Source organism: Nicotiana tabacum, chromosome 18 (assembly GCF_000715075.1).
Source record: "Nicotiana tabacum cultivar K326 chromosome 18, ASM71507v2, whole genome shotgun sequence".
NCBI classification, from domain to species: domain Eukaryota; kingdom Viridiplantae; phylum Streptophyta; class Magnoliopsida; order Solanales; family Solanaceae; genus Nicotiana; species Nicotiana tabacum.
Genome location: NC_134097.1, coordinates 133,497,307 through 133,619,202, shown reverse-complemented (window position 1 = coordinate 133,619,202; position 121,896 = coordinate 133,497,307). Strand labels below are relative to the sequence as shown.

The 121,896-nt window shown below is 38.3% G+C and overlaps 6 protein-coding genes and 1 non-coding gene across 8 annotated transcripts in view; 1 reads left to right on the top strand and 6 right to left on the bottom strand.

Annotated features, from left to right (window-relative positions):
* Nucleotides 1–3,672: 3,672 nt before the first annotated feature.
* LOC107790868 (ATP synthase subunit d, mitochondrial) lies at nt 3,673–8,701 on the bottom strand. The gene is made up of 5 exons (XM_075237305.1): nt 8,342–8,701; nt 7,224–7,305; nt 4,597–4,661; nt 4,113–4,199; nt 3,673–4,006 (listed from the first exon to the last, which is right to left on the bottom strand). The coding sequence occupies exons 1-5, from the start codon at nt 8,510–8,512 to the stop codon at nt 3,905–3,907; spliced, it is 507 nt and encodes a 168-aa protein (XP_075093406.1). The 5' UTR covers nt 8,513–8,701; the 3' UTR covers nt 3,673–3,904.
* A 5,203-nt stretch (nt 8,702–13,904) lies between these two features.
* Nucleotides 13,905–14,576, bottom strand: LOC142172711 (secreted RxLR effector protein 161-like). Its single transcript, XM_075236385.1, has one exon. The coding sequence runs from the start codon at nt 14,574–14,576 to the stop codon at nt 13,905–13,907; it is 672 nt and encodes a 223-aa protein (XP_075092486.1).
* A 256-nt stretch (nt 14,577–14,832) lies between these two features.
* Nucleotides 14,833–16,873, bottom strand: LOC142172710 (uncharacterized). Its single transcript, XM_075236383.1, has 5 exons — nt 16,727–16,873; nt 16,301–16,486; nt 15,596–16,101; nt 15,225–15,443; nt 14,833–15,031 (listed from the first exon to the last, which is right to left on the bottom strand). Exons 1-5 carry the CDS (start codon nt 16,871–16,873, stop codon nt 14,833–14,835), a joined length of 1,257 nt encoding a protein of 418 aa, XP_075092484.1.
* Nucleotides 16,874–17,552: 679 nt separating this feature from the next.
* Nucleotides 17,553–18,616, bottom strand: LOC142172709 (uncharacterized). The gene is made up of 3 exons (XM_075236382.1): nt 18,493–18,616; nt 18,287–18,402; nt 17,553–18,158 (listed from the first exon to the last, which is right to left on the bottom strand). Exons 1-3 carry the CDS (start codon nt 18,614–18,616, stop codon nt 17,553–17,555), a joined length of 846 nt encoding a protein of 281 aa, XP_075092483.1.
* Nucleotides 18,617–28,599: 9,983 nt separating this feature from the next.
* LOC107784752 (uncharacterized) lies at nt 28,600–39,343 on the top strand. Of its 2 annotated transcripts, none has more exons than XM_016605928.2 (11): nt 28,600–28,994; nt 29,540–29,622; nt 29,747–29,882; nt 30,585–31,069; nt 31,199–31,246; nt 31,456–31,630; nt 32,767–32,879; nt 32,987–33,083; nt 33,243–33,462; nt 33,711–33,864; nt 38,310–39,343. In XM_016605928.2, the coding sequence occupies exons 1-11, from the start codon at nt 28,802–28,804 to the stop codon at nt 38,709–38,711; spliced, it is 2,106 nt and encodes a 701-aa protein (XP_016461414.1). In that variant the 5' UTR covers nt 28,600–28,801; the 3' UTR covers nt 38,712–39,343. The 2 variants fall into 2 exon arrangements, with proteins under 2 accessions (XP_016461414.1, XP_016461415.1); XM_016605929.2 differs by having other exon boundaries at nt 29,734–29,882.
* Nucleotides 39,344–52,700: 13,357 nt separating this feature from the next.
* On the bottom strand, nt 52,701–52,807 carry LOC142173108 (small nucleolar RNA R71). The gene has a single exon (XR_012702538.1). It is a non-coding gene; the product is annotated as a small nucleolar RNA R71 (small nucleolar RNA).
* A 65,279-nt stretch (nt 52,808–118,086) lies between these two features.
* LOC107778247 (E3 ubiquitin-protein ligase RSL1-like) overlaps nt 118,087–121,896 on the bottom strand; it is a 5,633-nt gene continuing 1,823 nt past the window's right edge. The window contains exons 2-3 of the mRNA XM_016598459.2: nt 120,386–121,155; nt 118,087–118,572 (exon numbers count right to left, since the gene is read on the bottom strand). Coding sequence (XP_016453945.1) covers nt 118,383–118,572; nt 120,386–121,155 — 960 coding nt within the window. The 3' untranslated portion in view covers nt 118,087–118,382. The remainder of the gene's footprint in view (nt 118,573–120,385; nt 121,156–121,896) is intronic.

Genomic DNA, 121,896 nt, shown 5'->3' with positions numbered 1-121,896 from the left:
GGGCGGTGTCGGAACGAGCTGCGGACGGGCAAACTGGCGAAGTACCCGCTCGGTGGCATGATGCTCCACAATATCAAGGCAGATCAACGGGATGAAGAGCCCCACATAAGTCGGCTGGCCGAGCAATAACTGGGCAAGCCAACTATAAACACGTCGTTGTATGGCGTCCAGATGAACTATTAAGTAAGAACATAAAACGTGAGTATACGCAACACATGTGAAGCTATGACAAGTAAACTTAGATATACATTTACTTGTGCGCCCTCCAGCAAATACAGGATATCCCTGCATAAGGAGAGATTATGACGAGCCTCGTACTCAAGCGTATGTCCCCGCTGGAGAACCCACCTCCTAGCTAGAGGGAGCAACAGAGGTGGTACATCCGGATCTTATGGTGGTAGAGGTGGCTACAACTGCAGGAACCACTTCCAGGCCCAAACCTAATATAAAAAGTTGACGTAAAATTTAAGATATATTTTTACTAGGTATATTAAAATGAATAGAGTATTCGAATATGTTGTCACCTATAGTAGCGGCAAAAATCCAGCAATGTCATGAGGGGTGACCATGCTCGCTCGACACATCTACCTGTACAAGTAGGTGAGAACAGCACCACCCAGTTGTACTGGGGTAAATCATCTAGCTGCTCAAGATGATGAATAAATCTCAAGCTGACTAGGTTGCCCGAAGTGTTCGAAATAGAGCTGGGCATATATCGGGTAAAACCGATAACCCGAACCGTTAATTATTTATTGAGTTATCGGTATCGGGTTATTGGGTTAACGGTTCGATAATGGTTTAAATTTTTTTCACTATTGGGTTATCAGTTCGGGCCTCGGTTTGCCAATTATATTAACGGATTAACTGATAACCCAATAAGAATTAATAAAATTACAACTTTACCCTTTAGTATATACAAATGCTAGGGCCTCAGTTCATTCTCTCCTATTCTTTCTCAACCGCACTCTTCAGATGCTTCATCGTCATTCTTCATAGACCTTACTAGTTACTCCTAGCGTAAGTCTTTAGTATACTATATGTGAATTCTTCTCTTTTTTGCTTAACTCCAGTAAATTGTCTTCTCTTTTTTACTTAACTCTAGATTGAGTTATCTTATCGAGTAAACCGATAACCGAACCGATAGTGATCGATAACCGATTAACCGATACCCGATAACTGATATCTTATCGGTTCGGTTTATCAAATTTGTAAACCGATAACCGATATGCTAAACCGATAATATTCATAACTGAACCGAACCGATCGATGCCCACCCCTATTTGGGAACAAGACCCCTCCAAACATAAGGAGTAGCAGCAACCTCGTATACCAGTGAACATGATAATCCGGTGTATCGCCATCGATGTCAGGATGCAATTCCTCCAAATATTGTCGAATAGTCGTCAACAGAAAATGACTGGTCCCAGCTAGTACATTCTCATTCTCTGGCCGGAAAGCAGTGAGCCACTGTAGCATGTCCAGGTACTGCACACCTGTCATCTCTCTCATGCCATGTGGCAGAGCAACGGGATGTCCATCAACGGGCAGCCCATATAAAACCTTCATGTCCTACAGTGTGATGGTGGCCTCGCCAATGGGCAGGTAGAATGTGTGCATCTCCGGTCGCCACCACTCTATCAGGGCCGTGTCCAGAGACCAATCGAGCTGCAGCTGCCCGATCACTAAAATCCTATAGAAACCCGTCTCTCGCAGGCGTGTGACTACATAGGGATGGAGAACTCTATCATGCAGAAAGTCCCACATGTCGTCCACTCTCCTAGCGCGGAGAGTCTGGGTCAGTAACTCTCCCTCCCATATGTGAGCGGACCTATGATCGCCCCGTAACGATAGTAGCTCATCGCTGGAAGATCCGGGATGAATAGGCGGCACCTCCATGTCGTATACTGTAAATTAAACAACATTAATTACATGTTAGTTTTATAATTTTATATGTTTGTTTGTAAATTAAATAAATAATTTTTATAATTATACAATCTTTCATTATTATGTATTCATATAAGGGTTCCAGACTCGATATTTGAGGCCTAGTAGCACCAAGATATCCTAAATTCTTCTATGTGTTAGTTTTATTATTTTACATATTAGTTTTATAATTTTATATGTTTGTTTGTAAATTAAATAATTAATTTTTATAATTATACAATATTTAATTATTAAATATTCACATATGGGTTCTAGGCTCGATATTTGCGGGCCAGTAGCACCAATTATATGTTGATTATAATTGGACAAAGTTTATGCTTGATCTATCAGTTATTTTGATGTATTTTTGAGTATAAGAGATACTTACACTACAGGGAAACTACGCTAAAAGGCACTACATTTTACTACGCTAAAAGACACTACATTTTACTACCCTAAAAAGGCACTATATTGCTAGTCTTTAAGCAAATAAATAACATAAATCAGATAAAAAACAACAAATACATTTAATCACAAACATTCACGAAAATACATATACAATAGAAAAAAAAAACTTATTAACATTTTTTTTAATAAATAATAATGATTTCTCAGTTTTTACATATTTTTTTAGCACGCTAGTATCTAAGTCCGGATAAAAATAACATACTAGTTTAATCGCAAAAAAAAAAAACAAACACATGTAAAGCAACTAATATGCATTTTTTATACGAGTTTCGACAAAAATTAAATCGGAATACCTCGATTTATGTTTTTTGGAATGTTGAAGAATTGAAGATTTTAGTCCGAAACGAACAACCACAACGAGAGAAGGCCTTAGCTAGGATGTGGGACTAACACTATTTACTTTTTATGGGACGGGTGAGGTCCACTCGAGTTTTTAATCTCGTTAATTGATTGGGGGAGGGGCGTTGTTAAAATAAAAAATGGGGGCTTCTGGTTTGAACATGGGAGAAGGGAAGGGGACGAGTATATGAAGAGGCAAAACGTGGTTTGTTAAGGCGTTTTATAGTCTTAATAAACCACATTTTATATAAACGTCCAATCATCCCAAACGGACGTTAAGGTAAAAAGCAATTCAAAAGGACGTTTTATATACTTTGGTCACTAAATTTTTTTCCCACCTATTTATGTATTTTATGTCCAAAAGAACCACAACGGGGGTTCTGGAGCTATGCCCACCTCAAAAATGCTAAATAAGGGCATTCATTATCCTGCTCACTCCGTAAAGAAAGAGGACCCCTTGCTTTTATTGACCAACCTGTCGCAATCCTATCAAAGTCTATTTCATTACTGCCAAATTTTCTCAATCAAGAAAACATTCATAGAAAATAACCTGTTGACAAGCAAACCAGAAGTTGGAAAATAGAGATAGCCATCACAATGACTGAAAAATAAAATTTCAGCGAGACAGTTAAGAATGGAAATGCAACTCTTCTTCATATGAGTAATGGTTTAGCCCAAAATAGAAAAATGCATTGAACATGGAACTTCGCCCTGACCGGGTAAACTTTCTTGAACTCATGATATCCTACAATCTAGGATGTGCTTTAATATACTCAGAACTGGACTTATTACATTAAATATTTGAGAATCCATCTCTCTTTAGTCAACAAGCAAGGACATACCCATCATAACATTCAAATTAGCAAAACACCTACTCACATCAGAAAACTGACGAGAAACTCAAATGGACCAGCTAGTATTCCAGTCTCAAAGAATCCAAGATTTGCTTCAGTAATGGAATTATGATATACTTAATCGCTCAAGACATCTTTTGCCTCCAACCAGAGGCTACATTTATCTCGGAGCCAAAGTAAATTGTAGCAGTTCAAATTCTTCAAAATAACCCAGAAAATGTAAAAACAAAACAATTGGTTCTTCCCTTTTATTTCTAAATAACAGATGAACTCAGAGAATCCACGCCACAGGGGATCCAGAAAACCGCTCATGAAGCCACCTAGTAGCCCCAGTAATCGTTTCGAATTTCATCATCAAATTTCTTCTTTAACTCAGGATGCTTCGCAAAGTACTCTTCTGCTGTCATGGTGCTAAGTTTTTTCTGTAAATGAAAACAGAGCCATGTTTGAATACACATATTGAGGAGGAAAGATAAGTTGGTGTATTTATATGGAGATAGAGGAAATTAATGGGCAACTCTACATCACCTTCAACTCTTGGACTTCGGCAACTTCCTTTTCTAGTCTTTCAGACTCCTTTAGAGATATCTGCTCGGCTTCTTTCAGTTCCACCAACTGCAGTTTAGTGCAAATAAATTGATTAAACAATTTCTGAGACATGAAACTTTATTAGCATCAAAACTTTTAAAACATGCAAATAATAACAGTCGGATACAAGAACATAGGTGCCTATTGTAAGTATGCCATCTGACAACACTACCTTCAACCTACCTTGCCTTTTGTTCCATTTGAAGAGGTTGATTCTATAAGTGGCTAGACTGCAGACTACCCATCTTTAAGAATTCAAATTAGCAAATAAGAGTTCAGAGTATTCAGTCAATTGGTAGGACTCTTATCTTACAACTAATTATTCCACTAGTATAACAACATTAATACATATAATTAGGAAAATGAAAAAGAAATTACGAGACCAAACAATCAGGGAAGAGAATAATATCGTGATTTTCCTTACCAAGGCATCAAACTTGGGTTTGTATTGAGGAGTAACTGTGTCCTCAAACTTGGGGATCTCAATGCCTGCAAGACAACATTGTTCAAACCAATAGCTCCAGACAAAAATACCTTAATTTGAAGAAAAATAAACTTTAACATGTATAAGTCAAACCACGATTAACAAACTTCAGATGATTGTCATTCGATTTTCCAATCTATATTTGGCATGAGCTACATAGATCCACTAGTGAAAGACGGAATTGCAGTAGAAAGCAAGGTTGTCTAGAATTCACAATCAAAAATTTCAACTAATTACATCGAAAATTACCAAGAGACAGGTAGGTGCAATTCATATAACTTTATGGACTGCTAAACTTCTATTTGTTAATCACACATAACAGGAAGACAGGAACATTCCAAGAATGACAAGACATGCATCCAAAATGGTTAGTTTATACTCCAAGGAAACTACTAGCAAATTGCATGCAGATATTTAATTTTGAGGCATATTTAAGCAAGATGCGTAAACTGTGAAGAAAGCAATTCAACCTCCATAGCACAGTCAGAGCATACTGGTCATTCCGCATCCATTCAAGCATAAAAAAATGTAAATTATTGTTGGTACAAGATTGCAGGAAAAATATATGTACCCAAACGGTAATATTAAACAAGCCGAGCAGAAATGAATAAGACCTAGAAAGAATTCTGATTACGAGGGGAGAGGAAGAGAAAAAAATTGAAGTTGTTTTCTCCATGCTTCATTCAACTAAGGGAAAATCTAAGGCTCTTATTATGCTGGATATTCCAAACAGGAGCTATGGCATTTCCAGAAAAATTCCCTATGAGATTAGAAAATTGCAGTGTACTGAGTCACTGTTGGCCAAACACGGTGATATTTTGACTTAATGAGGAGGTCAAAGAAGAAAAGAGAAAGAGCTGTTGTCCAGCTGGTCAGTGGTCAGCGAACCAGATATGATGCAAGAATTCTAGAGCTCATAACATTAGCTTTATAGAAAGCTACAGCTCCAAATGGTTATACCGCTGCAGTCTCATGGTTCGTTCACTTTAAAAAATATTAAGACAGTTTTCCAGAGTTAAAAGTTTTTACATGGTATCCTTGCAGTTGAAGTGGGAAGTCTCATTCTCTTTTGAGTCCAACACATATTTGAGAATTTTAAAAAGGAGAACAAGTTCCAAACTAAATAAATCTTTTATCTCATCATAACAGTACACAAGGAGTAGACGATACTTCATGTTTTCAGACCTCTTCATTAACTTCAACTCACCCTGAACTCCCCCCCCCCAAACCCCCCAATTAGCTACTTAAAGCATAGCTTTTCAAATATATTACCCTCGCGCTGACAGCCAAAATCCGGTTTCACTCAGCTGTAACAAAGTATCCAACATCTATGCATCTGGCGGACTAGACAGCTACACAAAGATATTACGTCTTTCACATACTTGAGTCTAAGTAAAACAGAAGATGAAATCTTTCTTAGCCAAACAATAAAAGTAATAAACCTGAAGTCCTTAGGCCAAGTTTGGATGGTGCTGTGACTTAACTATCATGTTATGAGAAATTCTTTTTCCGATAATTTTCTATTGTTTATTATTTACCAGGTAGTTCCCAGGGAATGTTCTATTTTCAGATGATTCATGGCAGAATTCACAGGATCCATCAAGTTCTGGCGCCCCACTTAACGTTTATTGCTCTAAACCTTCACTACCGTGGAAAAGCAAACATTCACTCGTCCTAACTCGCTAATCAGCCACCAGCAAGAATATTTAGCTTTTAATTAAAAAAAGTCAAGAAAGTCCTTTAACTGTGGAACCTCGAGAAAATATACTAAAGTCCCATCTTACATGATACATGACAGGGTCTATACTAGAAGAACAGGAAAGCAGTAAATAATACACATAGAATTTATGAAATAACAGCTCCATCAAACTAGATAGTAAAATACTCCGAGTTATACCACGTCAAACAACAAATATACACAGACCATTTTGAATAATTTTCATTACATCAGGAAAATGGAAAACGATCTCGTCTGAGAAAAGAAAATGCACAAATAGCTCACTCCAGAGCTCTTCATCCTTAGAAATTACTAACGAAGACTACTCACGCATTAATTGCTACACTGAAGTCCAACAGTCTCAAGGTGAGGCATCCTTCAACAAGGATTTTCAGGAAAGACTTCGGAAAAATATGCTAGAATGATTTGACATATCCTTTTACCAGAGATGATCTGAATATTTTCCATACAGACCCAAAGGGAAATTTTTAATGAAAATTGGACAGTATATGCTGCATGTCTAATGCACATTACAGTAGATTCATCAACTAATAAAGTTTTTACTCAGGCATTTGAAATTGAAACAGATGATTATAGCCACTAACAATCATTAATGAAAGCTGTCGACCAATTTCAATTAGAAAGATTTACTTGATGACTGATCTAAACAAAGATTAGAAACAATAATCATGTGTTTGTCTTCACTAGACTGTGCTAAAAAGCATTTTTTGGCCAGCACTTCTAACTAAAACTCTTATAAATGCTGGATGTTATCACCAAAAAGACTACAACAAAAAACACAAAGTAAAGAAAAGATTTAAACAGAAAAAGAAGATGATGCTCCACATACTTTCATAGGCCTCTTTGTACATGTCTACCAAGCGAGAACCAATTCCTTTCCTGTAGTATTCCCAGTTTATGGGCTCAGGCTCCTGCATGATCAAGAAGCGAAGATTCCTTCTGCGTTAGAATCTCCAAATAGATTCAAGTCCCAATTAAAAATATATTACAAAAGACTGATTACTCAAAAATGTAACAAAAACCAGAAATCAATGAGAAAATGTAACAAAAAGACATGATTAATCAGTAAACTTGATTAGGGAATACTGTAGTAGTTAAATCTCGGAGAGTACCACTAGTCAAGTCAAATATAATGAGAAACTTTATATAAGAAGACTAAAAGTCACTTCAAATAGCACATGAAAGAGTTAATTCATGCAGGTTTTTCCATTATGAAAATTCTTATTTGCATCAGCTAATTCAAAACTTTACAGAATGGCGAAGAGAAAAGCTCATTCAGTTTCTTTTTTTTCCTCCTTTACAGTAAGAAAATGGCTGAATTGATAATGAAAGCTGAAAAACACAGAGGTTCTTCCCTATAGAAAAGTTCACCGAGATATGGCAACCAAAGTTACTCGATGCAAAAGAGATAATATCCGAGTTTTCAAGATACAGTCAAATTTTCAACAAACACCAAACTCTATTCATCCAGCCAAGTTTGCAATACCTAAAGACGATAATAGAATTCCAAATGATACTACAATCAATTCAAGCAGTCAAATTTAATCCTACAACCAAAACATTTCTATAGCTCGCATAAGAATATATCAGTAAATCACCATATAAACATTACTCTACACACACACACACACACATAGCTATTGATTCAATCAACTAAACCTCAATCCTCTGTACACATTCCACTCTGTCCCCGCTAATATATATATATATATATATATATATATATATATATATATAAATGCTAACCTACTGTTCTCTGAACCACAAGTCAAAACACAGCTAACAAAATTTAATTACAAAACGATCCGTCCCTTGGAATATTAGATACAATAAATCTTCTTATTTAAAATAAATAAAAGCAAGCTAGGCACAGATCCAACAATGAAACCCTAGATCCACATAGATAAGTATAGATAGACTACACATAGAGGAAAACAGAGAGATGACCTGGCTGAACTTGGTTTGGAGTTGAGAGTTGACATCATCGAAGGCACGGCGGAGGTTAGAGAACTCCTTGCGAGCCTCATCGGTGACCAGAAGCTTCGCCATTCCTTCCCAATCAATAGTCCTGCCGGCCTTGAATGTCACGTCGGCGATCTTCTTCCCCACTCCGCTCATTTTCGATCTCTCTTTTTTTCTCTTCTCTCTTCGGCAGCACAGATGTGAAGCTCGTTTTTTGCTATCGTAATCTTTCGGCTGTTTTTGTTCGATACGCTATACCCCTATTCTCTCTCTCTCTCTCTTTTTCTTTTATTTTACTTTTAAGTTTTCTTTCCCTTTTTAGTAGAGCATGAATATTTACGTACTATTTATTTTTCTTTGTTTCCAATGGCAATATACATTTTGAATTGTGAACAAGGATAACTTACCACGTTCTAAAAATACTAGAAGAATTATATTTCGACCATTCACATAGTTCAGGAGCAAGTTTGACTTTATATGTTATTAAATTTTAAATACATGACGACAAATCATGCTAATTAGTTTTATAACAAATATAATTATGCTAATTAGTTTTAGTCAATAACAACAAATATAGAGCCCGTTTGGATTGACTTAAAAAAGTTGTTTTTCAACAAAAATAATTTTTAAGTCAAAAAATAATAAGTTGGGTTACCCGACTTTTAACTTATTTTAAGCACTTTTTTTACTTTGCCAAACACTAAGAGCATGTTTGGAAAGCGAGAAGGGAATTGGATTGGTGTGTAATTACACAATTTAACATGTTTGTTTGACCAAGTAATTACTTGGTTATTGGAGAATTGGGTGTAATTGAGAGGGAGTAATTACACTCTTCAATTCTCAAGGGGAATAAAGAATTGAGTGTAATGTAATTACAAGGCAATCTTTCAAATTCTTTTTTTCCTTTCAAATATAAATTTTTTCACATGAGGAAACAAATAAGACAGATTTTTTTATCATGTAATCCGACGTTGTCCTGTTGCATGTAATTAGTTTATTGCTAGCTCATTTATTAATTTCATTTGGAATATTAATTCACTAAACCCATATTGTTGTTAGTCAGTTATAAAGAAGTGAGCGTCTTCTAGCTTCTTCCCATTGGTATCTAGTAATCCTTCAATGGACCAGCCATGCTTTATATAGCTTCTCCAAATTTTTGTTCGTTTCATTATAATTGCTACAACCTTCATTAATAAGACCAAATGAGCTTCTTATTGTTGTTCAAATTTGACATACGTTGTTATTATTAAATTATGCCATATTTTCATTGTTCTCTTTCAAATTATAAAATTACTTATATGGAGAACTAATACCAATTATTTTATTATGATATTATTTACTATTTTATAATTAATTAATATATTTTCTTACAAAAAAATATATATAATACATAATAATAAATAATATTTAATATTTCTTATTACATAACTATTTTCACAGTAAAACTTAATTATTGTACATGTTAATCTGAAAAAAGTTATTTAACTACTCTCTCCGGTCTAAAATAAGTAATTTTTTGGCCTTTTTCTTGTGGTCCAAAATAAGTGATATTTTCAAATTTCAAGAATGAATTGATTATTTTTTTTCTACATTGCCCTTGGAGTAATTAATATTGGAGTATGTGTTATGAGTGTGTATATGAAGAGATAATAAAGGTTAATATGGTCAATTTCATTGCTAATTAATGTTAAAAGGTGAATTTCTTAATATGTGTGAAAACAACTAAAAAATTACTTATTTTGGACCAGAGGGAGTATATAATTACACTAGTACAACCAAACATTACATTGGTAATTACACTGTAATTACATCGCGACAAACAAACAAACCATTGTAATTACTATACTGTGTAATTACCAGACTGAATAATTACTACCCTAGTAATTACACAACCAAGTAATTACACATGGCTTTCCAAACAGACTCTAAAAAAAGCTTAACATCTGATTTGAACAACTTAAAAGCCAATCCAAACACCTTCATAACCACTTTTGGTAACAACAAGGTCAAAAATAAAAAATAAAAAATTAATATGACGCGATACCTCTAATCAAGAAGCAATATATTGTCTTTACAAATATAATACGATTATAAAGACACACTACCCAAGCAAATCAATAATTTAATATTTGTACATGTTAATTTAGCCATAAGCACTAAAAATTCGTCATTTGAATTTAAGTGACTTATCGAAATATCTTGTTAGTGGAGTTTAGAACAAGGACAAAAAAATGGTGACGATTATGAAATAAAAGCAATTTAGTAAAACATGAACAAGAAATAAAGACAATTTAGTAAAACATGAACAAGAAATAGAGATAGAGAGAAAGGAAGAGATTTTCTTCTTCAATTGTGTGTATTTTCCTATCTATTACAAGGTCTTTATATAGGCATAAAAAGTAAAGAAAATATGTCATGGAATATACCATTGAACATACAAAATATGTCATTGAATATGTCATTAAGCATTTGAGATGAAAATCATGGAAGAAGAGTAGACATCCACCATAATGTGATATTTATTATAACAGTGACAGAGATTTTAGCTCACGTGAGAATTCCGTTTGTGTTTGTTAAAATTGGTTAACACTGTTTGTTTAGAAGGGAAAAGGACCAGATATACACTTCTACTTTTAAATATTGTTTACAATTAATCTCCGTTATACTTTGGGAGCAAAAATACCCATGCCGTTACAATTCTTCTCAAATATGCCCCTATCTCTAACGAAGATCCACTGTGGCAATGACTCAGCTATTAAAATTTCACGTGGACTAGCATTTAGATGAGGTAGATGCCACGTGGCTTACCACCGCATCACACTAACCTTAATTAATTTACAACTGACATTGAGATCCATCAATTAAAGAATCAACAAAACTAACAAAAACCAATCTAAAAACAATCCGAAAATCCCAAATATCAAGAAATTTCAAGACTGAATCATATGAGTTGATTTCATAAAAGCTAATGAAACAAATTTTAAAAACAAGAGTACCCCGAAAACAGATATATCATGCAAAAATTTGACTGTGTAAAAGAATAAAGTAAACAATGGAAAAACGATGAAATCTCCATAAGTTGGGTAGGATTCATGTTCCCAACTAAGAGAACTCCTCACTTGAAGCACACATATTATCTTAGTTTATCAAAATATTCAATCTTACAAATGTTATCTGTTAGAATTTTAAGTGAAATTGTGTGTTCATATGAATTGAGAAAAGTCCGGTTCTTTAGACCCTTATCATAGTGTGAGTTAGAGCGTGACTTTTGGGAGCTCCATTTAGCTTGGAAAATTGCATCAAGTTAGGGAAGATGGGCCCATGACAAAGACGAATTTAAGCAATCACAGATTCACTACGAACCCATTTGGGTGTTCTTCAAGTTTTTCCAAATAGTCCAATGGTTATTTTAGTTTTCCTTCAACTACGTTTTCCCAAATAGCAAACGATTCTAAAAAAGAAAAAATGGGAAGAACTAGAGAAAGTATTGTCCTACTGGGGAAGGGGATAAAATAAGGTTAGGCTGGTGAGGTGGCATGTCACGTGGCGTCCACCTCACCTAAATGTCAACCCACATGGAATTTTAATCTCTATGTCATTGCCACAGTAGACCTCCGTTAGAGATAGAGGTATATTTTTTATAAGAATTATAACGGTAGAGGTACTTTTGCTCCTAATGTATAACGGAGGACAAATATAAATAATATTTTAAAGTAAAAGGGTATATCTGACCATTTTCCCTGTTTAGAATTTAACGGAGACTAAAAATGATAAGATTAGATAAACTTAAAGGACCAACGTGTTAAAAGTAAATATAAAGGATCGCATTTAAACCTACCCCCAAACATAAAGGACCATCTTTGTAATTTTGTCGTGTGCTTAGAGTTCCCTTTGAGCACCAAACAGTCGTAGACCTGAGGCGCAATAGCGTGGTTAAGGGATTGATATTCTGGAACGAACGAGAAAGAGAACTGAATAACTAATTGGCACTTCAAAAAGGAAATAGGCAATTTTAGTTTTTAATAATCAAAGGATGATTGGCTTCTGAACATAAAAAGTACGCCTTCCAATCTTCTTTAAGAAAATACACAATTTTCTCGGGCTACACCACCAAAAACGAAAGAAAGGAACTCCTAAGAAAATCTGGGTATGGCGTCAATATCTTTGTCTGAAGACTCTTACATCATCTTCGGTTAGAGCGGGGCAGTTGCTGACACTCAATTTTGATCCTTCGTATTAAAATTAACTTCTACATGCTTCCTAGTCTGAATAATTGTAGCTTTTGTATATTATTTGGCTTAATGCAATTTATTGATAATTATTCCTATTTTCACAAGATATAGTAATTTTTATCATTTTATTGCGATTAGTTAAATACTACGAGTTTTGTGCATTTTTCTACAATTCAATATAATTATTGGTAATTGTCCTATTTTTCAAAAACTAAGATTTTCTATCAATTTGCTACCCTTCAAAAATAAATAATAATTACCACAATATTATTGTAATAGTTGGCAATTTTAATAAACATTACATGCCGTATTTTTAAATTAAATAATCATCTTTTAAATCGTAGCACAATCTATTAATTACTTGAAAGTTGATAAAATTTATTTCAAAATACATATCAAATTCATTCAAACTCAACGTCCCGTCAATACCATGATGTGACAAGACATCTTCATGTGACTTGCCACATGAGAAAAATAATATTACAACCATTAGAATGACTCAATAAATCTGACTGTCTGATATTAGCATAGTAAACTTGCACACCTTCATAACCACTTTTTGTAACAACAAGGTCAAAAATAAAAAATAAAAATTAATATGACGCGATACCTCTAATCAAGAAGCAGTATATTGTCTTTACAAATATAATACGATTATAAAGACACACTACCCAAGCAGAAATCAATAATTTAATATTTGTACATGTTAATTTAGCCATAAGCACTAAAATTCGTCATTTGAATTTAAGTGACTTATCGAAATATCTTGTTAGTGGAGTTTAGAACAAGGACAAAAAAATGGTGACGATTATGAAATAAAAGCAATTTAGTAAAACATGAACAAGAAATAAAGATAATTTAGTAAAACATGAACAAGAAATAGAGATAGAGAGAAAGGAAGAGGTTTTCTTCTCCAATTGTGTGTATTTTTCTATCTATTATAAGGCCTTTATATAGGCATAAAAAGTAAAGAAAATATGTCATGGAATATGTCATTGAACATACAAATATGTCATTGAATATGTCATTAAGCATTTGAGATGAAAAATCATGGAAGAAGAGTAGACATCCACCATAATGTGATATTTATTATAACACTCCCCCTTGGATGTCCATAGATAATGTGCCTCGTTAAAACCTTACTAAGAAAAAACCCTGTAGGAAAAAAATCTTAGTGAAGGAAAAAGAGTACACATATCTGTAATACGCTTTATTTGTTGCCTCGTTAAAAACCTTACCAGTAAAACCCAGTGGGACAAAACCTAGGCTAAGGGAAAAAGAGTACAACGCGTATCTTACTCCCCCTGGTAAAAATATCACTTTATTTCCCGAAGACGGCGCATTCCAATCTTCTGTCTGAACTTCTCAAATGTTGAGGTTGGTAATGCCTTAGTAAACAGATCAGCCAAATTTTCACATGAATGAATCTGTTGAACATTAATTTCACCATTTTGTTGAAGATCATGCGTAAAAAAAAACTTTGGTGAAATGTGTTTTGTTCTGTCTCCTTTGATGTATCCTCCTTTCAGTGGAGCAATGCATGCAGCATTGTCTTCATATAGTGTAGTTGGGTTATCTGTTTTCATAAGAAAACCACACATTTCCTGAATATGCCGAGTCATTGATCTCAACCAAACACATTTCCGACTAGCCTCATGAATGACTATTATCTCAGCATGATTTGAAGATGTGGCAACTATTGTTTGTTTCATTGAATGACATGATATAGCAGTACCTCCATATGTAAACAAATAGCCTGTTTGAGAACGGGCTTTATGTGGATCAGACAAATAACCTGCATCGGCATAGCCAATCATTTCTGACTTGAATTCATTAGAATAAAATAATCCCATATCTATGGTTCCCCGAAGATATCTAAATATATACTTAACACCATTCCAATGTCTTCTTGTTGGAGAGGAGCTGAATCTTGCTAATAAGCTCACTGCAAAAGTAATATCTGGTCGAGTATTGTTGGCAAGATACATCAGTGCCCCAATTGCACTAGATATGGAGTTTCATCACCAACGAGCTCTTCATCATTTTCTTAGGCCGAAATGGATCTTTATTTATGTCAAGCAATCTCATAATCATTGCGGTACTCAATGGATGTGCATTATCCATGTAAAATCGCTTTAAAACCTTTTTAGTGTATGTTGATTGATGGACACAAATTCCATTTGGTACATGTTCAATTTGGAGGCCAAGACAAAATTTTGTCTTACCAAGATCTTTCATTTCAAATTATTTCTTCAAACACTCTACAGCCTTTGGAAGCTCTTTCGAAGTGCCAATGATATTCAAGTCATCAACATACACAACTATGATGACAAATTCAGATTCAGACCTCTTAATAAAGACACAAGAGCAAATAGGGTCATTTTTGTACCCTTCATTTAAGCAAATACTCGCTAAGGTGATTGTACCACATCCTCCCTGATTGCTTCAATCCGTATAAGGGTTTCTGAAGCTTTATTGAACAAGTTTCTCTTGAACTTTTATGTGCTTCAGGAACTTTAAATCCTTTAGGGATTTTCATAAAAATTTCATTGTCTAGTGAGCCATATAAGTAGGCTGTGACAACATCCATCAACCGCATATCAAGTTTTTCATGGACTGCCAGATTTATTAGATACCTGAAGGTAATTGCATCTACCACAGGAGAATATGTCTCTATATAATCAAGGTCAGGCCTTTGCGAAAATCCTTGTGCCACAAGTCGTGCTTTATATCTTACAACTTCACCTTTCTCATTTCGTTTTCGCATAAAAACCCATTTGTAACCCACTGGCTTGATACCTTCAGGCGTTCGGACTATTGGTCCGAAAACTTCACGTTTTTCGAGTGAACCAATTCTGTTTGAATTGCGTTTTTCCATTTTGGCCAATCATTTCTCTGTCTACATTCATCGATAGATTTTGGCTCAAGATCCTCATCTTGTTGCATTATTTCAACTGCAACATTATATGCAAAATTGTTTTTAGCAACAACGTTATTTCGGTTCCACCTTTTTCCCGTAGAGACATAGCTTATTGATATCTCTTCATTTTCATCATTTCCAGGTACTAGAACCTCATGTGAGGTCTTATCAATTGCTATGTTATGATCAATTTGATCATTTGCTCCTTTTATTTTTCGGGGATTCTTATCCTTGGAACCAATTGGTCTACCACGTTTAAGGCGTGGCCTAGACTCATTTTCATCATCATACTGTCCAGTTGGGACATCAACTCGAATTGGAGCATTTACAGCTGGAATATGCGATTTAGTAACCCGTGGAAGGTTAGTAAATGCATCTGGCAATTGATTTGCAACGTTTTGCATATAAATGATCTTTTGAACTTCTTGTTCACATTGATTTGTGCGAGGATCTAAATGAGATAGAGATAATACGTTCCAATCTATATCTTTTTCTAGCTGTTTATTTTCTTCCCCTAATGTTGGAAAAACTGATTCATCAAAATGACAATCAACAAATCTGGTTGTAAATAAATCTCCTGACATAGGCTCCAACTATTTAATAATAGAAGGAGATTCATAACCAACATATACTCCCAACCTTCTTTGGGGACCCATCTTTGTGCTTTTTGGTAGAGCAATTGGAACATATACTGCACATCCAAAAATTCTTAGATGGGAAATATCTGGCTCATGACCAAAAGCCAATTGTAATGGGGAAACTTTATGATAACTGGTTGGTCTTTATGCGCACAAGTGCTGCTGCATGCAAAACAGCATGTCCCCATACTGAAAGGGGAAGTTTTGTCCTAATTAGCAATGGTCTAGCTATTAGTTGGAGACGCTTAATCAATGATTCTGCTAGACCATTTTGAGTATGAACATGAGCAACCGAATGCTCAACTTTTATTCCAGTGGCCATACAATAGTCAATAAAGGCCTGAGATGTAAATTCACCAGCATTATCAAGACGAATTGTCTTAATTGCATAATTTGGAAATTGTGCTCTTAACCTTATTATTTGGGTCAATAGTCTCGCAAATGTCGTATTACGAGTTGACAATAAGCACACATGTGACCATCTTGTAGATGCGTCTATCAAGACCATAAAATACTTGAATGGTCCACATGGAGGGTGTATAGGCCCACATATATCACCTTGTATACATTCCAGAAATACAGGAGATTCAATCCCAACTTTAGCTGATGTTGGTTTAATAACCAATTTTCCTTGAGAACAAGCAGCACATGAGAATTCCTTAAATTGAAGAATCTTCTTGTTCTTCAATGTATGCCCATTTGAATTCTCTATTATTCTGCACATCATGTTAGAACCGGGATGACCCAACCGGTCATGCCAAATGAAAAAATCATTAGAAGTAGTAAACCTTTTGTTTACTATGGCATGTGATTCAACCACACCAATGTTTGTGTGGTACAATCCAGAAGAAAATGCGGTCAATTTTTCGTGCATATATCTTTTGTCCGCTTTTATTGTAGTAACATAAAGGTATTCAACCTTTCCTTCGTTTGATGTCTCAACATGGTAGCCATTTTGGCGAATAGCTTTGAAACTTAACAAGTTTCTTTGAGACTTACTACAATACAATGCATTATCAATAGTTAATATCGTTCCTCCGGATAATAATAAGGCCGCTCTTCCAGAGCCCTCAAGCAACTTTGTACTACCGGATATTGTATTAACATATGCCTTTTTCATAACCAAATAAGAAAAAAAAACTTTTCTCTTAATATTGTGTGAGTTGTAGCACTATCCAAAAGACATAAATCTTCATTACTCATCTTGGATCCAATTGAAGACTGAGGAATTTTAATTTCTTCATAAAAAAAATACATCATGAGAAATACGGAAACAACTAACATCACCAACGACAACATAAGACAACTTAAGTACTACTTGAAAATAAAAACAACTTCAGACGAGACAAAAACACCGAAAATAAAAATAACAACATAATTGCATTCCCTAGTAAAATGATCAAACATTAGTTTTGATCTCCAAAGAAGTCTTCAACTTCCAAATGAGTAATATCATCGAGGCCTTGAAAATCATCATCATTCAAAGCAAGATTTGCCTCGGCATTGTCATCATTTTTGTTTGAAGGCCCTGCCTCAAAATCATTTTTAAAGGTCAAATGTGACTCCACTGGAGCATTAACAGAAGATGCTCCAACATTATTTGCCTTTCTTTCAAAGGAGTTTTGATAAAGTTTGACAAAATGCTCAGGTGCACGACATTCAATTTTCCAATGACCTTTCATGCCACAGCGGTGGCAGTTACCGCTTTTGCCTCGTGAAGGATTGTTTTGAGAACTCATATTATTTTCTCGTTTGCCATGACCACCACGATGACGACTATTATATCGTCTCTTACCATTGCCATGCCCATGTACATTCATATGGCCATGATTATTATTATGTCTTTTTCCAGACTTATCACGTCTAGTTGTCATATTCGCTTCAGGAAGCGGAGCTGACCTTGTGGGACGGGCTTCGTGATTTTTCAGCAAAAGGGTATTATGTTGCTCAGCCACCAGAAGGCATGAGATCAATTCAGAATACTTTTTAAAACCTCTTTCACGGTATTGCTGCTGTAATACCATATTTGAGGCATGCAAAGTCGTAAGAGTCTTTTAAGTAAATCCTCATCATTCATAACTTCCCCACATAATTTCAATTGGTAAGTTATTCGAAATACAACAGAGTTATACTCACTTACGGTCTTAAAATGCAACTGTAAGTGTATCCACTTATATCGAGCCCTTGGCAATACCGTAACCTTAAGGTGATCATACCTTTCCTTCAGGCCAGTCCATAATTCAAGTGGATCTTTCACTATTAAATATTCAACCTTCAAACCTTCATCCAAATGATGACGAAGGAAAATCATGGCCTTCGCTTTGTCCTGGCTTGATGCCTCATTACCATGAGTAATGGTATTACCAAGACCTTTAGCAGCTAAGTGAATCTCAGCATCGAGAACCCATGATAGATAGTTCTTTCCAGAAATATCAAGTGCCACAAACTCAAGCTTTGACAAGTTCGACATAGTGAAGACTATCAAAGAAGATAAATAATTAGAAATTATTAGGATAATAGCGTAAAAAAACGATTACACTAAACTCTTCTGATTCTGTATGATATTTAGGTGAAAAATACCAATCCAAAAATGAATGATAATGGTATATTCGTCTATACGTCTATTGTTCCCAATGTACTGGATAATGAAATTTTATTAGCTCCTCTTAGCTATGAGATTATTACTAGGAATATTTACTATAACGTCATGAGATTCATGATTATTTCTGTTTTCCATTGTGTTAGAAGGATTATTTCTATTTTTCAAAAGATTTACACATTTGTTCATCGATCTTTGTCAGTACTATATTCATGAATAAAAAAATGATGTTCAAGTTTATATTATGATGAAACATCACAAGAAAAAATAAATAAATAAAGGAACCAGTATTCATTTGGCGGAATATACTCATATGTATATCTTGAGGTTAGAGACTTCGTGCTGATAACGTGTTATGAAACAAAAGCAATTTAGTAAAACATGAACAAGAAATAAAGACAATTTAGTAAAACATGAACAAGAAATAGAGATAGAGAGAAAGGAAGAGATTTTCTTCTTCAATTGTGTGTATATTTTCCTATCTATTACAAGGCCTTTATATAGGCATAAAAAGTAAAGAAAATATGTCAAGGAATATGCCATTGAACATACAAAATATGTCATTGAATATGTCATTAAGCATTTGAGATGAAAATCATGGAAGGAGAGTAGACATCCACCATAATGTGATATTTATCATAACAGTGACAAAGATTTTAGCTCACGTGAGAATTCCGTTTGTGTTTGTTAAAATTGGTTAACACTGTTTGTTTAGAAGGGAAAAGGACCAGATATACACTTCTACTTTTAAATATTGTTTACAATTAATCTCCGTTATACTTTGGGAGCAAAAATACCCATGCCGTTACAATTCTTCTCAAATATGCCCCTATCTCTAACGAAGATCCACTGTGGCAATGACTCAGTTATTAAAATTTCACGTGGACTAGCATTTAGATGAGGTAGATGCCACGTGGCTTGCCACCGCATCACACTAACCTTAATTAATTTACAACTGATATTGAGATCCATCAATTAAAGAATCAGCAAAACTAACAAAAACCAATCTAAAAACAATCCGAAAATCCCAAATATCAAGAAATTTCAAGACTGAATCATATGAGCTGATTTCATAAAAGCTAATGAAACAAATTTTAAAAACAAGAGTACCCCGAAAACAGATATATCATGCAAAAATTTGACTGTGTAAAAGAATAAAGTAAACAATGGAAGAACGATGAAATCTCCATAAGTTGGGTAGGATTCATGTTCCCAACTAAGAGAACTCCTCACTTGAAGCACACATATAATCTTAGTTTATCAAAATATTCAATCTTACAAATGTTATATGTTAGAATTTTAAGTGAAATTGTGTGTTCATATGAATTGAGAAAAGTCTGGTTCTTTAGACCCTTATCATAGTGTGAGTTAGAGCGTGAATTTTGGGAGCTCCATTTAGCTTGGAAAATTGCATCAAGTTAGGGAAGATGGGCTCATGACAAAGACGAATTTAAGCAATCACAGATTCACTACGAACCCATTTGGGTGTTCTTCAAGTTTTTCCAAATAGTCCAATGGTTATTTTAGTTTTCCTTCAACTACGTTTTCCCAAATAGCAAACGATTCTAAAAAAGAAAAAATGGGAAGAACTAGAGAAAGTATTGTCCTACTGGGGAAGGGGATAAAATAAGGTTAGGCTGGTGAGGTGGCATGTCACGTGGCGTCCAACTCATCTAAATGTCAACCCACATGGAATTTTAATCTCTATGGAAGAACTAGAGAAAGTATTGTCCTACTGGGGAAGGGGATAAAATAAGGTTAGGCTGGTGAGGTGGCATGTCACGTGGCGTCCAACTCATCTAAATGTCAACCCACATGGAATTTTAATCTCTATTCAACTACGTTTTCCCAAATAGCAAACGATTCTAAAAAAGAAAAAATGGGAAGAACTAGAGAAAGTATTGTCCTACTGGGGAAGGGGATAAAATAAGGTTAGGCTGGTGAGGTGGCATGTCACGTGGCGTCCAACTCATCTAAATGTCAACCCACATGGAATTTTAATCTCTATGTCATTGCCACAGTGGACCTCCGTTAGAGATAGGGGTATATTTTTGATAAGAATTATAACGGTAGAGATTTTTTTGCTCCTAATGTATAACGGAGGACAAATATAAATAATATTTTAAAGTAAAAGGGTATATCTAACCATTTTCCCTGTTTAGAATTTAACAGAGACTAAAAATGATAAGATTAGATAAGCTTAAAGGACCAACGAGTTAAAAGTAAATATAAAGGATCGCCTTTAAACCTACCCCCAAACATAAAGGACCATCTTTGTAAATTTGTCGTGTATTTAGAGTTCCCTTTGAGCACCAAACAGCCGTAGACCTGAGGCGCAATAGCGTGGTTAAGGGATTGATATTCTGGAGCGAACGAGAAAGAGAACTGAATAAGTAATTGGCACTTCAAAAAGGAAATAGGCAATTTTAGTTTTTAATAATCAAAGGATGATTGGCTTCTGAACATAAAAAGTACGCCTTCCAATCTTTCTTAAGAAAATACACAATTTTCTCAGGCTACACCACCAAAAACGAAAGAAAGGAACTCCAAAGAAAATTTGGGTATGGCGTCAATATCTTTGTCTGAAGACTCTTACATCATCTTCGGTTAGAGCGGGGCAGTTGCTGACACTCAATTTTGATCCTTCGTATTAAAATTAACTTCTACATGCTTCCTAGTCTGAATAATTGTAGTTTTTGTATATTATTTGGCTTAATGCAATTTATTGATAATTATTCCTATTTTCACAAGATATAGTAATTTTTATTATTTTATTGCGATTAGTTAAATACTACGAGTTTTGTGCATTTTTCTACAATTCAATATAATTATTGATAATTGTCCTATTTTTCAAAAACTAAGATTTTCTATCAATTTGCTACCCTTCAAAAATAAATAATAATTACCACAATATTATTGTAATAGTTGGCAATTTTAATAAACATTACATGTCGTATTTTTAAATTAAATAATCATCTTTTAAATCGTTGCACAGTCTATTAATTACATGAAAGTCGGTAAAATTTATTTCAAAATACAGATCAAATCCAATCAAACTCAACGTCCCGTCAATACCATGATGTGACAAGACATCTTGATGTGGCTTGCCACATGAGAAAAATAATATTACAACCATTAGAATGACTCAATAAATCTGACTGTCTAATATTAGCATAGTAAACTTGCACACCAATTAACAATGGAAAAGGGTTATATGGCCCATGTACTATTAAAAGCTAGTTATATTTATCCTCCTTTAATGTATGTGATGTTAAATATCCTCGTTGTTATCATTTTGAACGTAATTACCCCTCTCACTAACAGGCCAATGGACATACCTTCTACATTGCCACGCGGAGGCCATCTCTTCGCTTCTCGTTTACTAGTCAATCCATTTCAAAATTGGGATCTTTCTTCGCCAAAAAAGAAATAGAATTATGTGCATTTTCATCATCTCATCCCCTCCCTTCTTCCCCACCCCAACCAAAATCCCAAAATGTCATCAAGATACTCGTTGACGCTATACCAATTTCATCCAAAAATCTATAATAATTTTCATTCCAAATCCGTAGTATCTTCTTAACACAAATCTATGCCAGTTCCATTCACCATCAAGATCCAAATCCAAATAGTGAACTATAAATTAATTTTCCTTCTGAAATGCATAGTTCGAGCTCTTGTTCTTTCTCTTTTCTTTGTTTTCTACTCTTATTCGGCTTCACAATCCTTGTGATTCTCCATTTCCTTGTCACTCTCACTGGCTTTCACCGCTTTTGAAATATGTGGTTAAACTGTATAAATTTCAATAAAAAAAAACTCAGAACGGGAAAACCCAACAAAAGTTCCTAAATCGATCAAAAATGAAATTGAGCAAAACTCTTATTCTTCCATGAATCTTATTTATGCAATTGAAAGCAAAAAAGTAGATTTCTACTCCTAAGCAACTTATGTAATTGTCACTACTCAAACCCCACCATAGGAGTTATGATGACACCTAGTTTCTAAATTAGGTAAGCCGATCACTTACAACAGTTAAATCAATAAAAATATGATATAATAAAGCAGAATAGAATATGAATGCAAAAATAAAGGTAATACAAGCCCAACGATAATAATAAAAAAATATAACCAGGAAGTAAAAAGTTACGAGCTCTAACAAAATACATAAGAATATCTCAAAGTACAATTCAGTTCGGATACTAAAATGACAACATTAATGTAAAGATAGTACTCCAAGGGACTGTGGTGGTCAATGCAGCTCTACCTTGAATCCTGGCGGTCGATGAAGCTCTCACTGCCTAGATCTACTACCTCCAACATCTGAATTTATAAAAAAAAAATATGCAAAAGTATATTATAAGTACACTACAGCCGGTACTCAGTAAGTATCAAGACTATCTTCGGTGAAGTAGTGACGAGATTCAAGTCATATGATACTCACTAATTAAAATAACTTGTGCAATAAATCAAAGACTGACAACAAAAATATAACACAAAACAATAGCAGTAACCTCATCAAATTTATGTGATAACAATTCAATGCAAGTAAAGGCTCAGTTTCAACAAATAATTCATCATAATGAAACACACACAAATAGCACCCCGTGCCCATTTTTTATCATAACAATAGCCACATGTATCACTTCGTCCTAACAAAATCATAATAGCTACCCGTGTCGTTCCGCCCTGACAATATCACAATAATCACTCGTATCGCTCTGCCCTAACAATATCACAATAGCCAATTGTATCGTTCTGCCGAACATGCCACATATGCCACAAAAATCACAAAACAATAATACTCAAGGTTTCATCACGGATATGAATTTATAATTTAACAACAAGGTGCACAAGGACATGAAAATGGCAGAATACGGATGTGTATTTAACAAATAAAGTACTATCACGATTAAAACAAATGTAATGATCATGTTCACATAGCCACAAAGTGGTGGAGCATATTTCATATACAATACATCCCCAAATTAAGATATATTAATAGCCTACGTCTAATCCGGTCATAATTCACAAATAGCACCCGTGTACAAGCTCGTCATCCTCGTGTGCACGTCGCTTTTCATATAACCAAATAAGCAATTTAGGGCCAAATCCGAAGGGGTATTCCTCACACAAGGTTAGGCAAACTACTTACCCAAAACAAGACAAATCAATACCTTAGAAAGTCCTTATCTCTCGAATCGTCCTCCAAACGGGTCAAATCTAGCAATAAACAACTCAATAATATCAAACACAACTATGGAAGTCGGTTCGAATTAATAAAGCTCCGATCTCTATAAAAAATTAAAAAGTCAACCAAAGAGTCAACCCGAGTTTGCCTCCAGGAACCCGATAAAAGTCATAAATTTTGAACACCCTATGAGTCCAACCATACAAGTTTCATCCAAATCCGACTTCGAATCAGGGGTCAAATCCCCATTTTTTTTAAAAAAAAGTTCTGCAAAATCCCTAATTTCTTCATTTAGATTCATCATTCAAATGCTAAAATTCAAGTCAGAATCATGAATAATAACCAAATTCAAGTCAAAACCACTTACCCCAATCCAAATCGTGAAATTCTCTAAAAAGAATCGCCCAAATCCGAGCTCCCAATCTCAAAATATAATAACATAACTCAAACCCTTGAAATAGAGTACTTAAGTATCTGCCCAGTTATACTCTTCGCGATCGCGGGACCTACTTTGCGATCGCGAAGGCCAAGCTCTTACCAACCGCGAATACAGTGCCTTCCTTTGCTAAGCCCACGCAAACGCGGTCCCTGATATGCGAAGGGTAAAAGCCCGACGAACACATCCGGCCTTCCCTTCTACGCGAACATGACGTCCAAGACGCAAATGTGAAGGCCACTGCTCCCATGCTCTGCGAACGCGACACATCCATCGCGAACGCGAAGAGTAAATATCACCAGCTGCCAAGACACTCTCCAATTGCGATGAACACCAGAATCCTAGAAGACAGCTGATCCAAAACAAGGGGAAATGGTGTGAAACCTACCCGAAACACACTCAAGGCCCCCGGGACGCCGTCCAATCATACCAAGTAATACCAAAATATATACGGACCTACTCGAGGCCTCAAGTCACACAAAATAACATCAAAATCACGAATCACACACCAATTAAAGCTTAGTGGACTAATCCAAATTTTCGAATTACAAACTTATGCCCAACACGCCTAAACAACTCGGAATGACCTCAAATTTTATACACAAGTCATAAATCACCATATGAACCTGATCCAAGGCTTAGAATCCAAAACGAACATCGAGAACTACAAAGTCAACTATAGGTCAAATCTATGAACTTCTAAACCTTCAAACTTCCAACTTCGCCAATTAGAGCCAAATTCGAACATACGTCTAAGTCCAAAATCACCATTCGGACCCAACGGAACTACCAAAACTTCGATCTGAGGTCAAATACATAAAAGTCAAACTTGGTCAACACTTCCAACTTAAGCTTCCAAACTAAAACTAAGTGTTCTAATTCAATCCCAAACCTCCCCGAAATCAAACCAACCATCCTCGCAAGTTACATAACCATAAATAAGTACACGAAAAGCATCAAATAGGGTACGGAGATCAAATACACAAAACGATTGGCCGGGTCATTACAGTAATTGAATATCAACCAATCATTAAAGCTTGTAACTACCTGTTAATCTTTGAGTTTTGCCTGCGATCATGGAATTTTATCATCATTTTTGGGTGATGCAATATAGAGAGAATATAAACTGTAAAGTCAGATACAAAAGAGAGAAAATGTCAGAGATGGTGAACGGAAAAGTTGACCCTTTTGTAAAAATCGGAAAGGATAGGTCTAGGAAAGTGGGTATGGTTGGATAATAACCAGGTATTGAACAGATTGCCTCCACGTGGCAATGTAGAATGTGGGTCCGTTGGTCCGTTACTGAGAGGGGTAATTATATTCAAAATGGTAACGGCAAGAGTATTTAACATCTAATACGTTAATAGAGGATAAATATAATTAATTTTAATAGTACAGTAGGCAAATATCACTCTTTTCCGTTGTTAATAATTGTGCAAGTTCGCTATGCTAATATCAGACGTGGCTAGGTTTATCGATTACTTGTTTGACTAAGCTTCTCTAAGCTGAAAAGCACCTTTTTTTTTTTAAAAAAAAATGCTTTTTCTAAGGGAGAATGTCCGGATTTATCCTTTTACTGGTGTATATTGTTTATATTTGACCTCAGTTATACTTTTCATCCATTCTAGCCCCTACCGTTAACAAACTTTTCAGATTTGCCCCTAACCCTAACGACCCTCCAATGTGGCAGGCAATCCTTCGAATTTTTGTCCATGTCAGATGCCAAGACAGATAGTCCCACCAAATTAAAATACCTAAACCCATAAACTTGACCAAAAAAGTAGGTTTTTAAGGGCCACAAATACATACATTACACCCGTTCACTTATCAAGCCCAACCCATACCATAACCCATTACCCTTCATCCTTCCAACCTCCCCCTCTAATAAATATCATCAATAAAAATAGTGAACACCAAATAGAGAACCACCGATGAGTCACTAACCAACCCGAAAATATTCTCTTTTCTTATAGTTCTATCTTCCTTGTTTCTGCTATAACCAAACATCTCTCTAAAGAATCAAGAATCATCAGCGGAGATGTTTAAGAATGGTTTAATAATTGAAGAATTCCAAACGTTGTTCTAAAAATAAATATTTGTGTCAAAAATCTTGTTCTCTGCTCAAGTTTCAAGTTACCAAGACCTTTGTCTATTCAAAAATTCCAAACATTGTTCTAATTTAATTTTTGCCAAAATTCAGATTAAGAAAAAAAAAAAAACAGATTTAGTTTGGGAAACTTAAGACTTTTCTCTATTTTATGTTTGAGCTATATGACGTTAAGCTGTTTGGAGTATACAAACCTTTGAATGATGGTTCTCATAAGTCTCGCTTTCACTTGATTTTGGATTTTTTTTATGGGAGATTAGCAAAACGAAGTTATGTCTAAAATTCATGTTTCAAATGTCAATCCCTGTATTTGGCTAATACCAAAAAATACAAGATGAAACAAAGAAGAAGTAAATCATGAATTACTTAATTCTTACCCAGAAATATACCTTGGATTCACACGAACAACTTGAAAAAATAGAGTTATAAGTGAGGAAAATGTGTAACTAAAAATATATGAAACTGGACATTTTGGAGTAAAGGAACTGGAAAAATATTTAAGAGAGCAAGAAGTTTTATTATAAGGGCATCAAAGAATTTCTGACTACATATAAATTTCACAAAGAAACTGAGAAAGAGGGAAAATTTTATTTTGTGTCTCATACACCTTACACTAGTTGTATGAGGCATCTTTTTTGTCTTACAGTTTTGTGGACCCAATTTTTTGTGGACCCAGAATTGTAAGATTGTGGTCCACAAATTTATGACACAAAAAGGAGCCTCGCACAACTAACATAAGTTGTGTGAGGCACACCATAAAACTTTTCGAGAAGAGAAAGAGAAAGAGATAGGGGGAGGGTCAGCAAGAACATCTTTTGGGTCAAATTTATGGGTTTAGATATTTTAATTTGGTGGGACCATCTGACTTGGCAGCTGACATGGACAAAAATTCGAGGGTTTGCCTGCCACATTAGAGCGGCGTTAGGGTTAGGGGCAAATCTAAAAAGTTTATTAACGGTAGGGGTTGTAATGGACGAAAAGCATAATGGAGGTCAAATGTAAATAATATACAATAGTAGAGGGATAAATTCGGACCTTCTCCCTTTCTTTAAAATTGAAGTATTTGGCCAAGCTTTTAGAAGAAAAAAAGTACTCTTGTGTAGAAGCAGAAACATTTTTGGAAAAGCGGAAAAAAATAGCTTCTTCCAAGAAGCACTTTTAAGAAAAATACACTTAGAAACACTTTTTAAAAGCTTGCCCAAACACAAATTGATGCTTAGAAGCGCTTTTCAAATTAATTAGCCAAACACAAATTACTTTTCGCCAAAAGTACTTTTGAAAAAAATACTTTTTAAAAAAATATTTTTCAAAATAAGCTAATTTTTCCAACTTAATCAAATAGGTTATGAGTCATTATAATGGTTGTAATATTAATTTTCTCATGTGCAAGCTATTATGAAATTTGTCCCTATGATGTTGTTGCTATTGGAAACAAAGATTACATGTGATTATTTAACTCATTGCTTGTGCTACTGTCAGATGGATAGTCTGTTTGGCCAAGCTTCTTCAAACCTAGAAGTATTTTTTTTCCTAAAAAAGTATTTTTTCCTTCAAAGTTGAAGTGTTTGATAAGGTTTTTGGAAGAAAAAAAATATTTTTTGAGGAGAAACAAAAACAATTTTGGAGAAACAGAAAAAAATAGTTTCTTCCCAAAAGCACTTTTTTGAAAAAACACTTTTGAGAAAAATACACTTTTTACAACCTCAACCAAACACTAATTGCTGTTTGGAAGTGATTTTTAAATTAATTAGCCAAACACATTGTCTGTTTGGCCAAGCTGCAAAAATCAGCTTATTTTGATCGTACTTTTCTGCTTTTCTCAAAAGTGCTTTTTGTGAGAAATAATTTGTGTTTGGCTAATTAATTTGAAAAATAATTCTGAGCGGCAATTAGTGTTTGACCAAGCTTTTAAAAACTACTTCCAAGTATATTTTTCTCAAAAGTGCTTTAAAAAAGTAGTACTTTTAAAAAGAATCTATTTTTTTCTGTTTCTCCAAAAATACTGCTTCTGTATATCCTCAAAATCATTTTTTTCTTCCAAAAATTCGCCAAACGCTTCAACTTTTTAAAAAATAAATTAAAAAAATACTATTTAATAAAATCACTTTGAGAAAAAACACTTCAAGCTAATTTTTAAAGCTTGGCGAAGGAGGCTACACGTGCTTGAACAGGTTATCTCAAATGGCGAACGCGAGTACTGGTGATGCTACATAGGTGTACAGAAGCAGGAGGAAATACGAGTTTGTGGGAAAATTCTTCTTTTTGCCCCCCTAAACATCAGAAATAAAGTTCTGAGTTAATTAGAGTTGGGCTCCAGGAAAGGGAATGGGAATTTGGGGGATTAGTGCAAGAAGGAGTTGCATTGGTCTCTGCAACATCAGAGTGAGTGGGCAGTCATTTAGAGGAAGAGCATTTTCAGACTCCAAATCTGTTACAAGTGACGATTCTGTCTTGCCGGTGTTGATCATCGGCGCTGGTCCAGTTGGTCTTGTCCTCTCCATACTTCTTACAAAACTTGGTAATTTCTTGTTACCCTTTTCCCCTATTGCCCTATTTAGATATTTTCAAATGCCATAGGCAGAGGCGGAGCTCGGACTTAAAGTTTATGGGTTCGAGAATCTAATCTGTTTGAAATTACTGTGTTCTAAATTAATAAATTATATATATTGGATGAATTTATAAAGACAAATATGTGGTACGGACAAAAGCTACTGGGTTCGGCCGAACCCATAGGTCGTATTCTAGCTCCGCCCCTGATAGGTGCTTGGTATGGAGGATACCTTTTTTACATGTAAAATACTATTGTGGAAAATTGTTTCACTTATCTTAAATCAGTTTCTGGACATTTTCGAGTGGTTGGTTGAATATAAAATCCGGTTGTACAATTAAGATGAATTACGAAATAGTTATGATCATTCACACAATGACTGAAATAAGTGAGATGGACCAAGAGTTGAGACGCTGTGAAGGAAAATGAGTTTAGGTCATAACTGAGGGGTGAAAATTATTTTCTGGGGTTCTGTTTTGATATTTGGACTATAATTTCTGTTTTGTATTCGTTAGGTGTAAAATGTGCGATCTTAGAGAGGAGCAAGGTCTTTTCCAAACACCCTCAAGCACACTTCATCAACAACCGGTCTATGGAGGTTGGTTTTGTCATGTGGAAGCATTTTTTTTTGTTTGCCTTTTGTTGTGTTGCCTAGAGAGTAGCTGAGATTTGAGAGTATTTTGATTGAAAGACGTTTGTTTTGATGTAGCTATTGTTTCTAGATATTTCGCAAATTGGATGGTCTTGGAGACGAGATTCTAAGATCTCAACCGCCAGTAGAGTTTTGGAGAAAGTTTATATATTGTACATCACTGACAGGACCTATTTTAGGTGCTGTTGATCATATGCAGCCTCAAGGTAGGATTTGTATATGTGGTTTGTAAATTGTTATGCTTTAAGTCATTAATTTATTCATATTGTTATTGCAAAGTAAATACTCTCCCTGTCAAGTTTTATGTTAAATGGTCTAAACTAATGCAAAATTAAGAAGTGAATATGACCAAGTTTTTAAGCGATTTGTCTTAGCTCTTCTACTCCTTAAAATGGATGCTGCAATGTTGTTTTCTCTTTCTTAATATATTGGTGAATACAAAATGTTACATGAGACGTTTTGCACTTTATGACTTTCTTAATGTATTGCTGAATACAAAATGTTACATGGGACATTTTGCACTTTATGGTTTCTTAAGTCATCAAATTACATTTTGTTCACCTCAGATCCTCTCAACATATGAAATGGAATTAAATTGTGCCCGTTCACAATCAGTGAAGATATAATTGAGTCAATTGCAATTTTAGATTGAAATTCAAGTGATCTCGAATCCATGAATTATTGGCAGGTTTATAACTACTATTATTTCAATAACGTGTCAGACATTTCTACATTCCAATGGAAAATATGTTTCGTTAAATGAGCTGGGGAGAGTAGTATGGTATCCATCTTATTAGATACACCTATTGCATCACAAATTTGTTGAGTTTGCTTCGTGGAAGATATGTCTTATATGCATATTGGTGATTCTTTTGTTTTCTGCAAACATTTTCCATTTTGTTTGTCAGATTTTGATCGGATTGTGAGTCCTGTCTCTGTTGCACACTTCTCCCAGTACAAGCTCTCCAGGTTACTGCTGAAGCACCTTGAGAAACTCGATTTCTGTATGATAAACTCTGAAAAGCGTGAGCATGGCTCTATTGGCGAGAGGAAGATCTTTATGGGGCATGAGTGCATAGCAATCAATGATGCTGATCATGGAGTCAGTGTAACGGCATCTTTCCTTACTGAAGGGAAGTATATAAAGAGAGATATTCAGTGTCGTTTCCTTGTTGGTACAGATGGTGCAGGAAGTACCGTCAGAAAGTCCTTAGGAATTAACATGAGAGGTGAAAAGGACTTACAAAATCTTGTTAGTGTCCACTTCCAAAGCCAAGAGTTAGGGAAGTATCTCATCAAAGAAAGACCTGGCATGCTGTTTTTCATCTTTAATAAAGATGCTATTGGTGTTCTTGTTGCGCATGATCTCAAGCAAGGGGAATTTGTCCTGCAGGTAAACCAGTTCTTTAATTATGTGAGAATTTGGCTCAGTGCTATAGTATCCACTTGCTTGCATTTATAAATCTGAATCTGTTGTTATTGGTTAACGGCATTATTGATAGCTTTGGTCAAAATTTTGTAGGTACCATTTTATCCACCTCAACAAAAGCTTGAGGACTTTAGTTGCGAGGTGTTTTTCTACTCTTTTGTTGAATCTTTTGCTTACTCTATCAGTTCTTAAAATTTTCCATTAGTGGAAGAGAATGAATCAATGGGTTTTTGTTCCTCCGGATTTGTTTGGATCTACTACAATATGGGGGCTATGGCTGCAATGCTTGACAGTTGAACTAATATGGTTTATTTACCATGTTGTTCTTTGTACTTTACAATTGGTTGTAGATGTGTAAGAGATTGATTTTCAAATTGATCGGCCAAGAGCTTGCAGACGTCAATGTGATGGATATTAAGCCTTGGGTGATGCATGCTGAAGTAGCTGAGAAGTTTCTGTCTCGTAACAACAGGATAATCCTTGCTGGTGATGCTGCTCATCGATTTCCTCCTGCCGGTGGTTTTGGTATGCAATCTATTTGTGCATTGATTAAGTTTTTGTTTTGTAGAGCTATTATCTTGTCAAGTCTTAGATATTTTAAGGATAACTTTATTGCAATTCCTTTGCTGCTGAGAGAGTTGGGGGAGGGGAGGGGGAGAGAAAATAAATTAATGCATAGTCGTATAATGTATTATTGTCATTGAGACGAACGAGGCTGCTTCCTGAGATGCTGATGTAAAGGTAAAAATCACAAAGTTATTTCTGAGGGAGGCAGGTAAAAGATTTCAGCGTAAGCATAAAATTTCAAAGCTATAATTAGCTTAAATTAAGCCCAAGATAGCTTTAGCAGGTTGGAGGAGATCTGAACTGCAATCAGTAACCACATTTTTATGTTAGCTACTATGCATTGCACTGGTAATTTAACACAATTGATATTGTATCTGACTATAGACCTAGAACTTGATTGTTATATGGTAATTTTAAGAACAAAATCAAGTAAATAATTAAGTTTATAATAGTGTTCCCTCTCGAGCATTTAAAGCTTTTGAATGAGATGGTTCAGTATGCAATCAAAGCTGTCCTTGTCCCTATCAACAAAATATGACATGCTTGGCATGAATCCATGGTCAACTCTTAAAGAGTAGTTTTTAAAGGCATAATTAGGGCACCAAGGGTGTGACCTAGCAGTCGATGAAGTGGGTGAAAATCTTTGAGACCTAGCATCTGTCTAAGCCTGGGCGGGCAAAGTTAATCCGATACTTGTGCTGGCGAAGGTAGCAGGTATCCAGTGGAATAGTCGAGAGTGCGCGTAAGCTGGACCCCACCATTATTAAAAAAATACATTAGGTAAATAATAGTGTCATTTCCCCTTGATAACTTATTAAACGTTTAGATGAGATTGTTCGAATATGAGAAAGATATCTCAAAGAGAAGGGGAAAAATTAAAAGAACCTGTAGGAATGTTTTCTATTCCGCAGGGATAAAATAACTGCATCTTGATAACTTTTAAGTTAGGTGGTGTGAAGATCTAAGGTGTCATGCAAGATGCACCCTACTCCACTTCATGGAATATATCTGCAGCTGTTGTTGTTGTTTATTTGAGGATTTAATAGTTCAGACTGGGGGAAGGAAATATGCTCAAGATGTCTTCTTTTATTCAGGGATGAATACTGGTATTCAAGATGCTCATAATCTTGCGTGGAAATTAGCTTCTGTAATCAAGGGTATCTCACCAATATCAATTCTTACCTCGTATGAACTAGAACGTAGTCAGGTATTCATTTCCTCAATTCTTGGTTTGATAATGCATATTAATATACAATATTACCGATTTTCTGATTTTCTTCCTCTGAGCTTCACACACTCCTTAAAATGTTTCAGATAGCCCAATTTAATACAGCACTTAGCGTCCAAAACTTTAAGGCGGCAATGAGAGTTCCTGCTGCACTTGGTCTTGATCCAACAATAGCAAATGCAGGTAAAGTGCAAACTTAATCTTTATTACATCAGGGCAATGATAGTTCCTGCTGCACTTGGTCTTGATCCAACAATAGCAAATGCAGGTAAAGTGCAAACTTAGACTTAATCTGTATTACATTAATATCTGATTAAAGACATTATGTGTTTTTGCCTGCAGTACATCGAGCTCTTAATAACACGGTTGGTTCTGTTCTGCCATCTGGACTTCAAAGGACAATATTAGATGGAATATTCAGCATTGGTCGTGCACAACTCTCAGATTTTGTATTGAATGAAAATAATCCACTTGGATCTGCAAGGCTAGCAAAAGTAAGACAGATATTTGAAGGAGGACAGAGCCTTCAGCTCCAGTTCCCTGCTGAGGATCTTGGTTTCAGGTTGCGTATCTACTTTTATGTTATCTATTTAATGCAAATTGCTCAAGCTGATTTTGTCATTAAAGTTGTCTAGTTCATGGGCTCCTATAAATGCTGGATACTGACTCAACTCTGAATAGACTCAACTCTGAATAGAACTCCAAAAAAAGACATCTCAGGTGTACGCCAGATGATTGTTTATATCTTAAATAATCCTTTTGGCAATACTTGTTTGCATCAGTACTCTAATTTCAATGTGTTTACATTAGGTACCGAAAAGGAGCATTCGTGTTTGATGATTTTAGTGGGTTGAATGCGCATGAAGCACCTTCAGGACGAAGGAGGGATTATATTCCTTGCTCGGAACCTGGATCAAGGCTCCCTCATATGAATGTTAAACTGCTTTCTAACCCGTCAAGTAAGGTATGGACTCTTTCAAGCGGACATTGCCTTTGTAGGAGCTGGACCTTGTTAGATCATGGTCTTTTCATATCGTTCATCTCTTGGCACATGTTTGGAGATGTTAGTTTGATAGTTAAATAGTAGTAAATAACCCTAATCCCATATGTATTAGGAGTAAGACATGTATTATATATAAATAGGGCTCATTGTATCATTGTCATAATTAATCAATAATATTTTCTCCCGTGCATTCTCACATGGTATCAGAGCTTCAGTGAGAAAATTATCGCTGTGCATCATTCCAGCGGCCTCCGGGAAGAAAAACCTCGTTGCCGTGCAATTTTTCCGGCGACTTAAGAGGCCGTCCGTAACAAAAAGCCACTTTTCGTCAGTGTTGTGCAAAAACCAATACCACCACGAAGTAGATCGGCCTCCGGCGACCAACCCATAAAAAATTCTCCGTCAGAAGACCCCCCACGTGCCGCCACGCGCCGCCGGAAGAAATTTTCCGGCGAAGCTCCGATGCCCACGCGCCGGCGCGTGACAGTGTTTCCGGCCATTTTTTCGCGAAATTCCTTCAGGACAGCTTGCTCTCCTCACAATTCCGAGCCTACCCATCTAGTTCAAATCAAATTCCGACCACTTTGAGTTTTTTCCGGCGAGCTACAGTGATTTTTCTGGCGTGAACAGTGGTCCCCAAAAAATTTCTGCTTTTTCCGGCACGATATTATAATGGCATTCGTATCCTAAGCCTTTAACTCACAATCCGTTGGATCCAATGCATTGAATCCCATCCAGATGGTTTCTTTACTGGATTATATTGAGTTCCTTCAGTACAAAACACGTAAACAGACATCTTCAGGATTAGCCTCCGTTGTTCCAACAAATAGTAGCATGACTTGTGTCTCCCAATCTCCACCTTCTGAGTCTTGGGTCATTGATTTAGGTGCATCTGATCATATTTCTGGTAACAAATTTCTTTTCACTAGTATTTCATATTCTCAATCTCTTCCAACAGTCACAATGACCAATGAGTCTCAAGCCATGGCAACTGCAATAGGTCAAGCAAGTCCACTTCCTTCCTTACCTTTAGACTCCGTTCTTTATGTTCCTAGTAGTCCTTTTAATCTCATAGCCGTTAGTCGCTTAGCCAAATCCCTTAAATCTCCTGTTTTATTTCTTGATGACCTTGTTTTTATACAGGAACGCAGTACAGGGCGGATCATTGGTACCGGACGTGAATCAGATGGACTTTATTACCTTATCCTTGCAAAATCACATGGACTCGTATCTTGTCTTCCTCCAATAACTTGTCCCGTTACTGATTCACCAGATTTGTTACATAAACGGTTAGGACATCACAGTTTGTCAAAACTTCGGAAAATGGTACCTGGCTTATCTCACTTGTCCACTCTAGAGTGTGAGTCATGTCAGCTCGGTAAGTATACCCGCTCCCATTTCCCGCGGCGTCTTGATAATCGAGCAGAGTCACCTTTTACTTTAGTCCATTCAGATGTTTGGGGTCCTAGTCGGGTCAGTTCTACCTTGGGATTCCGCTACTTTGTCAGTTTCATTGATGATTATTCCAGGTGCACTTGGATATTTTTGATGAAAAATCGATCCGAGTTGTTTTCCATTTTTCAGACCTTCAACGCTGAAATTCAAAATCAATTTGGGGTTTCTATTCGCACATTTCGTAGTGATAATGCCCTAGAGTATTTGTCTTTCCCATTTCAGCAGTTTGTGAACTCTCATGGGATTATTCATCAAACATCTTGTCCGTACACATCCCAACAAAATGGGGTAGCTGAAAGAAAGAATAGACATCTTATTGAAACTGCTCGTACTTTACTCATACAATCTCATGTTCCGCTGCATTTTTGGGGAGATGCAGTTCTTACATCTTGTTATCTTATTAATCGTCTGCCATGTTCAGCTATCCAAAATCAAGTTCCATTCCCTTTCCTGTTTCCCCACTTACCTTTGTTCTCTTCCACCCTGTGTCTTTGGGAGTACGTGCTTTGTTCACGACCTTACTCCAAGAAAAGATAAGTTAGCCCCTCGTGCTCTTAAATGCATATTTCTGGGTTACTCGAGAACGCAAAAGGGATATCGATGTTATTCTCCTGACCTTCAACGATTTCTTATGTCTGCTGATGTTACCTTCTTTGAAACCCAATCATATTTCACAGGTCCAGTTAATCACTTAGATATTTCTGAGGTGCTACCGGTTCATTCTTTTGGAGATTCAGTCCCTATCTCCCATTCATCTTCCTCCATAGCTCCACTGCCTACAGTTCCAGTTGCAGCTCCACCACCTATAGCTCCAGTGCCACCACCGAGTCCAGTGCTACCACCTAGTCCAGTTCCACCAACTATAGCTCTAGTGCCACCACCTAGTCCAATTCAACCTTATACAGCTCCACCACTCCTGACTTATCATCGTCGTCCGCACCCAGCATCAGGCCCAGCTGATTCACGTCCTGCACCTGACCCTGCTAATACTGCGGACTTGTCTCCTCTTAATCAACCGATTGCACTACGAAAAGGTATATGGTTTACACTTAATCCTAATCCTCATTATGTCGGTTTAAGTTACCATCGTCTCTCACCATCCCATTGTGCATTTGTGTCATCTTTGTCCTCTGTTTCCATCCCTAAGTCTACAGGTGAAGCACTGTCTCATCCCGGATGGCGACATGCTATGATTGTCGAGATGTCTACTTTACATACGAGTGGTACTTGGGAGCTTGTTCCTCTTCCATCGGGTAAATCGACTGTTGGTTGTCGTTGGGTGTATGCAGTCAAAGTTGGTCCAGATGGCCAGGTTGATCGACTTAAGACTCGTCTTGTTGCCAAAGGATATACTCAGATATTTGGACTCGATTACAGTGATACTTTCTCTCCCGTGGCTACAATTGCATCAGTCCGCCTTTTTCTATCCATGGCTGCTGTTCGCCATTGGCCTCTCTATCAGTTGGACATTAAGAATGCTTTTCTTCACGGTGACCTTGAGGATGAGGTTTATATGGAGCAACCACCTGGTTTTGTTGCTCAGGAGGAGTCTAGTGGCCTTGTATGTTGGTTGCACCGGTCCCTCTATGGTCTAAAGCAGTCTCCTCGAGCCTGGTTTGGTAAGTTCAGCACAGTTATTCAGGAGTTTGGCATGACTCGTAGTGAAACTGATCACTCTGTATTTTATCGACATTCTGGTTCAAATCTCTGTATTTATCTGGTCGTTTATGTTGACGATATTGTTATTGCTGGCAATGATCAGGATGGTATTAGTAAGTTGAAGCAACATCTTTTTCAGCACTTTCAGACTAAGGATCTGGGCAGATTAAAGTATTTTCTGGGTATTGAGGTCGCTCAGGTATTGTGATCTCACAACGGAAGTATGCCTTAGATATTCTTGAGGAGACAAGAATGACAGGTTGTAGACCTGTTGATACTCCGATGGATCCGAATTCTAAACTTCTGCCAGGATAGGGGGAGCCTCTTAGCGATCCCGCAAGATATAGGCGGTTGGTTGGTAAATTAAATTACCTCACATTGACTAGATTTGACATTTCCTTTCCTGTGAGTGTTGTGAGTCAGTTTATGGATTCTCCCTGTGATAGTCATTGGGATGCAGTTGTTCGCATTCTTCGGTATATAAAATCAGCTCCAGGCAAAGGCTTATTATTTGAGGATCGAGGTCATGAGCAGATCGTTGGATACTCTGATGCTGATTGGGCAGGATCACCTTCTGATAGACGTTCTACGTCTGGATATTGTGTCTTAGTAGGAGGAAATTTGGTGTCTTGGAAGAGCAAGAAACAGAATGTGGTTGCTCGGTCTAGTGCAGAAGCAGAATATCGAGCAATGGCTATGGCGACATGTGAGCTAATTTGGATCAAACAATTGCTCAAGGAGTTGAAATTTGGTGAGATTAGTCAGATGAGACTTGTGTGTGATAATCAAGCTGCTCTTCATATTGCGTCAAATCCAGTGTTCAACGAGAGAACTAAACACATCGAGATTGACTGTCACTTTGTTAGAGAAAAGATACTCTCAGAAGATATTGCTACAAAGTTTGTGAAGTCGAATGATCAGCTTGCTGATAATTTCACCAAGTCCCTCACTGGTCCTCGTATTAGTTATATATGTAACAAGCTCGGTACATATGATTTATATGCACCAACTTGAGAGGGAGTGTTAGTTTGATAGTTAAATAGTAGTAAATAACCCTAATCCTATATGTATTAGGAGTAGGACATGTATTATATATAAATAAGGCTCATTGTATCATTGTCATAATTAATCAATAATATTTTCTCCCGTACATTCTCACAGGAGAAGCCAAATAATTGAATCAAATGGGGATTTTTAATTTATCTCGATCTTTGCAATAGATTACAATATTCAACCTGCAGTCATCCTGTTTCAGGTTTCATTATTTTTTTCTAACAGTAGATCTTATTCAGGAAATATTCTCTACTCTAGACCTTGTATCTGGAGATAAGGTTGAGTTTGTCCTTATAATAGCACCACTGGAGGAGTCCTACTATCTAGCTCGAGCTGCTATAGAGGTGGCGAACAATTTTAAAGTGCCTTTAAAGGTTTGTGTAATATGGCCAAACGGAAGTATTAATGAAACCGGAAGAAGTGAGGCTGCATCGACTCCCTGGAAATTTTTTGAAGTCGTGGAAGTGAAGAGCTCATCAGATTTTCCATCCTGGTGGGAAATGTGTCAGATGACAGACAGAGGAGCCATTTTAGTGAGACCTGATGAGCATATTGCTTGGCGTACAAAATCCAGAATTGCAGATCCCATCGCGGAGATGAAAAAAGTTTTCCACATTGTTACAGGAGTTGATTGCATCTGATTGCACCTTTCGTGAAATTTTTACCCCGTAAATCATGGTAGGCCTGGCGTTAGTACTTTGCTTTTTGGATAAACAGTTACCTCGTACCTATGCTGGTGAGAGGCATTAAATACGGAAATGGTTTTCGGAGTTTAGTTGTAGGAGGCGTGTAGTGGAAATGACACCAGCTAGCCACTTTTAAGCATGTTGTTTAAAATATATTCACAGTTTACAATGTGTTTAAGATTAGCTAATTTCACTCAAACTTCAAGACACAACGTCCTAGATTTAAACCTCAAAATTCAAACTTCAGGACATCATGTCCTAAAGTTCGAAGATTGTATCCTGAAGTTCGAATTTTATGTCTTGAATTTTAAATTAGTAGTATTTGAAACTAGCAGCTCAAAAAGTATCCTGAATTTTCAAATTCAGGATATTAGTCCTGAAGTTTAGGTGAATTGGTTAATCTTTAAATACATTGTAAATTATGGATATATTTTAAATATCGGATTTAAAAGTGGTTATTGCTACCCTTCGCTCGGGCCTGTACAACTCAAAATTGTATTGTTATTTATTAAACTTGCTTTCTATTTCTTTTTTCTCTTTTGTATGTTTCTACACAAAAAATTAATGTTAAACTTTGATGAATTTTCCTTACTTTTCTCCTAAGACGGAACGCAAAAGAACAAACATAGGTAACAACAATCTTTTTTTGCAGTTTTGTCAATTCAGCATTGCTATTAAAGGTAGATTAAAGATCCCAATCCCAAATTGATGATAAAATGAACTACTCAACATACACACATTTATTTGGTCGAGCATTTCTTGTGCTTCAGTTATCTTAATCTTTTGTTGATGTTAATGTCCTTTTTTCAAATGCTTTTTAATGCCTTCCTTAAGAATTTTAAGGCTTCTTCACCACCGGTTTTTAAAAGCTATTTTGGAATACTTTCATCAAGCTGAGGGTCTATCGGAAACATCCTGTCATGAGCCAAAATTTCTGTTTGTTCCGGTTCCGGATATGAGAATAAGAAGAACGAAAGTACAAGAGGACAAGAAGGAGAAGAGGCCGGGTAGTTGTTCTAGTTCTGGACATGAAAGTAAAGTGTGGGTTTAAGGCTTTTGAATTTAAAATGGACTTGCAATCGGGGGAGAACAGAACTCTGGGTCCCGAATTCCCTCGCCGACTGAGAGATTCGATTTCCAAATCCAAGCTGTCTCCAAGTCGTGACAGCACCTAACCCTACCCGCTAGGCAAGCCAAATAACAAATGACATAACTCGAACGAAGATCATCAATAATCAACACATAAACTGGCTGGACTCCATACAATATCACAAGGACTGGTTGTTGACGATCAATTCTGGCCCTCCCCTTTTTAATTAATTTGCGACGCTTCTCGATTAATAATAACTGAATAAAATATATTTATAAATTATCTTTAGAAGAATTATTTAAATTACTAGCTTTTTACACATTTTGCCAAAATATATATAATAATAATAATTATAGTTTTTAACATTAATTAGAAGTCTATAATAGGCAACTAATCTTAAATATTATGATTATATCACATTTAGTTTCAAATAAATTAATCAATCGGCAATTTGCGTAAGTTATATATATATTTGCGCGCCGCGCGCAATTATATACCAATACACCATCCAAATCATCTCTACAGGCCCAATAAATGGCCCAATACACCTTTGACCCATCCAGACTCAAAACTAAACCAACACCCCTGCCTATAATCATATCTTCTTTTAATGGAAAATATGATTATAGTATTTAATGCTGTTTGGATTTGTTAAAATTGGTTAACACTCTTTGTTTAGAATTTAGTGGAGACTAAAAGTGATAAGCTTACGTAAACTTAAAGGACCAAACATGTTAAATGCAAATATAAAGAATCGCCTTTAAACCTACTCCCAAACATAAAGGATCATTTTGTCATTTTCTCTGTGTGTTTGGAGATGCTTGGATAATGGTCAACGACCCCTCTTGAGCAGTGCTAAGTATACCAACAGCCAGAGACCTGAGGCGCAAGAGCATCATTTGCCAATAAAATTTTGTTAATGGATTGCAATTTTTGGGAAATGAACGAGAAAGAGAATTGAATAAGTAATTGATACTCCCTCCATTGACTTTTACTTGTAAAGTATTCTAAAAATATATATTCACTTTTACTTGTCACTTTTAACATATCAAGAGAAAATAATTTTTTTTCCTGTTTTACCCTTAATTCATTTATCAAGACTTCTTGAAAAACTAATGGTCAATTTTGGCTAACCAATACTTAATATTGGGATTGACATAAACCTCTTCGTTAACCCTCTTTATCCTTTTAAAAGTCATGGTATCAGTAATGCAACTTTTATTTTTTATCTTTTTATTGGTTCTCTTCAAGTTTATATGAGATTTTGTTATATTTTAAGTAGGTAAAAGGTCAAAAATACCCTTCTACTATGCGAAAAGGATAATTTATATACTCCGTTATACTTTTGGTCTACCCCTACCCTGACGTCACAAAAGTAGTGCAAAAATACCCCTCCTCCGTTAGGGCCTTCCACCATGGCCACTAGTGTCCAACATGGACTCGCATTTAGTTGAGATGGACGCCGCATGGCATGCCACTTCACCGTCCAAACCCCATTTTACCTCTCTCTCCACATTCTCTTCTTCCACCATTATTTCCCCATTCACCCAACCATTACCCAAAAATAAATCTTTAAACGAAAAATAAGATCTGTTGATTGCTAATTTCTGCTGATATTTAGAGGCATTTAATTTTTCATGCCCAATTTTACTAATTTGTGTCAGAAATTCTTTTTATTTTCTATGGCGAATTTAACTTTCCATTATGCTTGTGATTCTTAGTTTTTCATTGCATACTATGGCGAAAAATGGACATACTGAAAAAATAAGAATCACATGCATAATGAAAAGTTAAATTCCCCATCAAAAACAAGAAAAATTTCTGACACAAACTAGTAAAATTGGGCATGAAAAATTAAGTGCCTCTAAATATCAGCAGAAATTAGTAATCAACAGATCTTACTTTTCATTTAAACATTTATTTTGGATGATGGTTGGATGAATGAGGAGATAATGGTCGAAGGAGAGAACGTGGAGAGAGGTAAAATGGGGTTGGAACAGTAAAATGGCATGCCATACGGCGTCCACCTTAGCTAAATGTCAGTTCACGTGGGATGCTGGTGGCCATAGTGGAGGGCCCTAACGGAAGAGGGGTATTTTTGCTTCACTGTTGTAACGTCGCAGGTAAGGATGAACCAATAGTATAACGGAGGGTGTCGCGCCCCCTTTTTTCCCTTGACGGGGAAGTCCGGGTTTCAACATTCATGGGGGGAAATAACTCGTTTCCTTTTGGAGTTTGGGTATTTGAAGAGTCCACCTAACGGATTATGGTGCGTTAAGGCACCTTAAACAATTAACTCATGGACTAGTTTGCATTACCAGAGGTTTAGGGTAAGGGTTCGAAATAACCTTGAGGGGAAGGTGTTAGGCACCCCTCACGGTCCATAATGGTGGGTCCCATCCGAATTTAAACCATGTGAATTAGTCATTTTAACAAATAAACAGTTTTAGCACGTACTTGCAAGTAAAGACATGTTTTGACATTCTAAGCACATGTATGATTCAAGTAATGAAACAAGGGAAAAGGCTTGAACAAGTTGCACATATATAAAGAAAAGTAAATTTATTTAAACAACGGGAGTTGGGAAAGAGAGGTCCTAGGTTGGTTAGCCTACATGATCATACCCATACAATGCCCGGTAATTACTCCTCAATCATATCCTTACTACCCAATTCCCTCCCCTTGGTCATAGCCTAAAGCGTTTTAGCAACCTTGAGAGATATCCTATACGTGCACTACCCGTCCCTTCCTTGTGGCTCTGGAGGTATTTAGGACCTCTAATTTAGGTAGTTCTAGACCATCCTAAGGTATTTAAAGGAGAAAAGTCTAAGCGTCAATCGAAACAATTAGGACTGCATTTAAAGAGGGAACAATTAAAAGCTCATATTGTTACCTCCGCAAATAGAACAACTAAGTGCACATCTCAAACAACAGTTTCAGGGATTTAAGAGAAAAACCTTAGAATATGATATTTAGGTGAGCAGAGAGTATACAGTATTGAATTACGACCAAAGTATCAAACAACTGAATCCTACTTGCCTACTGATTCATTTAAACTTGTTGAATGTAAGCAGTCTCAAATAACAAGACGTAGTTTTATAGTTTACATGGTTTTATTCGCCCTACAGGCTTGCCTAGACGCGTAATAGTGATATCCTAGGAGCATGATATCTATTATTGATTAAGAATGCAACGAAACAACAAACAACATTTTTTTGATGGCAGTTTAGATCCTATAGGCATGTTCTCTAGTAATATTAATTAAGGCTACGTTGAAAATTTATTAAAGGAGTGGACAAATTAATTAACTAAACCGATTCAGAATAAACATGAATTAAATTAATTTTCTAACCAAACTGGTTTTAAGTCCTATAGGCATGATTTCTAATCAAACATAATGTGAAGCAAGCAGAATTCATTTGACCAAAGTGAAACCCCTATAGGCATGATTTCTATTAAAGTTGATTTTAACTTCTATAGGCATGGTACGTAATTATTAAAAGCTGATTTATATCCTATAGGCATGTCTTCTAATTGTGTGGAAGTAAAGCAAACAGAGCTTATTTAAACCAAAGCAGATCCTATAGGCATGTTATCTAACAAACACATTTAAATCAACATGGACCCTATAGGCATGATATCTACCCAACTTTACCCACAGTATATAACTACCCTCCCTTTTTACTAGTCACCCCACTATTTGTTTACAATAATTATTACAAATCAATGAATTGAATAAAAATACATAATAGAACAAAAATTAATCTATAGGGAGCCTGAGGTAGGCTCAAATGATTTCCAAGCCTCCAGTAGTCTCAAATGCCAAAGTTCCATAGCCAATTTCATGTCTAAGTGTGTCAGAGTTCCCTAAGGACCTCAAGGATCCCGGGCAGTGCTCACACCTAGACTTTTCTCAAATAACAATTGATTATTGTGCAGTGTGAAAGTGCCAGCCCTGATATGCAGAGTTCAAAGAGATCTCAAGGGTCTCTAAACAGTACACATACTGGAGGGGCATGACCTAGTATTCTAGGAGCAAGTGAAAGTGCATAATGGATTGAAAGAGTTTAAAAGAAAGGTCTTAGGACTGAAAAGAACTTCTGAAAACCATTAGTGATAAATTAGTTTGTGGAAAGTGTAAAGAAACAATTTTGCAATCAGAACACAAGTCATAAAACAAATAGTTTTAAGGAGTACTTTGGCAAGCAACCTTCACACAAGGGAAGAGGGATTGAGAACATAGAGAGTACACCTTAATGGAGCACACAAACAATAGGATACATAGAGTTTTGAGGGGGTTCTATAGAACTAGTAGGTAGAATGCAGGTCATGTAGCAAAGATCACAGCAAAAACATGTTGAAACCATTCTAGGGAGAGTAATTAGCTTAGTAGGAGTGAGGCAGAACATGCAAAGACTTAGATGGGCATGCTAGGCAAGTATCAACAAGTGAAGTCATGCTAATTACACAAAGGCAGAGTCCAAGCAAGCTAGATAAACAGTAGTCAGTCATACATGATTATTTTCATATGTAGACATGTTAAATAAGATAGCAAATAAGCAAGTAAAGTGAAAACATGCTAATTACAAATTTGAATAGGCAATATTAGGCATGCTGGGTAAGAAGTAAACAGGGGCAAGAATGGACTCAGGCCATATGGACTAAAGCAGTAAGTAAACACATAGGTTTTGATTCTTAAAATTAATCAGTGTCGGGCCCCCTTTTTCCCCCGCGGGATCGGGTTTATGACATTTTGGTTGGGACAACTCTTTCCTTTTGGGAAAGGGGGTTTGCAGTTTGAAGAGTCGCTACCTAACAATTTAAGGTGCGTTAGGGCACCTATAAGGTTCATTTATAACTACGTTTGGTAACCAGAGATAGGGTAAAGACTTGAAATTATCCTAAGAGGAAGGTGTTAGGCACCCCTCAGGATCCACTAGTGTGGTTCCCGGCCAAACAGTTTTTGTGAAATTATACAAGTAGTAAACAAACAAGTATGGCTCAAATAGTAGGGGATTTAAGTTTAGACACACGAGTGTTTGAAAAAAGACAAATGAAAGGCAAGATTTTGAAAAGAATTGCAATTTAAACATACTTGGGAATGTAAAGGGGGGTGTCATAGGTTTGCTTATAATATGGATCACATCAATGCAATACCCGGTATGACACTCCTCAAAGAAGGGCTATACGTGGTATTAACACACCGGCCATCATATCCATATCTATCCTTTCCTGCCCCGTGAAGGTAATTAAACTGAAGGTTGGTCTTGACCCCTATTGCATGCTGTTACCCGTCCCTTCTTATCAGTCACGGAGGAATTTATAATTCCTATCCTATAAGATGGAGGTTCTAGGCAGACCCTCAAGTTTGAAGGCAAAATACTATGGCGACAAATAAGAACACATAAGACTGCATTTAGGGGGAAAACACAGAAACAGATAGAAGGCTCAGATACACCTCCATAAGTAATGCACACAGACAACACGACTCATACACAGGTAAGGTCCGTATTTGAACTTAGAATTCTAAAGCATGGTATCTAAATGATAACATCAGAACCAAATCTATTACATGACTCAGAAAAGAAGTCCGAATTGGGCTTGCTTACTGACTTTAACAGGTTGACAGTTAGACACTAATCACAGAGACGGTTCTGGTTTTATTTAAATTTATTACCTAAGGCTTGCCTAGGCGTAAAGTAATATGCAGCAGTTATTCAGAGTTATTAAAACATTGTGGAGATTGTTTTCTCCTAAAACATGATGTTATAATATTGCAAAGACATGCAGGGATTATTACCAGTTTGTTTAAAGCAAGATGAAACTGTTGATACTCCTTTTTCATACATCAGTAGTTAGCTAAGCGTAACTGAATGAGGATGAACGAGAACCTAATCATGGTATCTAATGATTTATATGCTGGATTCCTAAAGCAGAATTTCTAAATGCACAACATGATTGCAAAATTTCCTAAGAGCAGGATTTCTAGATGCACAACATAATTGCAGAATTTTCTAAGAGCAGGATTTCTAAATGAAATTTTAGAACATGTTTATGTGGGTAGTATCACATAATAATAACTAATTTTATTGTTATTATCTACCCTATAGACAAGATTTCTAAGTGTGGATGAGATGCTGAAAACAATACATATAAATCCTAAATAGCATGATATCTAATGCATGGCATGCTTGGCATGTTGTACCTAAACATGGCTGCTATTGCGCATAGAGAAAAGTAAACATAGGAACATGATTTCTACCCTGGATTATGCTACAACATGCATATTACCCACCCCTTTTCACTATCCAACCCCAATACTTGTTTACAACAAGTTATTACAGACCAATCATTGAAATGAATTACATAAGAAAAGTTACACTATAGAGAGCCTGAAAATAGGCCCAAACTTTCAGCACCTGATTAGGACTTCCTCCCTGAGTTATGTAATAAATCACTTCAAGTGCCAAGATTTTCCATAGTATTTGTCATATCTGGCTGTGTCAGAGTTCCCTAAGGACCCCAAGGAATCCAGTGCAGTGCTCACACCGAGACTGCATAAACAAGACAGAAAGTGCTGTATGGAAAAGCCAGCTTTTATGTGTCCAAGTTCAGAGGGAGCTCCAGGGTCCCAAGGCAAGGCTCACATAAAAGGGGGCAGAACCTAGTGGTCTAATAGTATATGTGAGAGTGCTTGATATAGATTTAAAAGAGTTGAGTTGGAAACAGTTTTGAAACAACATGTTTGAAATAAGTTTTGGAAAAAGCAATAGAAGAGTTTGACTTAGGGAAAATAGTTTTGAAAGGATAAGGGAACAAGAGCAACAACAATTTGGAACAAGCCAACACACACAACATCAGTTCAGCACTCACAAGGAGGGAAGTAAGGGGTTGGGGACATATAGAGTCCAAATCAGAAACATGTAAACATGGATGAGAAGAGAAGCAAATAGACCAGCAAGTACAAAGAACTAGTAGAAATGGATTGGCCTCCAGAATACCAAGACTACTACTTCAAAGTGTTAACAAGAGAGTCATGCTTGAAATTGGAATAGTAATAAGACATAGTAGTCATGTTGCGGATATGGGCCTACATAATTAGTCATGCCACTTAGTAACCAAGCACTAACATGGCATACTAGTTGAGGGGAATAAACAAGAGCTCAAATAAACATGCTAGTTACACTTGAACAAGAGAGGGCAAAACTTAAGCATGCTGAATAAAGCAGTAAACAAGAAGGGCAATTAAACACACGAGCCATTAAGTCAATGCAGAAAAAGACATGGGTTAACAACCATAGAGCATATAGAGTTGAGTTTCAGAATTGAATTAAGAACATACCAGTTAAGGAAGTAGAGTGCAGAAAAATAAAGCAAGTGGAGTTCCACAGTCAAGCCTTGGCTTTCAGCCGGCTAGCCAAGCAGTCAGCACAAATAACAGAGAAAGAAGAGAGAGTTTGAGTGTGTGTGTGTGTACTCTAAACTATTGTTCGTGTGTTAAGACTGTAGAAGAGAGTCATTTATATAGTAGTTTGAAAACTGGTTAAAAATAAAGCAAGAATTAATTCTTCAGTAATTATAGAACTCAATATCAATTAAGAACGAAAATTAGCCAAGTATCCCTTAATTAAGAGAGTAATTTTCCAACGGTAGAAAGCATGTAACAAATAAGGAAAGAATCTAAGTAACATAGGTACAAAATATGTAAATTAAGGCTAGATACATAAGGGTCTAATTAAGAAAATAATAGTAGAAATCAATTAAAAATATAGTCAATCACACAACAAGGTAAGAAATAATTTTAAGGGATAGGAAAAATATCCGGAAATCTGTATAAGAGAATCAACATTGTAAATCAAGGATTTCAAGAATCGAAAAAATAGTACTAATATTAAGGAAAATAGTATAGACTTCGATGAATAAACCAATAAATGGAGTACAAACATGAAGAACCAAATCGGAACCCTTAATAAGACTTTACTAGGATGAAAGTCATAGAAATACTCTAATTGATCACAGCATATCCATGAGAATCGCACATATAGACAAATCAACTGAACGAATAGTAAAGACGAACTCAGAATCACAAACTAGAGCCAAACAAATTAGGGTTTTCAACGTAATGAGTCAGATAAAGGAAAAACTTAAATAAACCATTTAACCGTAGTAAAAATCATATGATAATACTGAAAGTCAGAGGAGAAGTCGTTTAAAAAAAGGTTAAGAAACCCTAGTCTTGAAGACGAAGTGTTACTTTAGAAAAAATCGGAAAAAACCTTCGAGGGAAACAACAAAAGCTAATAATATACACAGATCTAAGATAGATCTAAAAGAAATCAGAGGATCTCAAGAGTTAGGGTTTTAGAGAACCCAGAGAAGATGAGAAAACCTTAGAACGTTACGGGTTTTAGCCGGAAAAGTCATAGATCTTACTCGATCAGCCATGAATGGCCGAAAAATGGCATGAAAGACCATGAATAGGAGTTGAACTGCTCCAGGTTCACCTGAGGACCTCAGGGTAGTGTCAAACCGGTGTGGGATGAAGCAAGGGCTAGGAAATGATGAGAGGCCATGGTTCCGGCGAGAGAGGTGGCTGGAGAAGGTGGACAAGGCCCATCGGAGAGGATGGGAGAAGAGAAGGTTCTAGAGAGAACCAGAGATAGAGAGAGGGAGATGATTGTCGGTTGAGTGAATGAGAGAATGAGGGTTTGAGGGAGGGAAGTCTTAGGTTAATTGTGGTAAGAGTGAATCCGGGCCGTTGATCAAAATTGATCAATGACCAGGATTAACTCAGGTCTGGGTCGGGTATGGTTTGGGTTTGGGCTTGGGTCTGGTGATTTTTTAATTGGGTTGGGGGTCCATTGGATTTAGGCTAGAATTGAAATCCAATTTGGCTATAAGTTAAATAGCTAGTTTTTTCCCTATTTAATTTATAAAAAATAGTAGATAATTTCGAAAAAATAATTTAAAAATTCTAAAATGATTTATAATACATAATTAAAAATTTAAAAATATAGGATCCAATTTTATGCATATAAAACATAATTAAATCTTAAAAGGGCTAATATTGCAATTATGTGCAATTTAGCTTTTAAAAATGCTAAATATAACTATAAAAATAGATAAAAATTACCTTAGCCATATTTTGGCATAAATATAGAAATTCAATAGATGAATTATCAAAACAACAATTTTAGAAATAATTAGTGGGGATTTTATGGATAAAAGGGGAGAAAATAAATCAATTTAAAACCTTAAATTATGGAAAAAATAATAAAAACTTTGGATATTCTTATATATGCATATATATGCAATTTTAAAGGTATTTTGCATATTGAAAAATATATAGGGAAAAATTGGGTATCAACAACTGTCCCTCTTTACCTGGGAAGGATGAAAGAGTTTTCGGGTAAAGATATGATGGCCAATTTTGACCGAGCGAAATGGTTCGAAGAGGTTTAGGTCTCACACTTGTTTCTGAGGTTCCTACATGTCCCTGGTTTTCCAAGAATCAGGCCGTATGTAGTTCAGGATCCAACGGGGGAGTATACCGATGAAGCGATTTCGAGAACGGACACAACATCTAGGGCTGGGTGAGTGGGAAGTTTACGGGAATGGTTAGGTTTGATATGGCTGAGGGAACTGGAGTGGGATCGCTCCTGTTGGGATAGCCGTTGCTCGCCGGCTTACCTGCAAATAGAAGGAATACAAGCGTATACTATGCATAAGTTTAAACATGATGCAAATTCCCGTTGGACCATGAATGTTGTCTTCGGACGATGAGGATGACGTCCTTGGACCATGATGTCCTGGGCCATGAAGCGTATGATGAAGGATTCACAGGCCATGAAATGATGTTCTCGGGCTATAAGGATGGTGCCTCTGAACCATGACGCCTTTGAATAATGATATGCAAGAGATCAAAAGAGATCCTCAGGCCATGACATGGTGTTATCGGGCTATGAAGATGGTGCCTCCGAACGATGACGCCTTTGGATGAGTTGGCGATATTTCAGCCCATGAAGGATGCAGTAGTATGATGCAGGCAAGACAGAGCTTAGTCTTGCGAATTAAAGGCAGAGCTTAGCCCGTAAGAGAAATGAGATAAATAGTGTTTGGGATAGCGCTTAGTTTCGAAGAAAATTGGAGGCAGATCTTAGCCTCGAAAGGCAGAATGGTAGCCTTATGCAATGCAGATGCAGATGGAGGTAGAGCTTAACCTCGGAAGGCATAATGGTAGCCTTATGCAATGCAGATGCAGATGGAGACAACGTTTAGTCTCGGAAGGTAGAATGGTAGCCTTATGCAATACATATGCAAATGGAGACAGCGTTTAGTCTCGGAAGGCAGAATGGTATCCTTATGCAAGAATGCAGATGTAGACAGCGTTTAGTCTCGAAAGGAAGAATGGTAGCCTTATCAATAAAGATGCAGATAGAGGTAGAGCTTAACCTCGGAAGGTAGAATGGTAGCCTTATGCAATAATGTAGATGCAGACAACGTTTGGTCTCGGAAGACAGAATGGTAGCCTTATGCAAGAATGCAGATGGAGACAACGTTTGGTCTCGAAAGGTAGAATGGTAGCCTTATGCAAGAATGAAGATAGAGACATCGTTTAGTCTCGGAAGGCAGAATGGTGGCCTTATGCAAGAATGCAGATGGAGACATCATTTAGTCTCGGAAGGTAGAATGGTAGCCTTATGCAATAAAGATGCAGATGGAGGTAGAGCTTAACCTCGGAAGGCAGAATGGTAGCCTTATGCAAAGACGCGAATGCAGATGGAGGTAGAGTGATAAGTATAATTATTCATGTATTTTTATATGTAAATAAATAATATTTTTGTATAAAAATATAAAAAAGCATGAATAATTTATATTTACTCTCCTATAAGTACTAACAAATCTTGCAGGGAAGGATTATTTAAAAGGAAAAAAGAAGAAGAAGAAAAAAGAAAAAAAGAAGAAAAAAGAACGCATCAAGAAATGAAAGGAAGAGTCATGCCATTATTGATCCAACACCTGCTTTTCTTGTCGCGACAATGAAGAAGAAAAGATATATCAATTAGCGTCGCGACGATGACATTTATTGTTGCAGCACAATGAGAAGAAAAGATAAAGTAATTAGCGTCGCGACGACAACTTTTACTGTCGCAACAGAGGATTAGTTTGCCTGAAATTTTCTCCTATAAATAGGGCCTATCTATGTAAGGCAAGGTATGCCAGAATAGTAGAAAAGAGTCGATCTCTTAATTGGATTCCCTAGCTTAGATTTTGGCAGTTAATATTTCTTTCTCTTTTAGGAAGTATTCTGTTCCTTTATCATCTTAGTAGTACTCTTATCTGCTCCATAATGAAGTAAACTACTCCAGTTGGGATACTTGAAAAAGCTTGCTCAGTTACTATAATATATATTCAGTTCTATATGCTCTTGTCCGAGAAGCTGCCCAAATCTCCATTTTTTTTGTACCAAAGTAATAAGGTGTTGATTATTTAATATGGCCAAATCTAACTATTCTATTTTATAACTACCGTTGTGCTAATTTTTGTATTCGGAAGAAGCAAAATAAGTTGCAGCGAATAGTTATAAATAAAATAGTCATTGGGCAAATTAATAAAATCGCAGCTACTTACAAGTGTCTTTAGTCTTACTTATTTCAATCTTTATCCGGAAAAGAAAGATTTGATTAAGTCTACTGATCTAACGAGAACTAATCGAAAGAGGTTTTTGTTATTATTGGTACAATTCAGGCAAGAAAATATTTCTGTTCTTATCATCACTAATTGTAAATTATTTAATTACACTAATCGGAAGAGGTGTTTTAGATAGTTACTTTAAAGTGAAGAAAATATAATTGTATTAGAAATAAGCAATTATACTTTCGAGAAATAAGTATTAGAGTTTGAATCTTATTATATTAATCTTATCAAGCGGCTTCAAGGATTCCCAACACTTTCTTATTATTTCTACTCAATTAGTTCTTTGCCTTTAAAAATCCTAGAACTTTCGCTCACTCATAAATTCAATTCTCCTAAATAGTGATGAAGATAATATAAATCCGTAGCATAGATGTTTCAATCTCTGTGGGACGATATCTTAAACTGTATTATAATTTGACAAAGCACGAGCAAGAATTCCTATGCACATTGGCCTCGTCAAATTTTTAGCGCCGTTGCCGGGGATTGGCAATTATCTACTTCAGATTAATTATCTTCTCACTAATTTGGGAAACTATTTTTTTTCTAATGCTTATTTTATTTTCTTTCTTATTCTCAGGAATTTCAGCTAGTTTATGACCCGCTCTTCTTCTACAGAGTTGTTTAAATACGATCCTGAAATTGAAAGATCTTTACGATTGCGCAGGAAATGACAAACTTCAACTTTTCATAGCACAACTAGAAAAGACATGGAACAAGATGAAGTACTTCTCAATGATCCACCCCAAATTCCAGAAGACCAATTTGATGAAGTAGCACCACGTCCAGCTAATATGATTCTGAGGGATTATGCTAGACCTGATCAATTTGATTGTGAATCAAGTGTTAGAAGACCTCCTGTGGCAGCTAACAATTTTGAAATCAGGACTGGTTTGATCCAAAGAATTCAACAATCTTGTCAGTTCATTGGAGATCCCAGTGAAGACCCACATAGTCATTTGATTGATTTTCTTGAGCTTGTTGAAACAACTAAGTATGACGGGGTATCACCGGATGCAATTAGGCTAAGGCTTTTTCCTTTTTCTCTGAAAGGAGAAGCTAAAGCTTGGTTACGTAGCTTGCCTAGAGGATCCATCACAACATGGGATCAGATGACTCAGAAATTTCTAAATAAATATTTTTCTCCTGCTAAAACAACAAAAATGAGACAAGATATTAATAATTTTTTGCAAATTGACACCGAGTCAGTTTATTAGGCTTGGGAAAGATTAAAAGGTTTATTGAGAAAATGTCCTCATCATGGAGTTCCCGATCACATGCTTCTATACATTTTTTATCACTGTTTAAAACCCTCATCAAGAAATGTTATAGATGCAGCTGCCGGAGGTTCCATAATGGGAAAAACTACTGATGAAGCCTTACAATTGTTAAATGAAATTTCTGAAAATGCAGTGCAGTGGCCATCTGACCGTGTTACTATAAAAAAGGCAGTGACTGTGAACCAGGTAGATGCTCTGAACACCTTTGTCACACCTCCTTTTTACGCACCCGCGAGGGTGCAAGGGAGTTTTTCCAATTAAAGGACAATCGAGGCGGGATTGGTTTAATTATTTCAGAGTCGCCACTTGGGAGATTTAGGGTGTCCCAAGTCACCAATTTTAATCCCGAATCTAGGAAAATAATGACTCTATATTACAGTCTGCGTACCAGAAATCCGGATAAGGAATTCTGTTAACCCGGGAGAAGGTGTTAGGCATTCCCGAGTTCCGTGGTTCTAGCACGGTCGCTTAACTGTTATATTCGGCTTATTTATCTGATTTTAAATACAATTATGAACCATGTGCAAATTTTATCTTTTAACCGCTTTTGTCATTATTATTATTTTTACGAGAATTGCAACGTCGTGAAAATATATCTCGAACCACGTTACATCAATGTACCCATGGTTATCGATATATCTCGACTCGGTTGAGATTTGGATTTGGGTCACATGAATGTGCACCCGAATTAAGGAAAATAAATTGTTAAAGGCGCGCCTAAAGCAACTAGCGTCTTGTTATTTTGGGGAAAGTCGTAAAAATTCGTTAAACGGCACATCCCAAATTCTAAATACTTTAATATATACATGCATCTAGAGGGCCCCGCAGCTTTGTACATTTTGTTTGTCGAGGCTCGTCTCGTTCTATTTTTAAAAGGAATTTGCGACGTCATGGACATGCATCTCGAACCACGTCACAATCAATGTACCCATGATTAGAAACACATTTCGAATCCGTCGAGATTTGGATTTGGGTCACATAAATGCACACCCGAATTTAAGAAGGTAAAATTATTAAATACGCGCTTAAAGAGGCTATCGCATTATTATTCCGGGAGGGTCCTGAGATTTGCTAAACGACCCACCTTAGGGACTGAATGCTTCAACATATATATATTTAACAAAGGCCCCGCAATTTGTGCGTTTTTCTTTATTTTTTGTCGAGGCTCATCTCGTCCTTATTTTAAAAGGATATCCTATAGCAACTACGTTTCTTGTTGCGTTTGTCTCTACTAATTGAAAACAGTAGATAGCCCTAGTTAATTACATGCTTGCAAGTTATCTATACAGAATTCCGAGTACTTGCACAAAATCAGAAGCACGGCCACGTACACAGTCGGCCGAGCAAAAATTAAGGGCCCAAATCCAGCCCATGCGTGATGGACCAGACCTGGGCCGTTGTTTGTTCGATGCAGGCCTGCTTGGTCTGTTTCGACCTGGGCTCGACCTTCGTGAGGTTGAGATTGCAGTCTTTGTGTTCTTTGTCTTAAAACATGGTTTACCAGTTATATGAAGCAGTTTGTCAGAAAGGAAAGAACTTAACTAATAGAGTACGATTTTCGTGCTTGGCCTACATTAAAGGACATACTACAAAGTAAAACTAAGTCCAAGATACAACCTATTTCATTGGGAATATTTTCACCTATCAGCATACATATATAAACTATCATTCAGCTAATCTATATTGATATACACTGGGCATACATGCTACTTCTATTGTCAACACAGGAATGAAAATTATTATACAGTACATGATATCTAATGTAACAATCTATGTATGAAAGTCAACTTCAGGTCTTTTCTTTTTGTATTCATGCTCAATTTTCCAATTACATTTGACAGTGTATTGGTTGTGTACCTGGTATAGAGGACAAAAGAAGAAAGGAATGATCAGCTGGGCAGTATGCAATAAACACAGCAACAACAGATACACAGCAACAACACAGCAACAAACCAACAACCACAAGTGTTTTCCACAGTCCACAGACAACCAGCAACAGTTTCCAGAACAAAGAAAACCAACAGATGGTCGAGCACCAAACAAGTAATCCCAGAAAAGAGCAGTGAAACAACAGAAATAACAGAGTATTCGATGCAGCAACACCAGCAGTTCAACAATCACAAGCAGCTCAATCAGGGCAAACAACAGAACTTGGCCAAGACAGCTTGACCAATATGAATTCTTCTGTAGTTTTCAGACAGTGTTTGGTTACAGTGTTTCTGGAAATTTCCTTATATTTTTCAGTTTTCTTCAACTCACAAGACCTCTCTCAAGACTAAAATTTCCAGCCACTTTTAAGTTCTGAAATGGCCTATTTATAAGCCAAACAACCAGTGCAGTCAAGCTGCCTGGATCCTGCCAATTTGCAGACTGCCCATACCTATTAAATCCCACGCCTAAGCATCTTTTTGATGCCAGCCCTTTGTTCCCCACGCTTGGCTTATTCCTTTTGTTCAAGAGTTATGGGTTCATTTAAGTATTCATTTTAAACCCCATACTCTTGTGTCTTGTTCCCCATTGGCATTAGTTTAATCCCAATTTAGTACCCTACTTGTCAGCTCATTTAAACTAAGCTTTTCTGTTCTTTTCAAACCCCAGACTACCCCTGTTAAACCCTGATTATTACTGCCCTAAACCCATTGCAGCATCAGGGCATTTTGAACTTCTGAAAGTTCCAATTCAGAACTGCCCATGGGCTGAATCTTTTCAGTCGTTTTGCAATACAAATAAACCCATTTCAAACAGTGTCGGGCATTCAGTTAGTGACATGGTTCGATCAGTCATGTGACATTATTAGTTCATTTGATCAATTAGTTATAGAAAACTAATCGACGATGTTTATCGAGTCGACTATACTAAATACAACAGGTAATAATCAATCGTTCACATAAACAATACGTACAGGGACCCAAAGGGCATCGGACAACTTTTGTTCAATTACTGGGAACCTATATGAATTATTTATGCGACGACTATCCTAATCGAACATGTATATCACAGAATATATTCAGAACATACACAGAAAACAATCGATCAAATAAAAAGGTCTTTGACAGAGATGGAAGAAATTAAGAAAATTATCAGACAATAACACACAGTCACAACAAAGCATGCTAACAACTCAATCAAAATTAAAACAAAGAGAAGGGAAAACTTACTGAAAAAGTTTAAACCAAACTGACCCAAATCCGACTTAGCTTCGACCATTTGAGGCCGAACAAACTTTAATCAGGGTGTTCTCACACGAGAACACCTTGATTAAGGTCTATTAGACCTCAAACCCCTGTTAAGACCGGCCGGATTCCAAGGCTATTCGTGTTCTAGGTTTTGGGTCTTCAGATCTGGTTTTTTGGGAGTTGTGGGTAGATTCGGACCAAACCAAGCCTGGATTGGTCACGAGGGAGGTTAGGGGAGTGTCTGGTACGAAGATGGTGAGGTTTGGTATAGGTTCGGGTTCGACTCGAATCTTCAAATGAAGATTCGAGATGAAGGAAGGTGATTCGAGGCTAGGGGTAATAGATCCATGTTCAGGAGAGTGAGGGGGTCCTAGGGTGTTCAGGAGGTGGTCATCGGCGTTCATGCCGCCGGGTTCTGGTGAAAGGGAAATCAGGGCGGCTGCTAGGGTTTGGGGGGGGGGTTTCAGTGTTTGGTGAAGACGATGAGATGAGTGGAGGGGGGTTCGGATAGGGGGCGCGGGGTGTTAGGTTAGGTTTATATATGGGGAGGGTGATTCAATCCTGGCCGTTGGATTGATTACAATTGATGGTCAGGATTGGGGAAGCTTAACAATACGGTGCCGTTTGGTTAAGTAGGGGGTCGGTTAAAATGGGAATGGGTCGGGTCACGAGGGCCAATAAGGGCCATCGGATCAATGGAGATGAATGGCTCAGATTAACCGTCCCTAAAACGACGTCGTTTGGGTCCGTACTTGGGCAGGTCGGTCTTGGACTGGACTGGTGTGCCGGTTTTGGGCCTATTTTTGTTACATTTCTTGGGCCCAAACTGATTTTCATTCACTCTTTTCTTTTGTTTTTTTTTTCTAATTTTAAAACCAAAATGAAATAATAAAAACAATGAAATTAAAACAAACAACAATGTAACATTTTAACACAATTATCACAAAAATATTTAAGTAAGTTAAATCACAACCTAGAACGAACGATGCATATATATATATTTTGAATTTTCTTTCAACGACCGAATTACGGTTTGATTACCATGACAGACGTACTTTGTATTTTGATCGATAAGATTAAATGCAAAATGGACCGAACCACAAATGACTAGCAGTACATGTCATGAAAAATTGAAAATTTGCACAGCGAGGTCACTGGTCACTATTTTTGTTTTCTTTTGGAGTGATTGTCCGTGAAGCAAAAATCACGTGCTTACAGCTGCCCCTCTTTGCACGAAGACACGCAGGGTTTTCGCGCAAAGATAAAGCGGGAGATTTTTGCTCGTCCGAGTACTCCGTGTGAAGCATTTTTTGAAAAAGATTTGACCGAACCTTTGCTTCAGAGGTTTCCTAAATATCCTGGGCTAAACAGGAATCAGGTCAATGTAGTTCGGGAAATTTTGGTAGCTGGGACTACCGTGTGACTGTAGTGCTCACTGCTGTTGTGCGCTGTTGCATGCTGCTGTAGGATGCTACCGCTCACTGATCTCCTTGTTACATTGTTCTGAAAGGAAAAACAAGAAGCTAAGCTAGACTATGGATCATGAGATCTCATCTATCCTCGACTTGTTCTTGTTGCCTTGCTTTCTTGTCGGCCAACGCTTTCCTCTGATGCCTTTATTTTGTGGACTTGGGGGATGATACTGGTCCTTCGCCTTTTCTGAATGCCAGTTTTCATCACCGCGCTTGATCTGCTGGGGACATGGCCCCCTTCTTTAAGCCTTTCAATGGTTTCTTCAGTGGTATGGCTTTCTTCATCAAAATTGTTATATTGGGCCTGCTATAATGCTCCCGAACTGCTTCTTTTGAGGCGCGTTCTTTCTTCTTTTTGAGTCGCGCGCTTGCCTTTGCAGCCTTCTGCTTCTTGGTGCTAGGGATTTTTGTTTCCTGCTTGGGGGTCGCTGTTGTAACCTTCCGCCTTCAGGTGGGGTTACTGATTCCAAAATTTAGAGCTGAAATGTATTCCCGCATTATACTGGTGGGCGACCTAGAACTTAAATGTATTCCCGCATTATACTGGTGGGCGACCTAGAACTTAAATGTATTCCCGCATTATACTGGTGGGCGACCTAGAACTTAGAAGTATTCCCGCATTATACTGGTGGGCGACCTAGAACTTAAAAGTATTCCCGCATTTTACTGGTGGGCGACCTAGAACTTAAATGTGTTCCCGCATTTTACTGGTGGGCGACCTAGAACTTAAATGTATTCCCGCATTATACTGGTGGGCGACCTAGAACTTAAATGTATTCCCGCATTATACTGGTGGGCGACCTAGAACTTAAATGTGTTCCCGCATTTTACTGGTGGGCGACCTAGAACTTAAATGTGTTCCCGCATTTTACTGGTGGGCGACCTAGAACTTAAATGTGTTCCCGCATTTTACTGGTGGGCGACCTAGAACTTAAATGTGTTCCCGCATTTTACTGGTGGGCGACCTAGAACTTAAATGTATTCCCGCATTATACTGGTGGGCGACCTAGAACTTAAATGTATTCCCGCATTATACTGGTGGGCGACCTAGAACTCAAATGTATTCCCGCATTATACTGGTGGGCGACCTAGAACTTAAATGTATTCCCGCATTATACTGGTGGGCGACCTAGAACTTAAATGTATTCCCGCATTATACTGGTGGGCGACCTAGGACTTAAATGTATTCCCGCATTATACTGGTGGGCGACCTAGAACTTAAATGTATTCCCGCATTATACTGGTGGGCGACCTAGAACTTAAATGTATTCCCGCATTATACTGGTGGGCGACCTAGAACTTAAATGTATTCCCGCATTATACTGGTGGGCGACCTAGAACTTAAATGTATTCCCGCATTATACTGGTGGGCGACCTAGAACTTAAATGTATTCCCGCATTATACTGGTGGGCGACCTAGAACTTAAATGTATTTGAAATTGTTTCCCCGTTCTTCCGAGAATTTTTTTTTGACAATTGGCGGAAAATTTTCTACCCCGGTTTTTGGTGATTTCCCTGGCGTTGCGTTTTGCTGCCAACATTAATCCTTTGTTTTCATGCAGCAAACAAAAAGGAGTTAGTTAGTTTCAATCATGGTGGGAGGAGGTGTCCTTCCGGCGGATGATTTTTCCTCTCTTCCCCTTTTTCTTGCTCTATGTCCCCATAATTGGTTGGGTGGACAAACTTGCTTGCTGGGGGTTTCTGGCCTGCTGGGGGATGGTTTTCAATTTATCCCCCTTCCTGCTTTCTCTTTAAGTACATGCTGTGGGAGTCTGCTTCTACTCCCGAAACCACTCCCTTTAGGAGCTTACTTCCTCCGAAACTGCAAGGCACGATCATTGCATTGCCTGGGGCCGACCTTTAAGACTGTTTGTGTTATCCTGCATTGGATGAATTCCCCTTCGGTCTCTGGTAGTAAGCTTTGAAAAATCCTTTTCAAGACAAATTTTAGGAAGAGAAATAAAAGATAGAAAAAAGGAGAAAATCTTTCTGAACCAATATTTGGTGGGAGAAGAAACTCAGAAGAACTTATCTGGAGGACATGACTGGTCCCCGTGATCATGACGTGCACCATAGATTCCCGACCCAGTCTAGTTGTATCAATCGATTTGCCCGATGGTCTGAATTGTTGGGGATGATAAATGAGTGTCCATTTCGTTGCGAATGTGGTTGCTTTTTGTTGATCTGTCTTGTCGCCTCATAGTGCCCTTCGAGGGGTTTTCACTAATGAGACTCTCTCTTTTCTCTCATCTCCCGGCGCCTTATGGTGCCTGTGAAGGTTTTCACCGATAAGACTCTCTCATTTTATATCTCTCATCTTGCGTCGCCTTTCGGTGCCTGTGAAGGTTTTCACCGATAAGACTCTCTCATTTTATTTCTTCATTGAGGAATCAGGGTGTTGTCGATACGACCCTCTCTTCTGGAGATTCCTTTGACCACCAATTCATTCCCAGTCTTATGATCTCTTCTTTGCTGGGGATCGGTGTATTATTCTCGGCTTTATTTGCCTGACTTGGCATCTCTTGGATATTGATCGGGAGGTCTTTTGGACGTCGATGTTGGTTTTGGTGTGGGGCTAAAGAAAGGCTATCAAAAATGAAAATAATTTTGATGGGTGATCTGCTACAGCTTTTGGAATCAAACCTTTGTTGGGACTTAAAACATAGCCTCTGCCCCAGTTTTCTTGCTTGGGGGAATTTTATTTTTTATACTTATGTTGAGCTATGTGCGTTACGCACCGTGACTATTATGCACACTATGTACATTATGCATCCTATATACACTATAATGCACACTATGATCGAGCCGTGAGGCGCCTACGTATCCTCTTTGAGGAATCATGTCAAACGTAGTTCCCACAGTTTTGTATTTCTTATGATTTTTATCTTCTTTTCCTTTTCTTTCTCCTTTTTTTTTCATTTTCCTTTTTTTTCTTTTCCATTAGTGATTCCAAAAGAGGGGTATGAAAGAATAACTTAAGGCTCAAAGGGAAAGCAAGGGTTAAAGTGTTTGGATAGAAGAAAGAATTGCCTCCGTCATTTCATTATCCAATAAATACCAGATACAAACAAACGAACCAAAAATTGCCATAATCTAAAGAAATTACGCATAATATCTCTTGACTGCATCAGAATTGATAGCCATGTCGACACATCTTCCCTCGATATCTGTCAAACACAAAGCACCATTGGACAACACTCTGGTCACGATATAAGGCCCTTGCCAATTTGGGGCGAATTTGCCTTTTGCCTCGATCTGATGCGGGAGGATCTTCTTCAATACCTGCTGCCCTACTTCAAACTTTCTAGGGCGCACCTTCTTATTGTATGTTCTTGCCATTCTCTTCTGGTACAGCTGACCATGGCACACTGCCGCCAATCTTTTCTCGTCTATCAAGCTTAACTGTTCCAACCGAGCTTTGACCCATTCATCATCATCAATCTTGGCTTCAGCGACAATCTGGAGGGATGGAATTTCGATTTCTGCTGGTATTATGGCTTCAGTTCCATACACCAACAAATAAGGAGTTGTACCTATGGAAGTCCGAACGGTAGTGCGGTAACCCAACAAAGCAAAGGGTAATCTCTCGTGCCATTGTCTGGATCCTTCCACCATCTTTCGCAGTATCTTCTTGATGTTCTTATTGGCTGCTTCGACCGCTCCATTCGCCTTGGGACGATATGGGGTGGAATTGCGGTGTGTAATCTTGAATTGTTGGCATACCTCTCTCATCAGGCTGCTATTAAAATTCGCACCGTTATCAGTGATGATTACTTTTGGGATCCCAAATCTGCAGATGATATGGGAATGAACAAAGTCCACCACTGCCTTTTTGGTTACCAACTTGAAGGTTTTAGCCTCAACCCATTTGGTGAAGTAATCAATGGTCACTAGAATGAACCTATGACCGTTGGATGCTGCCGGCTCGATGGGCCCAATGACATCCATGCCCCATGCCACAAATGGCCAGGGCGCTGACATCGCATGCAACTCTGTTGGTGGAGAATGAATCAGATCTCCATGTATCTGGCACTGATGGCATTTCCTCACGAAAGTGATACAGTCGTGTTCCATAGTGAGCCAATAACACCCTGTTCGAAGGATTTTCCTTGCCAATACATATCCGCTCATGTGAGGCCCACAAACTCCAGCATGTACCTCTGCCATAACCGTCGTGGCTTGACCGGCATCTATACACCTCAACAATCCTAAATCCGGGGTTCTTTTGTACAACACTCCTCCGCTGAGGAAGAAACCATTCGACAAACGCCGAAGGGCTCTTTTTTGGTCTCTAGAGGCCTGTTCTGGATATGTCCCCATTCCGAGGTATTCCTTGATATCATGAAACCAGGGTTCACCATCTGGCTCCTCTTCTACGGCATTACAGTAAGCGTGCTGATCACAGACCTAGATGTGCAGAGGATCAACATACATTTTGTCAGGCTGGTGCAACATTGATGCTAAGGTGGCCAAGGCATCCGCAACCTCATTGTGAATTCTCGGGATATGTTTGAACTTCACCAATCGAAATCGCTTGCTCAGATCATGCAAGCATTGTCGGTATGGTATGAGCTTTAGATCTCGTGTTTCCCATTCGCCCTGAATTTGATGTACCAAGAGGTCCGAGTCTCCCAAGACCAAGACATCTTGGACATCCATGTCAGCAGCCAAGCGCAGACCCAGAATGCAAGCTTCATACTTGGCCATATTATTGGTGCAATAGAAGCGTAGTTGAGCCGTAACAGGATAATGGCGTCCTGTTTCAGAAATGAGTACTGCTCCTATTCCAACCCCTTTTGCATTTGCAGCTCCGTCGAAGAAAAGCTTCCAACCCGGTTCCTCAGTTAATTCCATCTCATTTGTATGCATTACCTCTTCGTCGGGAAAGTACGTTCTTAAGGGCTCGTACTTTTCATCAACGGGATTCTCTGCCAAATGATCGGCCAGCGCCTGGGCTTTCATGGCTGTCCTCGTCACATAGACGATATCAAACTCTGTGAGCAGAATTTGCCATTTTGCTAACCTTCTCGTGGGCATAGGTTTCTAAAAGATATACTTCAATGGGTCCAAACGGGATATGAGATAAGTAGTATATGAAGACAGGTAGTGCTTCAACTTCTGAGCTACCCAAGTTAGGGCGCAACATGTTTTCTCGAGTTGAGTGTACTTGACCTCATGTACTGTGAATTTCTTGCTAAGATAGTAGATGGCCTGCTCCTTCCTTCCTGTGTCGTCATGTTGCCCCAGCACACAACCAAATAAATTTTCCAGGACTGTCAGATAAAGAATTAAGGGCTTCCCTGGCTTAGGCGGGACCAATACGGGTGGATTAGACAGATACCCTTTGATTTGGTCGAAGGCCTCCTGACACTCTGCCGTCCAACCTACCGCAGCATCCTTTCTCAGCAGCCGAAATATGGGCTCACAAGTTGCGGTGAGTTGAGCGATGAACCTGCTGATGTAATTAAGTCTACCCAGCAAACTCATCACCTCTGTTTTGTTCCTTGGCGGTGGCAAATCTCGGATGGATTCAATTTTGGATGGGTCTAACTCAATCTCTCGTCAACTGACGATGAACCCTAACAACTTTCCTGATGGAACCTCGAATGCGCATTTGGCCGGGTTAAGCTTGATATCATACCTTCAGAGTCTTTGGAAAAACCTCTTTAGGTCTGCTACATGGTCCTCCTGACGCCAAGATTTTATGATCACATCATCGACGTACACCTCGATTTCTTTGTGTATCATGTCATGAAACACAACAGTCATTGCTCGCATGTACGTTGCCCCGTCGTTCTTCAATCCGAACGGCATTACCCGATAGCAGTAGGTTCCCCATGGCGTAATAAACGCTGTCTTTTCCGCATCCTCCTCGTCCATTAGGATCTGATGATAACCCGCATAGCAATCCACAAAGGATCCGATCTCGCGCCCCGCGCAATTATCGATCAGGATATGAATGTTGGGTAACGGAAAATTGTCCTTGGGACTTGCTTTGTTGAGGTTGCGGTAGTCGACGCACACCCTGATTTTTCCATCCTTCTTTGGGACTGGTACCACATTGGCCAACCACTCGGGATATCGAGTGACCCGAATGACCTTCGCCTGCAACTGCTTAATCACCTCTTCTTTGATCTTTACACTCATTTCTGTTTTAAATTTCCTTAGTTTTTGCTTGACCGGAGGGTATGCCGGGTCAGTGGGCAGTTTGTGAACCACTAAATTGGTGCTTAATCCAGGCATATCATCATATGACCATGCAAAAACATCCTTGAATTCCGTGAGGGTTTTGATCAATTCTTCCCTGACATTCGGCTCAATGTGGATGCTAATTTTGGTTTCTTGGACATTATCAGCATCTCCTAGATTCACAGCCTCAGTGTCATTTAGGTTGGGTTTGGGTTTTTCCTCAAATTGGTACAGTTCTCGGTTTATCCCTTCGAAGGCTTCACCTTCGTCACATTCAGATTCATTGTCACAAACATCCTCTTGCATCATTGAGTCGGATTCAAATTGATTTATTAGACTAGGTCGAAGATCCGCTGTACATGCCATGTCATTAGAACCAGTAAAAAGAGAACTGTTCAGAAATAAAAAGAACAAAACAAAAATTAAAATAGGACAAAAAGAGAGAACTTTATTAAACTTGCGGGATAAAAGGGTTCACACTTTTACAAGACAAACGTAAAATTTGGATTACACCCTGGAATAATCCGAACAAAACAAACAAACAATACATAAATCAAAGCCTACTACCAAGACTCCCCTCGGACAGGAAGATGAGTAACTGTCCAATTGTTGGTCTTGGCCTCAGGCCCCACAAACTGTATCTCTGTTCTGCTGGAACCTTCTCCAGCTTCTACCACACTGACATCAGCGAATAGCCTCTCGAAACACTGATTCAGGTCCCTATCCATACCAATCAACGGTCCTAGGATCTTCGGGACTGGCAACCCCTTGGCACTTGCTTTGACAAAAGACCTTGAGAGACGTGGCACCGGCTTAGGCAGAAACCAAACCCTCTTCTTCATTTCTCGCGCTTGCTTCCTATCTGCTGAGGTTGGTTTGAACCCCAATCCGAAAGTTTCCAAATTTTTAGGCAAGGTGACAGGTTGGACAATCCCCTGAAGCTCGGCTCCTAGGCCCTTTCCCGACACAAATCCATTACCCAGCATTTCTGAGATCATCATGACTGTCGCGGAAGCTACCCTAGGGTGTGAGATGATCTCTCCTTCAGAAATTTTGTTGGCCGACCCTGTATCGAAAATCTGGTAGACCCAAGGGCCTTTGTCGTCAGCGGTCTCTATGAAAGGTACAATGGCGCCACCCATGGTGCACGCCGGGTCCTCGCCGTGTAGCACGACCTCTTGTCTTTCCCACTCGAACTTCACCATCTGATGTAGGGTGGAGGGTATTGCTTTGGCTGCATGAATCCATGGTCGTCCTAACAGCAGGTTGTAAGATACTGTGGCGTCTAACACCTGGAATTCCATGGTAAACAGGACTGGACCAATAGTCAGTTCAAGTACAACATCCCCCACAGTGGCTGTTCCGTTTCCGTCGAACCCTCAGACACAGATACTGTTCTTGTGGATCCTTCCGTGGTCGATCTTTAACTGGTTCAGGGTAGATAGTGGACAAATATTGGCGCTTGAGCCGTTATCCACCAATACTCGAGTTACCACCGAGTCTTCACATTTGACAGCTAGGTATAGAGCTTTATTATGCTCCGTACCTTCCACCGGCAGATCATCATCTGAGAATGTTACCCTGTTCACCTCGAAAATCTTGTTGGCAATGGTTTCCAGGTGGTTTACAGAAATCTCGTTGGGTACATGAGCTTCGTTCAATATCTTCATCAAAGCCCGTCGATGCTCCTCAGAATGGATCAGTAATGATAGCAGTGAGATCTGGGCCGGTGTTTTTCTCAGCTGTTCGACCACGGAGTAGTCCTGCACTTTCATCTTCCTCAGGAACTCCTCAGCCTCTTCTTCGGACACAGGTTTCTTGGTTGCAACTGGGTTGGTTCTTCTTAGCTCCACCGGAGCAAAGCAACGACCTGATCGAGTCAGCCCTTGCGCTTCACAACTGACTTCTTCCACCTGTTTTCCTTTGTACATCACCACAGCCTTTTCATATTTCCAAGGTACAACCTTGCTATCAATCATCGGCAGCTGGACTACAGGCTTTATGGTGACCAGTTCTCTATGTGCCCCCTTAACACAACAGCAGGTGTGGGCGGAATCCCTGATATTACCAGCTTGTTTGGCTCGGGTTTGCTTGTTATGGCGGACGGGCTCTTTCACAATACCACTACCGGCTTGACGCCTTCTCCCTGTGACTGTACACTCGTTCCTCCACTGGTTGAGACTTCTTTCGGGGCGGCCTGGATCATCATCACTGTTTGTGAGGGTTTTCTCAACTCTCCTCCCTCATATACCAACTCAATCATGTGAGTCTCGTGGTGCGCTGGTTGTGGGTTCTGGTTGATGTTAGGAGCCTCCGGTGTCTGGACCTCGATCTTATTGGTGTCAATAAGATCCTGTATGGCATGCCTCAATTTCCAACACTTCTCGGTATCGTGCCCGAGCATCCCTGAGCAGTATTCACAACTTATTGATCGATCCAAATTCTGAGGTGGGGGATTTGGTTCTCGAGTCTGGACAGGACTAACCAAACCCAATTGCCTCAGCTTGTGGAACAAAGCGATGTAGGTTTCTCCAAACTCCGTGAAAGTTCTCTGTTTCCGCAACCTGTCATTCCTAGCATCTGGATTTCCCCGAAAGCCTGCCCCTGAAGGGTTTCTATACTCCCTCGGTGGAGGGTAGGTGTTTTGTGGTGGTGCATATATGTTCTGGGGAGCCGGCGCGCGCCATTGCGGGCGAACCGGAGGCTGAGTGTATGCTTGGGCCTGGTGTACGGAACAATGTGGTTCTCGAATTGGATAGAAATTTTGTGGTGGGTTTTATGGGTAGTTTGACCTGTGAGGACTGGGTTGGTTGTAGTGTGGCCGTCCAGCCCTGGACCAACTGCCTGCCTCGATCGTGGCAACCTCTTCTTTCTTTCTTCTCAGCGCACCTCCCGTGCCGCTTTGAATAGCCTAGGTTGTGGCCTTGAGTGCCGAATAGTTCAAGATTTTGTCAGACCTCAGACCTTCTTCTATCATGACCCCTATCTTGACCACCTCGTTGAAAGATTTTCCAACTGTTGTCACCAAGTGGCCAAAGTAGGTTGGATCCAATGTTTGTAAGAAATAGTCCACCATCTCTCCCTCTCTCATGGGAGGATCGACTCTAGCTGCTTGTTCTCTCCAACGGAATCCGAACTCGCGAAAGCTTTCCCCGGGTTTCTTCCCAGTTCTCAATAATGTGAGACGGTCAGGGACTATCTCGAGATTGTACTGGAAATGACCTGCAAAAGCCTGCGCCAGATCATCCCACGTGTACCACCTGCTGGAATCCTGCCTGGTATACCATTCTAGTGCAGATCCGCTCAGACTTTGGCCGAAATAAGCTATCAGCAGCTCATCCTTGCCGCCTGCCCCTCTCATTTTGCTACAGAATCCCCGCAAATGTGCCATGGGATCACCGTGCCCTTCATATAAATCAAACTTAGGCATCTTGAACCCAGCCGGGAGTTGGACGTCTGGGAAAGGGCACAGATCTTTGTATGCTACGCTGACCTGGTTGCCCAAACCTTGCAGGTTCCTGAAGGACTGCTCCAGGCTTTTAAACTTTCTCAATACCTCATCCTGTTCAGGGGCCTTGACCGGCTTCTCAATCTCTACCGGCACTTCCAAGTGTGGATTGTAAGCCTGTGGCTTGGGAGCGTGAAACGTAGGCTCGGGGGGATAGTATTGTGTATCGTGAGCCTGAAACAATGGCTCACTGGTCGTTCTTTGCAAAGGGGCTGATGTTGGTCCCACAAAAATGGGAATATTGGGTGTTGGGAGAGGTTGATGGGGCGGTGGAGCTTGGGAATCATGAGGGCTTCTTTCTTGATGATAAAGGGGATTTGGGCGGCTTGTGGAAGGGCCGGAGTGAGGGTATTCTGGCATGTGTCCCAGTGTTTCAGGGATCTTCTGTGTTTTGGCTATGGCTAGCTGCATTGCATTCATCTCTAGTCCCATCCTTTCAATCTTTTCCATCGCTTCTTTTAACAACTGGCTCATCGGCCTCTCTTCCTCATTACTATTCTCTGAAGTAGTCATGCTTGTTGCTATCAGTCCTTTGGATCTGGTTTGATAGGAGTGTGTTGCCAGAGTTCTTTAACAACTAACTTGTCTGGATCAGACAACAACAAACTTTGTTAGCGTTAGAGTTTAACAGATTCGATCATAACACATAAAGGATGCCATGCTCCTAGGCAGTTAACCGTTTCTACATGCTTTGCTTCGAACAACATGCGTCATCCTGGATTGCTCTTTTGTACTTTTATTGTTATTTTTTTTTCTTTTCTTTATTTATTAAAGCGGTCGAATCTTATGGGGATTGCCTACGTATCACGTCCCCGCGCGAATCAGACCAGGCGTAGTTCTGCCTTGAGGCTAACATTTTCATTTATAAAAAGATGAACAAACATTACATTTGAAAACTTTGTAAGAAAATGTCTTGAAATACACACATTTAAATCGAAATAAAAAGATACAATTCTTAACATCTCACAACGTGCCCCACTTTCCACTTGTGATGTAAATTATTAGATCTTTTGCTCAAGGCGGGGCTTGACCTGGATGACCTCCCAACGTATGATACATCCTTTCCATCTCCACTGCTAGATGACGGGCAAAAGTGGGTGCATGCTCTGTAAACCTTTCATAATCCATTCCTTGGCAGTTTACATAACTTTGAGAGGTGTAGACCGCCAGGTCGTGGATCTGTGCTCTGAAATCTTGGAGATGTTGGCCTTGATTCTGCAATTGCTGCTGGCGAGTGGTGGCTATATCTCTAATACGGTCTTCACGATCTAGGGCTGACTCTAGTAGAGCTCGGAGTCTGGCCTGCTCTAGTCTCGCCTGCGCTCTTTCTTTGTCAATGTCTGCTTGTTGATGCTCTCTGTACCTTCTTGCCTCTTCTAGCTGTGCACGAAGTTGGTCTTCTGATCGTATCCAATGGTCTTTTTCCTTCTTGAATTGTGCCCTGTCTTTCTCGGATTGCCTATTTTGGCGTTCCTTATCAGATCTGGCTTCTTCGTTTAATTGTTGGATCCTTTCTTTTGCTTTGCTCAACGCCCTTTCATTTGCAGCAAGAACGGAATCATAATCTTGCATTCTTTCAAAAAGATTGGCGATGGTTTTTTGATCCTTCCAATTCCTCATTAGCGTTTCAGAAGCCTTTTTCATTCTCAGAAATCGAGCATGAAGACTTTCATTCTCACAGGCTAGACTTTTCTTCTCGCCTTCAGCTTCTTGTTCTTGCAAATCTTTCTCCAGACTGAGGTTCCTTAGATTTTCCTTTAGGGCATGGATAGTTGCTTTGTACCCCTTTTCTTTTTCTCCCCAGATCAACCGCTCTTGGATTTTATCATTAAAGCTTTGAATATGGGGTCTTTTGGTTGGCCTTCTTAGCTCAGGTTCTGGTACATCATCCACGCGAGATCGTTTCTCGAACCACCTTGCATATCCAAGATTTATCTCACCCTTTGATGTGTCTGGGACTTGAGTATCACTTTTCAAGTATCGACATCCATTCCACATCTGCTGGAGCAGAGCCTAAGGAATAGTGGCTTCTGGGTGCAATTCGATTTCTTGCGTACTCAAATCTTCATCATCAGGAACTACTTGATATCTCCCTAGTTGTCTTAGGACTCTCAATGGCGCATACGGCTGGATGCTTCTCAATCCCAATAGTAGCAGATAACTATTTGAGGTTGACATGTGTATCACTTCCCTCATCGGGAGCCATCCCAAAGTCCATTCAATTTGATTTGCCGTTAAAGTCCTTAGATGAGATACCCGTGCTTCTGTCCCTTCTGGAACCTGATAATTTTTTACTCTTTCCTCATAACTCTCGATGCAATTATCGTTGCTTGGGCCATACTGTATGATCTTGGGCTGTTGTTGGAGATGTTCCATCACCCACATTTGCAACAGAATTTTGCATCCTTCGAAGACTTTCGCTCCTGCTTTACATAAAGTTAAAGCTCGATAAATGTCTGAGAGAATGATGGGGACAAGGGTGTGGTTTTATTTGGTGGTGAGGATTTGCACAACCTTTGCGGTGCGAATATCGATTGTTCGCTCTTTGTTTGGGAAGACCATGATTCCTAGAAAAGCCACCATGAAGGCGAAGCGACGGTGAACCTGCCATGCGTCTTTGTCTTGCTTGTTAGTAAGGCCTTTCTCATGAATTTCGAACCCATCTGACTTTCCGAACCTTGAATACAAAAAGTTGAAAGAAAAACATCCATTGATGATATTGCTTTTCCTGATTTGACTGCTGATGTTCAGACGACCGAAGAATCGATGTACCGAGGGAGCCTTTGTGAATATCAAGCTTTGATTCCTTAAACTTCCGTCAAAACCAACATATCCAGCTATCTCCTCTAATGTAGGAGTGAGCTCGAAGTCAGAGAAACGAAAGACTTTGTGAACAGGGTCCCAAAAAGTTACTAATGCCGCAATCAGATCATCACGGGGTTTAACTTTCATAATATCCGGGAGATTTCCCAAATGCTTGATGACCCACTTTTGACCATCTTCGCCTAATTCACACCACCACATTTGAAGCTGGAATAGAAACTCTTCTGTATTTGTGGATGAGGGGTTTTGTGTGGTGCTCATTTTGTATCTGAAATTTAATTTAATAAAGTCAAGACTCATTTTGAAAATATACTCTAATCATTTTCAGTTAAAACTATTTTCAAGATTTAGAACTATTTTGGGAATTTTTCAAACTATTTTCAAGATTAAATACCTTTCAAGATTAAATACCTTTATTTCAAGATTTGAAACTATATTTTATTTATTTATTTATTTATTTTTTTTTATTTTTTATTTTTATTTTTTATTTTTTTTTAAAAAAACACAACCCATTTTATTCCTCAGTTCTCACCATGATTTCATTTAAGCCGGTCAACAAGCATGTTCGAGGCAAATGAATGCACAGGTAGCAAGTAGGATGCATCAGGATGGTCTTTTTATTTCGGGTTCACCTGTCCTAGACAGACCCAACCCCTGTGTTGAGTCTCCAAGGTCGGATGTACATGATGCAAATAGACGTTCCTACTAGGGATCCGGTACATGGCTGAGTTATTCTAGGTAAAAACCTGAGGCGTATTGTTCTAAACCTGGCTTACTCAAGCGGACAGTTTGAGCCGAAGTGGGGGTAACGTACCGGGAGCACGAAAGTCTACCCGGCCTAGTTACTTGTCCCAACTTCGTCTTATTTGGTATGACTTCTAACAGAAAGGTGGGTCACACGCACGTGTACACCATAAATTTAGAAGACTCAGAAAGAAGAAGGGTTTCGCAACAGTTTTATATACACAATTCAGATAATATTAAAGCAGTAAAAGCATCATTTAGCACACTAAGCATGTAAAAATCAGATAAAAATAAAGCCAACTATAACAGTTATTTTAAGCTCGAATTCTTGAACCCTGAACCAGAGATTCTGGGTAAAATCGATCCCCAGCAGAGTCGCCAGAGCTGTCACACCTCCTTTTTATGCACCCGCGAGGGTGCAAGGGAGTTTTTCCAATTAAAGGACAATCGAGACGGGATTGGTTTAATTATTTCAGAGTCGCCACTTGGGAGATTTAGGGTGTCCCAAGTCACCAATTTTAATCCCGAATCTAGGAAAAGAATGACTCTATATTACAGTCTGCGTACCAGAAATCCGGATAAGGAATTCTGTTAACCCGGGAGAAGGTGTTAGGCATTCCCGAGTTCCGTGGTTCTAGCACGGTCGCTCAACTGTTATATTCGGCTTATTTATCTGATTTTAAATACAATTATGAACCATGTGCAAATTTTATCTTTTAACTGCTTTTGTCATTATTATTATTTTTACGAGAATTGCAACGTCGTGAAAACATATCTCGAACCACGTTACATCAATGTACCCGTGGTTATCGATATATCTCGACTCGGTTGAGATTTGGATTTGGGTCACATGAATGTGCACCCGAATTAAGGAAAATAAATTGTTAAAGGCGCGCCTAAAGCAACTAGCGTCTTGTTATTTTAGGGAAAGTCGTAAAAATTCGTTAAACGGCACATCCCAAATTCTAAATACTTTAATATATACATGCATCTAGAGGGCCCCGCAGCTTTGTACATTTTGTTTGTCAAGGCTCGTCTCGTTCTATTTTTAAAAGGAATTTGTGACGTCATGGACATGCATCTCGAACCACGTCACAATCAAAGTACCCGTGATTAGAAACACATTTCGAATCCGTCGAGATTTGGATTTGGGTCACATAAATGCACACCCAAATTTAAGAAGGTAAAATTATTAAATACGCGCTTAAAGAGGCTATCGCGTTATTATTCCGGGAGGGTCGTGAGATTTGCTAAACGACCCACCTTAGGGACTGAATGCTTCAACATATATATATTTAACAAGGGCCCCGCAATTTGTGCGTTTTTCTTTATTTTTTGTCGAGGCTCATCTCGTCCTTATTTTAAAAGGATATCCTATAGCAACTATGTTTCTTGTTGCGTTTGTCTCTACTAATTGAAAACAGTAGATAGCCCTAGTTAATTACATGCTTGCAAGTTATCTATACAGAATTCCGAGTACTTGCACAAAATCAGAAGCACGGCCACGTACACAGTCGGCCGAGCAAAAATTAAGGGCCCAAATCCAGCCCATGCGTGATGGACCAGACCTGGGCCGTTGTTTGTTCGATGCAGGCCTGCTTGGTCTGTTTCGACCCGGGCTCGACCTTCGTGAGGTTGAGATTGCAGTCTCCGTGTTCTTTGTCTTAAAACATGGTTTACCAGTTATATGAAGCGGTTTGTCAGAAAGGAAAGAACTTAACTAATAGAGTACGATTTTCGTGCTTGGCCTACATTAAAGGACATACTACAAAGTAAAACTAAGTCGAAGATACAACCTATTTCATTGGGAATATTTTCACCTATCAGCATACATATATAAACTATCATTCAGCTAATCTATATTGATATACACTGGGCATACATGCTACTTCTATTGTCAACACAGGAATGAAAATTATTATACAGTACATGATATCTAATGTAACAATCTATGTATGAAAGTCAACTTCAGGTCTTTTCTTTTTGTATTCATGCTCAATTTTCCAATTACATTTGACAGTGTATTGGTTGTGTACCTGGTATAGAGGACAAAAGAAGAAAGGAATGATCAGCTGGGCAGTATGCAATAAACACAGCAACAGCAGATACACAGTAACAACACAGCAACAAACCAACAACCACAAGTGTTTTCCACAGTCCACAGACAACCAGCAACAGTTTCCAGAACAAAGAAAACCAACAGATGGTCGAGCACCAAACAAGTAATCCCAGAAAAGAGTAGTGAAACAACAGAAATAACAGAGTATTCGATGCAGCAACACCAGCAGTTCAACAATCACAAGCAGCTCAATCAGGGCAAACAACAGAACTTGGCCAAGACAGCTTGACCAATATGAATTCTTCTGTAGTTTTCAGACAGTGTTTGGTTACAGTGTTTCTGGAAATTTCCTTATATTTTTCAGTTTTCTTCAACTCACAAGACCTCTCTCAAGACTAAAATTTCCAGCCACTTTTAAGTTCTGAAATGGCCTATTTATAAGCCAAACAACCAGTGCAGTCAAGCTGCCTGGATCCTGCCAATTTGCAGACTGCCCATACCTATTAAATCCCACGCCTAAGCATCTTTTTGATGCCAGCCCTTTGTTCCCCACGCTTGGCTTATTCCTTTTGTTCAAGAGTTATGAGTTCATTTAAGTATTCATTTTAAACCCCATACTCTTGTGTATTGTTCCCCATTGGCATTAGTTTAATCCCAATTTAGTACCCTACTTGTCAGCTCATTTAAACTAAGCTTTTCTGTTCTTTTCAAACCCCAGACTACCCCTGTTAAACCCTGATTATTACTGCCCTAAACCCATTGCAGCATCAGGGCATTTTGAACTTCTGAAAGTTCCAATTCAGAACTGCCCATGGGCTGAATCTTTTCAGTCGTTTTGCAATATAAATAAACCCATTTCAAACAGTGTCGGGCATTCAGTTAGTGACATGGTTCGATCAGTCATATGACATTATTAGTTCATTTGATCAATTAGTTATAGAAAACTAATCGACGATGTTTATCGAGTCGACTATACTAAATACAACAGGTAATAATCAATCGTTCACATAAACAATACGTACAGGGACCCAAAGGGCATCAGACAACTTTTGTTCAATTACTGGGAACCTATATGAATTATTTATGCGACGACTATCCTAATCGAACATGTATATCACAGAATATATTCAGAACATACACAGAAAACAATCGACCAAATAAAAAGGTCTTTGACAGAGATGGAAGAAATTAAGAAAATTATCAGACAATAACACACAGTCACAACAAAGCATGCTAACAACTCAATCAAAATTAAAACAAAGAGAAGGGAAAACTTACTGAAAAAGTTTAAACCAAACTGACCCAAATCCGACTTAGCTTCGACCATTTGAGGCCGAACAAACTTTAATCAGGGTGTTCTCACACGAGAACACCATGATTAAGGTCTATTAGACCTCAAACCCCTGTTAAGACCGGCCGGATTCCAAGGCTATTCGTGTTCTAGGTTTTGGGTCTTCAGATCTGGTTTTTTGGGAGTTGTGGGTAGATTCGGACCAAACCAAGCCTGATTTGGTCACGAGGGAGGTTAGGGGAGTGTCTGGTACGAAGATGGTGAGGTTTGGTATAGGTTCGGGTTCGACTCGAATCTTCAAATGAAGATTCGAGATGAAGGAAGGTGATTCGAGGCTAGGGGGTAATAGATCCATGTTCAGGAGAGTGAGGGGGTCCTAGGGTGTTCAGGAGGTGGTCATCGGCGTTCATGCCGCCGGGTTCTGGTGAAAGGGAAATCAGGGCGGCTGCTAGGGTTTAGGGGGGGGGTTCAGTGTTTGGTGCAGACGATGAGTGGAGGGGGGGGGGGGTTCGGATATGGGGCCCAAACTGATTTTCATTCACTCTTTTTTTTTTCTAATTTTAAAACCAAAATGAAATAATAAAAACAATGAAATTAAAACAAACAACAATGTAACATTTTAACACAATTATCACAAAAATATTTAAGTAAGTTAAATCACAACCTAGAACGAACGATGCATATATATATATATATATTTTGAATTTTCTTTCAACGACCGAATTACGGTTTGATTACCATGACAGACGTACTTTGTATTTTGATCGATAAGATTAAATGCAAAATGGACCGAACCACAAATGACTAGCAGTACATGTCATGAAAAATTGAAAATTTGCACAGCGAGGTCACTGGTCACTATTTTTGTTTTCTTTTGGAGTGATTGTCCGTGAAGCAAAAATCACGTGCTTACAACCTTAACTCAACAAATTGGTTCCTTAGCAAAAAAGTTTGAAACTTTTAAGGTGAATCCACAACAATCTGAAGGTTGTGACATTTGTGGTGAGAGTCATCTCAATCATGAATGTCAAGCCACAAATCAAAATGATGAACATGTAAACTTAATTGGCTACAAATCTTATCCCTATGGAAGTCCCATGGCTCAGAAACATCCAGGATTCCAATGGAGTAACCCCAATGGTGCTAAAAACTCACAGTTTTTAAAACAATAGGTACAAGGACCACCAGGATTTCAGAATCAGAATAGGGTGCAACAAAATTTTAGACCTTATCATCCTAAGCCACAACAGTCTCATACACCTAGCCTTGAAGATTTGATGTACAAATACATAAAGGCTACAGATGAGAAAATGGAGAGTCATAATTCATCGTTGAAAAATCTTGAAATTCAGGTAAGTCAATTGGCAACTCTTTTGTCAGGAAAAATTCAAGGACCATTGCCAAACAACACTGAGAAAAATCCGAAAGAGCATCTCAAAACCATTGCGTTACGATCAGGAAAGAATTTGGATGACCCATATCCAAATCGACAAGGCAAGGTACAGGAAGAAAAACAGAAAAAAGGAGACTCCACCAAGGTAACATCTGAACAGCCAGAAGAACAAAAGAAAAAAAGAAAAGAAATAACAATTTCACAAGAAAATCCTCCCACTGAGGACATTCCTTTTCCCCAGAAAATGAAAAGAGAAAATCTTGATAAACAATTTTCTAAATTTCTTGAAATTTTGAAACAGCTTTACATAAATATTCCATTTACTGAGCTTTAATGTAAATGCCCTCCTACGCCAAGTTTTTGAAAGATATTTTGTCAAGTAAAAGAAAATTGGAAGGAATCGCTGTAGTTAAACTTACAGAAAAATGTAGTGCTATTCTTCAAAATAAGCTTCCACAAAAACTTGGTGACCCAGGCAGTTTTACAATTCCTTGTACTCTTGGAGGTGTTCATTTTGAAAAAGCATTGTGTGATTCTGGCGCTTCAATAAATCTGATGCCTTTCTCAATTTTTTAGAAAATTAGAACTTGGGGAAATGAAAAATACAATTGTTTCTTTATAGCTAGCTGATTCAAGTACTAAAAATGCTAAGGGAATTATTGAGAATGTACTTGTCCGAGTTGACAAGTTTGTATTTCCAGTAGACTTTATAGTACTTGAAATGGAAGAAAATAGTGATGTACCTTTGATTCTGGGTAGACCATTTCTGGCAATCGGTAGAGCAATCATCGATGTTCATCAAGGACAATTGATACTAAGGGTCGGTGAAGAGAAAGTCATCTTTGACATGCAGAAAATAATGACATATCCTGATGATAAGTCATCATCTTCTTGTTTTCACATTGACTTATTAAATGATCTTGCAGATAAATACAAAGATGATCAACTAATCTCTGACTCATTAGAAAGATGTCTGGTGAATTCTGGCTCTATAAATGATGATGACCCAAGAATTAAAGAAGAAGCTGAAACACTGGAAAGTGGACCACAAAATGAGGAAGTTTTATCAAAAGAAGTTCAACAAAAAATTGAACTTAAAACTTTACCTTCTCATTTAAAATATATTTTTCTTGAAGCATCACAATTTCCAGTGATCATTTCCTCTTCTTTGACTGCAGAACAAGAAGACAAATTGATTAGAGTCTTGAAAGAACACAAGAAAGCTTTGGGATGGACTGTAGATGATATCAAAGGAATCAACCCAGCTATTTGCATGCACAAAATTCTCATGGAAGAAGATTACAAACCAATAGTCCAACCTCAAAGGATACTTAATCCAACAATGCAAGAGGTAGTTAAAAAAGAAGTGGTGAAACTTCTGGCAGCAGGTATCATCTACCCCATATCTGACAGCCCTTGGGTAAGTCCTGTGCAAGTAGTACCAAAAAAAAGAGGTATGACTGTTGTGAAAAATGAAAATAATGAACTCATACCTACAAGGACAGTTACAGGATGGAGAGTTTGTATTGATTACAGACGTCTCAATGATGCTACTAGAAAAGATCACTTTCCTTTACCTTTCATTGACCAAATGTTGGAAAAAGTAGCAGGACATGGTTTTTACTGTTTTCTTGATGGTTATTCAGGTTACAACCAGATTTCAATTGCACCAGAAGATCAGAATAAAACAACTTTCACATGTCACCATGGAACGTATGCTTATAGGAGAATGCCATTTGGTTTGTGTAACGCCCCTGCTACATTTCAGCGTTGCATGTCAACCATTTTTTCTGACATGACTGAGAAGTTTCTGGAGATTTTTATGGATACTTTACACTTTTTGGCAAAACATTTGAAGATTGTCTTCAGCACTTGACCTTAGTTCTTAAGAGATGTGAAGAGACAAATTTAGTTCTTAATTGGGAGAAATGTCATTTCATGGTCACAAAGGGAATTATTTTAGGACATAAAATTACTGCTAAAGGGATAGAAGTTGATAAGGCAAAAATTGATCTAATAGCAGGATTACCCCCTCCCACCACTGTTAAAGGCATTAGGAGTTTTTTAGGACATGCAGGTTTTTATAGAAGGTTTATAAAAGATTTTTCAAAAGTCACAAAACCTCTAACTAACCTACTAATGAAAGATGTAAAGTTTGATTTTACTGAGGATTGCAGAAAAGCATTTGAAAGTCTTAAGGAAAAATTAGCAAATGCCCCTGTTGTTATCTCACCAGACTGGAACAAACCCTTTGAGGTAATGTGTGATGCAAGTGATACAACTATTGGAGCTGTATTAGGACAAAGACAAGATAAAATTTTCATCCCATTTACTATGCCAGTAGAACTTTGAATGAAGCTCAGCTGAATTATGCCACAACAAAAAAGAACTATTGGCAGTAGTATTTGCTTTTGATAAATTTCGTTCTTATTTAATAGGAACAAAGGTTACAATATTCACTGATCATGCAGCATTAAAATATGTCTTGGCGAAGAAAGATTCAAGACCCAGATTGCTAAGATGGATATTATTGCTACAAGAATTTGACCTTGAAATTAAAGACAAAAAGGGAACGGAAAATCAGGTAGCAGATCACCTTTCCAGGTTGGAAAATCCACCAATTGAGACAGTGGATATCCGAGAAGAATTTTCGGATGAACATATTTTCTCCATCACCGCTATTGTTATCCAACCCCCTTGGTTTGCCGATATTGCTAATTACCTTGTTGGAAAATGGATACCAAAGGAATTCTCTTATCAGCAAAAGAGAAAACTCATGACCGACGTAAAATATTATTTTTGGGACAATCCTTACTTGTTTAAATTTTGTGCAGATGGAATTATCAGAAGATGTGTTCCTGAACAAGAAATGACAAAAATTCTTATCAATGTCATGATGGAGCAGTAGGTGGGCATTATGGAGCAACTCGTACAGCAGCAAAAATCTTGGAAGCAGGTTTCTATTGGCCATCACTTTTCAAAGATGCAAGACAATATGTTCAATCATGTGATCGCTGTCAAAGAATGGGAAATATTTCAAAAAGGGATGAAATGCCTCTTAACACCATTCTTATTTTTGAGATATTTGATGTATGGGGCATTGATTTCATGGGTCCCTTTCCTTCCTCCCATTATTTTGAATATATTTTGGTTGCAGTTGATTATGTGTCAAAATGGGTAGAAGCAATAGCTACCAGAACAAACGATGCAAAAACTGTGTGCAATTTCTTGAAAAAGAATATTTTTACACGGTTTGGGACTCCCCGAGTAATCATCAGTGACCAAGGTACGCATTTTATGAATAAATAATTTGAGCTCCTATTATCTAAATATGGGGTCACACATAAGACTGGTACACCATATCATGCTCAAACAAATGGCCAATTTGAAGTTTCAAATAGGGAGTTAAAAAGAATCTTGGAAAAAATTGTTGGAATATCTAGAAAAGATTGGGCATTGAAACTAGATGATGCTTTATGGGCCTATAGAACAGCATATAAAACACCAATAGGCACATCACCATATAAGCTTGTTTTTGGAAAAGCATGTCATCTACCAGTCGAACTAGAATGTAAAGCTTTTTGGGCAATTAAAGTACTAAACGTGGAACCAATAAAAGCCGGTCAGTAACGTTTATTGCAGGTTAATGAGCTAGATGAATTTCGATTAAGCTCATACGAAAATGCCTGTTTGTACAAAGAGAAAGTGAAAAAATGGCATGATAAGTTAATCAGGTACAAAGAATTCAAATTAGGGGACAAAGTTCTTTTGTATAATAGCCGCCTAAAGATTTTCCCAGGTAAGTTCAGATCAAGGTGGACAGGACCATATGTAATAACTGGTGTGACAAAATTTGGAGCTTTTGAAATTCAACATGTCAATGGTGGAGACAAATTCAAAGTTAATGGACACAGGTTGAAGTTATACATTGGTGGACAGTACGAGAGACATCCATCCATTACAGTGATACAATGAGAAAGCAACAAAAATAAGTCGAGCTGGCGACATTAAACTCAGAACTAATTTCTTTTCAAGCAAGTAAATATATTATATGTATAGCTAAAATTATACCTAAGATTATTGTACATACAAATAATTATTATAATAGCTTCTATAATTACATATATCTACTTGTGCATATATTCATATAATAGTTAAGTTTTTAATTACCAAATCTACCATTTGTAATTATTCATTTGAGAATCACTTGTTTTGTTGGGTTGCAAGATATTTACGTTAATAGAGTTTTGCCATATAAATTAGCCATGTAAAAAAAAAAATCAAATTCGTTTTTCAAATTCGTAGAGTTAATATAGAAGTTCTATGTAGTAGTAATGTAAATATGTACATAATATTAATATATATTATATTATATCTTGCTGGAATATGAGATACATATATTGTTATACTACCTATACTTACTAGTTATGAGCTACGTTTTTTTTTGAGAATCTAGTTTTCCATTTCATATATATGTTACTTACCCACGTAGAGTTGCTGTACTTATTTTTAGGTTCAATAATTACCTTTGTCAGGTCATTAAATACACCAAAGGCAATCAATGTTGCAACAGTAAATTAAAAAAAGAGAGGGTAAATTGAAGAGACAGAGAAATTAAAGGCCATCAGTGAACCAACAAGCCAAAGATGCATCAGGAGAATTAATGTCGCAGCGTAAGTTCTCTGTCAATTTTTTTCAAACCATCTAATTTACTGCTGCAACAGTTCCTAGGCTGAAATCTGATTAATTTAAAGGGGGGACCAGTTTATGAAACTTACCATTGCCGGAATTTGTTAATTCTTAACTGGAATATTCTATCTCAGGCCTCCTCTTGTTTTCCCCTGTTCTCTCCTCTCTCTCCTCAACTCTAAACTTAGTTTGTCTTATTAAAATGCCTCCCAACAGTACTGCTCCTCCAAGAATAGATACATCTCAGGATGGAGAGTCATGGATTCAAGAAAATCTTGAAAGAAACCCCATTCATGAGAAAGGAATATTTTTTGATCCTCAAGATGGGGAGGAGGATGAATATGTGTCTCAAGTGCTAGAATTCTATTAATGGGGTGAATTTTCTAAGCCACCAGGAAAGTTTTGCTTGGACTTAGTGAGAGAATTTTACAGAAACTTAATTGAAAATGCTCAATTTTCTACTGTTAGAGGAATGAGAGTTGATTGTTCTCCACAAGTTATCAATCGTTTGTATCATCTCACACAAGTGGATGACAGTCAAACCTTAGCATTTATTAACGATCCTAATCTAGATGAGCTGGAGCAATTGTTATGTCCATTTGGAGCTACTTGGGGGTATGATGCAAATGCAGCTAAGGTATGTTTAAAAGGGCAAAATATTATGTACAAAGCTAGACCACTTCTTACCTTTTTAAGTAGCAGAGTGATTTCTAATACCCATGAAACTGATATATACTTGAACAGATTAGCTTTGCTATTTGCAATTTGTTTAAGAATGCCACTGAATGTGGGTAAAATCATCAATATCCGTATGAAGTTCTGTAGATTTGATCCCACTGTGGGGACTTTATGGTTTCCATCAACCATAACTAGATTGATCAAGGAAGCTGGTATCATTGTAAATCCAAAGACTTTGAGTCCTTCTAATAAAAAGATCGACAAAAAAGTGTGGTCGAAACTTGCAAAAACTAAAGGCCCATACAAAAGAGAAGGAGAAGAAGAGCTTCTTTTGAGAAACAGGAAACAACCTCCTATTTTTCTAGGAGGAATGAGGGAAATCAGGGAATCATTGGCTGAAAAGTTTGTTTCCATGGAGGAAAAAATTGCAAGAATGAGGGAATAAGTGAATGCTAAAATTGATGGTGTAGTGGATAGGTTGATAAAGAAATTGGATAGGCTAGAGAATCTCATAATGCAGGAGATGATATATAGTAAAACCATGTCTTGGGCTCTAGCAAATTTTACGCAAAGAATGGCTCGGCAATGGAATTACAATGAGCCAACAACTTTTCCACCATTTGAATTCGTAGATCTATATACTTGCCCGATACCAAGATGGTACACACTTGTAGATTTGGAAGCGATGGCGGACATAGAAAACTCGCAACCACCCCCTCTCCCTAATAGAAAAAATCCACCATCACCTACTGCCCCTATTGTATCCGATCATAACAGCGAAACCTTCTCTAATTTGCCAGATCTAACTGCTGTTTTTTCTATACCCTCTCCCATATTTACACCAGCATTTGGAGGTCCAAGAATTAGGGAGCCTAATCCAGAAACAAGAGCAACAAAAAAGCCTAAACTTGTAGAAGAAAAAGGGAAGAAACCAATGGAGGAAGGAGATGATTCTTCAGATGACGATGATGGTTCAAGTAGCCCAGTTTGGACAAACAAGTATGGAACCATCACATGTGATTGAAGTGAGAGAATCGATCATGGCACAGCCACAACAGAAGGATTATTTGGTTGAGAACGGTGAGGAGAGTGGAGCGACAGGAAAAAAGTAGCTTAATCTAAAGCGGCGACTTCATCCGGGTTTAAGTATGGGGGAGGAAAGTATGAAGAAGGAGTCCTAAGAAAAATATTTTCATGCTTTCACTGCTTAATATATATAGTACTATAGTTGGTAGCTATCTTTAATGTTTTGCTTTGTTAATATTGTAAATATCTTGATAGCTATCTTAATGTTTGTGCTTTTGGTTAGTACTTGGTTGGAAGTATTTTGGGATAGTAAATGTTGCCTGTATGTCTTAAAGCAACTGTTGGGAAGCTTTATGTGTAGAATGTGTTTTTGTCTATTGAAGAAGCAATCCCATGGTATAAATATTTTACTTGTTAAAAGTACTGCACTTTGTCTTTACTTTTTGTACTTTGTTTTTTTTATTTGCTGTACTTTTGCTGTCTTTTAGTTGTTTTACTTAATTTTTACTACTCTTAACATATTAACATTGTCTTTTATGTTAGTATTGGAAAAAGATTCAGGTCATTTGGCTGGGAAGATACACCATCCTTGAGCAGTAAAGTATTCTTTGATGCTTTGGTAGCACCAAATGCAAAAAATAAAAATAAAAAAAAAATTCTTATTTCTCTCTCTCTCTCTCTCTCTCTCTCTCTCTCTCTCTCTCTCTCTCTCTATATACTAAGTATTATATCTAACGTTATGTATAGTACTACTATATATATATATACATCTCTTTAATAGATTATTGTTTCATTGAAGGTATTAAATTCACAACATAAGATCTCTTCATTCTTTCAAATATTAACTCTTTTCCTCTTTAATCACATAACTTCCAGGTTTATTATTTTGATTTTGTGAAAGTAAGGATTTGTTTCTTCACCTCAAGAAATCATTGGGGTTGAGAAGAATTATGAGCACCAACAGGTAGAATCAATAACTCTTTACTAGAACTTGCTCTGAATGTTTGTCAAGGCGAAATTATAGTTGACACTGATTTTTGAAAAATGAATTAGGCTTTCTTTGATACCTTTTGAGCCTTTTATATATGTATATATATAAATTTTTTTTATCCCTAGTACCCAAATTTGAAGCCTCTAAACCTTTCTTTCGTATCACACCACAATTTTAACCAGTAAATTATAGATATACATATGTCTATAATTACTTCTCCATAATTGTTCTTCTTCAGCTAAAAATTTAAATGGAGCTTTAAAAATATATTTATATATATTGACAATAGAGAAGGTAAGATATGAAGTGGTGTACATGTGAATATTGTTATCATATATGAAGAAAATATTCATTGTATATAGCAATATAAAAACAAAAAAAAAGGGGGGAGGAAAAGAAATGAAAGTGCCCCTAAACTTCAGGAGATATGTTGCTCCATTAGCTGAAAAAAAAATCACTATAAATATACCTTTATCCTACCAGCCTGAAGCTTAACATTACAAGCCAAAAAGTCTTAAAAGATTTCAGAAAGCAGTGTTTAAACTACATTAGTGACGATTTACATAAAGAGCAAGCTTATGGTTAAAGAAAAAAAATATATGTATTTTTATCGTTGGTGACCATAACTTTATCAATTCTTAAAGAGTTCCAGGTGAAACGATGCAAATTTTTGCTGAACAAAGACGAGATCATAAGCAAGACAAAAGTTTTGTGAGGTTGAAAAGGTTGAACAAATTTGAGAAATGAGGAAATTCTTATTTTGAATAAATTTTCTTTCCTACAAGGAAAACAATGATTTTTAAAGAGAGTCAATATATTTTGAAAATCTTTTCCTCGAGGACGAGCAAAAATTCAAGTATGGGGAAATTTGATAAGTATAATTATTCATGTATTTTCATATGTAAATAAATAATATTTTTGTATAAAAATATTAAAAAGCATGAATAATTTATATTTAATCTCCTATAAGTACTAACAAATCTTGCAGGGAAGGATTATTTAAAAGAGGAAAAGAAGAAGAAGAACAAAAAAAAAAGAAGAAAAAAAGAACGCATCAAGAAATGAAAGGAAGTGTCATGCCATTATTGATCCAACACCTGCTTTTCTTGTCGCGACAATGAAGAAGAAAAGATATATCAATTAGCATCGCGACGATGACATTTATTGTTGTAGCACAATGAGAAGAAAAGATAAAGTAATTAGCGTCGCGACGACAACTTTTACTGTCGCAACAGAGGATTAGTTTGCCTGAAATTTTCTCCCATAAATAGGGCCTATCTATGTAAGGCAAGGTATGCCAGAATAGTAGAAAAGAGTCGATCTCTTAATTGGATTCTCTAGCTTAGATTTTGGCAGTTAATATTTCTTTCTCTTTTAGGAAGTATTCTGTTTCCTTTATCATCTTAGTAGTACTCTTATCTACTCCATAATGAAGTAAACTACTCCAGTTGGGATACTTGAAAAAGCTTGCTAAGTTACTATAATATATATTCAGTTCTATATGCTCTTGTCCGAGAAGCTGCCCAAATCTCCATTCTTTTTTGTACCAAAGTAATAAGGTATTGATTATTTAATATGGTCAAATCTAACTATTCTATTTTATAACTACCGTTGTGCTAATTTTTGTATTCGGAAGAAGCAAAATAAGTTGCAGCGAATAGTTATAAATAGAATAGTCATTGGGCAAATTAATAAAATCGCAGCTACTTACAAGTGTCTTTAGTCTTACTTATTTCAATCTTTATCCGGAAAAGAAAGATTTGATTAAGTCTATTGATCTAACGAGAACTAATCGAAAGAGGTTTTTGTTATTATTGGTACAACTCAGGCAAGAAAATATTTCTGTTCTTATCATCACTAATTGTAAATTATTTAATTACACTAATCGGAAGAGGTGTTTTAGATAGTTACTTTAAAGTGAAGAAAATATAATTGTATTAGAAATAAGCAATTATACTTTCGAGAAATAAGTATTAGAGTTTGAATCTTATTATATTAATCTTATCAAGCGGCTTCAAGGATTCCCAACACTTTCTTATTATTTCTACTCAATTAGTTCTTTGCCTTTAAAAATCCTAGAACTTTCGCTCACTCATTAAATTCAATTCTCCTAAATAGTGATGAAGATAATCTAAATCCGTAGCATAGATGTTCCAATCTCTGTGGGATGATATTTTAAACTGTATTATAATTTGACAAAGCACGAGCAAGAATTCCTATGCACACTGGCCTCGTCATAGAGCTTAACATCGAAAGACATAATAGTAGCCTTATGCAAGAAATAACAAATGACAGTAGAGTTTTCTTAACTGATAGCAGATTGCGGCGTTGTGATTACTGGGAGCACTGTGACATACGGGACATCACTGGTGTGTGCGGATAGCAAATGTTGGTAAGTGTAATGGTTCGGAGAGTCGTATTCTTGAACAATGTTTGTTCCATGGGCGTATAGTGTGTCTAATGATTTCACGATCCTAGTGCCTGCATCCAAAGAAAAATTGTGAGTTTTGTAGGGGGGAGGTTAGTTCGTATCCCCGCTGGATTTGCTTGACTCGTTCGACTTTGATCTAGTGATACCATATGTATCGTTGGGGGTAGCATTGCTAAACAAAGCAGTTTCAATAATAATCATGCATGATTTTGTAAAAGTATGACATAAATTTGTAATTAAAAATAGCTTTTAGATGAACCGACAACTGTGACGCATTTCAGGACATTGCAACCTCTCCTGCTATGGAATTTTGCGGGTCCTCCTCAAAATTCTGCCCCAGTTTGATGGGTTGATGTTCCTGACTGTTGCTCATGCGGCGATCGACTGAAATTACTTCGGAATTTTGAGGCTCCTCCTCAAAATTCTGCCCCAGTTTCCAATTGTGGGGGGAAATGAAATTTTTATTGAATTGTGACCGAACCCATAGGGCTGCCTACGTATCCCCTCTTAAACGGGAATCAGGTCAGGCGTAGTTCAATTTACACCATATAAGGAAAAAATACAAATTACACATAGTAACACTTGACTACATCTGAATTGATCGGCTTTGGCCAGACTTCTCCGTCCATTTATGCAAGTATGAGGGCTCATCATGTCAAAACCTAGTGAACCATGCATATACCCTGCCAGTTGGGAGAGAACTTCCCTTTGGTTTCATCTTGATGCAGAATTTTTTTTAACACCAGCTGTCCCGGTGCGAACTGTCTTGGCTTGACTCTTTTCTTGAATGCTCTGGACATTCTGTTCTGGTAGAGTTGACCATGGCAGACTGCATTCATTATATTTCTGTCTATAAGGGCTAGTTGCTCATAACGACTTTTTACCCATTCTGCGTCGTCGAGCTCAGCTTCTTGTATGATCCTTAGGGAAGGAATTTCTACCCTAGCGGGAATTACAGCCTCTGTACCGTAAACCAGTATATAGGGGGTTGCCCCGGTTGATGTGCGGACTGTGGTGCGATACCCCAGTAGAGCAAATAATAACTTCTCATGCCACTGTTTATGCTTCTTTTATCATTTTCCTCAATATCTTCTTGATAATCTTGTTGGTGGCTTCTATAGCTCCATTCATCTGAGGCTTGTAAGCTATGGAATTCTTGTGTTTGATCTTGAAATTTTCTCACATAGCTTTCATCAAGTCGCTGTTGAGATTGGAGCCATTATCAGTAATGATTGATTCTGGTATTTCGAATCGACAAACGATGCGGTCGCGGACAAAATCTGCCACGACTTTCTTAGTCATTGCTTTGTAAGATGTTGCTTCGACCCATTTGGTGAAATAATAGATGGCTACTAGGATAAACCTGTGTCCATTGGAAGTGGCATGCTCAATTGGTCCAATAACATCCATCGCCAAGGCGGCGAACGACCACGGTGAGCTTGTTGTGTTGAGCTCGCTTGGAGGTACCTTTATCATGTCTGCATGTATTTGACGACGGTGGCATTTTCGGACATACTGGATGCAGTCTGTTTCCATAGTCATCCAAAAGCAACCAGCCCGGAGTATCTTCTTTGCTAAGACAAAACCGTTCATATGTGGACCGCAGGTCCCAGCATGAATTTCCTCTAGTAGCCTGGATGCTTCCTTTGTGTCGACGTACCTTAATAATCCTAAATCGGGATTCCTCCTATACAGGATTCCTCCGCTGTGAAAGAAGTTGTTGGACAATCTCCGAAGTGTGCATTTCTGAGTAGGATTTGCAAGCTCTGGGTACTCTCCTTTTACCAAATATTCCTTGATATTATGAAACCAAGGCCTTTCGTCTGCTTCTTCTTCAACATGGGCATAGTAAGCTGGCTGATTATGGATTTTCACTGGAATGGGATAATGAAATTCTTGTTAGAATGCTGTATCATAGATGCTAGGGTAGCCAATGCATTGGCGAACTCATTCTGGATTCTAGGAACATGCTGAAATTCTGTCTTCGTAAACCTCTTTCTCAATTCCTATGCATGATGCAAATACATGAGTATCTTGGAGTTCTTGGTTGTCCATTCTCCTCGTACTTGATGTATAAGTAAGTCTGAATCTCCAATCACTAGCAACTCTTGAACGTTCATGTCAATGGCCATTTTGAGTCCTAAGATGTAGGCTTCATATTCGGCCATATTGTTGGTGCAGGGGAACCTGAGTTTGGCAGATACCAGATAATGCTGACCGGTTTTTGATATTAGGACTGCTCCTATGCCAACTCATTTGAAGTTTTCTGCTCCATCGAAGAACATTCTCCAACCGTCATAGGATTTCGCAATGTTTTCTACTATGAATGATACCTCTTCATCAGGAAAATATGTTTTCAGGGGTTCATATCCTCTATCCACGGGGTTTCCGGCAAGGTGGTCTGCCAGTGCCTGTCCCTCGACCGCTTTCTGAGTTACGTAAACAATGTCGAACTCACTTAACAGGATTTGCCACTTGGCTAGCTTAACAGTGGGCATGGGCTTATGAAAGATGTACTTCAAAGGATCCATCCTTGATATGAGATATGTAGTATAGGCGCAGAAGTAATGTCTCAGCTTCTGAGCTACCCAAGTCAAAGCACAATAGGTACGTTCCAATAGAGAATACCGGGCCTCGTACGGGGTGAACTTTTTACTGAGATAATAAATGGCTTGTTCCTTCCTCCCCGTTTCATCATGCTGCCCCAGAACGCAGCCGAAACCTCCATCCAACACTACAAGGTAGAGTAATAAGGGTCTACCTGGCTCGGGCGAGACTAAGATCGGTGGCGTTGACAGATACTCTTTGATTTTGTCGAAGGCCTTTTGGAAGTCATCAGTCTATTTGGTGGTGGCATCCTTCTTCAACATCCTGAAGATTGGCTCACAGATAACTGTATACTGTGCTATGAATCGGCTGATGTAGTTAAGCCTTCCCAAGAAACTCATCACATACTTATTGTTCTTTGGCAGTGGTAGCTCTTGAATGACTTTGACTTTCGATGGATCCAGTTCTATTGCTTGGCGACTCACAATAAACCCAAGAAATTTCCTAGAAGGAACCCCAAATGCGCACTTTGCGGGGTTTAGTTTCAGGTTGTATCTCCATAGTCTATTGAAGAACTTCCTCAGATCTTCTATGCGGTTAGTGGCCTTCTTGGATTTGATAATAACATCATCCACATATACCTCTATCTCTTTGTGTATCATATCATGGAAAATGGTAGTCATGGCTCTCATGTAGGTGGCTCCTGCATTCTTCAGGCTGGATGACATCATCTTGTAACAGTACACTCCCCACGACGTAATGAAAGCCATTTCTCAGTATCTTTCTCATCCATCCAAATCTGATGATAACCAGCGAAGCAATCTACGAATGACTGTAGCTCATGCTTGGCGCAATTGTCAATTAGGATGTGTATATTTGGCAAAGGGAAGTCGTCTTTCGGACTGGCCCGGTTGAGATCTCGGTATTCGACACAGACTCTGACCTTCCCATCCTTCTTTGGTACTGACACAATGTTGGCTAACCATGTCGGGTATTCTACTACCTTGAGAACCTTAGCTTTGATATGCTTGGTGACTTCTTCCTTGATTTTCAAACTCATATCAGGCTTGAACTTTTTAAGATTTTGCTTTACCGGTGGACATATTGGATCGATTTACAATTTGTGAGCCACAATAGACATGCTCAAACTAGTCATGTCACCAAAGGACCAGGCGAATATGTCCTCATACTCCTTTAGAAACTCTGTATATTCTTTTTTCTCTGATGGCGATAGGTGAATGCTGATTCGCGTTTCCTTGATGTTTTCTGAATCTCCTAGGTTGACAATCTCGGTCTCGTCCAGGTTGGACTTAGGTTTGTTCTTAAAGTTCTCAACTTATTTGACAATCTCGTATGGTATGTCATCTTCTTCTGAATCAATGTCCGTTTGTTGCATTGTCTCATCGCATGTCACAGTCATCGATTTATCAAGACAAGTAATAGTAATGCTGTATTGGTAAAGCAAGGAGAGAAAGCAATAACAATAAATATTAATTCATAAAAAAAATTGAAAATGCTTTTGATAAACTGAATACTGTTTTGAACATCAAAGATCTTGTTGCAGTAATTGAAAAATGCTAAAAGAAAATCATTTAGTAAAAACAGTGAGTAATGCTTGTTTTAGCCTTGCTACCCCGAGGCTCGTCGGGCTTTGGTTGTCCTGATGGTCCAATTCTTGAGATGTTCCCCTCTGCTCACAGCCTGTATGGAAGGGCCTTCCTCCCCCTCCTCCTCGAGAATAACGCAACAGTCCATATCACTGTCCTCTAGAAACAAGTTCTTCACTACTGCAAGTGCTTCTTCTTCATCTGACCTATAAATAATGTCGGCCTATTGGAAGGTCTATTCTAGATGCGGTATTGGCTGCTCTAGTGGATAGTAAGGACCGCGCCATGGTGGAGACCAGTTATTGAATTCTTCCCAGGTGTATTCATATCCTAAACCAAAGGGCCATGTTTCTTGAGTTTTATGGGTTTAGAGATTCTTTGGAGGTTCTTGCCGAACCCTTTGCCAGGTTCGTACCCACTCTAACTTAGTATACTCTCGATTTTGCTATCCCACCATTTTTCTTTGTCGATAGCATTGACCCGTTCAATGTGGTGGTAAGTTTCTCCACCTAACTTCCTTCTTCCCTCGATCACCGGAATGGTCTGGTGACTGTATATAAGGTTTCTACCATCGTCGTGAATGATCACTTCCTGGTGATTCCATTTGAACTTCACTGCCTGATGCAGCGTTGATGCTATGGCCCCAACAACATGAATTCATGGTCGTCCCAGCAGCAAGTTGTAAGACGCTGGTATATCTATCACCTGGAAATCAACCTCGAACCAGGTTGGTCCCAATTGCAGGCATAGACTAATCTCACCAATGGTGGACCTCTGAGAACCGTCAAAGGCTTTCATATTGATTGCTCCATCCTTTATCTCATGCAGCCCTTTACCCAACTTTTTGAGTGTTGCCAGTAGAGAAATGTTGAGAATGGAACCTCCATCGATCAGGATTTTAGTGATGAAATAATCTTCGCATTGGACGATGATGTGCAGTGCTTTGTTGTGCCCCATCCCTTCATGTGGCAGCTTGCCCTTATGAAAGGTGATCTTATGGCTTTCTAGCACTTGTCCTACCATATTAGCCACTTCCCCACTAGTGATATTACTTGGTACGTATGCTTCATTTAGCACCTTTAGCAAAGCATTCTTGTGCATCTCAGAATTTTGCAGCAAGGAGAGAAAGGATATTTGTGTTGGCATTTTGTTTAACTGGTCGATGACCGAATATTCCTTGGCCTGTATTTTCCTCCAAAGGTCGTCCGGACCTGTCTCAATGAGGGGCGGCCGGTTGGAGTTCTTCTTGCTTGATTTAGCCAGATGTTCAGGGGTATAGACTCTACCAGTTCTTGTCACACCCTGTGCTGCGGCAGTTTCTTCAATCCTGACCTTGCCTTTCCTTCTCGCCTTGGCTGTATAGTCCCAAGGACAACATTTGTATAGAATGGTGGCATGGTTGACATCGCCACTAGGATCGGCGCGACTATCCTCACTTCGAAGTGCCTTGGGTGGAAAGACTGCAACCTCATATGGTGCGGATGCATTTGTCAGAGACACGAATTCAACCTTAATTGGTACCGGTGCCTTTGCGGATGGCGCTGCTTCAAACTCAAGAGGTATAGACATATTCACCTCAATATCCTCAGATGGTTGGATCTGGACTATGATTGGATTGAGAGTAATTGTCAGTATCTTCTGGTCATCACCTTCTGCAATCAACCCGATTGATCCCTCGGGATCCCAATCATCTTCTACTTCAATCATGTGGATACCTCCACCCTTATGGTCTGGCAGAGGGTTGTTACAGACGTTTGGAGCGGGCTCCTTTTACACAATGATCTTGTTATCAATCAAAGACTGTATCTTGTCTTTCAAGGAGCGACATTCATCAATAGTGTGCCCTTTCATGCCGGAGTGGTATGCACAGGACTTGTTAGGGTTAATCCATTGAGAAGGATTCTCAGGGGTTGCAACAGGGATGTGGGTACCATAACCAGCAGCTTTGAGCCTCTCATGCAGCTGGTTGATGGGTTCAGTGATGGCTATATATTATTTTGGAGGTTTGTGATCAAAATTAGGTCGGGGTCTAAGGAAATTTTGGCGTGCAGGTGGTGATTGATAGATGGATGGTTGAGAATTATAGGTTTGGTAGACATGAGCAGGTTGGGAGTATCTGGGTGAAATAGGTTGATATGTAGGAGGTGGAGATGACTGATAAGTTGGTGACGGAGCTTGGTATGAAGGTGAGGGTGCTTGGTAATTTGGTGTTGGCTGGTATGTGAGTGGAGGTATTGAATAAGTTTGGTATTTTAGGGGAGACTTGGTCCTTTGTGCAACCATTATAGCCCATACGTCCCTTTTCTTGGACACACCACCGGACTGTAAAGCCTTATTTGTAGCTTGCAAGGCCTCGAAATTTGTAACCATACCACTTTTAATACCTTCTTCAATTCTTTCACCTAATTTGATAATGTCGGAGAACTTGTGGTTATCAATCATCATCAGTCGTTCATAGTACTGCGGGTCCTGAGCTCGGACAAAGAACTTGTTCATTTGCTCCTCTTCTAAGGCGGGTTTGACCTTAGCAACTTCGGACCTCCAACGAGTAGCATACTCGTGAAACGTTTCCGTGGGCTTCTTCTTCAAATTCTAGATATAAAACACATCTGGTGCGTTCTCTGCATTAAACCTAAATCTGTCCATAAAGTCAGATGCCATGCCCACCCAACTTGACCACTTCTTGGGATCTTGGCTAATGTACCAAGATAATGCATCTCCTTTCAAACACCTCATGAACAACTTCATGTGGATTCTTTCATCCTTCCCTACTCCAACCAGCTTGTCGCAATATGTCCTTAGATGGACCCTTGGATCACCCGTGCCATCAAACATTTTGAACTTATGAGGTTTATACCTCTCAGGCAGTTCGACATCAGGCTGTATGCAAAGGTCCTCAAAGTTCAGCCCCTCGATTCCTTTGCTTCCCTCGATGCCCTGAATCCGGCTGGTCAATTTCTTAAGTTCCTCGGTCAGGTTCCTGATAAGCTTATCTTTTTCATCAGACTCAGGTGTGCATGAGATATGGCATGGTCTCCACGTACATAGGACTGTTATGGTGGCATGGTGTATGAGGGTGTAAATGGTTGTTTGTGGAGTTCTGAGGTTCTAGGATGAGTAGTGGAGTGTTGTTTAGGGTATGGCAGGTGTTGCATTGGTTCTTTGGTGGAGCTGCGTGATCATGAGGCACATGATAATTCTGTTGTTTTGGGATATTTTGAGGAGGTGTAGGGTTTTGAGTGTTGGGGAAGTTGATATCTGGGGTGCTGAGGGAAAATGACATGTTTGCCAGATTTTGAACCTGATCAAGCTCTTCCTGGAATTTCAATAGTTTCCGTTCAAGTTGTGACACATTTTTGTTAGGAACCCGAACACCCTAGCCATAAGTGGCCTCTACCCATTCAACTGTGTTCTCCTTCCTGATATTGTTTAAATCTTCCATTTTGCCTTTGTTCTTGCCTTTAATGGGACTAAGAGGAGGAGTGGATGGAGGACCCCTAGATCTTGTGAAATAAGATGATAATGCCAGAGTGCACGAACTAACCTTTGGGGAAGGGAATAATAATAAAAACAAAAATAAAACAAGTCAGTGAGGATTATAAAAAGTATTACAATTTTTAAACACATAGTGCAGAAATGTAAAACACGTCCTAATTTGGGGACCCATTTGCGCCTGAGGTAGGCCTAGCGACAAATTGATTTGGAGAACTTTTAATGCTAATAAATGCTTCATTTTATAATATAAAAATAGACAGATCCCAAAATGATACTAAGATAATAACAAGTCACTAATGGCACTTGGCCTTATTACATTTGGAAAGCGAGTAAACCTAATCTATTTGGACTCAGAAGGACCTCCCTTAGGTTGAATGCTCTTGTTGATCAAATCCTCCAGTTCGTGTAGGTTCACCAGTAAAAATGCCTTTGTCATGTGTTCTCCTTCGTTTCCCTCAGCATTTTGGCAGTCGGTGACTCTCTTCCTCACTTTTCCTTCCAATTCCAATAGACTGTATTCTAGATATTCCAACTTTTCGCTAGCTTTGGCGGCCCTCTCTTTTCACTCATTGATTTGGTCATTTGATGGGAGACTCCTCCACCAGTATAGCAAGAGTGGGGCGTGCTAACCATAATGAAATTGGGGACCTCGTGCCTCATTTTCTGCAAAACAAAAAGGGTTAGACCCTACCCCCACTGGACTCCACTATTTATACATTTATGATCAGCACATCGACATTTAGTTCTCCAAATTAATGCATAGAACGTGGTGATGTCCGTTTGGGTTTAGGGAAACCCAGTGGACTCTTGGACAAGGCTATCTTAAAGGATCATTATGTGTACAACATAACTGACCCGGCTAGGTTTGACCATGATGCATGCACAAATTTAAATAGATTAAGGTTTATATGGGGTTTTAGACTGGTACCCTTGAGCGGACAACTCAAGGGGGAAGACACAGAACTGTCGACTGCACCGCTGATTGACTAGTTTTACCGCAAATAAGCCTTTCCGAATTTAGAGGGTGATGATATAGGAAGGGCATAACCACTCATCAAGCGTTGCTATAGTATTTGTTTGGCACGAGTGGAGTATGATGTTGAGCATGATTATGCAATAATTAAAAGCATGTTGACATATATTTGGATGTTAAGAAAATAATAAATACAACAGTTTCATAATTTAAAACAGTTATAAAGGAAGGAAACAAGAAAGATATGTCAGTTTTGCTTTTGAAGAAGAAATTAAATGCTTAAAAGAATTAAATAGATGATTGCACATAGGGAGGGTACAAATTCACAAAAACGGTATGAAATGGTAAAAGCCTAAAAATCTCCAGCAGAGTCGCCATGCTGTCGCGCCCCCTTTTTCCCTCGCGGGATCGGGTTTATGACATTTTGGTTGGGACAACTCTTTCCTTTTGGGAAAAGGGGTTTGCAGTTTGAATAGTCGTTACCTAATGATTTAAGGTGCGTCAGGGCACCTATAAGGTTCATTTAAAACTATGTTTGGTAACCAGAGATATGGTAAGGGCTTGAAATTATCCTAAAGGAAAGGTGTTAGGCACCCCTCAGGATCCATTGGTGTGGTTCCCGGCCAAATAGTTTTGTGAATTTGTACAAGTAGCAAACAAACAAGTATGGCTCAAATAGTAGGGGATTTAAGTTTAGACACACGAGTGTTTGAAAAAGGACAAATAAAAGGCAAGATTTTGAAAAGAATTGCAATATAAACATACTTGGGAATGTAAAGGGGGGTGTCCTAGGTTTGCTTATAATATGGATCACATCAATGCAATACCCGGTATGACACTCCTCAAAGAGGGGCTACACGTGGTATTAACGCACCAGTCATCATATCCATATCTACCCTTTCCTGCCCTGTGAAGGTAATTAAAGCGCAGGTTGGTTTCGACCCCTATTGCATGCTGTTACCCGTCCCTTCCTATCAGTCCCGGAGGAATTTAGGACTCCTATCCTATAAAAGGGGGTTCTAGGCAGACCCTCAAGTTTAAAGGTAAAATACTAAGGCGACATATAATAAACATAAGACTGCATTTAGGGGGAAAACACAGAAACAGATAGAAGGCTCAGATACACCTCCACAAGTAATGCACACAGACAACACGACTCATACACAGGTAAGGTCCATATTTAAACTCAGAATTCTAAAGCATGGTATCTAAGTGATAATAGCAGAACCAGATCTATTACATGACTCAGAAAAGAAGTCCGAATCGGGCTTGCCTACTTACTTTAACAGGTTGACAGTTAGACACTAATCACAAAGACGGTTCTGGTTTTATTTAAAGTTATTACCTAAGGCTTGCCTAGGCGTAAAGTAATATGTACCAGTTATTCAGAGTTATTAAAATGGTGCGGAGATTGTATTTTCCTAAAACATGATGTTCTAATATTGCAAAGACATGCATGGATTATTACCAGTTTGTTTAAAGCAGGATGAAACTGTTGATACTCCTTTTTCATGCATCAGTAGTTAACTAAGCGTAGCTGAATGCGGATGAACGAGAACCTAATCATGGTATCTAATGATTTATACGCTGGATTCCTAAAGCAGGATTTCTAAAGGCACAACATTATTGCAGAATTTCCTAAGAGCAGGATTTCTAAATGCACAACATGATTGCAGAATTTCCTAAGAGCAGGATTTCTAAATACACAACATGATTGCAGAATTTCCTAATAGCAGGATTTCTAAATGAAATTTCAGAACATGTTTACGTGGGCAAAATCACATAATAGCAACTTATTTTATTGTTATTATCTACCCTATAGACATGATTTCTAAGTGTGGATGAGATGATGAAAACAGTACATATAAATCCTAAATAGCATGATATCTAATGCATGGCATGTTGTACCTAAACATAGCTGCTATTGTACATAGAGAAAAGTAAACCTAGGAATATGATTTCTACCTTGGATTATGCTACAACATGCATATTACCTACCCCTTTTCACTATCCAACCCCAATACTTATTTACAACAAGATATAACAGACCAATCATTGAAATGAATTACATAAGAAAAGTTACATTATAGAGAGCCTGAAAACAGGCCCAAACTTTCAGCACCTGATTAGGACTTTCTCCCTGAGTTATGTAATAAATCACCTCAAGTGCCAAGATTGTTCCATAGTCTTTCTCATATCTAGGTATGTTAGAGTTCCATAAGGACCCCAAGGGATCCCGGGCAGTGCTCACACCCAGACTGCATAGCCAAGATAGAGTAAGTGCTGTGTGGAAAGGTCAACTTTTATGTGTATAAGTTCAGCGGGAGCTCCAGGGTCCCAAGGCAAGGCTTACACAAAAGGGGGAAGAACCTAGTGGTCTAAGAGTATATGTGAGAGTGCTTGACATAGATTTAAAAGAGTTGAGTTGGAAACAATTTTGAAATAGCATGTTTGAAATAAGTTTTGGAAAAAGCAATAGAAGAGTTTGCCTTAGGGAAAATAGTTTTGAAAGGAGAAGGGAACAATAGGAACAACAACTTGGAACAAGCCAACACACACAACATCATTTCAGCACTCACAAGCAGGGAAGTAAGGGGTTGGGGACATAGAGAGCCCAAATCAGAAACATGTAAACGTGGATGAGAAGAGAAGCATATAGACCAGCAAGTACAAAGAACAAGTAGCAATAGATTGACCTCCAGAATATAAAAACTACTACTTCAAAGTGTTAAGAAGGGAGTCATGTTTGAAGTTAGAATAGTAATAAGACATAGTAGTCATGTTGAGGACAAGGGCCTACATAATTAGTCATGCCACTTAGTGTTAACCAAGCACTAACATGGCATACTAGTTGAGGGGAATAAACAAGAGCTCAAATAAACATGCTAGTTACACTTGAACAAGAGAGGACAGAACTTAAGCATGCTGAATAGAGGAGTAAACAAGAAAGCAATTAAATAAATGAGCCATTAAGTCAATGCAGAAAAAGACATGGGTTAACAGACATGGAGTACATAGAGTTAAGTTTCAGAATTGAACTAGGATCATACCCGTTAAGGAAGTAGAGTGCAGAAAAGTAAAGCAAGTAGAGTTCCACTGTCTAGCCTTGGCTTTCAGCCAGCTAGCCAAGCAGTCAGCACAATTAACAGAGAAAGAAGAGAGAGTTTGAGTGTGGGTGTGTGTACTCTGAACTATTGTTCGTGTGTTAAGACTGTAGAAGAGAGTCATTTATATAGTAGTTTGAAAACTGGTTAAAAATAAGGCAAGAATCAATTCTTTAGTAATTATAGAACTCAATATCAATTAAGAGCGAAAATCAGACAAGTATCCTTTAATTAAGGGAGTAATTTACCAACGGTAGAAAGCAGGTAACAGATAAGGAAAGAATCCAAGTAACATAGGTACATAATATGTAAATTAGGGCTAGGTACATAAGGGTCTAATTAAGAAAATAACAGTAGAAATCAGTTAAAAATATAGTCAATCACATAACAAGGTAAGAAATAATTTTAAGGAATAGGAAAAATAGCCGGAAATCTGTATACGAGCATCAACATTGTAAATCAAGGATTTCAAGAATCGAAAAAATAGTACTAATATTAAGGGAAATAGTATAGACTTCGATGAATAAACCAATAAACGGAGTACAAATAGAAGAACCAAATCGAAACCCTTAATAAGACATCACTAGGATGAAAGTCATAGAAATACTCTAACTAATCACAGCATATCCATGAGAATCGCACATACAGACAAATCGATTGAACGAATAGTAAAGACGAACTCAGAATCACAAACTAGAGCCAAACAAATTAGGGTTTTCAACGTAATGAGTCAGATAAAGGAAAAACTTAAATAAACCATTTAAACATAGTAAAAATCATATGATAATACTAAAAATCAGAGGAGAAGTCGTTTAAAAAAAGGTTAAGAAACCCTAGTCTTGAAGACGAAGGGTTACTTTAAAGAAAATCGAAAAAAACCTTCGAGGAAAACAACAAAAACTCATAATATACATAGATCTAAGATAGATCTAAAAGAAATCAGAGGATCTCAATAGTTAGGATTTCAGAGAACTCAGAGCAGATGAGAAAACCTTAGAACGTTACCGGTTTTAGCCGGAAAAGTCATGGATCTTACTCGAACAACCATGGATAGCCAGAAAATGGCATGAAAGACCATGGATAGGAGTTGAACTACTCCAGGTTCACCTAAGGACCTCAGGATAGTGTCAAACCGGCGTGGGGTGAAGCAGAGGCTAGGAGATGATGAGAGGCCATGGTTTCCGGCGAGGGAGGTGGCCGGAGAAGGTGGACAAGGTCCATCGGAGAGGATGGGAGAAGAGAAGATTCTAGAGAGAACCAGAGATAGAGAGAGGGAGATGAGTGTCGGTTGAGTGAATGAGAGAATGAGGGTTTGGGGGGGGGGGTAGTCTTAGGTTAATTATGGTAAGAGTGAATTGGGCCGTTGATCAAAATTGATCAACGACCAGGATTAACTCAGGTCTGGGCCGGGTATTGTTTGGGCTTGGGTCCAATGGGATTTTAAATTAGGTTGGGGGTCCGTTGGATTTAGGCTAGAATTGAAAGCCAATTTGGCTATAAGTTAAATAGCCAGTTTTCCCTATTTAATTTATAAAAATAGTAGATAGTTTCTAAAAAATAATTTAAAAATGCTAAAATAATTTATAATACATAATTAGAAATTTAAAAATATAGGATCCAATTTTATGCATATAAAACATATAAAACATAATTAAATCTTAAAAGGGCTAATATTGTAATTATGTGCAATTTAGCTTTTAAAAAATACTAAATGGAATTATAAAAATAGATAAAAATTATGTTAGCCATATTGTGGCATAAATATAAAAATCCAATAGACGAATTATCAAAACAACAACTTTAGAAATAATTAGTGGGGATTTTATGGATAAAAGGGGAGAAAATAAATCAATTTAAAACCTTAAAATTATGGAAAAAATAATAAAAACTTTGGACATGCTTATATATATATATATTCAAGGTATTTTGCATATTGAAAAATATATAGGAAAAAATTGGATATCAACAATCAGAAGCATACCTAGTTAAAGAATGAAAAAATAAAAGATGTGAAAAAGGTATTGTGCAATTTTCAGCCCTGGCTTGCAGTCAGCTAGAACAACAAAGATCACAAGTAGAAAGGAGAGCAGATGGAGCCTTTTTAGAGTGTAAAACTGGTAGTTTTGAACTATTGTTCGTGTATAGAAGTTAAAATAAGAGGAAGTTTATATAGTAATCAAGATTTAAACAAAATAAGGTAAGGGATCAATTATGTAGCAATTAGGAAAATTCACAAAATCAGTCACACACGTAAAATCAGTAAGTCTTCCCCTTAATCAAGGGATAATCAATCGACGGTAAAAGCATGACAGATATTTAAGGAAGGGAATCAAATAAGGCTTGGGTATAGAGTAGGTAATTAGGGGTGAATGAACATGAGTTCAATTAAGGAAATAATTGGCAAGAATCAGCAAATAACAAATAAGGCAAGAGAAAACTAATTAAGGCAAGAAGTTTAATCAAACCGAATATAGCAGTAAGAATCAACAGTTTTGTTAAGGAAAAGAGTTTCAATCAAACCAAAATAAGAACTTCAGAATAGTCTAGGGTTTAACAGAAAATCACGTAAAGAGTCAGCAAATATTGCAGACAATCCAAATAGGCAAAGAAGGAATAGTTAAGGCTCAACACATAGTTTTTGACGAAGCAAATTGGTAAATCAATATTCAAAACAACCTTGATTTAAAGAGAAAAATATTGGTTTACCATGAATAGTCGGAATGAACATAGACATATAGAGTTAGTAGACAAGTTGAACCAAGAAACTCAGTAAAGGCATATTAGGATAAGAAAATCACAATACATCTAATTAGCTAAAGACCAAAGCAAGGACAAAGTCAGTACACAAGTAGCTCAGAAACCAAACAAAAAATGCTGAAAAATTAGGGCTTTTAGTATAAACGAGTTAAAGTTAGAGCAAACCTAACGAAATCGATTAAAACATATAGGAAACAGAATATTAAACACTCAAAATTATCAAATGTTTTGGAAAAAGAAATTTTCGGAAACCCTAGTTTAGAGAATATGAAAAGTCATTCGAAATCAGACGATTCTTGTAAAAAATCAAAAGGTTCTCGTAAAACTCATATGAAATAGGTCCAAACCGTCTCAGATCTGTACAGATCTAAGAAGTTCAGAAGGAAGAAATTAGGGTTTCGAGAAGAACAACACAGATGCAAAGAAGCAAGCTTAGAAACCCATAGATATTAGAAGATCTTACTCAGAATCAAATCGGAACAGCCTGAAATAGGCGAGAAAGGGGCATAGATGCAAGCGAACTAACCCTGATCCCTCGAGGACCTTAGAGATGGCAATACCAACGTAAGAGAGGCCATTAAAGGCCTGATGGTGGTGGGAAAACACCATGAAAGACAGCAGTTGACCGGTGATGTGGGTAAACTAGGGTTAGGGCTTGAGGGATTTTAGAGAGGAAAGGGATTTCAGGGCAGTGGTTGGTGAGAAAATGGCCGGGTTTTGGGGGGTCGTTTAGTTAAAAAAGGAAGGGTTAATTGTGGCTATTGATCTTTATGATTAACGTCCGAGATTGAATGAGATTTGGGCCAGGTTTGGCATTAAGTTTTGGGCTGGGTAGGTTTAGGTTAAAAATTGGGCTGGGTATTGGGTCAAATTTGAATAAAAATAGGGTCAGATTTTAAATAGCTAATTTTAATAACTAAATAATTTATAAAAATAATAAATGAATACCAAAAAATATCTTTATCTACTAAAATTATTTTAAATAGTTATTTAACATTTTAAAAATATTAAAGACCATTTTATGCATAAATAATATAATTATACATTAGTATGGGCTACTATTGCAAAGATGTGCAATTTAGCCTAAAAAATATATATGTAATTACAAAAAATGCACTAAAAATATTTAAACACTACGTTGGCATAAATAATAAATTTAGATGGCTAAATCATCACAAAAGTAATTTGAAGGATAATTATTGGATATTTATATAATAAAAGAGAAGAAATAAATTGATTTGCAGCTTTTAAAACTATGGAAAAATTATAAAAAAAATTATGCATGATTATAAATTCATATGTACTATTTTGAAAGTATATATACGTGTTTAAAATATGTGAGAAAAAATTGGGTATCAACAGCTGCCCCTCTTTACCTGGGAAGGATGAAATAGTTTTCGGGTAAAGAAATGATGACCAATTTTGACCAAATGAGGTGTTTTTGAAAGATAAAGGCCAGACTCAGGTCTTGAGTTGCCTACATATCCCTGGTTTTACAGGAATCAGGCCATGTGTAGTTCTGGATTTATTGGCGAAATATACCGATGAAGTCATTGCAAGAACGTACACGAGATGCAAGAGCGGTTATGGTGAACAGTTAGGTTTGAGGTTATTTGAAGGAACTGGAGCAAGGTCGCTCCTACTAGGATAGCGGTTGTTTGTTGGTCACCCGCAGATAAAGAGATGCTATGACATGTATTTGTGCGAAAATTTAAACATGATGCAGATTCCCTTTGGACCATGAAGTTGTCTTAGGACGGTTTAAGGATGACGTCCTCAGACCATGATGTCCTGGGCCATGAATTGTTTAGTGCTGGATTCGTAGGCCATGAAATAATGTTCTCGGGCCATGAAGATGATGCCTCTGAACTATAACGCCTTTGAATAATGATATGCAAACTTGAGGGATCCTCAGGCCATGTCATGGTGTCTTCCGGCTTTGAGGATGATGCCTTTTAGACTATGACACCTTTGGATAGGTTGGCGATATTTTATCCCATGAGATGCAGTAATATGGTATTACCAGTTAGTCTTGTGAAATTAGGGGCAGAGCTTAGCCTAAGCAAATATATAGTACTAGAATAGAGCAATGTTTATGTAAGGAGGGACAATGCTTAGTCCCATGCAAATGTGGAGGCAGGGATTAGCCTCATGCAGGTATGGAGGCAGGGATTAGCCTCATGCGGGTATGGAGGTAGGGATTAGCCTTATGCAGGTATGAAGGCAAAGATTAACCTTATGCAAGTATGGAGGCAAGGATTAGCCTTATACAAATATGGAGACATGGATTAGCCTCACGCAAATATAGAGGCAAGGATTAGCCTCATGCAGGTAGGGAGGCGGGGATTAGCCTCATGCAAATATGGAGGCAAGGATTAGCCTCATGCAGGTAGAGAGACATGGATTAGCCTCATGCAAATATGGAGGCAAGGATTAGCCTCATGCAGGTAAGGAGGCAGGGATTAGCCTCATGCAGGTATGGAGGCAGGGATAAGCCTCATGCAAATATGGAGGCAAGGATTAGCCTCATGCAAATATGGAGGCAAGGATTAGCCTCATGCAGGTAGGGAGGCAGGGATTAGCCTCATGCAAATATGGAGGCAGGGATTAGCCTCATACAGGTATGGAGGCAGGGATTAGCCTCATGCAAATATGGAGGCAGGGATTAGCCTCATGCAGGTATGGAGGCAGGGATTAGCCTCATGCAGGTATGGAGGCAGGGATTAGCCTCATGCAAATATGGAGGTAGGGATTAGCCTCATGCAGATATGGAGGCAAGGATTAGCCTCATACAGGTATGGAGGCAGGGATTAACATCATGAAAATATGAAGGCAATGATTAGCCTCACACGGATATGGAGGCAGGGATTAGCCTCATGTAAAGAGCAAGCAAAAAACGAGAGTAGCATATGTCTTAGTTGGATATATGTTCGTCATTTGATGGCCTGGATGATAGTGATCTGGTTGAGTGTATATATTTGCGGACGCTATTGCTACGTCAAATGTGCCTGCGGTTAAAGAAAAATTGTAAGTTTTGTGAGGGGAGGTTGGTTCGTGCCTTTTCCCCCTGGCCTTGCTTTGCTTCGTTCTGGAGGCCTTTTCAAGTTTCCTTGGGTAACTTTGACTGTTACGGAAATAAAGTTTTTTGAAAATATGCGAATTATTGATAAAAATAAAGTCATTTTAGAAACATATTGATATATCAAGTGATTTAGATGAACTAGTGACTGTAACACATTTCAAAGACACTGCAACTTTCTCATGTTAGAATTTTGAGGGTCCTCCTCAAAATTCTGCCCTAGTTTGGTAGATGATCCTTCGTCCGTTTGCGGGTAATGAGCCTTGTTGAACTTTCTTCGGAATTTTGAGAATCTTTCTCAAAATTCTGCCCCAGTTTCTTAACCGATTTTTGACCGTCTGACATATGTTGGCGTTGGCTGGACTTGCCCCGGAATTTTGAGGGTACTCCACAAAATTTTGCCCTAGTTTCTGATCTTGGAAAAAATGGAAATTTTATTATGATATGACCGAACTCATAAGGCTGCCTACATATCCCCTCTTAAACGGGAATCAAGTCAAGCGTAGTTCAATTACATCACATGAAAAAATGTAAATAATCTAAGCATTGTATCTCTTAACTGCTTCTGAATTGATTGGTTTTAGCCAAATTTCTCCGTCTATTTCTGCGAGTATGAGTGATCCTCTTGTTATCACCCTATGGACCATGTAAGGACCTTGCCAGTTGGGAGAGAATTTTCCCTTGGCTTCATCTTGATGTGGGAAGATCTTCTTCAGTACCAGCTGTCCTGGCGCAAATTGCCTTGGTTTGACCCTTTTGTTGAAAGCTCTGGACATTCTATTCTAATAAAGCTGACCATGACATACTGCATTCATTCTTTTTCCATCGATAAGTCCAATTGTTCATAACGACTTTTGATCCATTCTGCATCGCTGAGTTCGGCTTCATGTATAATCCATAAAGAAGGAATCTCTACCTCGGCTGGGATGACAACTTCGGTACCATAAACCGACATGTAGGGAGTTTCCCCGGTTGATGTGCGAACCGTGGTGCTGTATCCCAACAAGGCAAAGGATAGCTTCTCGTTCCATTGTTTGTGGTTTTCTACCATCTTCCTTAGTATCTTCTTGATGTTTTTGTTGGCGGCTTCTACGACTCCATTTATCTGAGGTCTATAGGCTGTGGAATTCTTGTGCTTGATTTTGAAAGTTTCACACAGGGCTTTCATTAGATCACTATTGAGATTGACAACATTATTAGTAATAATGGACTCGGGAACTCCGAGTCGGCAAACAATATGATCTTTGACAAAATCTGCGACGATTTTCTTGGCCACAACTTTGTAAGATGCAACCTCTACCCATTTTGTGAAGTAATCAATGGCCACTAGAATAAACCTGTGCTCATTTGAAGTAGTGGGCTCGATTGGACCAATGACATGCATTCCTTAAGCGATGAATGGCCAAGGTAAGCTTGTTGTATTGAGCTTGTTTGGCGGTACTTTTATCATATCGGCATGCACTTGTCATTGGTGGCATATGCAGATGTACTGGACACAATCTGTTTCCATGGTCATCCAAAAGTAACCGGCCCTGGGTATCTTGTTGTCTAAGACAAACCATTCATATGCGGGCCGCAAGTCCCAACATGTATATCCTCAAGTAGCTTAGTAGCTTCCTTTGCGTCGACACATCTTAGCAATCCCAAATCAGGAGTTCTTCTGTACAAGTTTTCTCCTTTGTGGAAGAAGTGATTGGACAATCTCCGGAGTGTGTGTTTCTGAGTATAGTTTGCATGCTCCGGATACTCTCCTTTCGCAAATACTCCTTGATGTCATGGAACCAAGGTTTTCCATCTGTTTCTTCTTCAACATGAGCACAATACGCCGACTGATTGTGGATAGGATCAATGAAATTCTTATCTGGATGTTGTATCATAGATGACAAGGTAGCCAATGCACCGGCAAACTCATTCTGAATTCTGGGTACATGTCGAAACTATCTTCGTGAAACTCTTTCTCAATTCCTGTACATGGTGCAGATATGGCAATATCTTGGAATTCTTGGTGGCCCACTCTCCTTGTACCTGGTGCACAAGCAAATCTGAATCATCGATTACCAATAACTCCTGAATATTCATGTCGACTGCCGTGTTGAGTCCTAATATGTAGGTTTAATATTCTGCCATGTTATTGGTGCAAGAAAATTTGAGTTTAGCAGATAGCAGATAATGTTGACCAGTTTGTGATACCAAAACCATTCCAATGCCCACTCATTTGAAATTTGCAGCTCCGTCAAAGAACATCCTCCAACCGTCGTATGCTTCAGTAATGTCTTCCCCTACGAACGACACTTCTTCATCAGGAAAATATGTTTTCAAGGGTTCGTATTCTCCTCCCACTGGGTTTTCAACAAGATAATCTACCAATGCCTTCCCTTTGACAGCCTTTTGAGTTACGTAGACGATATCGAACTCACTCAACAGTATCTGCCACTTAGCTAACTTCCCAATTGGCATAAGTTTCTGAAATATGTATTTCAAAGGATCCATCCTGGATATGAGGTATGTAGTATAGGCACAAAAGTAATGCCTCAACTTATGGGTCGTCCAAGTCAAAGCACAACAAGTGCACTCTAGCAGAGAGTACCGTGCTTCGTAAGGTGTGAACTTCGTACTCAAGTAATATATGGCTTGCTCCTTTATTCCTGTCTCGTCATGTTGTCCCAGAACACATCCGAAGGCTCCATCCAATACAGATAGATAGAGTAGCAAAGGCCATCCCAGCTCTAGCGGGACCAAAACCGGTGGTGGGGACATGTACTCCTTGATTTTGTCAAAAGCTTTCTGACAATCCTCGGTCCAGCTTGTTTCGGTATCTTTCCTCAGCATCTTGAAGATGGGTTCACATATGACCGTGGACTGTGCTATGAAGCGACTGATATAGTTGAGACATCCTAGGAAGCTCATCACGTCCTTTTTGCTCTTAAGCAGCGGTAACTCCTGAATAGCCTTGACTTTAGACGGATCTAGCTTGATCCCTCAACGGCTGACAATGAATCCCAATAACTTTCCCGCGGGAACCCCGAATGCACACTTTGCGGGGTTCAGCTTCAAATTGTACCTCCTTAAACTTTCAAAGAACTTTCTCAAGTCTGCTATGTGGTCTGCGACCCTCTTGGATTTGATAATGACGTCGTCCACATACACCTCTATTTCTTTGTGTATCATATCATGGAAGATGGTTATCATGGCTCTCATGTAGGTAGCCCCAACATTCTTTAGACCAAATGGCATCATTTTGTAGCAATATACCCCCATGGTATAATAAAAGCTATTTTCTTCGCGTCTTCTTTGTCCATTCAAATCTGGTGATAACCCGCGAAGCAATCTACAAAAGATTGGAGTTCATGCTTGGCGCAATTATTGATCAAGATGTGTATGTTTGGAAGTGGAAAGTCGTCCTTGGGACTTGCTTTGTTTAAATCTTGATAGTCAACACATACTCGGACTTTCCCATCTTTCTTCAGAACTGGAACAATGTTAGCTAACCAGGTTGGGTACTCAACCACCCTGAGAACTTTGGCTTTGATTTGATTGGTAACTTCCTCCTTAATTTTTAGGCTCATGTCTGGTTTGAACTTTTCGAGTTTCTGTTTTACTAGCGGACACATGATTTGGTAGGAAACTTGTGAGCCACTATGGACGTTCTTAAATCGATCATGTCATCATATGACCATGCAAAAATGTCCTCATACTCTTTTAAGAAATGAATGTATTCCTCTTTATCTGTCGGTGATAAGTGAATGCTGATGCGAGTCTCCTTGACGGTCTCGGCGTCCCCTAAATTTACTGCTTCGGTCTCGTCCGGGACTTAGGCTTATTCTCAAAGTTTTCAACCTCCCTGACAACTTCCTCAGGTATCTCATCTTCTTCATCCGAGTCACTATTCTCATGTTGCGTTGCCTCATTACATGTCACAGTCACCAGTTCATCAGGAAAAGTAACAATAACGCTGTAGAAAGAAAAATATGAAAGATGACAATAAATAATAAAGAGCAATGTATTTGATTAATACTTAAAACATCCAAACGAGTACGTCTCGATAAATCGAGCATTTATTTTGAAACAAGTGAATCTTGAAAACAAATTATTGAAAATCTTAAATGCCTAAAATGGCTATAGGAATAAAATCTGCCAAGCTACCAAGGGACTCGGCGGGCCCGGAATGGTGTGGCGGTCCAGTTCCTGAGAATAGGTCCTTTCTTCACAGTCTGAATAGTGAGACCTTCTTCCTCCTCCTCCTCCTCCTCAATTATTGCACTGCAATCCATGTCTTCGTCCTCCAAGAATAGATTCTTCAGTCCAGCTAATGCTTCCTCTTCTGCAGTTCCCCATATTGTATCAGCTTGGTGAAAAGCTTGATCTAGTCGTGGCACTGGTTGCTCGAGAGGGTAATACAGCCCGTGCCATGGAGTCAACCAATCATTATACTCTTGTCATGTGTATTGATATCCGAGCCCAAAGGTAGTACCATGACCTTTTAGCTGTATCGATTTAGTAATACCTTGGAGATTCTTCCCCAGCCTTTTGCCAGGCTCATACCCAGACCATGCTAGTATGCTCTCTATTTTACTGCTCCACCATTTATCTTTCTCGATGACATTAACACATTCAATGTGATGATAGGTTTCCCCTCCTAGCCTTCTTCTACTTCCAATAATCAGGATGGTTTGACTGGTGTAAATAGGGCTACTCCCATCTCCGTGAATGATCACCCCCTAACGATTCTATTTGAATTTCATGGCTTGTATCCATGGTCGGCCCAACAAAAATTATATGAGGTCGATATGTCGAGCACTTGAAATTCAACGTCGAACCAAGTTGTCCCCATCTGTAGACAAATGTTAATTCCCCCAATCGTGGCCCTTTGGGACCTATCGAAAGCTTTCACATTCATGCTCCCTGCCCATATTTCATGGAAACCTTTGCCAGTTTTTTCAGAGTATCCAACGGACAAATATTGAGGCTTGAACCTCCGTCAATCAAGACCCTGGCAATGAATTTGTCTTCAAATTGCACTGTGATATGCAATGCTCTGTTGTGATTCAACCCTTCAGGTGGCAACTCATCTTCGTGGAAGATTATCTTATGACTTTCCAGCACCTTTCCTACTATATTGGCCATCTCTTTGCAGGTGATATTTTTGGGTACGTAGGCTTCACTTAACACCTTCATCAAAGTATTCTTATGTGCCTCTAAATTTTGCAACAGTGACAGTATGTATATCTGAGCTGGGGTTTTGTTTAAATGATCAATGGGGATTCTGGTCCTGTTTCAATAATAGGCTGCTTAGCACTAACATCCTTACTTGGTCCTCCCAAGTGTTCGGGTGTATAGATTCTCCCGGTCCTGGTCATTCCTTGCGCAACATCGGATTCCCCTATTTTTGCCTAGCCTCGGCAACATAATCCCAGGGTATTGCTTTTGAGTCAAAAGGAGGTGTGGTTGATATTATCACTGTAAAAGGCGTGACCACTTCTACTTCAAATAGATCAGGGGTGGCCATAGGCAGAGCCATCTCTACCTCAAATGGAACTGATGCAACTACCTCAACCTCGATTGGTGACTGAGTCTGTACTACAATAGGAGTAAGTGTGACTACAATTTTAAAGTCACCGCCTTCCCGAATAAGCCTAATTTACCCCCAGGATCCCATTCTTCATCCATTTCTATCACATGTATCCCGCCACCCCTATGATCAGGGAGGGGGTTGTTGCGGACATTGGGTGTGTCTTCCTTCGCTTGTATGACCTTGTTGTCAATCAGCGTCTGGATATTATCTTTCAACATTCGGCATTCGTCAATAGTTTGCCCTTTCATACCAGAATGGTATGCACATGTTTTGTTTGGGTTAACCCATTGGGATGGGTTCTCTAATTCCACAGTGGGAATAGGGGTGACGCAACTAGCAGCTTTCAACCTTTCATACAGCTGGTCAATGGGTTCAGCAATAATAGTGTACTGTTTGGGTGGCTTACGGTCAAAGTTTGGTCGTGGTCTTGGAAAATTTTAACGAGTTAGAGGTGATTGGAGATGGGATGGTTGGGAATTATAGGTATGATAGGTAGTGGCTGGTTGGGAATATCTGGGAGACGAGGGTTGATATGTGGGTGGTGGTGCTTGGTATGTGGGTGGTGGTGCTTGGTATGTGGGTGAAGGTGTTTGATATGTGGGTGGAGGTGTTTGATATGTAAGTGGAGATTTCGGACCTTGAGCTATCATTACTTCCCTAACGTCTCTTTTCTTTGATATGCCGCCTGATTGTAATGCTTTATTTATGGCCTATAATGCTTCAAAATTCGTTACCATCCCGCTTTTGATGCCTTCCTCAATTCTTTCCCCAAGCTTGATGATATCAGAGAATTTATGGTTTTCAATAACCATCAATCTTTCATAATACTACGGATCTTGTGCTCTGACGAAGAACTTGTTCATCTGTTCCTCATCCAAAGATGGCCTGACCTTGGCCGCTTCCGACCTCCAACGAGTAGCATACTCACGGAAGGTTTCGGTGGGTTTCTTCTTAAGATTCTGGATGTAGAAAAAATCTGGTGCATTCTCTGTATTGAACCTGAATCGACCCATGAAATCCGATGCCATACTCACCCAATTGGACCATTTTTTGGGATCTTGACTGATGTACCAGGACAAAGCATCTCCAGTAAGACTCTTCATAAAGAGCTTCATCTGGATATTTTTGTCTTTCCCGACCTTGACAAGCTTGTCATAATAGGTCCTAAGATGAACCATGGGATCACCTGTACCGTCAAACATCTCGAACTTGGGAGGTTTGTATCCCTCTGGCAGCTCTACATCTGGCTGTATGCATAGGTCTTCATAGTTCAAACCTTCTATTCCCTTGCCGCCTTCGACACCCTGAACTCGACTTGTCAACTTCTTTAGTTCTTCAGCCATGTTTTTAATGAGCAGGTCCTTCTCGGAGGATTCTGGGGTATAGAAGATTGGTTGGATAGAGTGAGGCACGATTTTCACATATATAGGGTTGCTTTGATGGGTGCCAGGTACTTGGGTGTAATGATGGTCATTAGTTGAGTTTTGAGGATCGGGAATGAGTTGTGGTGTGTTTTGGGGAGTGTGGTAAGTGGTGGTTGGTGGGTACTGAATTGGTTAATGGTGATGTTGCGGCGGAGTTGGTATTGGTAGGGGATTGATATTTTGGGGTAGGGTTGCGTATTGATGTGGTGCAGGAGGGTTTTGCGAATATTGGCTTGGTGTGTTTTGGGGAGGTACTGGGTTCTTTGTGTTTTGTTGGTTGATGTTGGGAACATTCAGGGTGAGTGATAAGTTTACCAAGTTGCGGACCTGCTCAAGTTCTCCCTGTAGTTCTAATATCTTTTGTTCCAACCCCAAGACTAGATCATTTGGTGTCGGGGTACTCCGACCATCTGAAGCTTCTGCGTTCTCAGCATTCTTCTTTTGAATTCCACTTAAATTGTCCATTTTTGCTTTTCCTTTGACTTTTGTATTACTTGGAGGAGGAGGAGGTGGAGGGCCTCTAGATCTGATGTGATATGATGATGATGCCAGTATGAGCGAACCAACCTTAGGGGATGAGAATAAGAAATAAAGAAACCAAAAAGGTAAACAAATCAATGAGGATTCTGAAATATTTGCAGTATTTAAACATATATTACGGGAACGTAAATTCGGGTCCTAATTTGGGAGCCTCGTTGTGCCCGAGGTAGGCCTAGCGACAAATTAATTTGGAGAAATTTAGTGCCAATAATTGCCTCATTTCATTAAAGTAAAGGTAAACGAACCAAAACGAACTAAATAAGATAATGTCACTAATGGATCTTGGCCTTATTACATTTGAAAGGAAAACAAATAAATCTAATCTACTTGGTCCCAGAAGGACCCTCTCCAGACTGGATGCTCTTGTCGATCAACTCTCCCAACTCGTGCAGGTTCAACATCAGGAATGCCCTTGCAAGATGCCCTCCTTCATTTCCTTCAGCGTTCTGGCAGTCAGTGACCCTTTTTCTCATCTTCCCTTCCAACTCCATTAAATTGTACTCCAGGTCTTCCAGCCAGTCGCTGTATTTAACAGCTCTTTCTTTCCACTCGTTAATCATTTCCATATCATCCTTGTGAAGTGCCATATGCTCGGCTTCAAACTCTCGAACTCTTTTCTGCAGCTTGTTGTACTTCACCTCAGCTTCAGCAACCTTGTCTATGACCCTGTTTCCTGGCCCAACCCTTGGCTCAACGACCCCAGTTATGTTGTCCTCCAACCACGAAGGGTAAAGGTATGAGTGCCCAGCGTGATATTGGTCTGTCTCAATAGTATCTTTCTCCACAATAATCTTTAAGGTCCACATGTGTTGCGTTTCATTCTTATACGGGATAGCGTCACCTTGAAAATTGGCTCTGAAGTGACACATTTTAGCAACCCGTGGTGTGATTTGTCTCCTTCCTACTTTTCTCATAACCCTGAGAGGAGCATAAGGGTATATTCCCCTCAACTCGATCAACACCAAGTACGGAAAATCCCTAGATTTGATGATGAATTCATCGGTAGGGAACCACCTAAACATCCACTAGACTTGATCCTCAGTCAAATTTTCGAAAAGCTGTACCCATCCCATAATGTCCTCTGACTGAGCAAACATGTTTGGAATGTAGTTCATTCTTTTGGGGTGATGGAAGGATTTATGATCATTCCACGGCCTTCGCAGAAATTCTTGACGGTATTGTCCCTTTTGGAGATGTTCCAACAACCAAACTTGTAGCAGCAAGTTGCAACCCTCGAAGAACTTGAACCCCTTATGACATCGCTACAAAGCCCGATACATGTCTGCAATGATCATAGGGACGATAGTGTATGTCTCTCCCTCGATCCTGTCCATCAGAGTTTTGGTCACCATGGCCAATCTAGTATGGATCCTGTCCCCTTGGATTGAGAATACCAGTATGCCCAAGAAATTCATAATAAACACGAAGACCCTACGATGAATCCAATCTAAAGAAGTGATTGAGAACTCATCATCAAAAATGCGGTAGGAGCTGCTATGCCCGTATCTTTCATAAAGGAACTCAAAAGGTATGTCAAAGTCCTTTAGGCATTTCAAATTGTCATTCTTCTTTAGCCCCATCATTTTCAGAAATCCCCTAGCAGTGCAGTTTTTGGGTGCTAACAGAATAGGGCTATCCCAAGGCAACCCAGCAAATCCTCGTATTTCTTCTAGAATGGGAGTCATTTCTATGTTACCAAAACGAAACACAACTCTTTCCTTGTCCCAGAACATAGTTGCAACGTCGATCAACATTTTGGTGAGCTGAAGGTCCATCAAAGAAGGCAAGTTTTCTAAGACTCGTTTCACATGGTTTTGGTCACATGAAGGAAGATCCCTCCACCAATCTACAAAAGTGAGGGTGTGCTAACATACCGAATCTAGGGACCTCGTGCCTCATTTTCTGCAAAATAAAGAGAGTTAGGCCCTTTCCCTCTCAAGATTCGTCTATTTATACAGTAATGATTAGCATATTAGCACTTATTTCTCCAAATTAATGCACATAATCGTGGTTATGTCCATTGGGATTATGGAAAACCCGATGGACTTTTGGACAAGGCTTGTCTTAAAGGGTTATTATATGGACAACATATTAACCCGGCTAGGTTTGACCATGATGCATGTACAATTTAATCAGAGTAAGGTTGCTATAGAGGTCTAGACTGGTACCCTTAAGCGGACAACTCGAGGGGGAAATGCATGGAACCGTCGAACGCACCGCTGATCGACTAGTTTTACTGCAAATACGCCTTTCCGAATTTAAGGGGTGATATATAGGAAGAGCGCAAACACTCATCAAGCATTTCTATAAGATTAATTACGCACAAGTGGAGTATGATGTTGAGCATGATTTATGCAGCAATATGTTGTCAAGTATTTGCATGTAAGAATTTAATAAATTTAGTATTTAAATAATTAAAGAGACAATAACAAAAAAAGAAAACAAGGAGACAAGTCAGTTTCAGGAAAAGAAACATAAATGCTTGAAAATAGACAGTTAAATTCAAATACGGGGAAATGGTATATGAGATAGAGCATGCTTGGACTAATTTACAAAAGATAAGTTCGTTATGGTAAGAGCCTAAAATATCCTTAGTAGAGTCGCCATGCTGCTGCGCCCCCTTTTTCCCTTGATGGGGAAGTCCGAGTTTCGACATTCATGGGGGGAAATAACTTGTTTCCTTTTGGGATTTGGGTATTTGAAGAGTTGCCACCTAACGGATTATGATGCGTTAGGGCACCTTAAGCAATTAACTCATGGACTAGTTTGCATTACCAGAGGTTTACGATAAGGGCTCGAAATAACCTTGAGGGGAAGGTGCTAGGCACCCCTCGCGGTCCACAACGGTGGGTCCCGACCGAACTTAAACTATGTGAATTAGTCATTTTAACAAATAAACAGTTTTAACACATACTTGTAAGTAAAGGCATGTTTTGACATTCTAAGCACATGTATGATTCAAGTAATGAAATAAGGGAAAAGGCTTGAACAAGTTGCACATATATAAAGAAAAGTAAATTTATTTAAACAACGGGAGTTGGGAAAGAGGGGTCCTAGGTTGGTTAGCCTACAAGATCATACCCATACAATGCCCGGTAATCACTCCTTAATGAGGGGCTACACGTGACATTAGTGCGTAGTCATCATATCTTTACTACCCAATTCCCTCCCCTTGGTCATAGCCTAAAGCATTCTAGCAACCTTGAGAGATATCCTATGCGTGCACCCGCCCCTTCCTTGTGGCCCTGGAGGTATTTAGGACCTCTAATTTAGGTAGTTCTACACCACCCTAAGGTATTTAAAGGAGAAAAGTCTAAGCGTCAATCAAAACAATTAGGACTACATTTAAAGAGGGAACAATTAAAGGCTCACATTTTTACCTCTGCAAACAGAACAACTAAGTGCACGTCTCAAAAAATAGTTTCAGGGATTTAGGAGAAAAACCTTAGAACATGATATTTAGGTGAGCAGAGAGTATACAATATTGAATTAGGACCAAAGTGTCAAAGAACTGAATCCTACTTGCCTACTAATTCTTTTAAACCTGTTGAATGTGAGCAGTCTCAAATAACAAGGCGCAGTTTTATAGTTTACAGGGTTTTATTCGCCCTACAGACTTGCCTAGACGCGTAATAGTGATATCCTAGGAGCATGATATCTATTATTGATCAAGAATGCAACGAAACAGCAAACAGTTTTTTTAACGGCAGTTTAGATCCTATAGGCATGTTCTCTAGTAATATTAATTAAGGCAGCGTTGAAAACTTACTAAAGGAGCGGACAAATTAATTAACTAAACTGATTCAGAATAAACATGAATTAAACTGATTTTCTAACCAAAATGGTTTTAAGTCTTATAGGCATGATTTCTAATCAAACATAATGTGAAACAAGTAGAATTCATTCGACCAAAGTGAAACCCCTATAGGCATGATTTCTATTAAAGCTGATTTTAACTCCTATAGGCATGGTACCTAATTATAAAGCTGATTTAGATCCTATAGGCATGGCTTCTAATTATGTGGAAGTAAAGCAAACAGAACTTATTTAAACCAAAGCAGATCCTATAGGCATGTTATCTAACAAACATATCAACATGGACCCTATAGGCATGGTATCTACCCAACTTTACCCACAGTATATAACTACCCTTCCTTTTTACTAGTCACCCCACTGTTTGTTTACAATAATTATTACAGACCAATAAATTGGATAAAAATACATAAATAGAACAAAAATTAATCTATAGGGAGCCTGAGGAGCCCAAATGATTTCCAAACCTCTAGTAGTCTCAAATGCCAAAGTTCCATAGCCAATTTCATGTCTAGGTGTGTTAGAGTTCCCTAAGGACCTCAAGGATCCCAGGCAGTGCTCACACCTATACCTTTCTCAAATAACAATTGATTATTGTGCAGTGTGGAAGTGCCAGCCCTGATACAGAGTTCAAATAGATCTCAAGGGTCTCTAAGCAGTACACATACCAGAGGGGCAGGACCTAGTATTCTAGGATAAGTGAAAGTGCATAACGGTTTGAAAAAGTTTAAAAGAAAGGTCTTAGGACTGAAAAGAACTTCTGAAAACCATTAGTGATCGTTTGAGGAAAGTGTAAAGAAACAATTTTGCAATCAGAACACAACTCATGAAACAAACAGTTTTAGGGAGTACTTTGGAAAGCAACCTTCACACAAGGGAAGAGGGATTGAGAACATAGAGAGTACACCTTAATGAAGCACACAAACAACATGATACATAGATTTTTGAGGGGCTTCTATAGAACTAGTAGGTAGAGTGCAGGTCATGCAGCAAAGATCACAACAGAAACATATTGAAGCCATTCTAGGGAGAGTAATTAACTTAGCAGGAGTGAGACAGAACATGCAAAGACTTAGATGGGCATGCTCGGCAAGTATCAATATGTGAAGGCATGCTAATTACACAAAGGCAGAGTCCATGCATGCTAGATAAACAGTAGTCAGTCAAACAAGCTTAGTTTCATATGTAGACATGTTAAACAAGATAGAAAACAAGTAAGTAAAGTGTAAACATGCTAATTACAAATTTGAATAGGCAGTATTAGGCATGGTGGGTAAGCAGTAAACAGGGGCAAGAATGGACTCAGGCTATATGGAATAAAGCAGTAAGTAAATACATAGGTTTTGATTCTTAAAATTAATCAGAAGCATACCTAGTTAAAGAATGAAAAAACACAATAAGTGAGAAAGGTATTGTGCAATTTTTAGCCTTGACTTGCAGCTGGCTAGAACAACAGAGATCACAAGTAGCAAGGAGAGCAGAGAGAGCCTTTTTAGAGTGTAAAAATGGTAGTTTTGAACTATTGTTCGTGTCCAAAAGTTAAAATAAGAGAGAGTTTATATAATAATCAAGAGTTAAACAAAATAAGGCAAGGGATCAATTATGTAGCAATTAGAAAAATTCACAAAATCAGTCACACACGTAAAATCAGTAAGTCTTCCCCTTAATCAAGGGATAATCAATCAACGGTAAAAGTATGACAGATATTTAAGGAAGGGAATCAAGTAAGGCTTGAGTATAGAGTAGGTAATTAGGGGTAAAAGAACATGAGTTCAATTAAGGAAATAATTGGCAAGAATTAACAAATAACAAATAAGGCAAGAGAAAACTAATTAAGGCAAGAAGTTTAATCAAACCGAGTAGAGCAGTAAGAATCAAAGGTTTTGTTAAATAAAAGAGTTTCAATCAAACCAAAATAAGAACTTCAGAATAGTCCAGGGTTTAACAGAAAATCACGTAAAGAGTCAGCAAATATGACAGACAATCCAAACAGGCAAGGAAAGAATAGTCATGGCTCAACACACATTGGTAAATCAAAATTCAAAACAACACTGATTTAAGTAGAAAAATATTGGTTTACCATGAATAGTCGGAATGAACATAGACATATAGAGTCAGTAGACAAGTTGAACCAAGAAACTCAGTAGAGGCATATTAGGATAAGAAAATCACAAGACATCTAATTGGCTAAAGAAAAATCACAGAACCAAAGCAAGGACAAAGTCAGTACACAAGTAGCTCAGAAACCAAACAAAAAATGCCGAAAAATTAGGGCTTTTAGTATAAACGAGTTAAGGTTAGAGCAAACGTAACGAAATCGGTTAAAACATATAGGAAACAGAAGATTAAACACTCAAAATTATCAAATGTTTTGGAAAAAAAGAAATTTCCGGAAACCCTAGTTTAGAGAAAATGAAAAATCGTGGGCCATAGATGCAAGCGGACTGACCCTGGTCCCTGGAGGACCTTAGAGATGGCAATGCCAACGTAAGAGAGGCCATTAGAGGCCAAATGGTGGTGGGAAAACACCATGAAAGGCAGCAGATGACGGGCAATATGGGTAAATTAGGGTTAGGGCTTGAAGGCTTTTGGAGAGGAAAGGGATTTTAGGGCGACGGTTGGTGAGAAAATGGCCGAGTTTTGGGGGGTCGTTTGGTTAAAAAAGGAAAGGGTTAATTGTGGCCGTTAATCTCTATGATCAACGACCGAGATTGAATGAGATTGGGGCCGGGTCGAGCATTAAGTTTTGGGCTTGGTAGGTTTAGGTTAAAAATTGGGCTGATTGGGTCAAATTTGAATAAAAATAGGGCCAAATTTTAAATAGCTAATTTTAATAACTAAATAATTTATAAAAATAAGAAATGAATACCAAAAAATATCTTTGTATACTAAAATGATTTCAAATAGTTATTTAATATTTTAAAATTATAAAAGACCAGTTTATGCATAAATAAAGTAATTAGATATTAGTATGAGCTATTATGGCAAAGATGTGCAATTTAGCCTAAAAAATGTAAATGTAATTACAAAAAATGCACTAAAAATATTTAAACACTATGTTGGCATAAATAATAAATTTAGATGACTAAATCATCGCAAAAGTAATTTGAAGGATAATTATTGGATATTTATATAATAAAAGAGAAGAAATACATTGATTTGGAGCTTTTAAAACTATGAAAAAATTATTAAAAAATAACTTATGCATGCTTATAACTGCATATGTACTATTTTGAAAGTATATATGCGTGTCTAAAATATGTGAGGAAAAATTGGATATCAACAGAGGGTATAAATGATCCTTTCGCATAGTAAAGGAATATTTGTGACCCAATTCCCTTTTAAGTATGAATTATACCGTCTTTGACTCTTTATTGGTATATGAACGTGAAATTGTTAACACGCATTGATTCAGAAACCTTACCAGGAACAAAAGTAGAGCAAATATACATCACAATTCTAAGGCAAGCATCTCGCAAGGTGTACATCATCTACTAGTCCGGAATCACACTTTAGTCCAGTTGGAAGTTGGCCTTCTTTCTCTAAATATTGCTTTCTTAATATGCGGAACTTCATATTAGCTCTAATAATTGCGTATGGGAATTTGGTTTTAAATATTGAGGCTATGTATTAATTAATAGGGATATTGTGGTAAAATACTCATGTCAATCATTGTTTCTTAAGGGGTATGCGTGAAAAGTTCAAAGTGATCAAGTAAAAGCGAACGGAGGAGGAAGTACTTAAAAAAGGAAATAAGTAATTTTAGTCTTTTATAATCAAAGGATGATTGTTTTTGAGCATAAAAAGTGCGCCCTCCAAGCTTCCTTCAGAAAATACACAATTTTCTCGGGCTGCACCGCCAAAAATGAAAGAAAGGAAATCTGAAAGCGCTAAGAAAAAAGACATGTTGTGAAAGAAAGGAAATCTGAAAATACACAATTTTCTCGGGCTTCACCGCCAAAAATGAAAGAAAGGAAATCTGAAAGCGCTAAGAAAAAAGACACGGAGTGACCATGACTCACGTCACATAATCAATTTATAAGACAATACGCCACAAAATGTGCTAATTTCTATAGCAAATTTTCCCCAGCTTGACCAAATATTCAGAATAGACAAGTATGTACATTCAGTAAGTATAGTCAAGTACCACCATAAGGAATGATGCAACAGGAAGCAGGCCACTACAACACTCCAAAATAATCATCAGAATCGGATTCATAATAATCATCATCAAATTCATCATCATCATCAAATTCCTCATCATCTTCATCAGAATCTAAAATGTAATCCTCGTCCCAAAGCTTACAGGAGCAAGATGCTTTCTTGTCCTTCCATGGTGCCCCGCATGTATAACAAAATTCATAGCCACATCTGTACAAACAGGCAAAAATATTGTTAATATAGTTATATATATACAACACTACACAATTGTAATAAACAGAGACAGAAATTGAGTAGTCAAGTAGGTATCACGTGTGACCACAAGTGAGGAAGAGCGAAACATCTAAGAGAACAGATCACTAGTTCATCTTCGGTCTTCGGGCTCTATTACACAGAAAAATAAAAAATATAATAGTCACTACCTCTACCCCCTCAGACTTTTGGTTGTCCTTCTAGCACTGTAGCACATATTAAGATCTCATAGGAGTACTTTTTAATGGTAAAAATAAATTCATATGCAATAATCTATCGACCTCCTATACATGGCTCCCAATGCAGAGCAGGAATAAAAGATGTTTATTATCTGTGGGTACTAATATGATCAATTAAAGCAGAAAGTGCAGGTACTAACCCGTACATACAAGTGTTAGTTGGAAAGTGGTCACTACCATAAGTTGAAAAACAGACCAAGACATATTAGCCAGAATTGTTAAAGAAAAAAAGAACCGATATACTTATTCTGAGTTCATCCAATGTCATGACATTAATACGGAGAGTAGTCGTATGTATAAGAACCCAGGCTTACACAAGAGATGTCAATCTCCCATTATCCGCAAAGACCAGAGGTAGCACACTTTCATTACGTTGGAAACATGTACCTCTACACTGAACCCGGAGAGTAAACTTCCAGTAAAATATTGCACAAATATATTCACTAACGTACTTCCTTTTCCTGATTATAGTGGTGTACAACCACTTTTGCGCACCTCGACTAATTCCACTAGATACCTACTACCTCCCACCAATATAGGTATCGGGTAACTCCCACCAAGGCTTCAACGAATGAGAAGAAATTACCTAGTGTTTTATTGCCACCTCTTCGATTTGAACCTGAGAGCTTAAGGTTCTTTCAGGCTTCATTGACCACTAGGCGACACCCTTGGGTGCCTAAAATACTCTTTATTGATAAGTATAATCACTAAAATGCTTAAGAATATGTCCAGCGGATATTGAACCAGCTGGATAACCTAAGTCCTCCGCTCCACCAATATGGAGGGGATGGGGGATGAAATAGAAAGCAACAGTGTAATGCCAGAGCAGGACACCACAGTTGAAAGATCTATTAATATCACTGAAATAGGAATTGAACAAGTAATCAGAGTGCAAAAATAGCTAGCATGAATATCTTTTAAAAGATCAATAGCAGGCATAAGTATGTAGAACAAACTATTTTATCGCTGAGGCCTCGCATGCAACAAAGTCACGTTAAGAAAGAATGGATACTGCAATAGAGGTTACAAGTGAAAAGAAAGAGCAGTCAAAAAGTAACCAAAAAAAGATCAGCAGGGTTTGGTTCAACGCATGAATATGTAGAACAGACTATAATAGATGCCATATCGTTCGGTTCAATAGGCATGTCCAACAACATGCAACAAGTTGGGTTATTCTTGATCTTTTTTTCTTGAAGAGGGGGGATGATGATGCAAGGCAGCGACAAACTTCCAGTTCAACAATAGAGTGGAGCATATAGTTTAATAGTGTTTACTTGATCCAGTCTAACTATCATGGAGATCATAAATAGCAAATGGTTATATTTGGGTTAAGCTGGTTTAGCAGTGGGTTCATATCCTAAAATCACATCAAACTGAAGAATAATTTAGATAGCATGAAACATATTGACAGGACATACTACTTGCATCAAGGAAAAAGGGATGTCATTTGACTAACGTGATTACACAATTTGAGAGTTTACTTATTTCATGTTTGGGTCAAACAAATGGAAATTGAACACCCATGTCTTTACCTGCAAGTCATGTGATAGCACCCTGCAGCAAGTTCAATCATGTGGTTGCACTTTATACATTGGCGCCACAAATTCACTGCTGCCAGATTTTTCAACTTAACATCTTCTGGAGGATTAGGATTTCTCCTTCTATACTCAGAGCACGTGATACCCGAGTGCCAAGGAACTTTGCAATCGATGCAAAACAGGCCATTGCATGTCGTACATTTCCTGATTCCACATCTTTCAGCTACTACAAAGGCCCCCTTAGAATATTCTAAAACTTCAGATTTTGACATTAATGCTGAGCACTTTGGGTAAGGGCAATAAACTTTTTCAGTCACAGGGATAGAAGCTTCCTTAATGCGTTGCTTCATCATATCAATTAACTTGGGGGTCAAAAATTTAATGCAGCTATCCAGTTTTAGATCAGAATTGCAGTCAGCATGAGGACACTTAGGCACCATACCATGAAGCAGCTTCACTTCAACATGTTGTTTCATACAGGAGACACAATAGCGGTGCCTACAACCATCAACTGAGAAAATCTTGCCAATATCTGTCTCTTCCAAACAAATAACACAAGTTTCGTACACATTTCCAGAAGCAGCTGACTCTGCTACTTTCTTAATTTGGGAAGCCATTGCCTCTCTTGCAAATTTAAATGCAAAAATAATTTCATTTCGAGACACAAATGAAGGCTGGCAAAACAAAAACTTTTGTCGAAGCAGAACCACTTGATTTAGTAAAGCAGCAACCTTCCGCTGTTTGGCTGACCATCGGCCTGTAATCTACAGTTCCCAAAACACATGATTTCAGCAAATTAAGCACTGTAGAAAGCTTGAGTGATATTCAGCAGTTCAAGATATGACTGCAAAACCAAACAGTAAGGTAGTAGATCTTGAATTTTGTGCTAAAACTTACCCTACCAAGTATAGAATCCCTTTTTCCCTTTACTGTTGATAGACAAAAATAAATTCAATTAACAAAGGCAACAAACCAGTTTGAGCCATAACTTTTAGGAAAGATAAATTATTCTTTTGTCAAGGTATCTTAAAAGAAAAGACTGCAGAAGGAAACCTTTGACTTGTGTAAATCGTAAAATTGAGATAACATTCAATTAAACAGCTCCTCAGATATCTATGTAGGCTTACACATATGAGATCATTCTTCTCACAATACCAGGCAGACAATACAGCGATCCCGTACTATTTTTATGTCAGGAAAATCTTTAGCTCGTTAATCCAGAACATAGAAATGTCCTTGTATTGATTTGCTTCATGAACCTGGACAAACATTATATTTACATGTATCCTGATATGTATTTTTTGATAACCATGTAACCTGATATGTTTTGTTAATAGAAGAACAATGTGCCAGTAGATAGCTAGGAATGAGCTCCAGTCACTAATCTTCTGGAGTCCCAGAAGTCAAAAAACAGATTTACTGAAAGCCCAAAAACTCTTTACTGATCCTAGTTGCTTGGACTTTACGGTGTAAAGCTTAATACTCCCTTCGTCGGTTCGTCCCAA

What these genes read in the sequence shown, in the direction of transcription:
- LOC107790868 (XM_075237305.1), bottom strand. Translation starts at nt 8,512, where the DNA reads ATGAGCGGAGTGGGGAAGAAGATCGCCGACGTGACATTCAAGGCCGGC. An exon ending in GTACAAAGAGGCCTATGAAA is followed by an intron (nt 4,662 to 7,223) that starts GTATGTGGAGCA and finishes GTTGTCTTGCAG; the next exon opens with GCATTGAGATCCCCAAGTTT. An exon ending in CCGAAGTCCAAGAGTTGAAG is followed by an intron (nt 4,007 to 4,112) that starts GTGATGTAGAGT and finishes TTTCATTTACAG; the next exon opens with AAAAAACTTAGCACCATGAC.
- LOC142172711 (XM_075236385.1), bottom strand. Translation starts at nt 14,576, where the DNA reads ATGTATCTTGCCAACAATACTCGACCAGATATTACTTTTGCAGTGAGC.
- LOC142172710 (XM_075236383.1), bottom strand. Translation starts at nt 16,873, where the DNA reads ATGATGTGCAGAATAATAGAGAATTCAAATGGGCATACATTGAAGAAC. An exon ending in AAGTTGGGATTGAATCTCCT is followed by an intron (nt 16,487 to 16,726) that starts GTATTTCTGGAA and finishes TTTACATCTCAG; the next exon opens with GCCTTTATTGACTATTGTAT. An exon ending in GTAGATGCAATTACCTTCAG is followed by an intron (nt 15,032 to 15,224) that starts GTATCTAATAAA and finishes TACGGATTGAAG; the next exon opens with CAATCAGGGAGGATGTGGTA.
- LOC142172709 (XM_075236382.1), bottom strand. Translation starts at nt 18,616, where the DNA reads ATGTCGAACTTGTCAAAGCTTGAGTTTGTGGCACTTGATATTTCTGGA. An exon ending in TGGTAATACCATTACTCATG is followed by an intron (nt 18,403 to 18,492) that starts GTAATGAGGCAT and finishes AATATTTAATAG; the next exon opens with TGAAAGATCCACTTGAATTA. An exon ending in TACAGTTGCATTTTAAGACC is followed by an intron (nt 18,159 to 18,286) that starts GTAAGTGAGTAT and finishes ATGGTATTACAG; the next exon opens with CAGCAATACCGTGAAAGAGG.
- LOC107784752 (XM_016605928.2), top strand. Translation starts at nt 28,802, where the DNA reads ATGGGAATTTGGGGGATTAGTGCAAGAAGGAGTTGCATTGGTCTCTGC. An exon ending in TCAACAACCGGTCTATGGAG is followed by an intron (nt 29,623 to 29,746) that starts GTTGGTTTTGTC and finishes TATTGTTTCTAG; the next exon opens with ATATTTCGCAAATTGGATGG. An exon ending in ATGAACTAGAACGTAGTCAG is followed by an intron (nt 32,880 to 32,986) that starts GTATTCATTTCC and finishes AAAATGTTTCAG; the next exon opens with ATAGCCCAATTTAATACAGC.